This window comes from Hevea brasiliensis, chromosome 9, assembly GCF_030052815.1.
Source record: "Hevea brasiliensis isolate MT/VB/25A 57/8 chromosome 9, ASM3005281v1, whole genome shotgun sequence".
NCBI lineage: Eukaryota > Viridiplantae > Streptophyta > Magnoliopsida > Malpighiales > Euphorbiaceae > Hevea > Hevea brasiliensis.
Window position 1 is genome coordinate 13,595,972 of NC_079501.1, and position 144,179 is coordinate 13,740,150.

The following is a 144,179-nucleotide window of genomic DNA, read 5'->3' on the forward strand; positions in this document are numbered from 1 at the left end:
TGATTTGAAGCACTCTGTCATCTTCAATCTCGACCTTCACTTCCTCCTTTTTAAGCCCAGGAAGATCAGCCTCCAAGACATGAGCGTTGGGAGTCTCTTTCCAGTCTATGCGAGTGTTAACAAAAGCAGAGTTATCACCACAGATTATTGAAGAGGAAGAGGGAAATTGGGAGTTTTTGGATGGATCCCACAGGTCGAAGGAAGAGAAGGGGTCAAAAACGCTATTTCGCGAGTTAGTAAAAAAGCTTGGAATCATCGCCATTTTCTTTCTGTAGAAAGTATAAAGGAATAGAAATTGATGGGTTTGGTTAAATACTGAGAAAGTAGCTGTGAATTGCAGATTGCTGTCGATGCTGCAATGAAGGAGGGGTGGGCTTGGTATTTAAGCAAGGAGAAGAGGTATCCGGAACTTTCTGGGGCCATCTTCTAGGCCCTTGTCTGGAAATGTCTGGTAAAGTCCATAATCTTCAAAGCCTTAAACTAAAGATCTGAAGTTGGGCTTTTCTTGTAATTCTTGAAGCTAGAAACTCTGTCTTGAAATGGGTTTGTTTGGGCTGAGCCATTAACGTGATTACAGAGAATGGGACGCAAAAGCCAGCTGCAGCTTCTCATCCTTCATTCCTCTTGTTCAAGGTCTAGTATTTGGGTCATTAATTCAATCAAACAATTAATATTTTAATTAATGAATTAATAAAATATAATTAAATTTCACATATATTTATATATATATATATAAAATATTAAATAATATTATAAAAATAAAAATAAAAATATAATATATTTATTTTTATAAATTAGTTAAGAATTTTTTAAAAAATTACAGTGTAAGAAATAGTAAGTAAAATTTATGTATTATAAAAATAAAATTAGTTTTAAAAATTTTATATATGCCAATTTTTTTCAATTGCAACTTCAAAGATTCAGTTAAATTCAATTAAGTTTTGCCTCATTAACCTCCTTGAGTTGACCTCCGATTTTGCTTCATCAAGTTTATCCGACTTTCATTGGCTCTTATCATCATTTATGGGTCTTCTTTGACTTGTGAGATACTCTGAGATTGTTATAGTTATTGGAAAACCTTTTGGTTTTATAGCTTTGACCTTGGTTGGTTCCTTTATACTTCATCTAGCTCTATCTTCCCCAAGGTATTCGGCCTGTTCTTGTTTGTCGACGGTGAAGTTGCTTCTTCTTCAACTAAGATCACTTGTTGGCGAGTCGAGTGCAAGATCTCTAGGGTTTCTTGCATGGACATACGGCTAGGGCTGAGCAGAATTCGGTTCAAACTGAAAAATCGAACCGAATCGAGTCAATTTGGTTCAATCGGTTCGCTTTTAAAATTAAATCGGTTCGGTTCGGTTTTAATTTATAAAAATTTCGGTTATTTCAGTTCGGTTCGATTTTGAAGATAAAAAATCGATTAAACCGAACCGAATCGAATAGTGATTTATATAGTTAAATCGAACCGAATTGATTTTTGAATTAATTTATTTTTATGAAAAATTTATGAATTATATTTAATTTTATATATATTAATTGTTTAATTTCATTGATTAATGGTTATTAGGTTCAAACCAAAGTTAAAATTAGACCAAATAACTTGAAAATCAAATCTAAATTAAAAAATCAATCAAAAATCAAACCGATCGATTTAAATCGAATCGAACCGAAATAAAGCGATTCGATTCAATTCAATTTTTCATCAATTTCGATTCGATTCGATTTCTAAAATTGACTATTCGATTTTTATAATTTAATTTGATTCGGTTCTATTTGATTCGATTTAAATCGATTGCTCACCCCTACATACGGCCTCTCCTAAACTATTTTGGGTTGAACTATTGTGGGTATTTATTTGTAGACTAAGACGTCCAATTGTGGGCTTACTTGTGGATTTTTATTTTTATTAACTAGCTTATGGATGATTTTTCTCTTTGTAATTATTGAATCTTTATTGCACTAGTTGTTTGCATTGTGTCTAAAGCGTTTTTTATCGAATGAACTATATCTTCCATAAAAAAAAAATGTTGCTTATTGCCAATTTATTTATTATATTTTTTCATTTATATCTTTTTAATTATTTAATTTTTATTTTTTAATATATAATATGTTTAAGTCGTTATTACATCAATAATTTAATAGTAAAATAGCTATCAAGAGCAAATCCTGACAATCTATCCCTTCAATAATTCCCACGGTGCAGTGCGAGTCCTTTCCTCAGGATCACTTCGCAAGCAATTGCTTTGCTCAAGTTGTGGTGAAATTAGGGGAGTATATTGTCTTTTCCACTATTATTTGTACACTTATTTAGTCTTTTTACAGCTTTCGTCATCTCTCTTTCCTGATTATTATGTGCATAGGATATTTTACGAAGATTGGAATGGCATTGTTAAGAACAATGATAGAGGGAGCAGAGAGAAAGAATCTGGGGGAGAGAATAAAGAGAGAGAGAGAAAGGAAAACAGATCCATAGGGAAAGAAAAGAAAAATAATTTTTGTAAATTTAGTTAAAAGAATTAAAAATTATACGTTTATAAGATTTCTTTTTTTTTTTTATAGAAGATGAAGAGTGAAAATATTTATCAACTGAATTTTATGTATTTAATAATTAAATCAAACTTCATAAAATTAATTTAATAAAAAAATTAATTTATAAACAAAACACATTATAGAGACTATACCATTCAAGCTTAAAAAATGGAGACTAACCCGTTAACTATGTCAAATTATAAAAGTTATTTTATAATTTATTTTTTAAAGTAAAAGGAAATCATTCACATTTAACACAAAATTATCATCTTTTACATTGCCACGAGAATAAAAGTTTTAATAATTAAATTAACTCCACAAATATATTTACTATAAAATTAATTAAACAAATAATTCAATCATTGATAAAACTCACAAACACTAAATTATATATATATATATATATATATATATATATATATATATATATATATATTCTCACAGTTCACTGTTAGCGGCTTTACAAATAAACGCTGCTCTTCACTGATGATGCCAACTCTCAGCTTTTTAAACTTTACATAACATCATAAATCCAATCGATTTTTATTTTGATTAATTCATCATACTGCAATTGGGTACGAAGTTCAATTTGCTTATTTATCACTCTAATATGGCACGGTAGATAGAATTTAGGCTGCTAAGATGATATAAACTCCACTAGCTTATTCAGGGAATTGTAGGAAGAACCACCTTTCTTGAAACAGGCTTCCAACTTTTCCTTCAAATCCTCAGCCCTCTTCCTCATTTCCTCCCCATCTTCATCTATCATTAATCTTCTCACAGATTTCTCTATCTCGTTTCGCTCCAACTGGTTCTCTAGTTGCAATCCTATTCTCCAAACATGGCTCACGAACCTTGCAGTTACCAATTGATCTGCGAAACATGGTCTGCATATCATAGGAACCCCCTCAGATATAGTCTCCAAGGTCGAATTCCAACCACAATGGGTCCAAAATCCTCCCACTGAAGGATGTGCCAACACTTGCCTCTGTGGTGCCCATTTCACGATGCAACCTCTTTCTCCAACAGCTTCCATGAAACCCTCCGGCAATGATTCGATCCACTCTGAACCCACTATTGAACCAGGCCTAATCACCCACAGGAAAGGCTGCTTGCTATTGGCAAGACCCCATGCCATTTCTGCCAATTCTTTCTCATCAGTGCAAGCCATACTTCCCAAACTTATGTAAAGAACTGAGTTAGGATCTTGCTTGTCAAGCCATTCAATGCAGCTAGTATCCTCTTTTAACAGACTGCTGGAACAAGCTGGTGCAAATTTGTGCATAGGGCCCACAGTGAAGATTGGAATAGGGAATTGTTTTAGCTGCTGCTCGGCCAGTAGCGATTCTTCAAGGCAATCCATGGTATTCCAAATGACAGCTGAAGATGTTTTTACATCGCACATATGAGCCAGCAGCTGATAGAAATTCTCTGGTGTTCCAAAATTGCAAATCGGTAGATCCTTGAACCTTAAGGTGCGAAATTCAGGTACTGGGTCCTGTGACATAGCATCTACGTCCAGATTCTGTTAGAATGCTAATGATAAGAAGACATTACCAGGACATTAAAAATGCTTTGACGTGGTACTCTGCTAGACAAAAGAAATAATGCATAAAAATTTCCATGCATATATATATATATATACCTGGAAAGGGGATGTAACCTTCTTCCTTGAGTTGGAGAATGGCCAGTCGAGAAAGAAGGCTGGCTGCACTGCTAGTGCGCAATACAATGCTTGGAATACTGAGATTAGTAGCCACCTCTTCTGAAAAGTACATGAGGTCATCATATATGATGCAAGCAATCTCATCATGAGACTCTTGCTGTAGCATCATCCGAAGCAAGCATTCCTGAAAGGGTATTTTGCACCTTTCATTCAATGCCAAAATGATATCCACCAAATTTCCAGAGGCAAAATCATGTTTGGATAAGCCCTCTTGGACAAACTGGAAATCAAATTCAGGGTGTTTGGAGGGATTAGGAGAATTAAATTGAGGGTGAACAATGGTAATAAAAAATCCCTTGGAGTACAGGATGGTCCCAAGCTGAAGCATTGGATTAATATGGCCTTGGAATGGGCATGGGACTAGCACCACTCTGCGGCATCTCTTGGGCTCCATCTGCCTACCTTTTTTTTTTTTTTTTTTTCTCTCTTTAACAGTATCTCATGCAGATATTGAGAGTTGTAGTTTGCTCTCTAGCATCTTCACGGGTATAAATACAAGAGCACACACCCATTTGTGCACATAAAATATATTATTTGATCAGCGCAAATAATGTAATGGCTGCGTTCTCTCATATATATTATGCGTCAACATGGCTTTTCCTATTAAATTCCAACCTTTTTTTATTTAAAGATATAAAAATAACGCTAATTATGAGTATTTTAATTATTTTAAAAATTATATACATTAAAAGAATTTTGAATTTGAACATGAAATTTATCACTTTTTTTATCGATAGATAGAATATATGCACACACGAGTTAGTATAAAAAATTGATGTATGACTCGCACACATACACTTTGTTAAAATTATCATGAAAATTTATCACTTTTATTAGAAAAAAGGAAGATAAGTATTTTTCATTTACCATCTTATTGAATTTCCATTGAATAAATTAAAAAAAACATATATGGAGTAACTTTCTATTTCAAAAATTAAATAGGTGGCTTATAGAATTTATTAATTTTACAATTAATTCATATATAGGGTCAACTTTCTTGCAACTTGCCACAATTTCCTTGTAGAATTTAACAAGTTATAATTTAGTGTAACTTGCCATAATAATGATTATTAAAATAATGTCTCCTTTTCTTTCGGAAATTGTACAGCTCATGAACAAACATAATTTCCTTATACGGTGAACTTTCTTTCCTTGCTTGTCCAGATAGTACCTAATACCCTTATGTTTAAAGTATTAATTAATATTTAATACCGCTTAGTTTAGTTCATAAATATGCCTTAATTAGTAGGGATTAAATGCCAGCTATGATCTTACTTACCATAAACATATACGTTTATGGCGGCACTATGAGATGCTTTGAGAGGAACAGCTCTGGTCTTTCTTCGGAGGACATCACATGGCCGGAGAATTTAATATCCAGTACGTCCACTTGACGTTTAATTTGATACAACAACAAAATTATTACTGAATTAGCTAATCGATCGGAATATACCCTTTTCCTAATTATACCCACAAGGAGCAGAATCTCCAGTTAATACTTTGAATTTTTTGCATGCAAAATCATCAGTTTCGCAAATGCTTATCTTATTGAGTATGGTAGAATCTAATTAGGTTTATAGAACAAATAAATTTGTTTATTTTTTGCAAATATTTTAGTCCTGTTCTGAATCATTTGTCTTTGGCCTCATATCACAAACAAATATACTTCAGATCTATTTAATTCATATTAAATTTGCTTTTTTAATTTTATTAAAGATAAATTATTTATACTAAAATTAGAAAATTTGTAAGGTAAAAAAAATATATTTCCTTTGTAGCCATGTATACTCCATCTACAATTTAATTTTTAGTAAACTTTGAAAATTTAACCTAAATAAAATACATGAGAATTTAAACTATAAAAGCTAGCTTCAATTATTAATACCTTGTTTAATAATGACTTCTAAAGTAGTTTTTTGTATTTAAACTATAATTAAAATATTACCTTTTTTATTTATATTGTCGATGACTGAGATAAAAAAATTGAATGAGTGATTAATGAAAAATTATTCGTTCTAACTTTTAGATTTTGAAAGAATATTTTAACTAAGATTAATTAGATAATATCATTATTTTTATATTTAACAATTATTTTTACTAAATATTTTTATTTTAAATTATTATATTAATAATTAATTATTAATAACTAAACATTAGTAAAATAATTATCAATTAAATAACTGGAGCTGTTAAAAAAGTTAATATTACCCAAATAAATCTAAATTCGGACTGCTAAATATTAAAAAAAAAAAAAATGTACACCTCAAATGGAATCTTAACATATATAATACAAGAAATCACTGACTCATTTATAGGCTCAACTCAGCTAGAAACCATCAATGAGGAGGGCCAATCTCACTAAAAAAAAAAAAAAACAAATATAAATGTATTAAACATTGCAATAATTTTATTTTTTATATGCTATATTTATATTTAAAAATACATAATAAATTTTGACTCAGTGTAAACAGATTTGTTCTAATATATTAAATTGAAGATAATATCCAAAAAAAATACATAATAAATTTTATTTAAACAATACTACTTAATTTTAAATAACGTAATTTAATCTAAACATTTTAATAAAAAAAAATTAATTTTAGCCGGTTTGAAATTTAAATTGAAAGCCGAACTTTAAATCAAAATTATCTCTAGTAAAAACGAAAACTTAAACGGCTTAATTTAGAATTTCTCATATCACGGCTCCAAAATGCCGATTGCGACTGCTGATCAGGCCTACACAAGCGTACATAGAAAAAGCAAATTAAATGAGATGATGAAGAGGCAGTAGATTCATCTAGTTTAGAATAAACACTATCCCTTTGATATCTGATTGGCAATGGCATCCCTTTAACGCCGGCCACGCCTCAAGCTTCGACTGTGCTTCTGTGATCAATTTGCTTAGTTTCCTTTGCTATTGATAAGGTTTAAGCCGCCCATTTTATTTAATTATTTGCTTTTATTATTGCTCATAATCATTCAACCCTATTTATTACTATGTAATAAAATTCATTTATCTTTATAAAAAAACTGTTATCAATATATGAATTTTATTTATGCAAATCTCACTGACTTTAGTTTATAATAAATAAATTATTATTTTTTTCTGCGATTCACGGCTTGTTCCCCTGCTCGACAACACATATATATCATACTATTATATGACAAAATGTTTAATAAGCCACTCAGTAGTTTCAAATGCTAATGCTTATAACTGTCCCTATAAGTAATGTTTCGCCTACATTGACATTGCATTATAAAAATATAGTTATTTTGTGTTAAATTTTAATGAAAAAAAATATATTTTTTTTTAATTTTAATAATAATTATATAAATAATTAACTTTTAAATATAATTAATATATAAAAATTTAATTCACAATACTATTTAATGTAATAAAAATAAAACACCTATAATAATATATAGTGATAGGAACGAGACTTTTTTTTTTATTTTTTGCTTTAAATAGCAAAATTCTTTAGGATAAAGTTATTATATATTATATAACAAAGTTTTTATATTATGGAAAACACAGTTGGCATCTGCGACTTACTCTCAATTAAATTGCCAAAATATCAAGGCATTGACGAAGGATTTATAAATATCACACGCATTAATAATTTGGACGAACATAATTTATTTATAAGATAAAGTATATGATATATAAAATGAATAGTGGTTAATTATTAACAAACAAAACTTGATGCTTAAAAAAAAAAAACTTAATTGACTTTATTTAATAAAACCAATTAAAGTTATTTAAAAATCTTTAAAAAAAAAAAAAACACTAAACTTAAATCCTACTCGATTTAGTACTAACTCAGTATTGACGATCCCTCTGCCCCTGTGCCACAATATGGTAGCTATCCACCGCTTCAAGTCAAAGAGGAATATTAAACTTTACAATAATATATATATATATAGAGAGAGAGAGAGAGAGAGAGCTGGAGCGATTAAAGGATCATTATTAAGCCCTTAAAAATATATTGATGTAATTTTGTATTATTGAATATAGCTTAGTCTCACGTGATAGATCTCAGTTCTAGAAGTAGTTACTCCCTCAAATTCACGATTAAAAACTAATATTGAATGTAATTAAAGAGTTTTAGTTAATCAATCCATAATTATGAAATTTTAAATTTAAATTATAATTATAATTAATTAAAATTTAAAAAAAATGAGTCAAAGAATTTTAACTTTGTGGTAGTACAATGTTTCTAAATTTATACTTTCTCAAATTTAAATCTTAGTGAAAAAATTTAAATTTTAGTGAAAACTAGTGATATTTAAAAAAAAAAAAAAAATTGGATGTGAATTAATTAATAATGATAAAAGAGGCAATTGCACATGCCATGTTACCGTCAAATATTTAATGTGGCACAACAGGGGCGCTTTTTTTTTTTACACCAAGATGCTAGGGACTAGGGAGCCAAGAACAGCTCTCAAAGCCTACATGAGAAAGAAATGCATATTCATTATTATCAATATTACATAGAAATCTATATTATTATATAAAAAAAATATAAATTTTTATTTATAAATATAAATTAATATATTTAGTAAATTTTAGTAAATGCGATATAACATTCTTTAAAAAAATTATTTTGCAAAAAATCTTATGCAGAAAATAAGCAGTGAAATAGGATCAAGACATATTATGAGGTATTTTTCTTTTTATAATTGAGTATTTGACCTATTTTTTAAAAATAAAATTAGATATTTTGTAACTGTAATAATTGAATTTATAGAGTTAAAATATAATTATGCTAAAAAAATGTTATGATAATAATAATAATAATAATAATAATAATTATTATTATTATTATTATTAAATATTATAAAGTGTGATAGTTATTTAGGATTTTTTCAAAAATAAAAAATTTAAAAAATATAAAAAAGAGAAGAAATAGATCATGGAAAATAATGAGATAAAAAGTAAAGCTAAAATAACATATATTTTAAATTTGTATGAATTTTTTATATTTTTTTTAATTTTCTATCCCTAATTTTGATATAACTAAATAATAGAATTGCTTTTATAGTTAAGGTACATACCTTTTTAAAATTTTAAAATTTGATCATTTCATTATTGTTATTATTATTTTAATGTATTTACTTTTTTTTTTTTTTATCTTTCGCAAATTTAATAAAATATTTCAATGAATTTATGCTTTAATTTATAAATTATCAATTGATAATTTTTTATAATATATAATAAGTTTTTAATTGATAAGGTATGATAAATTTAGTATTTGAATGATTATATTGTAAAATTTTTTTAATTTAAAATATGTATACCAATGAATCTAAATGGTGAGTTCTCAAAAGGCATGGGCAGCGATTTGTTTATATGAATATTATTAAATTTATATTATATTATATATATATATTAAAATTAATAAAAATATATAATTAGATATTATTTATAAATTTTTATTAGTTACAATAATTATATCACTATTTTAATTTTAACATTCCTCTACAGTTAATCCTGCATTGGCCCTGATAAAGAGAACTGTAAAAAGACTAAATACGCGTACAAAGAAGGGGTGAAAAGACAATATGTTCCTCTTATTTCCTGAAGTAGAATTTGATCACTGTGCAATTGATGACTGCTTAAAGACATTGTACTTTAAAAAATTAAAGAAAATAATAAAAAAAAAGATAGAAATGAATAAATAAATAAATAAATTGATAATTAACATGTCTTGAACATGAGAAATGATGGATGAGGGGCAACATGTGGCTTTAGCCGCCCATTGTTTGTAACCCCGTTTGGACTAGATAATTCAGTTCAAACAAACCCATTTCAAGACCATGTCTGGAGTTTCAAGAGTCTGCGAGAAAAGGCCCAACCTCAGATCCTTGGTTTAGGGCTTCGAAGATTATGGAGTTTACCAGACACTTCTAAAAATGGATCAAGAACATTGGCCCTAGAAAGCACCAGACATCTCCTCCTTCCTTGCTATAAATACCAAGCCCATCTTCCCTTCATTGCACCATCGACCAACAGCCAGTCGTGCACTTCTTTCTCAGCAATCAACCGAGCCCATCAATTTCTATTTTTTTTTTTTATCCTTTTTACAGAGAGAAAATGGCGATGATTCCAAGCTTTTTTAATAACTCGCGATATAGCATTTTTGACCCCTTCGCTTCTTTCGACCTGTGGGATCCATTCAAAAACTTCCAATTTCGCTCTTCCTCTTCAATAATCTCTGGTGATAATTCTGCTTTTGTTAACACTCGCATAGACTGGAAAGAGACTCCTGACGCTCATGTCTTGGAGGCTGATTTTCCTGGGCTTAAAAAGGAGGAAGTGAAGGTGTAGATTGAAGATGACAGAGTGCTTCAAATCAGCGGAGAGAGGAATGTGGAGAAGGAAGATAAGAATGATAAGTGGCACCGCGTGGAGCGTAGCAGATGAAAGATCTTGAGGAGGTTGAGGCTGCCGATCAAGTGAAGGCTTCAATGGAGAATGGGGTTCTGACTGTGACAGTTCCTAAGAGGGAAGTGAAGAAACATGACGTCAAGTCTATTGTAATCGCCGGTTGAGTTCATTCATTCTTGTAAATAAAATTCATGGGTGCATGTATTCAAGGAGCTAAAGAAAAGTGCTAAAACAATATTATCATCCATTTTTATATCTTTTAAAAATTAAATCTAATTATCCAATCCAATTTCTATTAATTTAAATCAGTTTTAATCAAAGAATTCAATTTTATAATTTTAAAATAAAACGAATTTGTTATTAAAATCATGTATTTATTTTTGTCATTGAGTAAAAAAATTAAATTAAAAAAATTACAAAATTTTTTGCAGGAATTAAAATTCAGGAATTGAATTAAATGCATCATAATATAATGAAGCAATCAATAACAAATCTAGATAGGTTTTACATTCCAATTAAAAGTTTAGTTAAAATAAGGAAGTATTGCGAAAATATATAATTTTAAATTCTGCTAGTGTTTCTGTGTATGGGTTCGGGCCTTGTGCTCGGCTGAGTTTGGCATCTTAATGGCTAGATTTATGTTTGTTGGGCCATGGGCCTCCTGGCCTTGTTTCTCTTCAAAAATATCACCTCTAACTTTGGGTGAGAAAAAAAAGTGTGGTTAAAATAATTAAAAAAAAAAAAAAGACTCGAACTCTGATTTTTCTTTTTTTAAATAAAATTTCATTAGATGAAATTGAGGTTGCAAGGGATCAGCCCATGCAGTTTTGTAGTAAATATTTTTCAAGTCCAGGCCTTGAAATAAAGAAACTCTAGGACTACTCGGGTCAATTTAAACTCATTTTTTATTGCAGCTAAGTACAATGGCTGCAAATCCATATGGGGAAAACAACTAATAAACACGTAGAAGGCTGAGCACTACATAACTAAAAATCTTCCCTACTTGAACTTTTAAAGCCAAAGGAAGGCAGAGAGAAATTTACAGCAAAGGAACGCCATAAAAACAGGAATTTGGACTTATGTCAGATGAACCAGGAACAAGGTATGACAAATAAGTCTTTCGTACTTGCTTGGAAGGAAAGGTCGGTCATCTCGATACCATCCTTTCAAGTGCTAATGATCTTCTAAAGCTTTTCATTCAACCTGCTGGAGAGGCTTGCTATAACATGCAAGCACCTCCACTAAATACACAGAAATAAAAAAAAAAAAAAAAAAAAAAAACTTCATTCATATAGGGATACTAAAATTTCATTATCGGAGGCTGAAAGAAAACTCAAAAAATTAAGAGAAAATAGCTAAAAACTATCTAAAAGCACAACTGAAGATAATGTAGGAAGAGGGTCAGTGGCTAGATAGTCGGATCTCCTTTGAGACTAAACCAAAATCGTGACTCTTATAGAAAAATAAGGGAGAGGATTTTAGCTTAGAGAGAGAAGGAAAATTTATACTCAAACTCTGATTTTGACCAATTTAACTAGATGGTTGATTATCTGGCCAATTCAAAGAATTTTTAGAAGTTCTTTCAAAAATGGATTTTAGAAGTATACAATGGCCGTTTCAACCATAATGTTTATCTATGATAAAAATATCAATACCATCACAGTGGTTTGCTTTATATAAGGTAGAAGAATTTATTCTTTACAAAAAAGTACTGAAACTATATTTGTAAATATCACATTATAGTTTAAATAGATTTTTTAATATAAAAATTTATCATTGTAAGTCAGAAGTTTTTTTAAAATAAAATTAAAATTTAAAAATTTTTAATAATAAATTAAAATTAAAAAATACAAGTAAAACAACGAAATTCAGATATGACCTATAAAAATTATCTCAAAACTGGTTCTAATTTTTTCAATTCAATCATTCGGATCAAACCGGGTTTGACAAACCGTATGTAGACTGTATCTTACTATAAAGAAAGCGTAAAGATTGTGGTCTACATTTATTCATCAAGATGAACATCGATCATTCATGCAACTATATCTTAATTAAAGCTTATCAATAGTAAATAAAAAAAAATTGTAGCCTTCTTTATTTACTTAGAAAAAAGTGCAAAAGTATATTGACAATAAAGAAATTTAAAATTTTAACCAGAGAATAAAAATGAACACTCAGACTCGAGGGGGAAAAAATCTGCCAATTAATTAATTAATTCACCATTTGTTTGATGCTTCATCCCAAAAGATTTAGAAACAAATATGAATTAAAAATTAAAAAATTAGAATCAGAAGCATTCAATTTTTACAATGGAGCAATAGCTATGATACGTGAGGATGATTTGAAATTACTGCTCTTTGTAGTGGCCGCAGAGTTACTGCTTGTTCCTTGCCCATTCCAGGGCCACATTAGTCCTATGCTTGAGGTAAGCACCATTCTTCACTGCAGTGGCTTCTCCGTTACAATTTCTCACACAAAATTCAACTTTCCTATCCCAGCCAACCATCCTGATTTCAATTTCTTACTCATACCAGACCATTTATCTGAGCATGATCTCACTTTTGACGATGTCTTATCTCTGATATTATCTCTTAATGATAATTGTGAATCACCATTGCTGGAATCATTGACTCAAATTATGGAAATGCAGAGCACTAAGATCGTCTGTATCATCTATGATGAACTAATATACTGCTTAGAGACAGTGGTTAATCGTCTGGAACTTTCTGGCATAATCTTAAGAACTAGCAGCGTTGTCACTTTGCTCATTTGCAGCAAATTCGCTTGGCTTCAGTTGGAAGAATGCTTTTATCAAATTTCAAGAATTAAATTGACTGATTTTAAAAATATATAAACATTATAGGTTTTATGGAATTTTAGGAACTAAATTAGAGTTTTTTTTTTTTTTTAATTTTAGGGCCTTTGACCTTGTTTGTTCTTGCATTAATTTTGGGCTAGCCAATAAAACCTTTTTTATCATGATTTTCATTTATAACTGGTGTTGTTTTAGGAGTGTACAGAGAAATCGTCGAACCGATCAACTCGATTAATCTAAATAAATCTAAATCAAAATTAGCTATTTTATATATTTAAATATTAGTTATGATTTAAAAGTAATTATAAAGTGAATTTTTTGTTTAAGTTTTGGGTTGGCATAGTAAAAACCAAACTCAAATATATATATATATATAAAAGCACATAAATAATTTTATTTCATTTTTTATTTTTATATATTTTTATTGAATAATATATCTTAAATTAATATTTTATTTTTTAATTAATGTATGATAATATGTATATAAAAAAGTTTAATAAAAATTGAATTATAAAAATATAAAAAATTTTAAAATAAATAAAAATTATCTAAACTAAACTCAATCTAATTAATGTAAAAATTAAATATATATAATTTTATAATTTAATTTATTAATTTTAATTTAAATGCTATTAAAATTGATTTTTTTGATTTAATTTAGTAAAATATATAGAGCTCGTCCAAACCCCTATGTTGTTTTGTAGACCTCTTGAGCTATACTTTTAGCTGGTGTGAACTTGTGGGTCTGAGTATCATGCTGTGTTTTGGAATTTTTAGAGATCCCGATATGTTCTTATTTTCCAACAATAAAATTCTATCTATCGGTAAAGAAATAAAATAATATCTTCAAAAATAAAAAGAGAAATACATGTAACACAAAATACAGGGATGACATCATAAGGCATGTTTAATTGCTTTGAAGAAAATATTTTTTTAAAATATATTAATTAAAAAGTATAAAAAATAACTTAAAATTAAATTTAATAAATATATATTTTTTTAAATAAAAGAAGATATTATTAAAATATATCAAAGACATCTTAAAAAAATCTAGAGTAACATAGCTCCACTCAAATTCATCAAATCATAAAATCAGCAACTTTAAGCTGACTGATTTCTAACAAAATAAAAAGAAAAACCAGGGACTGGCTTCAACACATTAAATACTTATAATATTTTATTCATTAATTAAAGAATTCGAATCCTATTCTGAAAATTATGCGCGGGGTTCAGTGTACAATCTTATCAGCCGAGTGATTTACGCAGTGGACTAGCTCAAAACTTTTCTCTCCGGAAATCCCATAAAACTCGCTGAGAAAAAGAAGCAGTAACAAAATGAAAAAGGGCAGATTTCTAGGGCCTGCCGAAGAGAAGATGACCTCGAATTCGGCGGCGACGGTGGCCGAGACAGATGATCTTTTGATCGAAATTCTCACCCGAGTACCCACTAAACCACTGCTCAAGTTTAAATGTGTGTCCAAGCGATGGCTATCTTTGATTTCAAATCCCCAATTCGGTGCCTCCCACTTTCTGTTTCAACAGAGATTGAATCCCTCGCCCACTGCTCTCTTGATCAATGACTTCTACTATAACGCTCCCAATTTCCACATCATCCCTCTAAATACAGAAAAGCTTCATCTTTCCTTCGATTATCTGAACTTTCCTCACGTCCATATTCACCAATCATCCAATGGCTTGCTTCTCCTCTGTTCTAGCTTTCTGGTCAGCCCCACCGAGAAGTTCTTGCCTGATTACCACAGTGGGGTCTACCGTTGTAGCTCTGTGGTTACTGATGACGATCGTGGGTTCGTATATTTTCTCTGTAATCCCACTACTAGACAATTCAAGAGAATCTCTTTTCCTAGTCCTCTGAAGCAAAAATTGAGAATTCCTTATCCTCTCCTTTACTATCAGCATCATGTGATGTGTATTTGCGTGGCTTTTGATCCTAAACGATCGCCATACTACAAGATCATCGTCATGCTCAAAATGATTAAGAGTACTGTTGAAATTTATACGTATTCATCTGAGACTGATTCCTGGACTTCACGAACAACAGATGTAACAGACCTGTGTATCGATGGCGAATTCTCACCAATAAAATTAGGAATCGGCTTTTACAGTGGGTTTTATTGTAATGGTGCGATTCATTGGTTCAGAAACATTGGAATTGCATCAGTGGTCTACTTTGATATTGATAATGAGATATTCAAGAAATTGCCTTTACCTCCTGAGTTGAATGTGTGGTACTTTGGGGAGTCTCTTGGTCTTCTGTATGTTATAGGTTACAGAAATTCTTCTCCCCCTTTAGATTATGTTGTTTTGGAGATGGGAGCAGACTATTCTGAATGGCTTGTGAAGTATGACATTAATCTTGAATCCCTGAGAAGCGAATCTCCTGAACTAAGCTGGAATATCTATAAAGCATTGAGCATCATTCGCGGCAAAGATGAAAAAGAGTCTGTGATGGTGATATTAGTGGATGGTGTAGTAATGACCTATAAAGTTTCAGATGGGACATCCAAAACAATTTTTGATCTAGAGTGGGAAATTCTTATTGGCAGGTGCACACAACATATTAGTAGTCCATATCAGTACCTCGAGACCCTCTATTGTGTTTGATCCTAATACTTTAGTAAGTAATTATGGTTTAGTTGAAACTTGCTTATATTTGAGATTCTAGATCATTCTTACATTTTTCTTTTTACTCGTAGGTTCTATATCTGCTGCAATGAAATTTGGATTATGAAAATGGTAGACGATGCTTTTAGTTGGGAATGTCCACACCACACCGCTTTATTTTCTCCTCTTCCAGTGATTTGCAATACAACTGGTTGCTACCTTATAGTCCTGTATTGTATTCAACATTTCTAACATGTGTAGCAAGTTGAATACATGGTTTTTGATAGTTTGCGGCTTTGTCTTTTCTTTTTGACACAGGGCAGGTACACATATAATGATACAAAGCATCAAGTGTGCAACAGAGAGGTTATGCCGGGATACAGAGGAGCAGGATGCGGAGACTGATTTTTTTTAAAGGCTTACATGGATGTTTTAAATTCTCAATGTTGAGTTTCAAGTAGGAACGAGGAGTAAACTTGTGTTCATGAACTTGTGACGTTTGATTTTGCAACTATTCCATCTTCTTAAACCTACCATTGTTAAATTTATAATGATTCGGAGAATTTGATTGTAATGGTAGTGGGTATATAGTGCTTGCTGTCAGTGCAGTTAGGAAAACAAATACCCATGGTGAAATGATTTAAATCCTTGCTAGACTTAAATGGTCCATACTGCTTCAGAAGCATCAGAGCTATCATTTTCAATTGCTAGGGCATAATTGAGGTAGGTAAACAGCTACGAAAGTTAATCTGATATATATTTGAAAATTTACAGTTGAAGAATTGCAGATATAGACCAAAAAAAAAATGAACACCATGGAAAGAATGCAATTGGGAATCATTTTCATTCTTCCAAAAAATATTGAGCTCATGCTGCTGTGCTGTTTGTCCTGAAAATGTTATTCAAGGAGAAAAAGGACAAAGAGATCGTGTAACTCCCAAAAAACAACTTTGTTTTCTCACTTCTTCAGAAAAATAGCAAAAGTTTAAAACTGCATGTTTTCTGCTGATATAATTGCGTCAATCACAAAACACAACACGTAATACTATTCACTAATTAATATATTATTACATCAACATATACACATTCTTTGGCATACACAGACCTGCAAGTAATCTCAATAGCCTTTACATCAGGTTTTTTGACTTCTTCCTCGAGTACAGTCACAATAAGAACCCCTTTTTCCATTAAGAGCTTGACCTCATCCATCCCATTCTCCAGTAGCCAAACCCTCAAAAAGTTGCCGTTGCTACCCCCACATGATGCCTTGTGTTTGTGTTCTTAGCATCCTTATCTGCTGATTTGAAGCACTATGTCATCATCGATGTTCCCCCTCAATTCCTCTTTCTTGATCCCAGGGAAGATATGAGCTTCCAGAATCTCATTCCGACATTTTAGTGTTAAGTGAGAGAAAGAATGGAAAGAGAAGTCGATGTATAGACCTCAGATGTGCAGAGAAGAGAGGAGATCCAAGACGCTTTTTTAGTGTTGCCAAATAAGCTTGGAATTGGCTTTGGGTTGGCTTTTTAAGGAATGGCTCTCACTGAATTCATGCGAATCGAGCTTTGGCATTTATCACGGCAAATGTTCTGGTGACAATGTCAATGATACTGTCGCTAATTTGAATATCAATTTTTTAACATTTTTGCTAGGTTGGGAGATGAAATTACTGCTGCTTGTGTTGCCGAAGAAGCGTGGAATCATTGCCATTTTCACTTTCAAGTTTTTAGTTCAAGTGGAGGACTTTCGTTTTTGCAAAAGTTGCTAGGAATTGCTTCTTTGATGCAGGGGTACATGCATAGGGCCTGGGTGTTACAGGATCCAGCCGGTTAATTTTTAGATATATAAAGAGTATTAAAAAATAATGTCTTCTCTATTATAAAAAAATAATTTTTTTTATAATACAAAAATAAATTTGACATAATTATAAAAATTATAAAAAATAGATACATGTTCGCCAAGCACATCTAATAATTTCTTCATCCAGCCATGCAGGGGAGTTATCTGATACTTCCGGTCAATCTTACTTGTCTTGGGTATTTGTTAACAAACATTCTGGTAAATTCTCGAGCTGTGAGGCTTTAACAGAGAAGTCTCTGGACTTGGAGATGGGCTTTAGTTTTTAAATGCCGAAATGGGTCATCCATAACAGGCCCTTTTCAAAGAATTTTTTTTTCCTCTCTAAGGCAAGGCTCCCTTTCATTCCAATTTTTTTTTATTCAAATTAAATTTAGATGAAAATAACATGTATGTATTTTTAAGTACCTTAGAAATTAAATATAATTTATCTAAATATAAATTTGAAATGAGAATTTTGAAATCATAGATAACTATTTCCATTCTTTCCCTGTAAAGTGAAACTAATGAGGTAGTAAACAATTTCACACTTTCTAATGTATCAATGTGCTCTATTAGGTAGAATTGAACAACCCATTAACTGCTCAGAAGCAGCCAAGAGAAGAGGGAGCTAATTGGTATTAGGACAATGAACCTGCAAAACTATATTACATCAACTGAACTTATTTATTTAGTTAAGTTTGATATTATAATTTAAGAAAATCCAATATTAACAATATAAATCATTTTCTGCCCTCATTTTGAGAGTCATAATCCATGCATAACCCACACTATGTAGTCTCATTTTGCTTCTTGGCAATAATATAGCAGGACCATATAGCAAACCCCACGTATATCTAATTAGAAACACGTAATATTATTCCATGATCAATCACAGCTAGCAAGGAACCAAACCAAGCAGATTAGCTGAAGAAGCTACCAAAGCTGCGTCTAGAGAAATGAGCAGCCACATGGGGGATGTGTTTGCTCTGCTGATCATCACTTTCCTTTGGCACCTTGACAATGAGAACGCCATTGCTAATGGAAGTAGTGGTCATCTCCACATTCACATTGTATGGCAACTGGCAGCTCTTCATGCAATTTGGACGACCTCCACCAACAGTGATCAGCAACACATTTCTGCCTCTGATCTCAACCTTAACGTCTTCATCCTTGACTCCCTGGAGATTTGCGGTGACAACGAAGGTTGTTTCTTGCCAATACATCTGAAAAAGAATATTTCAGTCAATAGGCACACATCAAGGGAAGGAGAAAAAAAGGTGAAAAGCCCACCAAATAATGCTAAAAGAAAGCATTATTAGAAATAGATTATGTCACGAACTGTGATTGAGAAGGGATCAGTAAAGCCGAACTGACTGCTGAAACTGCTTGAATTAAGATGACTGGTTCCATTCAAACAAAACCACTTGGAATCATCGACTTCCCTGAAAGAGAACACGATAACGTTGAACGAAACCCTTTTGACGATTTTTCTTTTTCTGTCTTAATAGAGAGATTAATTAAGAGAAAGGAGAGAAACAGAGAGAGCATACTTGAGTCTGTGCTGATCAGGCATTGCTGCTCTCTTTGATTTGCCAGGTGTATGCAATGTGCACAGTTGAACCTTATTTATAGTGGGCTTATGATCATTAAATTAAATAATCTTGACAAATATGATATTACCTGTTTTATTAATAAAATTATAAAGAGGGAAAAAAAACAATTAATTTACATAAAACAATTAATTAAAGTGAAAATGGAATAATTATTTTATATATATATATATATATATATATATATATATATATATATATATATATATATATATATACTTTTATGATAACAAATGGAAACAAACGATGCACACTGTAATAAAATCTCATAAAAGGTCATTTTTATTTGATACAATTGTTTTATATACAATAATTTAATTATAATTATTGATTATGATAAAATTTATGTAAATTTACTACAATAAGTAATTAGAATGAAGATAAATTTTTATTTTAATTTGATCTATTATGTATTCAATACATAATTATGTAGAATTTATATATTTAATAAGTAATTCTTATCATATATTTATATTTTAAGTCTATAATAAATTAAATTTAAATAAAAAAAAATAAATTATGGAATGGATGACTTGCATTAGAAAGTTGAACTGCATGTCAATAATACTCAAAATGGGCTACGAGACAAAAGATTGGAAAGCTAGCCGCGTCCATTCTGATCATCAACTCTCTATTAATTACCTATCTCGAAGAAAAAAAACATAATGACATATATTAAATATGTAAACTAATAATAATTTATATTCTTCTAATATTTTTGTGTCTTAATTTTCACACAAATAAGCCAATTAATTGACCATACGAAAGTCTAGGTGATAGTCATAGCTAGAAAAGGCTCGCGCGGAAAAGCACATATATATATATATATATATATATATATATATATATATATATATATATATCTGAATTTTATTACACTTCGTTAATGGCAGAAAACAACCTGGAAGGGTCTTTTTCCAAGTAGCTAGAGAAGGTCACATGTTCATGGGTGATGCATGCATTGCCTTTCTTTGCAAACTAAATTGATGTTTGACCAATTGGAGGGCACATGTTATTGTCCACAGACCACCATCCATTGGCTTCACATGTCACAAGCTCAAGTTAATGTATCTGTTTGTTTTAGGAGCAGTGGTAATAATTATGATTAACGATGAGTTGCTAATAATTAATTAAAGATCAAAATCTAGTAACTCTCTCCAATCACTTAAGGTCATAATAAAAAGAAAGTTTAACAGCGTTTTCACTTGGTATATATATATATATATAGAGAGAGAGAGAGAGAGAGAGAGAGAGAGAGAGAGGCAGCTGCTATCCCAAGCACTGAATAGTGGAGATCATCACATCACTTGCAGGAAGCAATAACTTGTCAGAGAAATAAAAAGATAAGAAATGTGTTCTCATTTGAAGATTAAAGAGTCTCAAATGATAAGGGTATCCTTGGTCCCTACCCACAAGGTTCATATCCCTAAACTTGATTCAGACGCCAACTTCAACTTATTTCATAGTTGATCCGTACCCAGAAGCCAGCTGAATCATTCAATTATATACCCCTTCTGATCAAAGAGTTTCACAGTGCAATTCATATACATTTATATCCAAGTGGGAAAGGATTAATGGCGAAGAGTTTGAATTTTGCTTTGCTTAATTTACGTTAGTTAATATATACACCCAATTCATGAACAAATATACTCGGTAATGTTTTGCTTATATTAATATGAATAATCTCATCACATAAAATAAGTGAATCCTAGCTAGCTACATCAATTAATAATTCAGATTGCATAATCTCTACAAAGGATATTTTTTTATTCATGAATGTAATCCTGGTAAACTTTGTTGTGAAGTGGGCAAACCCTTTGCAATATCTTCAACTTCTACTCAAACTATGCATGTGCTGTATTATTTCACTCATTTTGGTCAATTAATAAAAAAAAGAAGAAATTATAAGTATTATTAAGTAAAAATTAATTCTAATATTTTGCATGTTTTACAATTATATGAATTTTTCAAGTACACATAAGGAGATTCCTTTGCTATGCCAAACTTAAAATTCGTAAAACCATGAGAAATCATTAAATATGATTAAACATATTAATTATAAATAAATCGTACCATATTTTTTCCGTACCATGTTTTTATTTGAAAGTGAGAATTGACAGAAAAGAAAAGGAGAATAAGAATGATTAGTATATGTGCTGTTGAGGTGTGGCCTTCTCTAAGATAACAATGAAAAGCTTATGGCAGGAAGATTAGGCTGCCTCGATATGCGAGACATATGGGCCTGGTCGGTGATTATTTTTCAATTGCTCACACGCACACACACGCGTATGATATGATGGGCATTCCTACACGGTTTTTGTAAGAATTGTATTGAACCGGAAAATCATATTAAATTAATAAAAATTATATTCAATTAAATTTATTTTAATATTTTAATTAAATTTAATTTTTTTTTAAAAATTAAATTAAAATTATATCAAAATCTAACTGAAGTTCTATTGAATTGATATCAAATTGAGAATTAAATTTATATATATATATTTATTTTATATTTTTTTTAGATATATTATATCTTTTTAATATAATTATAAATATTTATATATAAATATATAATTATGAATTAAATATAATTTAATATTATATTTTATTTTTTTATATTTTTTTAATAATTTTAATTATAAATACATTAAATAACTTTATTATCCTTAATTATAAATATACTATTATCTTATATATATATTAATTTTATTTATATCTTATAATCAAATATTATATAATTAATAAATAGCTAAAATATATATTATATGATATACTATTATATTATATAATATATTAAATAATAAATTATATATACACTTTATAATTAAAGATTATATAATTTATGTATAATTAGAAGATATATTATATGACATATTATGTATTAATAATTTAATTCAAAACTTAAATATTAATTCAAGTATGACTTTTTAAAAAAATAATTACATAAAATTATTTTAAGAATAAAAAATCAAATTGAAATCGTATTGAACTGAACTAGAGCCAATGAATCAATAATTGTACCGAACTGAAACTAAAACAATGAATAACTAAATCGAAACCGTACCAAAATTTTGAAATTCCGATTCAGTTTCGATTTCTAGACAAATTTCAAACTAAACCGAAACCGAACACTTCGAGGTAATTATATACTTCTTGTTCTATTTCCATACAGTTTAATTCGATGCGTTATCGATTTAAAACATAAAATATAAGATAATGCTTATTTATTAAATATATAAATTTTATATTTTTATATTTTAAAATTATAATAAATCAAGTTAGATAAAAATTTTTCTATATCTCTAGACTTTAATGCATTTCATCAGGTTAATAATCAGATTAATAAAAAATAAATAAATTATAATTTGATGTAAAAATATAAACTAGAGTAAATATTAGAAAATGTTAATTGAAAATTGAAATAGCGTTTTCCAACAAGTCATCAAGTGTGAAGAGCGACGAACTATAAACGTCAGTCTCTCTGGCGTTTTCTACTTTTGTTTTAATAAAAACTAGTTCATTTACAGTGTTTTTTTCAGTCCACTTATTGATTTCTTTGAGAGCCCCAATTGAAATGGAGTTTTCAATACTAACTTACACTCTTATATTCGCTAATATATGGTGCGATTTATTGTGTTGGAATTCGAACCGACACTTTATTATTATTATTATTATTATTATTGTTATTATCATTGCCCTCGTCCAATTAAACTGTCATATTTAATGTATTGATTTGAACTAAATTAAACTTAATTAAGTCCTTAAAAATATTTATAAATTTTAAATTCAATCTACTTTGAAAATAAGCTTAATTTGAGGAGAGTGTTCAATTTGAAAAATTAAAAATCAAATAAAATAAAATTTTTAGCTGATTAAACTAAACCGAGTTTCTTTAATCAACATTTAATACAAATTAGCCCTTAGAATTACTTTTAATTTTATTGGTTCATCATAAATAACCATTAGAATTTCTATCATCTATGGAACGAAACTCTTTTTTCCAGACTTATAGCCAAATTAAAATTTCAGATGTAGCTCATGTGCCTTCACATTAAATTTCAACCCATTATTAAATTCAATATGCTATCTTTTCCTTTCCCTTTCTCCTTTTTTTTCTAAATAAGATAACTTTCTTGCTATTGTGTGGCCAATTCATAAGTGGATTTTGATTATTTTACTGTTCTTGATTCATCTTTACTGAATAAGTAGCAATCACAACTCAATTGCCTTTTTGTTTTTTATTTTTGTCCTTTTTTTTAATAATATCTTTCTCATGATAAAAATCAAGAAACCAATAATTCAACAAAAAGGGTAATTTATAAAAGTCTAATATTAAGTGAAATTTTCATTTTTATTTTATTTTTTTATTTCTTTTTAAATATCAACAGACATTTTGTGATGTACCCTAAATTAAATAATAATAAAAAGACAGTATAATGCTGGTTGTTTCCAAATTATACCATTTAATTATTGAAGATGGAATAATTAGTGATGTGATCATTCTATAAATTGTAAAAACCCCTTTTTCCAAATTGATGTAGAAAGGTTTTTCAAATATATAATTCACATTTTGTTTGTTTCTATGTTTTTGTTGTGACTGATCAGGAAAGCAAGTGGTCACAAAAATGACATTCTTCTAATACATACTTTTGAATCAACTTGCTGTTTAATCATACTTTAATTATGACGAGAGTAATCAAGATATATATTAATATTCAATTAAGTAATAATAATCACATTAAAGTTAATATTATAAAAATGTTGTCTATTTTGGTTAGCACATGATATGACAGACCATTTCAATGTTTACCCAGAAGAATATATATAAATGTATGGCTAATGGCTAATTGGCTATACCTAATTGAGGGTTGATCAAATGTAGGAAATTCTCTCTTTCTCTTCCATATGCACGGTAGACATCAAATTAACACTATTCATAAAGATAACCCTAAGATCAGAAAGACATGGCACTGGCAGGATTATGGGATTGTACATATGAATCATAGGAAATGTGATTGTATCTCATCGCAAGAAGTGATCATTATTTTAGATTAACATGGGATCCCTAAGACCTTGGGATCTACCAAGTAATTATAATATGTTAGAAGCCTATAGGCTCCTATATATGATATCCCATCACCTTCCCCCCCACTACCTTTTTTTTCTCTCATCTTTTTGTGTTTGAAAGTAATGCTTTTGAATGTGGTTTTTAGACTCTCCCATCAAAAGCATATCATCTTTAGATTTTCCATATCACAAAACTTGGATGATATTTTCAACTTCGCATGAGTTTGTTTACAAAAATAAGTTATTAAATTATTTATAAAATTCAAATGTTTAATTAAAATTCAAATAATAAAAACAACTACTTTTGAGTAATTTAAGTACAGAATTGGTTTGATCTGATCAAGGTATTTTATTAATAATTTGAAGAAATAGTTGGAGAAAATATGATAAATTAAAAATGTAAAGAAAAAACAGAAAAATTTGGGTAAAAATCAAGCATATTGTTCTCCATTTTCACATGAGAAATTGTATGAAGAAGATTTTGGGATCTGAATGCCATTCTGGATCTGATTTTGGGAAATTGTGTATTTAAAATAAAAAAAAAATTAATAATAAAAAATATCATAAAATATAAAATTGATTCTCACCTGTGAATTTTTTTTTTTATAGACAAAGACATCAAACCCACAGCTGTAAAAGCCTATCAAATGAATCCAATCGGACGGCCTCAGTTGCATGGATCCCCAATAATGGGTCCCACCACCTGCTCGGCCTTTAATTTCTTTTATTTTACCTTCTGAAAACCTTATTAGATTTAGATTAAACGAATAAAAAAATTAATTAGCAGAATTTAATATAATAGTAATTTTCTTTTCTAATTAATTTTTTAAGGTCACAAAAGTGGGTCCCAAGAACATCCCCATTACGCGCCATCTTGATGGTGACTACCTCGATGATCACCTTTAACTTCTAGCCGTTCGATGACAACGATTGCCCCTGTCAACTCTAATCTCTCTCTCTACAAAACACTTCACTCTTTGACCGTAACAAACATAAATAAATGAGTTCCAGCCAGAAATACAGTCTCCCCCATTTTCTCTCTGTATACCTATCTTTCTCTGTGTGCTTTTCTGGGTCTGCTGGTTCTTGCTTTGGAGTTTGGAGTCTCTGCAACTAAAGGAAGACATTAATATTGATATTATTCTGCTGGTTATTTGCTCTCTGTAACTCTTGCTTATCTCTGGTTGTTGTTTTCTTGGGTTTGGTTGACCGCTGGAGCACCGACACTCCTTACTTCTTGCAGGAGGGGCTGGTGGTTCTGTTAATGGCGTCTCTTGCCTCTGTATTTCTATAGCTGGAATGGGTATGTGCTATTTTCTTTGTTTGAGTGAGAAATCTCAAGAAAATTTCATGCTTTAGTTTGCTGAAGACTGTTTGCTTACAGCTTTAATATGTTTTGTTTAAAGGTTTCAAATTTGTTGCTCGTTTGATGCTTTTTGTTGCTGTTGTTTCAAAATTTTTCTTATTTTTTAGGTCCAAATTTGCATCTTTAAGTTGAACTCAAATAATGAAAGGGAAACGGTTTATGCAACGTTTTCACTTTGGTTGATATAAAGCAATTTTATACTGTTTGATTCTTGCAAAAGGTGGAGGTAAAAAAAAGAAAAGTTCTTCCTTGAAGGGAATTTACCTTTGCTCTTTTGTCCTTCTTTTCTTTTGGAGATTCAAATGAAGCCTTGCTGTTCAGTAGTTATGAAAGCTAGTGCGCTATGCTTTTGAATAGCTGGGGATCTTTGTCCTTTGCATTAACTGAAGCAACAGGCTAAGATGAGGACAGGTTGTTTTGCCTTATCTTTAAGTTTTTTAAAAACACACACGCATATACATGTGGGTGTTTTCATGGACCACCCAATTTTTGCTTTCAATTTTTATCTGCCTATATATTTTGTCGTTGTCGAGATGCTTGCTCGCTGTTCATTGTCTTCTTGTATCCCATTTCAAATTATACTGCAATTTAGAAAAGTTTTGATCAATTTGCCCCATTTGATTGAAAAACCTTTAAATGATGCATGCTATATAGATATTTCCTCTTTCATGGCATGCTGAGGCCTTTGCTTTCCAAGATTCTGCAGGAAAGACGAAATGTATAGGGAAAAAAAATTATGATTTCTAGGTCCACCCTGCTATTTTGCTTATCAAATTGGGTGCAGATACTGCCAATTCATTTTCATATTCTTCCTTGTGGGTAGGAAAAGGTCCGCTTTATGAATATTTGTGTTTATAATGGCCAGTAGATACTGAATTACTTATATTTGTATGTTGTGTTAAATATTGAGACCTGCTAATCACAAGGCATTTATCTATGGGTTGGGTTTAAGTTCTTTGCTAATAAAAGTTGAAGGAACTAATGGAAAAATACCAATTAGATAGAACAAAGAGACACTTTTACCAAATGTCAAATTGGGTTGTTAAAACTGTTTTTAAGTATCTTCCACTAGTTGATTGTATTATAGTGGGTGATGACAAACCTGGTAAGTAAAGATGAGGAGAATTGGCTGATCAGATTCTTCTAATTAATTCAATGACCTAGTTTTCTGTTTAAGCTATATCTAGCTTGAATCTTTCATCCTTCAAGACTATAACTGTATTGCATTGAAAATTCCTGGAAGATTATTCAGAAGACCTTGAGATCTTTCAGGATTTTCCTTTGCTATCTGCCTTTGGGAGTTAAAAGTTAAACAATTGTCTGGCTTATACTGTTTGTTGCCTGTTTCTTTCCCTGTTTCCACCTGTAAGTTTTTGTAATCTATGCTTATACTTTTTGCCAACTGTTTCCACCTGCAAGTTTGTTGCCTGTGTCTAATTCATGCCCCTGTGGCATTGATGTAGTTTATGCTATATTTGGTGGATGAGAGAAGTAGGGGACATTGCTTGTTGTTTGAGGTGCTTGGTATCTTTGCTCAACTCACTTGGTGTCTCTACTCAACTCCGAAGGGAAAGATCTATATACCTGTGGAATAATATGGTCACCACCAATGGTGGCTTTACTTAATATAATTTTGTGCATTTTTTTCATCCACGTATATTTTGTTTCCCATAGCCGTATAATGACGTGTACTTCTTTTGTTTATGCTTATCAAGCCACAAATATAAAGCTGACTGTCCTAATTTTTTTTTTCAATTTTTCTTTTTATCTTCAGAGTGGCCAGCGTCCTTGTTGAGCTGAAAAGAACCAATTGTAGCCTTTTCCTTGAAAAATCTGAGAAGGAAAAAAAAAAAGGTGAAGTGGACAAATATCTGCATTCCTTTGTCTGAACCTGGGATATTGCTGAAGTCCTAAAAACTATTTGGTCTATGGAAGACCCTTTGAGGCAGAAAATAAATTCGAGGGACCAGCAATCATTAGTAACTTCTGAGACTTTAACAACCCGAGCAAGGCAAAGTTTCGCTCCACATGACAGGTTCACACCGAAAAAGCTGACCTTGTCATATGCTGATTTTCATCGTGAAGTTGCAAAGAATATAAAAGATATTTCACCTAAATGTTCAAAGAATTTCCTAAAACAGTGTAGGAAGGTGACTGAAGAGGAGGAGCTTGTCAAGTATATGTCAAATTTACCAAGTTATCTGGAGAGGGGAGAAAATCGACAGGAGAAAGTTTTAAATGTTGGGGTCCTTGATTGGGGCCGTTTAGAAAAGTGGCAGTGTGGCCAAAAACAGATACCCTACAGAGGTAGCAGGCATTCGCTCTCAAGTGCTAATTCATCCTCATCGTTCTCTACAGAAGGATCATATATTGACTCTAGTAGAGGTCAGAGTTGCTCTCCTGATCATCAAAGGATGCGCCGTCAATCTCTCCAATCTCATTTGATGTCATCTCCAGTAGAAGTTCATTCAAAAGATGGTAAATCGTTTGAAGAAAGCATTCAAAAATTTAAAGATGTCAAAGGTGCCCAGACTAACACTATGAATGACCAAGGAAAGTTCGTCAGGACAGACCAACTTCTTTCTAAAAATTGTCCTGAAATCAAACTGGAACAGTGCAAGAGAAAAGATTCAGACCCAAAGATGAATCCAGAATGTGGATTTTTAAATGGGGTCAATTTTGAAGTGCGGCAGTGCATGAAGGTAAAGGCAACCCAAGATGGTGAATTTATGAATAAAGCAAATAAGTTGCAAGAACAGAAGGCGTATGCCTTTGACCAAGATGTCTCTGAAAAAAGTAAAAGAGTAGTTCTACTTATGCCAAGAGATCTCTCCCAAGGCAATTGTGCCCAGCTTTCTGAGTCGACAGCAATGTTGCATCAAAAGGGGACAAAGGCAAGTCGGAGTAGCTTGTACGAGATGCCTAAGGACACGAGTCCTGCAGCAGTCACTTCTGATGTCCCACACTCTTGCCCGCTGCCTCGTGAGATTGAAGGATGCGCAGAGATGAAAGGGTGCTCTTCAGATGCCAATAGTATCAGCTTTTTGCCCAATACACCTCACTTGGCACCACATCCAGCCAAAAAAGGAATCAGTACATCCCATGTTAGAATTTCAGAAAATAAAAGATCAATTATAACACCAATAAATTCTACTTCAATGATAACACCAATAAATTCTACTTCAAAAGAACCTTCCACAGGATTGGATGTGAAGTTAGGCAAAGCTGCTCCTGAAAAACCGAGAAGCACTTCACCTTTTCGCCGACTTGGCATTGGTATGGGCAAGATAGGTAAAAGTTACAGTTCCAAAGAGGGTTCATCTATGCCACAATTGAGCACAATCCATCATTCTGCAAAATCTGCCTCAGAGAATGGTACAAATTCCTCTTGCCAAGGTACTTCAAGTAGTGATACACAAAATGCTTCAAACAGAGCCAGGTCAAGCCCTCTGAGAAGATTACTAGACCCACTGTTGAAACCAAAGGCACCAAACTGCCGTCGTTCTGGGGATCCATTACAACGGGATTTAGTATCAACGGATAGAGCCTGCAAGTCATCCGATGGACAATTAGATTCTTCAACTGCAGCAAGACAGCCAGGAGTTGTAAAATTAAATATGACAAGTTGTAGGGCAATCAATATTGATGATACGTGTCAGGACAAGAAGCGTGGATCGTCAGCATTGCAAGCTCTGCTAAGAGTTACAGTTAAGAATGGTCAGCCTCTTTTCACATTTGCAGTTGACAATGAACGAAATATTCTTGCAGCCACAATGAAGAAGTTGAGTAGCACAAGAGAGGATGACTACAGCTGCATTTACACATTCTTTGCCATTCAAGAAATCAGGAAAAAAAATGGGGGGTGGATGAACCAAGGGGGCAAAGGCAAAGGTCATGATTATATTCCTAATGTTGTAGCTCAATTGAAGGTTTCTGGTTCACAGTTTTCCCGTTGGACTAGAGAGAACTATATGGAGCAATCATTTGCTAGAGAATTTGTTTTGTTTGCCATGGGCCTACAACAAGCAGAGACACAAACATTAGACTTCCACCCAAATGATGAACTTGCTGCCATTGTTGTCAAGATCCCAAGAGTCATCAATAGAAGTACAGCCACTGATGGGCATTATACTGGTAAATGCAATGATTTCCCAGAGACGAGATTCAATTCTACTTCTGGGGAACAGCCTATCATCAATGGCCAAAGCCTTATCAGTGCCACAGTCATTCTTCCGAGTGGTGTTCATAGTCTACCAAATAAAGGAGGACCTTCATCACTAATCCAACGATGGAGATCGGGTGGATCATGTGATTGTGGAGGTTGGGATTTGGGTTGCAAACTCAGAATTTTTGCCAACCAGAGTCAGCTTAGTAAGAATACACGTCCATCTAAAGCTTGCACTATAATTGATAAATTTGAGTTCATCTCTCAGGTAATGTTTTTGTTGCTTTTAACCAAATAGTTGTTCCTCATACCTGTTATTGCCAAATGACGAATGACCTAACAAAAAAAAAAAAAAAATTGCCAAATGATTTCTCTTGCTTTCAATACTTGACCACAGGGAGGAGAAGAAGAGAACCAACCTGTCTTCAGTTTGGCTCCTTTCAAGGATGGGATCTATTCAGTGGAGTTCAATTCATCACTTTCAATTATACAAGCGTTCTCACTGTGTATAGCAGTTATAGACAGTAAAAAACTGTGTGAGATCCCAGGATCGTGCAACTTGTTTGAAGGAAAAACTTCTTTGGAAACCATATTGGCCCGAAATGATGGAATAAGGGGCAGCACAAATCGAGTTGATACGGACGTGCCTGCAAAATTTGTCTCATACCCACCCCATTCTCCAGTTGGAAGGGTCTAGTTTCATGAGGAATGGTCTTGCAATTACACAGGTGGTACGGATCGGTAAATAGCCAGTTTGACTTAGTAGACACTGTTTGAATCCTGCAATCCAGTGCCTCTCATTGATATGGGAAAATAAAATAGAATCTGCGAGGTGATGGGGAAAGAAACCTTGAAGCATGAGAGAACTGTATTTTGTATTAGTTTTTGAGTTCTTTTTGACAATAGAAGCAGTATTAACGGTACTTAGAGAACACTATCTTCATCAATGTAAGTGTGCATATCATAGTGCTTGTAGTTTGGAATTCTATTGACTTATTCCAAGAGCATTCCATAATGAATGTTTCAAGTAAACTTTTGGCTCAGAAAGCCCTTCTCTGCAAATAGCTCAAAAAGAGGAAAGAAGCAGAAAATTATTATCGATTATTCGCTTCCAATCTCACCTTAGAAATGACCGTCTTGGACCATCAGAATGGAAAAGATATGTTTCAAAGCAAGTTAAATATGAAGCAGAATACAATTTTTTAACTAAAGAAGAATTATAAAATACTGAAATTGTACCATCATTAATCTAATCAATTTTTTAATCAACAATCTTAATGGTCTAGAGCTGTATTATTTGCTTTTTCTGCAATTTTTTTTATTAATTCCTTTTATCACATATTACATATTTTTATTAATAGTTTCTCCAATTTTTTATTTGATTGTTAATCAAAGAAATAATACAATTAAAATTATGTGAAATTATATTTAAAGTTATACATTAATTTAATTCATTATATATTCTGTTTTTAATATATTTATATTTATAAGAAAAAATGTATTATTTTCCAAGCCAACAACCTCACATAACAGGGAAATTATTAACCTGTTTTCCTGTATATTTTTGTTTTATATGCTATATTAACCTGTTTTTTCATTTTTAACTTTTTTTTAAATAATGAATATTAAAAATTAAAACCCTTATCTCATCTTCGTCTTCTAGTAGAGTCAATCTCTCGTGACTGAAAGAAATTTCTTCTCATGTAATTAGAATTTTTTTTTTCTTTCCTTCAATTTTCTCATAAACATTAGTTTTCTTTTAATAAAATTATTATTGATAGGTTTTTCCAATTTCTCTGAAAGCCAGAAGCAGATTTTTGTCAGTTTCTACCATATTTTTTTTCAAGTTGTGGATTAAGATTCATGATTATCCTTAATCCTTAATTTTTGAAATTATTCTTAATAAAAAAAAATTTGAAATTATGATTATTTATAAATTAAAACAAAAAGGGGAAAAAACCTACAGTTGAGCGGTTTACGTTGATCGCCAGGCTCCTAAGATTTTTCTGTCTTTCTCGGCATTCTCTACATCTCGCTTTTGTTAAAAGATAAAATCTTTAGTGTTTGGTTTGATCCTTCGTTTTAATTTTTAATGTGAAGCTATGGAGAAAAATTTGCGCAGAAACATCAATAGAAGTCTCGCTGATTGCAGAGAATTGGAAGCCGCTTCTTGGTAGAATCATTTTTCAGGTTTACTTTTTAGGAACTGATCATTGGACTTAGCATTGTTTATTACTGCATTAAGTAGGAGTTAATTTTTTTATGTATTAATATTAATTAAGGGATATCTTCCAAAAAAAAAAAAAATTAATTAAGGGATCGTTGTTTGGCTGATCATTTTGGTAAATTTTATGCAAAAATTTAGGTTTTATTTTCTGTATATGTTGGCATTTTGTTGAAGAAAACTTTAATTGCTGATTATTGGACTATACTTGATATTAGCAATGCTGCACTTATCTTGAGAAGGAAATTTAATATTTTTAGTAGGAGATCTTGAGAAAATGGAGGGGAGTTTGATTGCTCAAATATTCACAAAGCCTTATTGTGGTCTTTTGACGTTGTTTCTTCTAAATAAAAAGACTCAAACTTTAAAGAACATTTTTTGGACAGTCTAGTTCTTTATCCTCAAAAATGTTGAACTACAAGATGGGTAATTCTTCCTTTGAGGCTTTGAAATTCTTGCTTGTTTTGCTGTTTCCTTGTTTTGCTGTTTCCTTGTTTTGTTTCTGAATACAAGAAATTCTTGCTTTTTAAACTGCTGTAATTATGTCATGTTATATAGGTGGTTGTGCAGCATCCATACTACCCTTTGATCATTCTGTTAGTGTTGACTACTTCAACCTGTATAGTGCCCACTTTAGTTCCATCCTCTTTCCATTTGCCTATGCTTTGAAATGTATATGTACCTTGGGTTTTTTCCCACTCAACTGGTCATAATATCCTCTTTAACCTGGATAGAGCTTTTTCAGCTTTTCTTGTCTTTTTGCTGATTCATGTTTTTGTGTTTCTTCTAAGTTCTAACATATCTTGCAGTCTTTTTGTTCATAATATAATTTCATTTTTTTTTTCCTTTATTTGTCTTTCATTACATTCCATGCTTCAATGTCAAATTGGTACTATGTATGCTAATGCATGGGATTTTTTTCTGTTGACAGTACATACACGGGTTAGCTGCTCATGGAATTCATTACTTACATAGGCCAGGGCCAACGCTTCAGGACACTGGCTTTTTCTTCTTCCAGTGCGTAAAACTGTTGTGAATAGTGTGATTCCTTCATACTTGATGTTAAACTGTACATCGATACCCTTTTTTTGGCCATTTCAGGAACTTGGACAAGATAAAGCTTATATAAGTGAGACTCTTTTCACTTTCATCTTTTGTTCTTTTGTGTTGGTAAGGTTTTACAGTCCTGTTATTTATGTTTACATGTGTTGCCTACTATCTAGGCACATTTTTCAATGTTCTCTTTTACAGTTAACAGATAATTGCACTGTTTTCTACCTAGATCACCTATGGTACTGATGTTTTCAGTAATGTCAATGTTCCCATTCAGTTTTTCTTTTTGTCTTGCTAATTTCATCCTACCCAGAATTTCACTTAGTTGTTTCCCTTTACCTATCTCATCTGCCAGTGAACTGAAGTATTTCATGCATAATATAGTCTCTCTTTCTTTGATTATTTAAGGAAGATATATTCAAGACTGACATATAAGTTTGCATAAGTTTGTCTAATGATAAAAAAATGAAGTTTGTGAATTTCAATAGGTCCTTGCCAGTTGCTTTTGTGAACGTCTATGTGCATCCATTTCTCCAAGATTGGATCAACAAGCATTCAAGGAGCAAGATCATGCTTTATTTCTAAAATGAGTTGTTAGAAATAAGTATTGATGATCTTGACTGTCAAGTAAAACTACTAAGTTGGAGAATATGGAGATCTTTCACATAGGTTTTCTGTAGACGCCAAAGAACATGAAATACATTCAAGCTTCTTCTTGTCTCTGACTAAATTGTTCCTCATCTTATTAAGTAGTTTAATTATTAATGACCAGCTAGTAATCTATGAATTGTTGATTGGTCTAACTAGTCTTAGTTCTGTTGCAGTGGACTTTTCACCCTTTCATTTTTCAGTACAAAAAAATCTACACAGCTTTAGTCTGGTGCAGGGTTCTTGCTTATTTAGTGGTAAGTGGTTGAAGTTTCTTGCTTTTCATGAGACCCTTCTGATGGCAAGAATCGTGAAGGCCATAATTGGATTTGCAGAAAACCATTTTGGTCATATTGTGTATTTAATGAGAAACCTATAAATAATTTATTGTCCATAACTTGCATACTGTTTCATGAGCTTTTTTTTTTTTTTATTACTACTGTAACTCTACTCATGATAATAGTCGAGAACATAAAATGCTACACATTTTATACCTATAGCAAGAAGATGGCTTGTTTAGTCATGACTATGGCCTTTTAACCCCATATCATCTAGGCCCACTGACTGGAATGATGGGAGAAACATTTTTGCTGTTCTAGTATCTTTATCTTACAATTGGTTTTAGTATTTTTTTTCCCTTTCCCTTTCCCTTTCCCTTTTTAGGCTTGCCAGATTCTCCGGATAGTTACATTCTATTCAACGCACCTTCCTGGTCCAAACTATCACTGCCATGAGGTAAAATTTTGTAGAATTTGGCATGATATGCACTCAGTTGCATTTTATGTGAGGACTTCTGATGCTACCACTTGATGAAACTTTTGCTTAAATTATCTTCTTGTAATTAAAGCAACTTTTTACAACCAGGTACAACTGTCTCTTTCATGGCTCAAAACTGAAGGAGTGGAAGCGTGATAATTGGGCATTAGAACCTTGAATTTCAAAAATTATTTCTAAGGTTACATGCACCATGCCAAGTTTCTTATGAACCTAATCAATTTTCAATGCCCAATTGCATATCAAAACATATTTTAGCATACATTAAAATTTCATTTGCTATTAAAGATTATGAATTAGCATTTAATTCAATCAAACCCTAACTAAAAGAGGGATTTTTAGGTACTAATCTCTTGATGCACAATTGATACCTTCTTAGGATATTCTTAGGACCCCAAATATTGTCCCTCTAGCTTGTCTACCATAAGCACACACCAAAGTAGCAATAGCAGCCTCTAGATTGGCTTCTCAAGCCTTGTCAATTAATTATAAGATGGGTTTATGCTTTGTGAAAGTTGTATGAATGTATTGGGTGTTAGAAACACTTTCTAATAATTTAATTCAAGAGGAAATCTAAATTTTTCCCTTTGAATCAATTGAGAAATTGAGAGGAGAAGAAGAGCACCATGTTGCTGTCCCATATAAGAGAAAAAAAGGAGTGGGCTGATTTTTCGTTATAACCTCTCTTTATATACTTAGGTCAAACCCTAACTCTCTTGCCACATGTCATCACAAGATCCCATCTTGTTATTATTTGATTTAATCTTATGAAACCAAGTGTCAAGCTCCATTTAAATCATGATACGAGGTCTTCTATCATAGGAAGACAAGTGGCAAGATCATATGGTGCCATGTGTCACCATCTCATAGTGTCACATGTCACCATGTGAAAAGACCAATTTGTCCTTACTCTTTAATTTGAGTTCTCAACCCAAAATTATAATTTCTCCTCTTTAATCAATTTATATCAAATATAAATTAATTAATCTTCATTAATTAATTTCTCATAATTAAATTTAGATTTAATCAAATTAAATACAAATTTAATTTATATTTTATACTATACATCCAATAACTTAGATTTGGTTTCAAGTCATGCTAGGGACTTTGCAATCTTATTGCAAACCAAACCTCTTTAATTAATTAATTAAACTCTTTAATTAATTAATTATAATTAAACTTTTTAATTAATCAATTAAATCACATTTTAAATGGTGATTAGCTTGTGTAGATGTGTGATTTACTGACTCATTACTTATTGGCAATGAGAAATGATATTAACTCTTAATATCAATAGAACTCTTTTTTATCGTAAATGATTTCTCCAAATCATTTCAGGCACCTCATAGACCATGGTTGACACCTAGCATAGTATGCCATGGCCACCCAATCAGTAATAAGGAATACCTTAAATGAACCTTTAATCATATGTTACCATGCACTAGAATCTCTCCGTTACAAAATCCCAATTCGAGTTGGAGTCATGGTTAATGTCAAACCCCATTTGCTATGAACATTATGTTCTCTTTTAATTCCAGTTCTTGATTAATTAGATTTTCTTGTCAGAAACTCTTTTCTGATTAAATCTGTCTGTTCTGGTCAGGAACTTGAAACATCAAGAACAATTAAATAAACATAGGATTTTATCCCTATTTACTTAGGGTAACGGATTCCATCTTGATCAACACCTATCTCCATATATAACTATTAGGAGCCAACCAGTGTTATTAAGGCGAAAGGCGACATTAAGGCGATAGAGTGCCCTATGGCCTTAGGCGAGAGGCGAGAGGCGAGGCGAGGGCCTTTTTGAAGTAAGGTGCCATAACCTTAATTGCCTAAATTATATATATGTGTGTGTGTAATTATAAAATAAAAATTCATACTTTTAAATAGATGATAAATAACAGTAAATTAATAATTCCTATATAAAATAAATAACTAATTAATTAAATTAACAAGAATAACAATTAAAAAGTAAACTAATTACAAATAAATTAACAATACTTATATTAATTAATTAATAAGAACAAAAAGTTAAATTATCAAATTAACAATAAAATAATAATTGCTATGTAAAATAAATAACTAATGAGAACTAATGTCTAATTAACAAGATAAAAAGTAAAACTAATCAAACTAACAATAGTAAAAAGTAAAAGATAAATTAATTACCATTAAATTAACAATACCTATATTAAATAATCAACCAATCAATAAGTAAAATAATTAATTTAACAATACTTATGTTAAATAATCAACTAATTAACAAGAAAATAATTAATTCAATAATATCCATAAAATTTAAATAATTAATTAATAAAAATTAAAGGTAAAACAATTAAATTAATAGCAAATAATTAACTAATTAATAAAACCCAACCAAAGTACCAAACCAAGAGAAGGAAAGGAAAAAAAAAATGCAAAATTGCTGCAAGTCTGTAAGTCTCAGAATCGAAAACCGACAAAGATAACAGGGCAAATAGAGGAGGAAGAAGCCAACCAGGGAGGAGGAGAAGAAGGAAAATGAAAGGGAAAAAAAAAAAAAAAAACTGCTGCAGTGCTGCTGCGTTCCAAAGAAAAGAGTGGGAGAGAAGGAAGAAGATAATAGAGGAGGAAGAAAATAATCGAAACAGAGAGGAGAAAGAAGAAGATGAGAGAGAGAGACATACCTGGACTGGATAGACTCGACGCAACTCCTGGAGTTGATGCAACTCTTTTTTTTTTTTGTCGGCAACAGGTAAATCTTTAGGGTTTTATATTTTTGTTTTAAAAAATAAAAAAAAGGGCTTCTAGTGCGCTTGAAAGAGGCGACACCTCTTGCCTGCCTCGTGCCTCACCTCGCCTCGCCTACCTGAGGCGTCAACTCTACTGGTGCCAAGAGGGGCGACCCAGTCGAGGTAGCAGAGGGGCGCCTCGCCTCGCCTCGCCTTGCACCTCCCCTTGCGCCTCGCCTGGGCGCCTCTCACGCCTTTAATAACACTGGAGCCAACACATGTCCATATATCCATACACGGTATAAGTATGAAAGCAGTTTCAAACTCAAACCACCTATATACAAGATAACTGTGTTATCTCAGATCTAAAGATTATATGCACTGATATGATATATGACAATGCATTGACAAGAGTAAACTCCATGTGCTTGTCATAAGCGTCACTGGTTCGGCCTACTTATCATGTATAAATGTCTATCATGTTTGTTATGTGGCACGAGACTCACCACTCCATTTTATTTAGATCTCATATAAATACCTTAGGAACAAACATGATTACAATCTTTCTGGATAAGTCATGTCCTTTGTGAAGTATCATCGATTGTGAACCAATTTATGATACTTTGTGCTAGAAATACTGTCACTCATATTCTTAACAATTTAAGAATAAAATTTCTAACAAAATATCAATGGACCTTTTCTATTACACATAAATATAATATGTAAACGGAAAAGTGAAATTGTCTTTTATTAATAAAATATGTACTAGATACATACAAAATGATATGCTTTAGGGCATACTACTAACAATCTCCCACTAGCACTAGAGTCATTTATTACAATATCTTAGACCTATCTTCTCAAGATGTCGGTCTAACTGAGTTTATGACATAGGCTTTGTGAATGGGTTAGCTGGATTTTCAGCTGATGCTATTTTTTGCATGGCTACATCGCCTCGCCCAACTATCTCTCTAATAATGTGGTAGCGCCTTTCTATGTGTTTGGATTTCTGGTGAGACCGGGGTTCCTTAGCCTGTATGACCGCTCCATTGTTGTCACAGTAGAGAGGAACTGCTCACTCAATGGAAGGAACTACTGCAAGTTCTGTCATGAATTTTTTTATCCAAACAGCCTCTTTTGCAGCATCTAATGCAGCAATGTACTCGGCCTCTATAGTGGAATCAGCAGTCGTACTCTGTTTGGAACTCTTCCAACTAACTGCACCTCCATTACAAATAAACACAAACTCAGAGGTAGACTTTCTATCATCTATATCTGATTGAAAATCAGAATCAGTATAACCATCCAATTGGAAGTCACCACCTCTATAAATCAAGAATAAATCCTTAGTTCTTCTCAAGTACTTAAGGATATTTTTGACAGCTATCCAGTGTTCTAAACCTGGATTGGATTGAAACCTGCTAGTCAGACTAACAGCATATGCGATATCCGGCTTAGTACACAATATTGCATACATTAAACTTCTAATAGCCAAAGCATATAGAATCCTGGCCATTTTATCTCTTTCTTCTAGTGTCTTTGGAGACATCTCTTTAGAAAGGTGGATACCATGTTTTACTGGTAACAATCTTCTCTTGGAATCAAGCATGTTAAACCTTTTTAACACCTTTTCCAAGTATAGACTTTGGGATAAACCAATTATTCTTTTTGCTCTATCTCTATAGATGCGAATTCCAAGAATATAGGTTGTCTCCCCTAAGTTTTTCATGGAGAATGTATTTGACAATCATACCTTGATAGTTGTCAACATACCTATGTCATTACCTATCAACAGAATGTCATCCACATAGAAGACAAGTAAAGTGACAGCTCTATCACTAACCTTCTTATATACACATGGTTCATCCACATTTTTTATAAAACCAAATGACTTAATGGCTTCATCAAAACGGATGTTCCAACTCCTCGAAGCTTGTTTTAACCCATAAATGGATTGCTTTAGCTTGCACACCTTGGAACTATCTTGGGATTCAAAACCCCTAGGTTGTTCCATGAAAATGTTTTCATCAATGTATCTATTAAGAAAAGCTGTTTGACATTCATTTGCCAAATCTCATAATCATAGTATGCAGCTATTACTGATAGAATCCTAATTGATTTAAGCATGGCAATAGGCGAGAAAGTCTCCTAATAGTTGATTCATTGCCTTTGGCGAAACCCTTTTGCTACTAGCCTTGCTTTATAGGTCTCTACCTTTCCATCAGAGCCAATTTTCTTCTTGAAAACCCATTTATTCCCTATAGGTACAATACCTTCAGGTGGGTCAACAAGGTCCCAAACTTGGTTCTTATGCATGTAATCAATTTCGGATTTCATAGTTTCAATCCATTTTGAAGAGTCTATATCTGATATAGCTTCTTCATAGGTAAAAGGATCATCGCCATGATCTATTTCTTCATGAGTAAACAACTCTTGTTCATCTTCATGAATAAAACCATATCTCACTAGTGGGTGAGATATCCTGGTTGATTTGCGAGGAATTACTGTAGATGTTTCATCAATAGGTGTAGATTGACTAGATGAATCTATATCCATTTGATCTGTTGGTTGGTCAGAATTCTCCAATTCTAACTCTATTTGCCTTCCTTTGCCACCTTCTTGAATAAACTGTTGTTCAAGAAATATGGCATCTCTGCTTACCACAACCTTTTGTGATGTAGGCAAAAATAATATCCAAAACTTTTATTTGGATATCTAATAAATCGACCTTTTTCTGATCTGGTTTCAAATTTATCAGTGTTCAATTTTTTAATATAAGCTGGACAACCCCAAATCTTAACATGCTTAAGACTTGGTTTTCTTCCATGCCATATCTCATAAGGTGTGGAAGAAACTGATTTTGATGGAATTCTATTCAAAATATGCAAAGCTGATTAAATCCCCAAAAGGAGATTGGCATATCAGTATAGCTCATCATACTGCGTACTATATCTAATAGGATACGATTTCTCCTTTCAGATACAACATTTAGTTGTGGCGCTCCTGGAGGAGTCAGTTGGGAGACAATGCCATACTCTTTCAAGTATTCATCAAATTCAGTACTTAAGTATTCACCTCCACGATCTAATCGAAGAGTTTTAATACTTTTTCCTATTTAATTTTCTATTTCACATTTAAATTCTTTGAACTTTTCAAAGGATTTATGTTTGTATTTCATCAAATACAAATACCCAAACCTTGATTTATCATCAGTAAAGGTAATAAAGTAATGAAAACCGCCTCTAGCCATTTTTTTAAATTGACCACATACATCACTATGTATCAATTCCAAAATATTTTCAGCTCTTAACCCTTATCCAACAAAAGGTGATCTAGTCATTTTTCCTTGAAAGCAGGATTCACAAGTTGGAGTAGGCTCAGAATCCAATAAGGATAAAATCTCCACTTTCTCCAGCTTTGCAATCCTATCTTCTGCAACATAATCTTAAGTGCCAAATATATTTTGAATTTGAGTTGATTTTTATCATGGCATTACATTCATTTATATTGCTATACTCTGGGCAGTTCCTCTTCCAGTGCCCATCCTTCTGATAGTGAAAACACTTTCCCTTGCCTCTGTCAGCTTCGGTCTTGCCCTTCTGTTTGGCTATCTTCTTGGAAGATTCAGGAATTTGAGGTTTCTTATTCTTGTTGCCCTTCTCTTTTTGGACTTTCCAACAGAAAAAGAAGATGCAATCAAAGCCACCTTTTTTCCTTTATTGCCCGGCATATTCTTTTGGGCAATAACCAGCATGTTAACTCCGCCTAAGTAGTTTGCGCTTAGTCGGTCCCAAGCCCGGATAAAGGAGGAGGGTTGCGGTAGGTGACAACCAGCGTAAAAATTTCGTCATACCTTATGATATGGATTCAAATGATATAAACGTTGGGGTGTCCTCTACTAACGACGCGCTACATCGGAGTCCGGGTGTAGTGAGAAATATGCAAGGGTGTAGGGCGTTCACCGAAAGCGACGCGCTATGCCGGCGCCCAGGTGTGGTGTTAAGTGAGCAAGGGTTCTCACATCATGGACGGGTGTGGGTAAAAAAATTAGTCCATAAGACAGATAATAGAACAGATAGTGGAGCAGAACACAAGATAGATATAGAAAACAATAGAAGATACCATAGAATGAGACCAATTAGGAAGAAGCAGGATGGGAGGAGGATCAGGTTTAGTACTTGGAATGTTGGATCACTTACAGGAAAATTAATGGAGCTTGTGGATACCTTGGAAAGGAGAAGGGTGAATATTGCTTGCATTCAGGAGACTAAATGGGTAGGAGAGAAAAGTAAGGAAGTGGGTAATTCAGGGTACAAACTGTGGTTTACCGGAAAGGAGAGAAATAAGAACGGAGTGGGCATTATCATAGACAGAACATTGAAAGACGCAGTAATAGCTGTGAAAAGAGTAAAAGATAGAATTATACTAGTAAAGCTAGTACTAGAAGGAGAAACAATAAATATAGTTAGTGCTTATGTCCCACAAATAGGAGTAGACAGTGAGAGTAAACAAAGGTTTTGGGAAGATATGGATGATTTATTGCAAAGCATATCGAATGAAGAGAATGTTTTCATTGGTGGAGATTTGAATGGACATGTAGGAAGTGATAGACAAGGTATTCGTTCATGGAGGTTTTGGTTTTGGGAGTCGAAATGAGGAGGGAAAAAGCATCCTGGATTTTGCTATGGCATACGACCTAATACTAGCAAATACCTACTTTATAAAAAGAGAGTCACATTTAGTTACTTTCAAAAGTGGGCAACATAGAAGCCAAATCGACTTCCTCTTAACCAGGAAGACAAATAGAGCTCTATGCAAGGATTGCAAGGTCATTCCAGAAGAGGTTTTAACAAGTCAACATCAGTTGGTGGTCTTGGATGTCAAGTTTAGGAACAATTCAAGTAAGGTCAAAAGAAATAGTGTAGCTCGAACAAAGTGGTGGGAGTTCAAGTGAGTAAAGTAAGTTAAGTTCAAAAATGAGCTTCTCAAGTCTGAAGTATGGAAGCTGGATATGGAGGCCAATGATATGTGGATACAGATGGCATCAAAAATTAGAGAAGTAGCTAGACAAGTACTTGGAGAGTCTAAAGGACATGAACCACTCTCAAAAGAGAAATGATGGTGGAATGAGGAAGTACAAAAGGCAGTGAAGAGAAAAAGGGAATGGTATAAGAAATTACCTAAATATGATAATAATGAGGCATATGAACAGTACAAGATAGCAAAGAAAGAGGCAAAAAAGGCAGTTAGTCAAGCAAGAGCACAGGCCTTTGAAAAGTTATATGAGAAACTTGGAACTAAAGAAGGGGAGAAAAATATTTATAGATTAGCAAGGAGGAGAGAAAGGAAATGTCAAGATCTCAATCAAGTTAGGTGCATTAAGGATAGAGAAGGAAAAGTGTTGGTGAAAGATGAGGACATTAAAGAAAGATGGAGAAATTATTTTAATGATCTCTTTAATAATAGTCAAAATGGTAATAGCGTGAATATAGATTATAGAACAATAGAAAAGAATGTGAATTATGCTAGAAGGATTAGATCTTTAGAAGTAAAGGAAGCACTTAAGAGAATGAAAGTGGGTAAAGCCTGTGGACCCGATGAAATATCAATTGAAGTGTGGAAGTGTTTGGGAGATATGGGAGTGGCATGGTTAACTAAATTATTTAATAAGATTCTAAACTCAAAGAAAATGCCTGATGAATGGAGGATGAGTATTTTAGTACCTATTTTTAAAAATAAGGGAAACATACAGAGTTGCTCAAACTATAGGGGAATTAAACTCATGAGCCATACTATGAAGTTGTGGGAGAGAGTTGTGGAGTATCGACTACGTCATGATGCTTCTATTTCTCTCAATCAATTTGGTTTCATGCCTGGTCATTCAACTATGGAAGCGATCTTTCTCATTAGAAGCTTGATGGAGAAATATAGAGATGTGAAGAAAGATCTACACATGGTTTTTATTGATTTGGAGAAGGCTTATGATAGCGTTCCAAGAGATGTCTTATGGAATGTGTTAGAACAAAAGAGGGTATCTATTAGGTACATACAAGTGTTGAAAGATATGTATGAAGGAGCAACTACTATTGTGCGCACAGTGGGAGGGGACAGAAGAGATTTTTCGATCTCAATTGGATTACACCAAGGATCAGCCATAAGCCCTTACCTTTTTACATTAGTTTTAGATAAATTGACGAAACATATACAAGAGAGTATTCCTTGGTGCATGATGTTTGCGGGTGATATTATTCTGATAGATGAGACACGAGAAAGATTCAATAGAAAGCTAGAACTTTGGAGAAGTACTCTAGAGTTAAAGGGTTTTAAGTTAAGTAGAACGAAGATAGAATACATGCATTGCAAGTTCAGTGAAGGCCAAACTGGTGATAAGGAAGGAGTTAGTTTGAATGGAGTGGTACTGTCCCAAAGTAATCATTTTAAATATCTAGGCTCAGTCCTTCAAGTAGATGGGGGATGTGAGGAGGATGTTAGTCATAGGATTAAAGCCGGATAGTTGAAGTGGAGACGTGCCACGGGAGTTTTATGTGATCGTAAGATTCCCAATAAGTTGAAAGGAAAATTTTACCGTACAGCCATACGACCGGCTATGTTATATGGTAGTGAGTGTTGGGCAATGAAAGAGTCGTATGCGTCTAAGATAAGAGTTGTAGAGATGAGAATGTTAAGGTGGATGAGTGGCCATATTAGATTAGATAAAGTCCGTAATGAGAGTCTTAGAGAAAAGGTAGAAGTGGTGCCAATTGAAGATAAGTTGAGAAAAGGGAGATTGAGGTGGTTTGGTCATGTGAAGCGTAGACATACGGAGGCTCCAATTAGACAAGTAGAGCACATTAGGTTAAAGGATAGAAAGAAAAAAAGGGGTAGACCTAAATTGACTTGGAGGAGAGTAGTACAACATGACCTAGAAGCATTACACATTTCTAAGGATTTAACCCAAAATCGTTTAGAGTGGAGAAAGCGAATTCATATAGCCAACCCCAAATTTTTGTGATAAAGGCTTAGTTAAGTTGAGTTGAGTTTAATAACCAGCATGTTAAGTAACCCAGCCAAAGTACACTCTTGCTTTGTCATATGAAAATTTGTCACAAAATTTCCAAATGACTCAGGCAGGGACTGAAGGATCAGATCTGTCTACAGTTGGAAATCCATGTGAAAATCAAGATGTTCCAGCTGCTCAATAAGCCGAATCATTTTGTGGACATGATCTCCTACATTCTGTTCCTCAGATATCCTCATGCGGAATAGCTGTCTAAATATCTCATATCTAGCATTCCTGCTGTGCTCACCATACAACTCTTGCAGGTGAAGGAGGATCTCACTTGCACTTTGCATATTTTCATGCTGCTTCTGTAACTCATTACTCAAAGAAGCAAGCATGTAACATTTGGCTCTCATATCATGCTCCTTTCACTTGTCCAAAGTATCTAATTCCTCTTGAGTGGCCTCTGGAGGTAAGGGACTAAGAACCTTTGAGTCTAAAACATATTCAATACGTTCTAGGTTCAGGACAAGTTTTAAATTTCTGAGCCAATGAGAAAGATTAGGTCCCGTCAACCTATTGTGATCAAGTATGCTCGCAAGGATATTGGATGGTGGTGGTTGTTGTGTGCTCATTATTATTAGAAAATTAACTGCAGAAAATAACTAGATTAATTAGTAAATGTATTAAGTAATTAACCAAAATGATTATGGTCTTTTAATCAAATTGGTCCTTCCACTAATTTAGTGAATCCTACACTTTCAAAGTAGGAAACAAAAATCCTAGTTGGATGGATTTCTAGTGGGTGATTGAATTCTTATAGTCTTATTGATCATCCTCAGGCACATCCATTATTGAAATTACAATAAACTATAAGTGAGCAACTCCTTGCCCATCACATCTCAGGTGAGGTTTAATCATTTATTTAGCCTCTAATGCTCAAAATCTCAGGCACATCCATTATTGATTTATCTTGCATTAGTTAAGCTGATCCCATTGAGCCAGTAAACATGCAAATAATTTTAATGTCCTCAAGCACATCCATTATTGGCCACCAACTATTTACATATTTACAACATCTCATACTTAACAATTATTCTTAAGGAAATCTCTTAAATAAATGCATCACATGCAAGTATCTAAAATTTCTTAAAATAATTACCTCAATGGAGGGCCATGATATAATTACTTTAATTATACAATTTCCAACTTAATCATTTGTTTGGAAGATTTAGTGGTTGACTTAATTATTATTATGGTCTCACTTTGCACATTATCCAATTGGCATGCATATATCATATACTTGTATACATTCACATACATCTCATGCATACATGGATAAACAAATAATATGATATGATCATGGACTTTCTAAGAGATTCAATTCTGAGCCACCAAGAATTGAATTAGGGCATTCCTAGGTGTATTTCATTTATTCATTTTATAAGAGTTGCTGAAGGAGTACATAATTAACACTTGATCTTGATTTCCTCCCACTAGTCCCACCAATGCTTTTGACCTCCTTGATCTTCTTGCAATCCAATTACATTATAATCCTAGGCATACCAAGGCGAATTTACAAGAATATGGACTTTAAAGTTCTCAAATAAATGAAATTACAATCCAAATTATTACAACATTTATAATACATGCCACTAAAATAAAATTAATTATTTTACATCCCAAAGAAAAATAAAAGAAAAAAATCCAATTACATTGGTCTTTTATTATCCATGATCATCCATCATGCATATTAAAATTTAACAATTAAATAAAATATACATAATAAAAATTAAATTGAATATCACATATTCAATCAAAATTCAGATTTGAATCTCACTCAAATAAATTTAAATTTAGAAACCATTTTCAAATTTAATACCTTGAAAACAATTTTCAAAAATTAATTGTGTGATTAAAATTTCTAATTAAACAATATAATTAGGTATGGGTCTAATTATGGGCCTTAAGATATACAACAATTGCGTGATTGGCCCATAAACCAAGCGCATAATTCAAACACTCCCTAGGGGTGTTCTTCACATTCATGCCGCCACCATGGTGAGATCCAAACAGCTTTAGATCAATCAAAATTTGATCCAAGCACACAATTAAACCTCATAAACAATCTTAATGGCAAATATAGTGGCTCTGATACCAATTGAAGGAGTGGAAGCGTGATAATTGGGCATTAGAACCTTGAATTTCAAAAATTATTTCTAAAGTTACATACACCATGCCAAGTTTCTTATGAACCTAATCAATTTCCAATGCCCAATTGCATACCAAAACATATTTTAGCATGCATTAAAATTTCATTTGCCATTAAAGATTATGAATTAACATTTAATTCAATCAAACACTAACTAAAAGAGGGATTTTTAGGTACTAACCTCTTGATGCACAATTGATGTCTTCTTAGGATGTTCTTAGGACCCCAAATGTTGTCCCTCTAGCTTGTCCACTACAAGCACACACCAAAGTAGCAATGGCAGCCCCCTAGATTGGCTTCTCAAGTCTTGTCAACCAATTATAAGATGGGATTTATGCTTTGTGAAGGTTGTATGAACGTATTGGGTGTTAGAAACACTTTCTAATAATTTAATTCAAGAGGAAATCTAAGTTTTTCCCTTTGAATCAATTGAGAGATTGAGAGTAGAAGGAGAGCACCATGTTGCCGTCCCATATAAAAGAAAAAGAGGAGTGGGCTGATTTTTCTTTATAACCTCTCTTTATATACTTAGGTCAAACCCTAACTCCCTTGCCACATGTCATCATAAGATCCCAATTTGTCCTTACTCTTTAATTTGAGTTCTCAACTCAAAATTATAATTTCTCCTCTTTAAATCAATTTATATCAAATATAAATTAATTAATTAATTAATCTCCATTAATTAATTTCTCATAATTAAATTCATATTTAATCAAATTAAATACATATTTAATTTATACTATACATTCAATAACCTAGATTTGGTTTCAAGTCATACTAGGGACTTTGCAATTTTATTGCAAACCAAACCTCTTTAATTAATTAATTAAACTCTTTAATTAATCAATTAAATCACATTTTAAATGGTGATTAGCTTGTATAGATGTGTGACTTAATAGGCTTATTACTTTTTGGCAATGAGAAATGATATTAACTCTTAATATCATTAGAACTCTTTCTTACCGTAAATGATTTCTCTAAATCATTTCAGGCACCTTATAGACCATGGTTGACACCTAGCATTGTATGCCATGACCACCCAATCAGTAATAAGGAATATCTTAAACGAACCTTTAATCATATGTTACTATGCACTAGAATCTCTCCGTTACAAAATCTCAATTCGAGCTGGATTCATGGTTAATGTCAAATCCCATTTGCTATGAACATTATGTTCTCTTTTAATTCCAGTTCTTGATTAATTAGATTTTCTTGTCAGAAACTCTTTTCTGACTAAATCTGTCTGTCCTGGCCAGGACCTTGAAACATCAATAACAATTAAATGAACATAGGATTTTATCCCTTTTTACTTAAGGTAACGGATTCCATCTTGATCAACACCTATCTCCATATATAACTAGTAGGAGCCAACACATGCGCATATACCCATACAAAGTACAAGTATGAAAGCAGTATCAAACTCAAATCACTTATATACAAGATGATTGTGTTATCTCAGGTTTAAAGATTATATGAACTGATATGATATATGACAATGCATTGACAAGAGTAAACTCCATGTGCTTGTCATAAGCGTCACTGGTTTGGCCTACTTATCATGTATAAGTGCCTATCATGTTTGTTATGTGGCATGAGACTCACCACTCCATCTTATTTATATCTCATATAAATACCTTGGGAACAAATATGATTATAATCTTTCTGGATAAGTCATGTCCTTTGTGAAGTATCATCGATTGTGAACCAATTTATGATACTTTGTGCTAGAAATACTGTCACTCATATTCTTAATAACTTAAGAATAGAATTTCTAACAAAATATCAATGGACCTTTTCTATTACACATAAATATATTATGTAAATGGAAAAGTGAAATTGCCTTTTATTAATAAAATATGTACTAGATACATACAAAATGATATGCTCTAGGGCATATTACTAACAAAAACTTGCCAGGCTCCCCCCTCCAGAGAGTGCAATTGAATTGCTTATAGTCAACTGCATGTTTTGAACTTGCAATTGTTTTTGGTTTGCATTACACACACACACACACACACACATTATTATGCTATATTTCTTACTTTCATTGGCACTATGACGCTCATAAGACTTCTTTTAACATGCAGTTTCCTGAGGGGTTAATTATGGCTGTGGTGATTTGATATTTTCATCACACATGATTTTCAATATAGTGTTCGTTCGCGCATATTATAAGTATGGGCAAGGAGGTGAATGCACTTGTCCTTTCTTTTGTGTTTGTGTGCTTGCGCATATGTTTCTTAATTTGAAGGAGTGTTGGAGTGGACCCAAAGTAACCATATGCATCATAGTTGTGGTCTGTGCATTCTACTAGGTGTGAGGACTGATTCCGAACTTTGTTGTCACTACTTTGGCTTACCCTACAGGTGCATAAAACAGTTTGCTTGGTTACTTGCTGTGATTCAGAGCCTTCTTAGTTTAGCATCTCGCAAACATTACACGGTTGATGTTGTTGTTGCATGGTAAAAAGAGTATCCCTTTTTTCTTAGTTTTAGCTCCGTGGGAACGTACTTATCGACTTTGAGGAGTTTAATGCTTATGCAGGTACACTGTAAATTTGGTAGCATTTTTTATTGACAAGAAAATGCCAGGTTAGCATTTCACTATAGTTTCTATCCCCATGTGTATTTCTTGGAGTATACTTGAAAGTGATTTCTGAAAGAGAATCTGTTTGTTGAACTCTATTCTTTGGATCACTTGTCATAGAGGCGTAGATGAACTTCCATCATGAATCACATTCAGATGGGCACATGATTACATGTTCAAAGTGGAATTCACTGTTCAGAAATAGACTGAGTTTTAAGGAAGATACTATTCTATTGAACCGCATGCTATAATTGGAAGGCTGGTTATTTAAAAGCTCTAATACTTCGACACTTCATTTTGCCCTGCTGTACCCATGTCCACACAATATGACATGGGACACGACATGGAATGTGCCCAACACTTAGTCATAGAGATCAATCAAGATGTAAAGCATATTAAATTAAAGGATAGGTAAAAAAAAAACAAGTTAAGAAGAGAATGCAACTTTGAATTAAAAGATATGTACAAAACAAGTTAAAAAATATTGAATATTACGAGAATCCAATGGTTGCATATCACAATTTTAATTTTGCTGGTCCCTTTTGCTTGTTTAAAACTTCATGAATAACCCTGATCATCTTGTTGCAGAATTGCCTGATCGATCCACTGGACTCACATCCCTGCCGCTACTACCTGTGAGTAGAGAAAAGGATAGCAAGAGCCTGGAAGAGCACCAAGTGGGGTTTCTGTTTAGAATGTTGGTATGGATTATTAGTAAAAGCTTCCAGTCATCATACTGGTTTTCACCTCCACTTGCTTCACTTGTGACACTTGGATTACAAGGTTAAGAACATAGCCAGTGGTGAATTGTGCATAAACATCAGCAATGCTGAGGATAGCTCTACTGGTGTTACCCTTTGGTTATGTGCCTGAGTTTCTTTCTGAACTAATGCATTTTCAGCTCAGTTAGTGGGGTTGACATACTTCATTTTAATTGTTATTTAAATGGAATGAAATGTTTTTTATATTTCTCATATGCAAGATACAGTACTACTTTTAGGTTTTATTGTTTCTTTGGACCGTGGAATTGATATTGGTATGTACAGTTTCCTATATACTGGGAGAACATGTTGCATTAGGAAGAAATAGCATTGGCCTGGGACAGCTTGTCATGTTTGAAATTTGAAGAAAACTGCTAGAAGTTTTGGTCCACAAAATTTGAGATGGAGGTGCAGACGAAGCGACAAAAGAATAAGAGGGAACATGATTATGTTGATGGTTTCACAATGAGAATAGCATGACCTTAAATTTTTTTGGATTGGATGCATCTTATAGTCAATAATACTATCCTGTGTCCCACAATAATACTATCATCCTCTACCCCTTGGAAGCTGAAATGTAATTTAACATTGGAGAAAGCACTTGTTACATCACATGCACGCCTGCGCTCTCTCCCCATCAGAGGCACTGCACACTTTCCCTTTTGAGCTCTTATCTTTAGTTCCAACATGATTTCTCTTATTTCCTGCTTTACCAATGTCAAATTTATTGAAAAGGAAAGGGATCACTGTATCTACCTGCTCCTCCAATCTAGGCCATTGAAAATCGTGTATCAGCTAGCTGCACCAGCACCATCCTTGAACAAATTGCAGGTTCCTTCTTTAGTAAATCTTCGTTTTTTTACCCTCTTGCTTTTCAGTGTTATTATGGCCAGAATATACAATTTCCTGCAGACTTGGGTGTTTCACCAAGAAGAGTAATTAGGCACAGAAATAAACTATTCAATTAAGTGTGTATGTTCTGGGATCCTAATCATTTGCAAGTGTTAGAAAAGAATACAGATGCCGGGTTGTTGATGAACATATGAAAGTGGTCCACAAGACATGGTGGGTTTGAGGGTTTTTTTTTTTTTTTTTTTTTTCATATGATTTGAGTTTAATATTAAGAATTTTGGTGCAATCATTAACTAGATGTTAAAAAAAAAAAAAAGAGCTGTGGCCTTGTGCTTCCCAAATCCAAGAACCCACCTTGGTGATCCATGTCTTAAAGTTCCCATACAGATCCTTAGGAGCATCCTCATTGTCTGTGCTAAAATCTTAGCAGAAGCAAAATGCTAAAACTGTGGGCATATTTTTATTTAAAAGTTTGTACAGTGCAAGTGTTTGTTAACCCATGTGGGTTGTTTAGTAGGGTAGAGAGCACAATCTGTGTTGGTGTTGCTGCATGCATTAGATGATGGCAATGGAAAAGAAAGACAGGTCCATGCATGTTGAGTCAATTGAGCTGGAAAAGTTGGTCAAGAATCACCTTGAGTTGGGTAGTTTTTCATCATTTGATCCATGCCTTGCTAAAGACCTCAATTATTCCATGATCAAATATTATATAACTGCTCTGTTATAACTATCATATTCAATTTTTAATAATCAATCTTGATTATTATTCAGTCAGTAAAAGTTTCATACACCACATTAGAATTTGTTCAAATAGCATGAGCTGCTGGAAAGAATTGCATGTTGGAAAATTGAAGGAGCATGAGTAACCTAGGCAGAGGGTGGTAAAGTATCTTTGTGATATTATTATTAAAGGATGTTTGCACATTATTAGACATTTGTGTTTGGTCTTTAAAACAGCTTTGAATATTTAATAAACATAATTAGCAAAAGTTTCACCAACCGTAGGCTGTAGCTTCATTGCTTACAAACAGTATGGAAGTTTGCTTAGCAGCAGACAGTCTGGTTTTGGTCATTTGCATTGTTTAAATGATAACAGAATTGGCAAGTCAAGCTTCCCTGCTGGCAGGAATGGGCACAAGCAAGGGAAACATATCCCCATTTTACTCTTTATGTAGTTGAATTGAATAAACAACAATAAGTTAATGTTTGGTTTATTTTGATAAATTAAAAAAATGAAATGGAGTTCTTAATTAATTAAAATCAAAATTAAATAAAAAAATCAACTTGTAATGTCCACAAGCCCCATCAGAATCCTTAAAAATGCATTAAAATGAACCCCACCTTTTAAACTATAACCATTATGCTCACCAATTTGTGGCCTAAAGTGGCACACCCTTTTCAGTTGACCACAAAAGCAAATTCTACCTCTAATTATAAGACCTGTATTCAAGCCTATAAACTTTTAGGATAAAAAAATTAGGATAAATCTACATCCAACACTTTTAATAGTGTTCTAATCTCATCCCGCATGATTAATCGAGGATGACTTGGCCAATAAAACTGCGGGCCCTAAGGATTAAGTGCCCTTCAGTTGGGGCTAGGATGAGCGTGAGCAGGATGATTCGATTTGGAAATTTAAAAAATTCAATAAATTAAAACTTTTAACAAATTAAATTAAATCAAATTAAATTACGAAGAAAATTAAATTGAATTAAATAAATTAAAAATTTTCAGTAAACCAGATTAGTTTGGGTTGATTCATTTTGATTTAAACTTCATTTTATATTATTTTGGACTCATTTCAAACTCAACTTCATTAATATTTTATTATTAATATTATATTGATTATTAATATTCTACATTCATGGTGTGATAAAGTGTTTATTTAGTGTTGATGTTTGATGGTTAAAAAGGATATACTTAAATTGATTTGGAGGAGACTAGTAGAATATGATTTAGAAGTATTATATATTTCTGAATATTTAACTCAAAATCATTTAGAGTGAAGAAAGTAAATTTATATAGCCGATCCAAATTTTTGGGATAAAAGTTTAGTTGAGTTGAGTTGAATTGGATGTTTAAAATTATTTAAAAAAAAATATTTTAAATATTGTTAAAAAATAATTTAAAAATAAATTATTTATTATTTTAATATTATTATAATCAAAACCAACTATTTGATTAATATATTTAAAAAAAATAATTTTCTTAACAATATATTCGCTGGCAATGCCAAAAAAAGCTCAAAGAACACGAATGAAGAAAGGTCTTGCAAAGGAAAACACAAGTTGGAGTTACAAAACGACAAGGGATTGTGAAGGATATGGGGATGGGACTTGCACAAACACAATTTTGTGCTCCAAAGGGGGAATTATACGTTGAATATTGCATGCAATGGCAAGCCCAATCCACTCCCAATGTTCTTTAGTGCAGGTGTTTATCACTGCACATCATCCCTCTTATAAAAATAAACTCATTTTTTATATTTATCTTTTAAATTTTAAACCATTTATTTGTTAACTTATTAATATATTTTTTATTTATGATATATTAAAAAATAAAATTTATTAATTTTAATAATAATTTAATAATATAAATAAGTTAATAAAATTATGTGAGTGGAGAATATGATAGAAAAAAACAAATAAAATTTATTATTTTAATTATATTAATTACATTTTTTAATTCTTAATAAAATTAAAAAAAATATATATATATATATATATATTTGTGAGACAGATGAAGTAACATATAACTTTATGGGAATCTTCAAGCAATTCCATGTGTCATTATTTATACTTGGGCATTCTTCGCATCATAAAAGTGGGGAGGGAAGCGGAAAGCAAAGAGGTGCTGAGCAGGAGGAAGACGAAAGTAGGAAAATCCTCTTTCAAAACGATAACGTTTTTTATATATCATTTTAGGATTATTTTTAAATTTTTATGTGAGATTTATTTATTGACACATTAATTTATCAATATTAAAAAATATCGCATCAGTAAAGTTAGAAGAAATTAGTGAATTGTTTTGTTTTTACTAATTATGATAAGCACATTGTACTTATTTTTTAAAAAAATATAATTAAAAATAAAAATATGTAATTATATAGTAGTAAGTTACACTTCCTCCAAATTTAAATATAAGAGGTGGTGTTATATTGTTTAAAAGAGTAAAAAAATAAGAAAAATAAGAGAGAACTATAATAATTTATAATGTGATAAGAAATATTTTATTTATATAAAATGATTGTAATTATATTATATTTATACGTGTAACATTAAATTTTTATAATTGTGTCAAAAATTTAAGTTTATCAAAGTATAATTTCAATTATTTATAGTAAAATAACTTAAATATTCATGAATTAAAGAAATCTGAATAAGATATTAACCCACTAAATCATCTACCCTTAATACCAATAATAATATTAATGTTACCAAACTTAAAAGATATTGCTAAGTGTTTATTCACAATAAATTTAATATTTGAATTTAGAATATTTTAATTATTTATAAATTTTATAAATAATAAAAACTTAAAACATTTCCATAAATAAAAGCATATAATTTTATTTAAATGCAACTTTATTTAAATTAAAGCTTAAGTTAGTATTATTTTTTTGGCTATATAAATATAATTTTTTTATATAATTTTAGGAGAGCTGATATTTAAATTTATATAACAAATATTAAACTTAATTTTGGAAATGCACCAATAATCTTCTTATTTTATTTTTATTATTAAAAGAAATCACAAATGTCCAATTGAATTTAACCTTTTTTGACTTTGACCACCCGCACACCACATGCCAGCGATTAATCATGCCAGCGATGTCCTTTGTTTATTCAGCGATTAATCGCCACGTCCACTGCCGATCTATTTATCAACTCTACTTTCCCTAAATTACACTCTTTAATTTTACTTGGAAAATATACTTAAGATATAATGGAAATTTTATTTTTTTTTATAAAATAAAATTTATTTTTATCAATAATATTATTAAATTTATTTTTTAATAAATTAAAAATAAGTATACTAATTATTAAAAAATATAAAATAAAGTAAATTAAAAGATAAAATAATTATAAAAGACATCAAAAGTTGCACTTTTTAATTTTAAACTATTAAAAAATTCACATTATAGGTATTAATGTTTAACTAAGTTGACCCTAATACTTTGGGGCCATGGTAAATACAAAAGTCCAATTATGAAAAGGATTTGAAGAATGGCAAAGGGCTAAAGAAATTTAAGCCTTTCAATTGCATTTTATTCTTTTATTTTTAATTTGTGTTAAATTTATTTTATTAAAAAAATAAAAAAATTAAGAAAACCACGCGCTATAATGGAGGGTGGGGGTATGTTAAAATTTAAAATACCGAAGAGAAACTAGAAAAACCGAAACCTTTTTTTGAATAAAAAAATGGAAGCAGAAACGAGAGAATGATGAAGGGGTGAAAATGTACAGCGATAGAGAGAGAGAGAGAGAGAGAGAGAGAGAGAGAGAGAGAGTGATTCCTTGGATCCAAAAAGTTTCCTTTCTTTTCCCTTACATTCTTGCTGCCCAAACAAAGAAATCGTCTAAACTTTTTTCAGTAATTATCATTACTCTTTTTAATCTCTTTCTCTCTCATTAAAACCCTCTACCACTGCCCAGGAAAGCGAGAGAAAGGAAACCAAGTACTTAGCTGTAGCTTCACACACAGAGAGATAGAGAGAGAGATTATCCATTCTCTTTTTTTTCTGGGTTTTCTCTTGTGATTTATAGAAATTGAAGTTCTAGCCAAATGGGAGCTCGGTGCTCCAAATTATCACTCTGCTGGTGGCCATCCAATCTCAAATCCAACCTCAATGCCTCCTCCGATCTCGGTTAGTAAGCCAACTACATTTCAGTTTCTGTCACTTTCCTGGGAAAACTTGCAGTATCTTCTCTTTGATTTATCGTATTTGCTTTCTTACTTGCAGAGAATGGAGACTTGCTACCTGGGTTTAGAGAGTTCAGCTTAGAGCAGCTACGAGCTGCCACGTCAGGGTTCAGTGCGGAGAATATAGTATCGGAGCATGGCGAGAAAGCTCCCAATGTGGTTTATAGATGTAGACTTCAAGATGATGATCGCTGGATCGCTGTCAAACGCTTCAACAAGTCCGCTTGGCCTGACGCTCGCCAGTTCCTCGTTCGTTTTCTTCTCTACTCTTGCTAATAGTGGATATACTTGTCTTTTTTTTTTTTTCCCTTACTTTTCCCTTTTTCTTTTTTTGCCGAGCTTTGGAAAATCGACACTGGTTGGATGTCTTTTTCTCTTTTAAATAGGAGGAGGCGAGAGCAGTGGGGCAGTTGAGAAATGAGAAATTGGCGAATTTGATTGGATGTTGCTGTGAAGGCGAGGAGAGATTGCTGGTAGCTGAGTTCATGCCTAATGAGACACTCTCTAAACATCTTTTTCATTGTAAGCTTTACTTTTCTGCTAATTTCTTTTATCTGACATGTTGATTGACAGTATATTGGTTATGCTTACTGTTTGTTTTTCTTTGAAATTTGTTGAGCCAGCCATTTCAAAGCGATTAAAAACTAATTGCAGATTTTTGTTTTATAATATCTCCCAAGACCAAGTTGTAAAATTTGATTGGGCTTTGGTGCTTAACTTGTGATGCTGAAGTGCTATGATTTTTCAAAATTGAATTGATTCAGGGGAGAACCAGCCCATGAAGTGGGCAATGAGATTGAGAGTGGCTCTCTATCTGGCTCAAGCTTTGGAATACTGCAGCAGTAAAGGAAGGGCCTTGTATCATGACCTTAATGCTTATAGAATTTTGTTTGACCAGGTACTTTTTTCATTTTTTCACTCTTGCGCTTTTTTCCTTTCTTGTAAAGTTGGCTATCTCTCGTGAACTACTCATTATATTGAGATAGCACTTGTCAGGATGGCAATCCAAGGCTCTCCTGCTTTGGCCTAATGAAAAATAGCAGAGATGGAAAGAGCTATAGCACAAACTTGGCATTCACCCCTCCTGAGTATTTAAGGACTGGTAATACCTGCAGCTAATGGGTCTCTTCTTTCAGCTTTATATGCATTAGGTCCTTATGTTTGTAACTTGTAGCATTGCTTCTAATGAGCTTATGTGGATTTGTTCATATGGCAGGAAGAGTCATACCAGAAAGTGTGGTTTACAGCTTTGGCACACTATTGCTTGATCTACTTAGTGGCAAACACATACCTCCTAGCCATGTAATCTATATTCTCCTTACACTGATCTTTTTTTAGGTAGAGTGATGTAGATTTCTCCTGATATTGATGATATCTAATCTGCAAAAAATAATGTATATTTTTGGACATGTTTAGGCATCATTTCCTGAGGAAATAATTAGCTTCAAATGCTTGGAAATGGATTTTCACTATCATGTTAATGCTGATTTTGTCATTTACGAAAGTTTTAAGCTAAATGCGTCTTTGGCAGGCACTTGACCTCATTCGTGGAAAAAACTTTTTGATGCTGATGGACTCATGTTTGGAGGGTCATTTTTCAAATGATGATGGAACTGAATTAGTGCGGCTAGCTTCACGTTGTTTACAGTATGAACCTCGAGAGAGGCCAAATGCAAAGACTCTTGTCATTGCTCTCACTCCTCTTCAGAAAGAAACTGAGGTACGCCATGTTTTCTTGCTAGTCCTTAACCTTCCACATAAGTCTGAGTTTGTCTTTTTAATTTCTTCATAGTGTTGAGTTAAAAGTCAATGGTTTTCATAATGTGATGTTATATGATTGTTCTGATGTCATATATTAGTAACTGCTTTGAAACTTTTTGATTGAATGTTGTACTTTTAATTACCAAATGTAATTTATTGCTAAAGTGAATTAAGTCAATTTTTTTTTGAGTTTGAATTTTGCTTGGTTCAATTTATGTTGGATTTGAGCACAGCTTAAGTTTGAGTATGCTTCACTAAACATGCTTGAGCACTTGAGCTTTATAAAGTTTGTCAAGCTTGACATCAATTTTGATTCAGTTGATTTTGGCAGTAGCTCAAGCTGATACAAAGAAAAAGTAAAAATTATTAACAGAAGCTTAGCTTGTGGCATTCTGAGCAGATTTCATGTGATCTCAACAATAGCTCAATTTTTAATGTGCTTGAGTCAACCTTTATGGTCCTATTGCTAATTATAAGGGCGATTATCTTTGTTTTGAAGGGTTGATATACTGTATTGCAGCTAAACCAAATTCCATGAACATATCATATCTTATTTACTGGCATTTACAGGTTCCATCTTATGTTTTGATGGGTATTCCACATGGAGCTTCATCCCCAAAGGAAACAATTTCATTGACACCTCTAGGTGAAGCTTGCTCAAGAATGGATCTGACTGCAATACATCAGATACTGGAGAAGGTGGGGTATAAAGATGATGAGGGGATTGCAAATGAGGTTAGTAATGTCCAACATTAGACTATATCTTTTGCTCAAGCAAAAAAATATTTTGTGCCTAGATACAGACAATTTATTTAATGCCTGTTGGTTCAAGGTTTCTAAGTTTCTGATAGTGTGATAGCTTTCCACTCTTTTTTCCTTTTGATGGATACTCTCATTAATGTGTTATTATCTTTTGTTTTTAGTTTAGTGTCCAGTCCCTTGAGTCTTCTTACCTTGTTACTTGAAGATCCATGCCCATGAATTGGCCTGATTTGATAATCTCTTTTTTGTTTTAATTTTTTTGTTTTGAAGTTGAAAAGTTGTGTAACTCTAACAAAAGTTAAAAAAGTGTGTGTGGAGCAATATGAGTGGAGGGTATATTAGGAAAAGACTAGATAAAATTTACTGTTTTAACTATATCAACTACATTTCCTTAATTCATGCGAAAATAGAAACAAGCCTATTTTTGTGGGACAGAGGGGTTATCATTTTGAACTCCTAGATATTAGGCTCTCATATTGAGTTCTTTCATACAACCTATGCCCTTCATTATTATTTTTCTTTCCTGTCTTAATCAAGTAAATTATTTAATAAGATTCTAAATTCAAAGAAAATGCTTGATGAATGGAGGAGTATTTTAGTACCTATTTTTAAAAATAAGGGAGACATACAGAGTTGCTCGAACTATAGGGGAATTAAACTCATGAGCCATACTATGAAGTTGTGGAAGAGAGTTGTGGAGCATCGACTACGTCATGATACTTCTATCTCTCTTAATCAATTTGGCTTCATGCCCGGTCGTTCAACTATGGAAGTGATTTTTCTCATTAGAAGCTTGATAGAGAAATATGGAGATGTGAAAAAAGATCTACATATGGTTTTTATTGATTTGGAGAAGACTTATGATAGTGTTTCAAGAGATGTCTTATGGAGTGTGTTAGAACAACAGAGGATATCTATTAGGTACATACAAGTGTTGAAAGATATGTATGAAGGAGCAACTATTATTGTGCGCACAGTGAGAGGAGACACAAGAGATTTTCCGATCTCAATTGGATTACATCAATGATCAGCTATAAGCCCTTACCTTTTTACATTAGTTTTAGATGAATTGACGAAATGTATACAAGAGAGTATTTATTGGTGCATGATGTTTGCGGATGATATTGTTCTGATAGATGAGACGTGAGAAGGAGTCAATAGAAAGCTAGAGCTTTGGAGAAATACTCTAGAGTCAAAGGGCTTTAAGTTAGGTAGAATGAAGACAGAATACATGCATTGCAAGTTCAGTTCAGTGAAGGCTAAACTGGTGATAGGGAATGAATTAGTTTGGATAGAGTTGTACTGTCCCAAAGTAATCACTTTAAATATTTCGGCTCAGTCCTTCAAGTAGATGGGGAATGTGAGGAGGATGTTAGTCATAGGATTAAAGCCGGATGGTTGAAGTGGAGACGTACCACGGGAGTTTTATGTGATCGCAAGATTCCCAATAAGTTGAAAGGAAAATTTTACCGTACAGCCATACGACTGACTATGTTATATGATAGTGAGTGTTGGGCACTGAAGGAGTCGCATGCGTCTAAGATAAGAGTTGCAGAGATGAGAATGTTAAGGTGGATGAGTGGCCATACTAGAGTAGATAAAGTCCGTAATGAGAGTATTAGAGAAAATGTGGGAGTGGTGCCAATTGAGGATAAGGGGAGATTGAGGTGGTTTGGTCATGTGAAGCGTAGACATACGGAGGCTCTGGTTAAACAAGTAGAGCACATTAGGTTAGAGGATAGAAAGAAAAAAAGGGGTAGACCTAAATTGACTTGGAGGAGATTAGTACAACATGATCTAAAAGTATTACACATTTCTGAGGATTTAACCTAAAATCGTTTAGAGTGGAGAAAGCGAATCCATATAGCCGACCCCAAATTTTTTGGATAAAGGCTTAGTTGAGTTGAGTTGAGTTGAGTTGAGTTTTCTTAATCAAGTAAAATCCATGACACAAATACACAATAATAGCTCTCAGCAAGAACATTGGGGGATGATTCACTGTCAAAAACAATCCTTGTCTCCAATACTGAGAATATGGTACAAACTGCTAGTATAACATGAATGTATTGAGACGATTCCATCAATTGTCAGCATGTTGTTCTAAATAAGTTCAACCTTATTTATTATTGTTCACCTGTTTTATGTGGAGTATCTTTGAATTTCTTTTGCTTTGCAGCTGTCCTTCCAAATGTGGACAGATCAAATACAGGAAACACTCAATTGTAAGAAGCGTGGAGATGCTGCTTTTCGAACCAAGGATTTTGCTACTGCCATTTATTGTTACACACAAGTAAGACATTTTGATCAAAGTTTTCCGTCATTTTATTCTCCATTAAAGGCAGAAAGACAGCGGGGTGGTTGTAGATTGAGGTGTGGAAATACCAATATCTCTTTTGTAGCATGTCCTTTACAAGAGAGGAAACGCAATTTATTCCTAAAAGAATCTGCTTTTTATGTTTGGGAAGACTTCATTTTGTGTTCTTTTCAGCTTTCAAAAAGCTCAATTTGCCAAGGCTAGCAAGTGTAGTTTTCTCTGATTAATCAATAATGTAATATTCTTCTCTGGTTGTGTAGTTTATTGATGGTGGGACAATGGTATCACCAACAGTATTTGCCAGACGCTGCTTGTGCTACTTGATAAGTGAAATGCCACAACAAGCACTTGGAGATGCAATGCAAGCTCAAGCAGTATCTCCTGAGTGGGCTACTGCGTTCTATCTCCAAGCTGCTGCTCTCTTCAGCCTTGGGATGGACAGTGACGCACAGGAAACTCTAAAAGATGGCACATCCTTGGAAGCCCAAAAACATAGAAACTGAAAGTGTATAGTTCTTTGAAAAAAAGGGGATTCTTTATCCATTTAAATACTCCTTGTACCCATCTTTGTTCATTTATTTGGTATTCAAGTTTCTGCAGCACCACAGATTTATATTAATATGTTTGATATATGCTTTTATTTATCATATTGATCCAGACTCTAGAGAAACTCCAGTTTTTCACTTGTTTCACCTGTTATAGCTAAAAGATGGTGATGGTAACAATGAAATTTAACTCAATTAAATATCATTGAAGCTGGTTTCACTCGCTAGCATTGCATTCTAACTTTCAGATTGGTTGGAGTAAAAAAGCAGGGAATTCACATTGATATAGGTCTACGTAAAAACGTAAAACAACTGACGTATCTAAATAGTGTTGTGTCTTTATCTTAGTTTTCTTAAATTATCTTAATTCCAACAGTATATACTCAATAGGGAATATTTTTGCACTATACATGATTTATTTTAGTTCAAAGTCGGCTGTGAAATCTCAAATTCAGTCTCAACTGAAACCAAATGAATCAGAAAAGATCATTGACTAGAAAGCTCTTTTCTGGTAAGATGTCGGAGGCAAGACCTGTCAACGTCTCCAGAATGTTCCATTTATAAGCATATAAAGCAACAGTGTTTCCAAAACTTGTGTAGGCTGGCCTGTTTGATCTCTGGTAGAGTTTTAAAAGCATTGGCAACAAATATAGAGAAAAAGAAGCTTTCCAAGGGTTTTCATAGGCATCTCCAAAACTTCCACACTCTTGATTAGAATACAGTTTTAAGTATTCCATGCAAATATGATCAATGGATATTGCTAAATCAAATCTAGAGAGCTGATAAAAAGTCCTCCCCCAACCACCCCACACCCCCACCAAACAATAAGTTTGTGAGCATAGAGCACCTCTCCATCTCTAGACATCCAAATTAAATTCCTCTTTTCGTACCTAACACATCTCAAAGTAAATAAAATCAAAATAAAAGAGTTGAACCATGATATTCATATGGCATTTCATGTAATGGCAAGTAATGAAGTGTGCCACAAATATATGATAAATAATATTAATCATTATAATATATCACAAAAGAAATACTCATTATTACTGGGGTTAAAAATTATAAAGCGCCAAAACTGTTGTTAAATCTGGAGCAAAACAGAATGACCTCATGGATTGGAGGCACATGATAGAATATAACACAGTACACAGTTTCAGTCTCCTTCCCCTGTCCTACTTAACAGCATGTTTTCATTCAGAACAAAAATTCCAAATTATAACAAGTATGAATTCACATTGGACGCTGACCCGCACTAAGCATCTGGCCGATTATACCATTCACCTGCAAAACCAAACGGAGCTTTCCTCATAAAACCATCAATAAATGGCCTTGTGCATGCATTAGTATCTTTAGCAGTTCAACTTACAAAACAGTAACAATGAAGGTAAAAACATATAAGCAACTAATAGGATTGTTTTAGCAAAAACTCCCATAACCATATAGAATGGTTACAAGTAGGGGTAAGCAAATGGTCAGTTCGGCTGAATTTTACAAAATACAGAACCACACCAAAACTGATTTAAATAAAAACCGAACCCAATCGAATAGATTTGATTCAATAATTCAGTTTGTTCTCTAGGGTCAGAGCAGACAGAGAAAATCTTAATCTCAACAAGTAAAAATTGGAGCCCAACCACACGAAATTCTCCATCCCAAATAGATAATGCATGGCATCAAAATTGCTTTTCATCTTCAGCACTTGTAAAGAATTACAAAAAAAAAAATTATCTCATGGCGAGATAGAAACTAGACAGAAAGAAATCCCAAATCAAAAGACAACAGAAATCTTGATTCAAAAGAAATCCCAACAGCAACAATAACAACCAAGTCTTAATCCCTAACTAATAAGGTTGGCGATATGGATCCCTTTTCACCATGCTAATAAGTTCAAATACTGCCTTCTATATTCAACTTGGCTCAATTACAGCACTGGTGTAAATTAAAACCATTAGTGAAAAATGGTAAATAGCGTACCAGAAAATATTTTGAAACACAGCGATCAATGCAACTGTTTTCACCCATAGTTAGCTCAGGTTCCTTGTACCTGAAAACAAGAAGCATAAAAATCTATGTTTTTTACAAAAAGAAAAAATATGTAAGCTCTGATTTTTCAGAGCTGCACCACTTCCACAAGGATTTCTACAAACTGAAGGAAATAAAGGCAAAAATCATCTTACCTCTTATCAACACACTTGTTGAAACATGCCATAGCAAGCCTGAATTAAACATAAAATAAATAGTCAGAACAGAGGAAAATCAGTATTGCTCACTTGGAAGCTAGAAAAATGAGACAAAATTTATAAAAAATTATATAACCAAAACAGAAAGCCTCAAGCTTCACATATTTCTGCCAGTGGTCGCATAGAGACCTAAATCAAGCACATAATTCATCAAGGACACTCATTCTATCAAAGAAGAAAATGTTAACACCTGTTTGTGATATTTAGAACCACATGGGGCTACCTGTTAAACAGCTCTACCTTATACTCCATCTCCATAGCTAGCATGCCAAAAACCTACAAAATTATCAAAAATGATACCACATAATCAAAAGCCGTCACCCCAAAGAGGTGCTATTGGAACTCAAATCGGTGGAGAAATACCCACCTGCTCTTTGTCCACACCTGGCGGGAGGTCAGTATTAGCAGCCATTAGACCCTGAAAATAAATACCCAATTAAACCAAACCTATCAAAGGAAGCTGCTTTAGAATCAGAGGCGCAAGAATTGCCAAAGAATTAAATCTATACGGACTCCACAGACCGGCTAACGTCATAAAAATGAGACTTGAAACCGAGATGAGTTCAATAAAAGTCGCACGGATTAGGGTTTTAGAACCGTGTGACGTGTCCGGCTGTGATGTAAACGAGAAACAGAGAACGGTGCGGCCTTTATTGAAGAGATGGGCCTGTTACTCAAGCCTTAAGAAAGGCCTATCGGAAGAGGCCATGCTACCAGAATAACTATTTTTAAATGGGTTAAAATGTCGATTCTAGCCCACTGAAAGACGTTAACTTTTATCACACAAACTCTGGCTTAGGGTTTTTGGACTTTTGAGGGGTTCTGTATCATCTTCCGTTCCAATCCACCTCTCTTAGACACCATCTCTCACTTGTCTGTAAGATAACTACTCGTTATTTCTCTCCAGGATTACAATTCCTTTCTTCGGTTTTAATTCTAGAACAAGATTTTTAATGAATTTTGTATGGTTGCAGAGTAACTAGAGGTAATGGAGCACGGTTCTCTACAGGATCCAAGCAGAGCAACCTTCTCGTTCGTTGATGAAGATCACACTCTTGCAAATGCTGTCAGATTCACCTTGAATCAAGAGTCAGTGACCCATTCTTTTTACTTAAATCTCTGCCTGTCGTGCTTCGATTTTATGTGTTCTTAAATCTTTAGTTTGTTTTTCGCACTGGGTTCTTAAATTTTTCTATGCCTGCAAAAATTATTGTTGCAGTATGACATGACTTGTTTTGAGAATTTGTTAATTCGTCAATGGCTCAACAAGGTGTTTTCTGCCTGAAAATAAAATTGGGTCAACACGCCAATTCCACTGCCCTTTACCCTCAGTTTCGATTTTATGATGTTGAGTAGCTAAAGTATACCTGAGCATGCATTCGCGAAGATATAATTGAATTGCATTAGAACCCATCTTGTGATGGGTTGTGGCTGATCACCTTAGAATTGAGCAACTAAAGTAAACTCAATTACCATTTAATATTTTTAAGTCAATAGGAATGGTTTTGGTCTGTAAACCATTTGTTTAACAATTTTTTAAGCAGATTTTAATGTTGTTTTGCAGTCCGAGGGTATCATTCTGTGGATACAGTATTCCTCATCCCTCAGATGCTCGAGTTAATATTAGAGTCCAAACAACAGGTAACTTGCATCCTCACCTTGTCTACTTTAAAGCTTAGCTGCAAAAGTAATTTGTAAGACTTTCTTAAGGTAATATAAGTGAATTCCCACATCTAATTCTTTATTTTACGAGTTGATATTTGTCAAAGATAGATTAATAGTTTTTCAACGTATGAAGTGATGCCATATTGTTCTGGATTAGCAGAAACGATAAGTGGTCCATGTGAACTGTTCATATACAAGTATAGTCTACTTTCTTTTCTTGTATAATTACGAGAGCTCTTGGAGTCTTGCTATTAGCACATAGAGTGCTGTTTTGGAAACTTGCACCATCGTCTTAAATAATTATTTGTATCCTATTTACACATATTTAGCCCTGGACGTGGTCTAAGATGGTAAGGAATATGCAGCTTGGGATAAGTCTGGTTTGAATTTCTTTTTCCTTAGGTTTATGTTATATGTGCACATGTATGCTCACTATTTGTCTGTATAAGATCTAAGCAATTGCAGTTAAAACTATTATATTTACAATTCTCAAGTGACCAATGGCCTTACAAATGATATTTTTATGTTGGAAATTTTCTAGTACTCCATGTGAATCTTTAGCAAGACCACCGTTTCAAGTAACTATGCATCTGCTGCAAATTTCTGCTGTGAATTTCAATGACATAAATGAAAATTTTCAGGTGATCCAGCAAGGGAGGTATTGAAAGATGGATGTCAGAATTTGATGTTGATGTGCCATCATGTTAGGAGCACTTTTGACAAGGCTGTTGGTGATTATAGAACAAACACCACAGAAATGGAAAATGATTGAAATTTGATATATCTTACCCTTATAATCTTGGTATGTAAGTTCATTTGTAGGTGTAATTGGACAGTTGCAATGTATTTGACTCCTTTCAATCACGGTGATTTATTATGTTCCATAGTCCATACTGCATCTTTTGACTTGTTTGATGATGAATTAAATTTGATTATCAAGTCTTAACATAGATAAACATGAAGCTAATCATCTGGTAAGCCATAAGCAGTAAGAGGCATGTTCTCTAAATTACACAGCTTTCCAAATTACTAAACTGTTATAAGCGTTGCCATAGGATGAGCTGGTGAAACAGAATAGATTGCTTTCAATCAAGTAGAACAACCAATTGGCTCCCAGTTTTGACCATGGAAGTGAGAAACTCATTTGTCCTCCGGAGACGGCGGCAAAATTTTTCTTAAATACCTTACCGACACAGGTTCCAAAACAGTCATAAGACCAACTTTTCTTTCGAATGGGGAGTGTTCAAACAATGTTACGTAGGACAAACCAGAAATTATACATGACATTTGATACAACATGCAAAGTACACATAATAACGTGCTAATGTGGCACCACCTCTAAGCAAGAAATATAAGGATAATTGAGGATAGGTACGTATAAGATACCAAAACAACCGCTTGATAGATTGGGGGGGTGACACCTTATCCTTTGGGCTACTTCTTTTGGATTGACTCATGAAAGGACTTTAAAGTGGAAAAGCCAAGAAATGACAAATGCAAAGACCATGCAAGCAAGCAAGAGATTCATAATGCGTCGGCTATGCCAGAATGTTCGTGATTCGACAAGGATTAGAGGTGCCATTGGCGCTGATGAAACAGGGGCAGCAGCGCTGTGTGCCTCATTTGCCTGTTCACCAGCGACATTGACTGCAGGGACACCACATATCTCGCATATCCTGGAAAAGTTTTGAGAAGAAAATACATCAGTAATAAGGAAAAAATCACACTAGAACTTTGATTGTAAAAAATGAAGTACTTGCCGTAAAACTCAAGCATGAAGCATGTAAGGAAAAACCAGAGTGCGGCAAAAGGTGAAGTTTGAACCTTAAGAAATAGCAGTAAGCATTAACTTAGCCTCAGAATGTATAATATATCAACTAAATTTACCAAATCATATCCTAACATTTCCTCAGAATGTAAAATAGAAAGAGTTAGCAGCTACTTTTGCTAACTTCTGAATATTGGTATGATCAAGTAAATGGCCCATGTACTCGTATAGTGATGGCCTTTTGGTTATACTGTAATTTTCACTTCTACATTGAACAATTTACCTTTCTGAACTGATGTATGCATCCATTCTAATTAGTGCATTTCATCTCCTCAAGAATCACGATTATCCTTGATCAATTTCACTAATCTAGTATCCAATCCCACAGAATGACCCCAAAATCCCAAATAATGAAATCATATACGTTAAAATATGTCCCTAGAAATGCTTGAATCAGTTAACATGTAGACAAACCTGGTGACACTAGCATTTTAAAGACCAAAGCAACACAACAGAAGAAATATACATATGTCAGTATATGATAGATGATAAAATATACCAAGAAGTCAACTAAAAACCATCTGCAGTGTTTAAAACCACAATGGCAGGGATCAAATTCCCAAGGAAAGTAAATGGATAAACAATAAACAATATTGACCAACATGTCAAATGAAATGAAATCATGGCCAAAATGGCTCCTCAGCAGCATATCATTTGAATACAAGATGGTACATTGATCCAGGAATGAAATTCTCTGAAGAGTGGATTCTTTAATTGTGTTCTATGATATAAAAATATTCACACAAGGAGTAAGAAGATTTTGCATCACATAACCACCTCAAGGTTCCAAGAAAAAATTTCCCCCTTCTGCTATAATCAAAAGCCTCTTCTTGTTTCCTTGCTTCTAGACGCTACTCCAGATCATTAGAGAAAACTTAAGGAATCCAAGAAAATTCTATGAGACTTAGGGCCTGTTTGGCATTGCTATTAGAACTACTATTGAGAAAATCACTTTTTTAGATATATTAGTTAGAAGGCATTAAAAAATAATTTAAAATTAAATTTGATAAGGTTTATTCATAAAAATACTAAAATAACAAAACAGTTTTTTTCAAACTGTTTTTTTCGACAACATCTAAAATGGTGCTTTTATTCAGAAAAATAGTTTTGAACCTCCAAATTCAATGCCAAACAGGCACTTAAGATCATCAATAATTTATCTCAGTGAGGCAAATGAAATTAGTCCATTTCAAAAGTGCTTCTACTTTCATGAACAACCTAGACTTCACCAAGCCCAAGGAATACAATAATTAAAGCGAGATAGATCTATGAAGCAAGGCCAACTGATCATAGGAGATAACTAAAGCAGACAATCAAATGTTACTGAATCATTATATGCATGCATAGAGACAACAAACTGAAGAGGACAAATACTTCCATACATCCACAGTAGCAGAACTCCAGCTAATTTGCGTACGTGCAGACAAGCACGTGTCTACTTTCAAGAGTCAATGACAGTACACAGAGACAAGCGTGTAAGCAATGTACTCGACCCCACACTCCTTGACTAACTCAACTTCCATAAACTGTAACCACACCACAAAAGGCCCTATAAATTATGATTATGAAAAAAATTCTTTCTTTGATCCAAGGCATGGTGGTCACCACCAGATTTGCTATTTCTACATCATTACTTCTTTGCCTTCAGCTGGTCAGTTCTGTTCTACCTTATTCATCTAGCTCACAAAGAGGCAATAGAATAAAGACAATCATCATCAACACATGACAGAAACAAGAGCTAACAGTAACTACAAGATAGATAAAGCAGGGTACATAGAATCTTTTAACCCAGAGAAGATATGATTCTATTAAGTGAGAAGCTTTTTACAACCAGAAATTTTCCCTAAGCCAACTCACTTAAGCTTAAGCTCTTTCACAAAAAAGAAACAATAAGGGCCTTCCTAGCCCAACTATTGGGTTATTTGGCTAAGAAATTGATCAAGTAGAAACTTTGTTCAGGTATATTTGGATATTTGAATATGCTTATATGCTCCTCAGATATTAACAAGATTGAGAAACCTTGTAGGTAAGTGGAAAAGTATAAACCAACTTAAGTGACATTTAGTAACAACTTTTGGCTTTGATCTCCAATCTATGGCAAGAAGCAAGCTGAAGCTCTGATCTTTTTATTGATCTTGGATCAAAGAAATCTAGATAATAGTAATTATCCAAACAGAGTAATATTTCCAAAAATAACGTAATATAATCAAGTAGGATCCCAGTATACTATTTCAATTTTCAAACAATTCAAATCACCAAGATGCTGGATCCAACAAATTGGTACAAAAAAAATTCCTCAAACGACAAAAACCAAGACTAGGGTAGCCAGAATTATTAACGGACAAACATAAATACATAATATTGCAGAAAGTCACACTTGAATAAAGCCAGAACACACAAGAATTCTTCAAAACCATCAAATGGATACCAAAATTTTCTGAAAATGCAGATTAAATGGGTCAGAAAATATCTCCTTAAAAAAAAAAGCATCAGAAAATACCCCTTTTCTAATACAGAAGAAATAAGAATCTGGATTGCTTACTCACATGTTACCCTTGATCTTGAACCAAGTCTCTGCACATTTTTTATGCGCAGCACCCAAATCACCCTTACACGAACACCCCAAGTCAATGGCTGCCCCATTCTCTCGCTCATTACCCTCCAAACCCAAATGGCAAATTCTACAATCTCTCTCAGTTTTACCATCCAAATGCGGTTTCCCCTCCAAAACCCCACTCTCCAAGTCCACCCCCGACAAGAAATCTGACGCTGAAGAGTCTCTGTGGGCACCAATCTCTCCAGAGAACGACAAGTCACAGCTGCTACGGCTCAAATGGTGGTCTGTGTTAAAATGGGAAGTGTGTGCCGTTGCCATTTTGCGACACCAAAAGGGAAAAAAATTTGATGAAACAAGGTCAGAACTTCGGGTTTTTTTTAAGTGTTTTAAGGCATTTGCTTGATTGCTTCAAGCAGAAGAGAATTATAAGCTTACATAACACACACACACCAACACAGAGAAACGGAGAGGTATGGAGTTTTGGAGCCTATGGAGAGAGAGAGAGAGAGAGAGAGAGAGAGAGAGAGAGTCAGGGTAGGTGGTGGACCGGTGGCGTTTGTTTATTTAAACTTTATAAAAAAAGAAAAAAATCTCAATCTCTCTCTATATCTATGTGTCAGTTTTGGGCAGTGTTGGTGAAAAGGAAACCGCTGCTTTGTTTGTGCAGAGCAGAATAATTATGCAACTGTTGGGTTTGAGACTTTTTTTTTTTTTTTTGAAAAGCAAGCATTTGCAACTGTTTCGTTTGAGACTGAAGTAAGCACTTGCGCATTTCTAAATTTTCTATCTTTTTTCAAGTTTTTACTTCTTTTCCTATCTCATATGACTGGTTTGTGAACGGGTAAAAAGGACCCATGTCGTACACCTAGCTCCTGGTAAAGAATTAGGGACAGATCATAGATGATGTCCTTTTTTAGCTGTGTACATAGGATGTGATTTGCTTGCTATTAAGGTTGAGGCAAAGTCCTTTTTTCAAGCTTGATTTTTGGATTAAGTTGGGACGCAGGATGAGGATGAGATTCTCTATCTTGTATGGCTATCATATGCCTGAATCAAATCACCATAGTTACTTTCAGATATAAGACTGCTTGTTTAACGCCTTTCACTCCTTAATTGACCTGCTGACTGCTTTTTCTTTCTCGAGGCCAGCTACAAAGTGGTCCCATTGCTACACCCTCGTGGTATTTTTCTTCCTCTTTCAATATTTAAGCTCAGAATAAACCATAGATTATAATTCATTAATGGCTAAGTACATACATGCAAATTAAGGCTAATAGTCAAGAAATTAAGGGTGCCAAAAATGCTCAAAGAGTTGTGTTCATCAAAAGGTAGAGATGATATAGTACTATTTAAAGCAAAAGAGTGGCTACAAATTTAATCCTGAATGCTTCTAAGCTGCTGTGACTGTGAGATTAATTTGGGTGTTGTGCTATTACTTTATATAAAATGTGAGGAGAGAAAAATAGTGCCTGAAAAATGACTACACTTTTACTTGAGTACAAAATTTGTCCAATTTCTAATAGCCTCGGCTGGCCACCCTTTTCTGTCGGCACTGCACAAGACTCGAACATAGCTAAGCAGTGAGAGGACTGAGGAGCAATCTCAGGCATACCCTTTTTTTGCTTTTGACAAAAATTCACAGACCAATTATTCCCCTAGGTGTGGGAAGTCATCATCAAAAAAAGCATATAGATAGTTAGAGCCAGTTATTATGGCTTGTTTGTAGAGAAACAATATGCAAATGCATGCCTCTTTGCTGTGAACTAGCGGAGATCTGTTTTGCATAGAATTGGAATTCTTGAGAAATGGACAATTCATTAGTTTAGCAATGAATATTTATTTTCAGTAATATTAATTAGTTTATTTAAACAAGGATGTAACAGTGATGATGATAACAAAAGTAATAATAGCATACTCTGAGGTCATTTTCACTCCTGTTCTCTAATACAAATACAAGCAACTAAATAAGTCCCAACCAATCTACTAGATCATATGGCAGATGGAGCGCAAGCTGGGTCCACATCACCAGTGATCGGAGCAGCAGCCGGAGAAACTAAGCCTGATAGTGGACCTGGGGCTGCATAACCAGAACTTCTAGTCGCCGACAAGGAACGGCGAGGATTGGCACAGAGATCAGGCAAGTAAACTCCTGTAAATATACAAAATAGATTATGATTCTATTGCGTAATACACCAATTAAAAGGAAGATTTTTTTTTTTTTTCAAAAATTAGAAAGATGTAGAGTTTTTAAAACGTTTTTTTCAAGAATTTTCGACATTGAACATAAAAACATTTAATTTTGTAAAGATTCCCTTGTGCCCTTTTTGGGATTTCAATCATAAAAATTCTTAAACACATCTTTTTTGATATTTACCATAAAAACATGAATTTGATTTCATAAAGATTTCCGCACCCACTTTTGTTTTTATTATTATTTTTCTCACTTCAATGTCAGGATTTGATGCCTTGACCTCCTCCTGTATTATGATATAGACACTCGATTATTGGACTACTAATCCAACAATATAAACTCATCATATATATTGCTTAAATTTGACCAGGGAAAGTGGGTTAGCAACTTGGATCATAAGAATCAACTTGAACATCAACCTAAAAGAAAACATTTATGGAAATTGGAAAGTAATTATGTACACTTTGAAAAATAAATTTAAAGGTAAAGAAATACCTTCTCCCAAGGCCAAGTTGAAGTAGAGATCAACAATGTTGGGGCAAGCTTGATAACAATCATTTGAGCAAAGTTTAGCCAAAAACTGGGCCTGAAGAAGAGCATCTGATGAGATACCAACAGTATTCCTATCAAGCCCACATGAACTTACACATTCATCACTCTCAATCCATTCCTGCATTATATCCACAACCACCTCTGATGTCTTGCATTGGTATTTAACCTCTCCATCTTTCGTTGGAAAATTCTCTAACAAGCATCGCTTCCCAGAAGATGCAATTGAGTATGAGCAAAGCTCAACTGGCAATTGCTCACATACAAGCTCACCTGAACATCATATCAAACAATCACACACGAAAAGAAAAAGGTTACTAGTTCTATAGATTTATATGAAGATAAAGAAAATGGGAAAATTTCTTGAAATGGGTTTACCAAGAGCTCCATGGAGAAGAACAGACATAACAAGGAATATGATCAAGGCCATTTTTGGTTTACCAAGAGCTCCTTAGTCTCAGAGAATGTGATGAGGCGTTGTGTGAGATTAGGCTTTGCGGGTTGTGTTTATATAGTAGACAAGTTTTACGAGGATATTTCAGAAGTCAATGATTGTTTAGCATCTTATGCTAAATTAACTTGGAGGAAATTGGTTTCCTTCTTTAACTTTTCAGGGTCAGTAGGAATATTTTGGCAAGTAAAACAAGATTGAAGCACTTAGTGGTATTGTGTTTTGGTGGCAACGAAAATCAACTTTGGTTGGATCTTTTATGCTATGCTGTATCAATCAGGATTCTTTTTCTCTGTTTGTAAATATCGGCCAGCTGTTGCTTTAGGATTATATTATTAATCTAATTTGAGCTTATTTTGGGAAAAAAAAAAGTAATGCATGTATGTCGTTTTATGTAATGGGATCACGTAGAAAGCTGGAAGATAAAAAGTGGCCAAAGGTAAGTTTAAAATTCATCAATGCTATTCCTCGTTCGTATGGTTTTATGGGGATTTGTTTCTCACTCATCAATTGTTCTCATTCGTTCGTATCGGTGCTGAATGTTTTCTGGACTTCTCTGAATCAAAATATTGCCTAGTAATAGTATTGGTGACTTCCATAATTATTGGTTTCTGACAAAATATTAATTTTACATTAATTTATGTTGACCCCATGAGCTCAATGGAGTATAGATTTTAATGATAACAAAATTTAACTAGAATCAAACTAACCTTATTTTAAGTGTTTTGCTTCTCAAAGAATAAAGAAAAAGACTCAAGGAATTCATGATGGATTTGTGCTTTTAAAGAAAGAATGACATTTTAAGATAACACAGGATGAATCAAAGGAGATAAAAGAAGAAAATGTTACATTCCAAAGTTGCATTGAAGATCAAATTTGAAGGTACATGTAGTATAGAAGTTAGTTTTAACTTTTAGGATTGTTTGTGAAAAGAATTGAGAAGTAGAAGCCAATGATACTTATTTTTAATCCCTCAATTATTTTCTTTTAAATATCATCAATAGCCTAAAAGCATTTGATTATGATTTGGTGTAAAGTTTTAAAGTTTTCAAAGTTATGCTGAAAAGATTTTCTGGTATGCTAACTGGTTTGCTACTTGTTTTGGTATGCTAACTGGTTTGCTACTTGTTCTGGTATGCTAACTGTCTCAACTCTGCATAACATAGCAGAAAAAGACAAAATAACTGCTATTTTCTTAAAATTTGAAATTGTAACGTTCAAATGAGTTCTCAAACGGTCAGAAATGATCCAAAGCTATAAATACACTTACTCTTGACCATTTTACACTCAATGAAAGTCTTTCTACTGTTCCTAACCTTTTAAGATCATTAAAGCTTTCATTCAAAGTGCTCAAATTGTTTTTATTGCTCATCATTGGCTTACCTACTCATCTGTTCTTTATAGATTCTGTTGTATTGAGTGAGATTGAGTTTTAAACACTTTCTTATCATTTATGAGAGGTCATTCAAACACCTATTGAAGCTTGATTGTGAAAAGTGTTTGGGATAACACTTGATAGAAGTGTGAAGCTACTTGTAAAAGCTTTGGTGAGAAGATTTGTAAAAGGCTTTTGTCTCTTGCCTTTAAAAGAGAAGATTAGTGGAGTGAAAACGCAAAGTGGGATCTTTGAGAGAGTGGATGTAGGCTAGTTGAGCCGAACCACTATAAAAATTAAGTGTTCAATTTTTTCGACCCTTACTCTTTACATTTATGCATTTTAATTTTCTGATTGAAGTATTTTTACTGAGATGAAAATTGATACTATTTACTGTTAACTCTGCTGCAAACTGAGATAATTTGTCTACTATTGAATCTGCTGATATCTGATATAATTTACATACTGCTATATCTGCTTTCAACTAATATATTCTATTTATTGCTCTATTTGCTGTGTTTTGATTTATTCAGATTACTGAAATTCTTACTGAATTCCAATATATCCTGTTAGATCAGTATACTGAATGCTTATGAGCCAACTTTGTATCAACTTATCAATTGAGCAGTATTGCACATATTTCATAATAGAAAATTAGGTTGAACCAAGCTGCAATTTTTCAAAGGTTTTGAGCAAGAATCGAAAAATTATTTTTAAAGTCCAATTCACCCCCTTCTTGGACATATTTTGGGACATCAATTTGGTATCAAAGCTTGTCTCTCTTGCTTGAGGATTAAACACCTTAGAGTGATCTATACACATGGCTGGTTCATCTAATAACTCGGCTAGTATACCTGCTCCCTTAGCTGAAGGTTATTCAATCACTAAACCACCACATTTTAATGGCACAAATTACTCTTTTTGAAAAACTCGAATGAGAAACTTTATACAATGATGCTTGGAGAATTATTAAAGATAGTCCTTATATTCCTTATAAAACTAGTGAAGGAACTGTGCAAATTCCTAAAGCTGAAGTTGAATTTGATGATAATGATTGGAAGAAAATTTCTACAAATGCCAAAGCTATTAACATTCTTCATTGTGCTCTTAATATTAATAAGTATAATCGTATTTCAGGGTGTCAAACTGTAAAAGAAATATGGGACAAACTAGAAGTCACATATGAAGGAACTGATGTGGTAAAAGAGTCAAAGGCAAACCTCCTCATCCGTGATTATGAGTTATTTGAGATGAAACTTGGTGAAACTATTGCTGAAATGAGTACCAGATTCACAGATCTTGTTAATCTTCTTAAAGCTCTTTGAAAGAAATTTGAGGAACAAGAACTTGTAAAGAAAATTTTGAGATCTCTTCCAAAGTCATGGGAAGCAAAGACCACTATTATCCAAGACACCAAGGATTTCAGAAAATACACCTATGATGAGCTAATTGGTTCTCTCATTGCACATGAGATGATTTACAAGAAAGATGGAAATGAAGGTGATCATAAGAAAAAGGAAGGTATAACATTCATATCTGAAAAGGTAGACGAGAAAAAGAAAAGTGTTGCTTTCAAAGCTAGTTCAAGTGATGATTCAAGTGCTTCAAGTGATGACGATGAAGATATGGCTATGATAGTCAAGAGATTCAAAAGAGCATTTAGAAAAGTTGAAAGCAAATACAAGAAGTTCACAAAGAAATATGCTCCAAAGACTCCAAATCATTCAAGTGAAATAGTTTGTTATGAGTGTAACAAACCAAGCCACATTAAGCCAAAGTGTCCTACATTGAAGAAGAAAAACAAGTTTAAAAATGATAAAAGTAAAAAGGCAATGGCGGCAACATGGAGTGATAGTGACTCTTCATCAAATGATGACACAAGTGACAAAGATGTTGCAAATACTTGTATGATGACAATTGAAGAAAAAGGTGAAAGCTTGCACATTGAAGATAGTGAAAATGATGTAAATCTTGAACATTCTAATGTTGATGAGTTAGAACTTACATTTGTAAAGACATATGATAAATATAAATCTTTTAAAAAGAAATGCAAAATTTTGATACATGAAAATTATGCTTTAAGATCAGAAAATATTTCTTTGAGTATAGTTTCAAAGGAAAATGAATTTTGCAAATCCCAAATGAAGTTATTTAAGGAAGTTAATAATGAGCTTCAAAGATCAAAAGAAGTTTGCGAACAACTTCTTGAGAAAAACAGAATTCTTGAAGCAAAAGTTGAATCTTTGACAAGAGATTTAACTAAATTTACAAAAGGAAAAGAAACACTTGATGTACTTCTTGGGAATCAAAGATCCACAAATGAAATATTTGGAATTGGTTATGATGGATTTATGAAATATAGAAAATACAAACATTATTTTGTTAAAGCTTCATCTTCTTCTCAACCAAATACTACATGCTTTTATTGTAATCATAAAGGTCATATGATTAATGCTTGTCCTATTAGGAAAAGAACCTTTAAGGCAAAGAAAGTATGGGTGCCTAAAGGAACCCTACCTAATATTACTAACATACAAGGACCCAAAGTTGCTTGGGTACCTAAGGACAGTTAACTGATTTCAGGTATGCCTAAGGAGTATGCTGGAAACAGAACACTATTACATAGATAGTGGCTGCTCTAGGCACATGACAGGAAATAAAGGCAAATTCTCCTCTCTTACTTTGAAAAAGCAGGTTATGTCAAATTTGGTGATAAAAGTAAATCTAAAATTATTGGATGTGGAACTATTAGTAAAAATTCTGGCATTGAGAATGTTGCATTAGTATAAGGATTAAAATATAATCTTTTAAGTGTTAGTCAACTGTGTGATAATGGTTTTAAAGTCATTTTTACTTGTACACATTGTGAGATTCATGGAAATAATGTTATGTTTGCTGGTCCTAGAATAGATAATATTTACCTATTTGATTTAACAAGTCTGGAAAAAAATTGTGAAACATGCTTTATGACTTCAGATGATAGTGCATGATTGTGGCATAAAAAATTAGGATATGCTAGCATAAGTGCACTTGCTAAACTTTCTAGAAGAAATCTTGTTAGAGGCCTTCCAAAGTTAAGATTTGAAAAAGAGTTTCCATGCAAAGCATGTGCACTTGGCAAGCATACAAAATCATCTTTTAAATAAAAAAATATTGTAACTACGTCTAGACCATTGGAGTTATTACATCTTGATCTTTTTGGTCCAATCATACCTAGAAGTCTAGGAGGCAAGGCATATACATTTGTAATTGTTGATGATTTTTCAAGATTCACATAGACTTTTTTTCTTGCTCATAAAGATGAAACCTTTGATGTATTTGAAGCTTTTTGCAAAAGAATTCAAAATGAAAAAGGCTATTGCATTATATTTTTGAGGAGCGATCATGGAAAGGAATTTGAAAATAGTTTGTTTGAAAATTTCTGTTCTCAAATGGTATTTATCATACATTTTCAGCTCCTAGAACTCCACAACAAAATAGAGTTGTTGAAAGGAAAAACAGATCTTTGCAAGAAATGGCAAGAATAATACTGAATGAAAACAGTTTATCAAAATATTTATGGACAGAAGCTGTAAATACAGCATGCTACATTTTGAACAGAGTTTCCATTAGAGCTATTTTTAAGAAAACTCTTTATGAACTTTGGAAAGGAAGAAAACCTAATATTACATATTTTCATGTCTTTGGTTGCAAATGTTATATTTTGAATAACAAAGACAGCAATCTCAAATTTGATGCTAAATCTTGGGAAGGAATATTTCTTGGTTATCCAACAAACAGCAAAGCATATAGGATTTTCAATAGAAAAACCTTGACCATGGAAGAATCAATGTATATACTTTTTGATGATGCTAACACTTTCTTGCAAAGGAAAGATTCTTGTGATGATGAAAATGAGCATATTCTAAATTCAAAGAATTCAAATAAAGATGAGCTTGATCCAAAACAACTAGTAGAGGATGATCAAAATGACAAAGAAGAAGAATGTCCTTGTTCCACAAATGTTGAAATTCAAGAAGACTCCCAACCAAATGTGGAAGAATTACAAATTGAGGAACCTCAACATCAAGACATTCCACAATAATAGAGATACCATAGAAATCATTTCAAAGATGACATTCTAAAATAGTCCATCACAAAGAATGATGATAAGAGCTCAACTTAGAAGATATTTTGGTAATGTTGCTTTTGTCTCTCAATTTGAATCCAAAACATATGATGATGCTCAAAATGATGAAAGTTGACTTCTTGCTATGCAAGAGGAATTAAATCAATTTGAAAAAAATAAAGTGTGGATACTTGTTCTTAAACCTAAAAAGCATTCTATTATTGGAACTAAATGGGTATTTAGGAATAAGATGGATGAAAAAGGACATGTAATTAGAAATAAAGCTAGACTAGTAGCTCAAGGATACAACCAAGAGGAAGGTATTGATTTCGATGAAACCTTTGCTCCGGTTGCTAGAATTGAAGCTATTAGAATGTTATGTGCATTTGTATATTTTAAGAATTTCATGCTTTATCAAATGGATGTTAAAAGTGCATTCTTAAATGGATATATTGATGAAAAAGCTTATGTGGCTCAACCTCCTGGTTTTGAAGACCCTCATTTTCCAAATCATGTTTACAAGCTTACTAAAGCTCTCTATGATTTAAAGCAAGCTCCTAGAGCATGGTATGAGAGACTTAGTAAATTTTTGCTTCAAAATGATTTTAAAAGAGGAAAAGTGGATACTGCTCTTTTCATTAGGAAACTAGGAAAAGACATGCTTATTGTGCAAATCTATGTAGATGATATTATTTTTTGTGCTACTAACCATTCCCTTTGTAAGAAATTTTCCAATATGATGAAAAGTGAATTTGAAATGAGTATGATGGGTGAACTTACTTACTTTCTTCCTTGGATTGCAAATCAAACAAATGAAAGATGAAATTTTTATAAATCAGTCTAAGTACATAAGGGATATGCTAAAGAAATTCAAAATGGAAGATATGAAAAGCATTGGAACTCCCATGAGCTCAACAGTTAAATTAGAGAAAGATGAAAATGGTAAGGAGATAGATAATAAACTCTATAGAGGTATGATTGGTTCTTTACTCTACTTAACAACATCTAGACCAGACATTCATTTTAGTGTATGTTTATGTGCAAGATTTCAATCATGTCCAAAAGAATCTCATCTTATAGCAGTTAAAAGAATTTTAAGTACCTCATTGGCACACACAACATTGGCTTGTGGTATCCAAAATGTGAATTATTTAATTTTATTGGTTATAGTAATTCAGATTTTGCTGGTAGTAGATTGGACAGAAAAAGCACTTCTGGAACTTGTCAATTTCTAGGTCATGCATTAGTTTCATGGCACAGTAAAAAGCAAACTTCTGTTGCACTTTCTACAGCAGATACTGAATATATTGCAGCTGAAAGTTGTGTTGCACAAATTTTGTGGATGAAACAACAGCTTGAAGATTTTGAAATTAAATTTGATCACATTCCCATAAGATATGATAACACTAGTGCTATAAACTTGTCAAAAAATCCTGTCCAACACTCTAGAAGCAAGCATATTGAATTTAGACATCATTTTATTAGGAATCATGTTCAAAATGGTGATATTCAAATTGAATTTGTCTTTTCTGAAAAATAGCTTGCTCACATTTTTACAAACCCACTTAATGAGGAAACTTTTTTGCAAAATAAGAAGAGAACATGGTATAACTGATGCTCCTGCTTAACTTTTGATGCATACTCATGTTCCTATATGAAAATGAAGTGATATATGTTGGTTTGTGGTGTTAAAAATGTGTTCTGATATTTTTGGTGCAATTTGAAAATTTCTGGGTCTGATCTGACGTAAACAGTATTCTGCAGAATTTGATTGCAGTGGCATACTAATTTATTTGCTAATTTTTTTCTTTGCTAAGTACTTTACCATTGCTCCTAATTTTTCATTGGCAAACTGGTAGTCAGATCTAATTGTACTGTAATTCTAAGATTATTCTTCTTTTCTGAGCCCCTATTCTGTATTTTTAAAAGGCATATTACTTAAATACTCCTTTATTTAAAGCAATGTCTCATTATGTGTTTAGAGGGCAAAATAGACTTTTTATATATTAATCTTTAGCGCGGGACTCAAAAATTTGCAGAACCATTAGTGTTCTCTGCTTCTCCACTGGTACACGGTATCAATCACTTTGCAAAATCTCCAATTATGTCTTTTCAAGTTTAAATTTCAAAATTTTTCCCTTTTCCAACGCATCTCTTCCCGAAGTCTGATTGAACGCATCTCCTCTCCATTGTTAACCCGTTTCACTCACAACCCTCTCAACCATCATCTCCCTTCGTCTTCTTTAAAATTTCTTAAACCCATTTGCTCTAAAACAAAGCTATCATTCCGCATTCTTCAAGACAAAAAATCCCTAAATCATTCCTATTCATTCCCCGATATCTCTCTCACTCTGCCGAAGGAAATCATTCAAATTGATTCTCATTGGGTTAAAATTTTTCGACGCATTCTCTCTTGTCATCATCGATTTTTGTTCTCTATACAAGTATCAGGTATTGATTTCGAAACATTACTGGATACGTGTTTTACATTTTTTTTTTGTTTGTTTTGCTTTCGTCTCTCATTCTTGAAATTAGTTGATGGATTTTCTTATTTTGAGTATTCACATTACACCAAAATGCACTATATGACAAAATCATGAATTTATTGTTGTTGATTCTCAAAAACCCTAATATTTCTTACTGTCAGTCCTAAAATTTTTGAATAATACATGACATTGTGTCAAAAATGTGTTGATATACTTCTAATGGTTATATGTTGACTGCTCACATTGTTCATTTTGTGAACCTAGCTTTCTCTATCCCTACTGCCAACTTTTTCTGATATGGGCATGGCACGGTCAAAAGGAAAAGGCAAAGAAAAGGTCACCACACCCTCATCATCTTCAGATTCTACCAATGCCAGTGTCCCTGCATCACCTCCTCCACAGAGAGAAGTTCCTCTAGTCATTGGAAAATCAAAAGAAAAGTCCAAGAAGAGGACCAGTGAGCCTGTCCAGGAAAAAGGTTCTAAGAAAAAAAAGACTTCAAAAGCTCCAATTGTGCTTATGGAAAGGGCCATTCATGAACCAAGGTACATTCACTGGCCTGCTTTTAATGAAGTCTCTGTTCCTTTACAGTCTCTGTTTGAATATAAAAAATGGGACAGATTATGCTCTAATACTGAGGGAATATATGTGGATTTAGTTCAAGAATTCTACAAAAATTTGAGAGTTGATGATGCTGAAAGTGATGAATCTTTTAAGGTTAAAATGAAAGGAAAAGTTAATGAGGTGACAGTAGAAAGGTTAGCCAGAGCCCTAGGCATCCCAAACAGTGGGAATAGAATCTGTTCTCACAAAAAAGTATTTGCTGTTGGAGGGTTTAATAAAAGAGATTTTGAGGTAAAAGTATTTAAAGGAGAAGTAAAAGATAAGACTAGCATCACCCATGCTCACCAACACATCAAAATCCTTCATAGCTTCATCATTTATGTGCTAAATCTTAGAACTGGTAGTCCAAACTATTTAAGTACACTTGATCTTTGCATAATTTGGCATATTGTGAATGAAATTGAGTTTAATCTTGCCTACTTTATGTTAAAGCAAATTATGAAATGGAAACCACCCTACAAACTACCCTATGCCCATCTTCTTAATGGCCTATTTAGAGACTTTGGGATACCCCTAGAAACTGAGAAACTTAGAACAAATATGATCCCAATTACAAGTCTGCAGAAAGATGATGATGGTAGAAAACTAAGGTTTGAACAAGGTGTTAGTTCTAAGAGTAGTGCAAGTGGTGCTTTTGATGTTGAAGAAATTCTGGAAGAAGTGAATAATTTAAGGCAATTTGTTGAGATTGAATTTAGAGAAATACAGAAATTTAGATCTTTTCAAACTGTTCTTATGAATGCACTTGATTTTAAGATTGATGGAACTTTGATGTTGATTTATAAAATTGTGGAAGAGCTATTCAAAATCAAAGTTCATTTGGGTCTTTCAAGCACTGAAGCTGGAGAAACCAGTAAGGCTACTGCTACTGGTTCTGTTCCACAAACAGAAAAAGAAAAGGAAATAGAAGAAGAAGAAGAAGAAGAGGAAGAAGAGGAAGAAGAGGAAGACAAAGAAAGAGAAGAAAAAGAGGAAGAAGAAAAGGAAACAGAAGAGGAAGAAGAGGAAGAAGAAGAAACTGAAAAAGAGGAAGAAGAATCCGATGATGGTAATGAAAAAGGAAGCAGCAAAGAAGGAAATGGAGATGACATGAGTGACTCTGCTTCTGAGCCGGAACCACAGACTCCTACACTTGCAAAAGGAAAGGCAAAAACAGCTAAAGAGGAACAAAGAAGCAAGCACAAAGAAGAAACTGATAAACTATCTGGCAACAAGCCTATTGCAGAATCCGGTACTGTTGTTGCATCTGAGTTAGTTGCTGGCCCTATTGTTCCCTTAACACCTGGAACTGCAATGGTTGCTGAAATCCTTCAAACCTTGATTGATAAACCTGTCAAGCCAAAAAGGGTGAAGATGGCTGCTCTGAGACAAATCAGAAGAAGCTCTAGGCTCAAAGGATAAACCCCTATACTGGATGTTTACTGATTTTATTTTGTCTGACAGCCTGTCTCTTAGTTTGCTACTTTATTTGCTATTTTTAGTTTTCTGGACTTTAATTAGTTTGCTATATTATCTACTATTTTGACTATTTTGTTCACTGCACTTAAACTGAATTTTGGTTTATACACATGTGCATGTTTTCTCCCATGTTCTTTTGATGCTGACAAAAAGGGGGAGAAATGAATGAGTGATCTTGTTGATATATTTTGTGATTAATATATTGTTGATATAGCTTATGAAAATATATTGTGCATATTTAGTTAGTATTTTAGTCACACTTGCCTAAAACTCCTTGTGACAGAAAATGCTTAAAAATATTTCATTGAAATTATTAAGGGGGAGTTATTTGTTAATATGTGTTGATATAGGTACATACATAGGGGGAGTTATTCCCATATGTACATTCATACACATACTCACACTTGTCAATTCTTACATGGTGATTCAATTGAGTTTTGTCATCATCAAAAAGGGAGAGATTGTTGACCCCATGAGCTCAAAGGAGCATAGATTTTGATGATAACAAAACTCAACTATAATCAAACTAACCTTGTTTTAAGTGTTGTGCTTCTCAAATAACAAAGAAAAAGACTCAAGGAATTCATGATGGATTTGTGCTTTTAAAGAAAGGATGACATTTTAAGATAACACAGGATGAATCGAAGGAGATAAAGGAAGAAAATGTTACCTTCAAAAGCTGCATTGAAGATCAAATTTGAAGGTACATGTAGTATAGATGTTAGTTTTAACTTTTAGGATTGCTTGTGAAAAGAATTGAGGAATATAAGCCAATGATACTTATTTCTAATCCCTCAATTATTTTCTTTTAAATATCATCAATAGCCTAAAAGTATTTGACTATGATTTGGTGTAAAGTTTTAAAGTTTTTCAAGTTATGCAGAAAAGTTTTCCTGGTATGCTAACTGGTTTGCTAATTGTTTTGGTGTGCTAACTGGTATGTTAGTTTTAACTTTTAGGATTGCTTGTGAAAAGAATTGAGGAGTAGAAGCCAATGATATTTATTTCTAATCCCTCAATTATTTTCTTTTAAATAGCATCAATAGCCTAAAAGCATTTGATTATGATTTGGTGTAAAGTTTTAAAGTTTTCAAAGTTATGCAGAAAAGTTTTCCTGGTATGCTAACTGGTTTGTTACTTGTTTTGGTTTGGTATGCTAACTAGTTTGCTACTTGTTATGGTATGCTAACTGTCTAAACTCTACACAACATCATAGAAAAAGAAAAAATAACAGCTATTTTCTTGAAATTTGAAATTGTAACGTTCAAATGAGTTCTCAAACAGTCAGAAATGATCCAGAGCTATAAATACACTTACTCTTGGCCATTTTGCACTCAATGAAAGTCTCTCTACTGTTCCTAACATTTTAAGATCATTAAAGCTTTCATTCAAAGTGCTCAAATTATTTTTATTGCTCATTATTGGCTTACCTACTCATCTCTTCCTTATAGATTCTGTTGTATTGAGTGAGATTGAGTTTTAAACACTTTCTTATCATTTATGAGAGGTCATTCAAGCACCTATTGAAGCTTGATTGTGAAAAGTGTTTGGGATAACACTTGGTAGAAGTGTGAAGCTACTTGTAAGTGCTTTGGTGAGAAGATTTATAAAGGGCTTTTGTCTATTGCCTTTAAAAGAGAAGATTAGTGGAGTGAAAACTCAAAGTGGGATATTTGAGAGAGTAGATGTAAGCTAGTTGAGCCGAACCACTATAAAAATTCAGTGTTCAATTTTCTCAACCCTTACTCTTTACATTTATGCATTTTAATTTTCTGATTGAAGTGTTTTTGCTGAGATAAAAATTGATACTGTTTACTGTTAACTCTGCTGCAAACTGAGATAATTTATCTACTGTTAAATCTGCTAATATCTGATATAATTTGCTTGCTGCTATATCTGCTGTCAACTAATATATTCTGTTTACTGCTTTGTTTGCTGTGTTGTGATTTTATTCAGATTACTGAAATTCTCACTGAATGCCAATATATCCTGTTAGATCAGTATACTGAATGCTTATGAGCCAACTTTGTATCAACTTATCAATTGAGCAGTATTGCACATATTTCACAGTAGAAAATTAGGTTGAACCAAGCTGCAAATTTTCAAAGGTTTTGAGCAAGAATCGAAAAATTATTTTTAAAATCCAATTCACCCCCCTCTTGGACATATTTTGAAACATCAATTTACAACTAATCTCATAAGATTTTTATAAAATAATTTTTTTAAAGTAATTAATTACAAAAATTTTATTAACTTATCGAGAAAAAAAAATCTCCATATAAAAACACAAAATATTTTTTAAAAATCTACTAAATAATATTTAATTAACATGTTCTTATAAATTTTTAATAAAATTTATCATACATAATTCATCTCTTAGATTTTTTTAATAAATATTATATGTGTTTTTTTATTTGAGGAATTTTTTTAAGTTAATAAAAATTTCGTAATCAACTACTTTATGAAAAAAAATTATAATTTAATAAAAATCTAATAAGATAAGTCGTAACTTTATGTAAAATTATCTTACTTTCTATAACAAAATAATTATACTTTATATGAAATTAAGTAATCATAAAATTTTCTAATAATATTGATACAAAATTCTCTATAATTTTGTTAAAAAAATTTAGGATGCATTCTACTAAACAGGAGTTTTTGGTTCTTGGCATCTATAACACCAACTGCCTAATTTGATTTTTTTTTTTTTGACAAAATTAGGGAATTGCCTGTGCATTGACTTTTAATAATTTTAATTTATATATATATATTTAATTTTAATATATAAAAAAGTGTAATATTTTAAATTTTTTATTAATTATTTTAAAATTTATTTTATTACTTTTACCTCTTAAATTTTTTAATAAAGATTTCATAATATAAAAATATATGTTAGTTATTAAATAATTTATAACTTACATATAATAAAAGAATATCAAGTATTAAAATATGCCATATATTACCATTCGTGGTTAACTTAGAGTCCGACACATGACAATATCATAAAAGCAAATGCCATGTGATATACTCAGAGAAATACCTCTCTCTCTCTCTCTCCATATATATATATATATGTTACTTTCTAAAGAACAATTCAACATCTCCATTTGTTTTGGCCATGATCAGGTTATATTGAAAAAATGAAGTGAGAAACTATTTCATTCTCGCCTAAGCTAATACGCAAGGAGATCCATTATCTCATTAGAGGCAGTTGACTTGCATCATACGCCAGTGATGAATCTCATCACAAAACTCGGCGTGCTCAAACTCCAAAAAAGAATGTAAACAAGTGGAATGCATGAATGAAATTGCATAAATAACACCAGCAAGCATACATGAGTTGAAACACACGCGCCCACACAAACGCATAGTCCCAAAATTTGCTCAGCGAGATTCCACTAGTTATTAATATAAGAGAAAGTAAACTCAAAATCTCACTCCAAGATCTCAAAGAGCTAACACTAGCATGTTCAAAATTTGCGACTGCAGACTCATGTTTCTATTGTTTTGAGTTTGTCTATCTAATGAGGATTTTATGAAAAAAAGCATCGAATACATCCAGAAAAGAATTGATACAAGATCGCTAGACATCCAATGACAACCCTTTCAAAAAATGCAATTCTTAAACTCAAGTTATCAACCCTAAAAAAGACACCAGGTTCATATGGTCAGGCAGGTCCTCATTAAAAATGAAAATGGATCAAGCTGTCTGAACTTCAATCTCTGGGACAGTTTCTGTTGATTTTGGTGACATTGGTTTGCTCTCCAATGATTTTGATAAGCTTGGAATGTATCGCCAGCAACGCTTATGAACTCCACTTATCTTCTTTGGAGCATCAGCAGGAATTCCTGTACTAAATACTAATTAGACCAACTTTGCAACCATATTAAAAAATTAACCTTTTAAAATGGAGCAAAGCCATTGCCTGCTAGCACTTCCATTGGTACAAGTATCAAATATGAACAATGATGCAGGTATATTTTGAGGAGGTTGTGACCACCGGGCAAAGAACGCGTATAAATTAAAACCATGACTCCATCAGCTTTTTATTAGCTCAGTCCTACAGCAGCATACATGTTCTAAGAGAAAAGGTTATGGCATATGAGAAAGAGACAAAGGTTGCATTATATGACTATGATAAGTAGACCAGGCAAATATAAATGAAAACAATTCCATAGCAAAGTCCCATTCAAACTGTATAAAGAGGTTTCCATGAATCATTAAGTTTAGGACACAATTCTTTAAACAAAATGAGCAGAGAATTTTAACCTAGTAACCTGTGAACCTGTACCAAACCAATTATTACATAGCCAACAAGTTTATTTGATTCTTAGAGAAGAAGTGGGATAAATAAATTTACATTCAACTAGGACTAGCCTAATCCAAACTCTGTTAAGGGTTGAAAACTGAAATACTAAGAAAAGTAGCTATTGGTATGATTTGACAAAATTATCTTAGAATGACTGCTATTGGTATGATTTGACAAAATTCTCTTAGAATGAACCATAAGCAAAGATCACAAACCACAGAAAATAAATGAAAGGAATAAGAATATGAAGTCAAAAAATTTAAGAACATCCTCTTTGGATGCTGCTCCATCAATTTATTTATGGAGCTCTGCAACTGAAAATTTTTTGACTACTAAATCTGCAACAGTATTTTTCTTCTGGTGCCTTCTCTAAGGGGAAGAAATCTACAAGAGTTTGTAATCCAATCCAGGAGTGGAGGCTAAATATGTTCCTCAGATCATTAAATGCAGCAGTATTCTAGCACATCTAAAGTCTGCTCTAAGTCTGAATGCTTGTACAGGTTCTCATGGGTTTAAATTTACAGAGAATAGAATTATGAGAAGACATTTATTTTCAAGCATCAAAACTGCAATGTAAAAAAATCATCTGTTGTATAATAAATTTAAATATTTGAAACTCATCCTGATAGGAAATCAGTTTTGCTTGGATATCCTTGGTTTTGACCTTCCACAGTTTGCTGATTATCACATATTTCCCCACTCTGGCAATCCTTTAATGTCAAATTCACTAAATTTTAATCAATGAGGATTCAATCAAAGAGACAAATGCAGCGCAATATTAATAAGAAAATCTTAATTTAATTGTTTTAAAACTGAATCACTGATCTCCAAATATAACATTAACTAAGAAGGAAATCGCAAAATAGTAAAGTTAACACTAACCGTCTTTATAAGCAATCCCCCAGGCTTTTCCATGCCTACCATCCTGTAGAAGAAGAACCACATTAAATCCAATTATCTCACTAGTCTATTTCAACCTTAAACCCTTCAAAACTTAAAAAAAAAAAAAAAAGACCAGAAATTCAACAAACCATAAACTCTAAACCGTAGTATTATTGTACTACATTTGAGCTTCTCCTACTTGTCATGTCAACAGAAAAACACAAAATTTTCATTTTATTTAATCTTTACAGGCCAGAGAGAGAAATCAAAAGAAAAGGACAGACCTTGTAGAGATTGATCTTAGTAATCTCATAAGAGACGTTTTTCCAATGAGATTTAGCCATGTGATAACCGATTCCCCAATTGGGCAAAAACTGAGCAACCTCGAACAAGTTCTTCTTCTTTTTTCGGTTGGGTTTCTTGGAAGCCGAGGAAGTGGAAGAGGCATTATCGGAGGGAGCAGAAGTGCTGAAGCTTTTGAGGAAGTTGAAAGACAATCTGAAGAAGCTTAAGGTCTGATTAGTTGCCGATGCCCTGCACACGAAACTTGTCGCCATTTTTTTTTATTTCTAGGTTTACGCTCCTCTGAGTCTGACTGGGTTTTGCTCAATTGCTGGTGCTACTACCGACCGCTGCGAAGAGAGTCATCTTCATCTAAAGGTTTTTCTTTTTATTATGAAATAACCTCGTTATTTTACGTATTTGTCAATTGACCCCTCAACCAACCATCATCGTCATATTCTTTACTAGATAGAAACGACGTCGTTATTTCATCCTGTAGAAGAAGAACCACATTAAATCCAATTATCTCACTAGTCTATTTCAACCTTAAACCCTTCAAAACTTAAAAAAAAAAAAAAAAGACCAGAAATTCAACAAACCATAAACTCTAAACCGTAGTATTATTGTACTACATTTGAGCTTCTCCTACTTGTCATGTCAACAGAAAAACACAAAATTTTCATTTTATTTAATCTTTACAGGCCAGAGAGAGAAATCAAAAGAAAAGGACAGACCTTGTAGAGATTGATCTTAGTAATCTCATAAGAGACGTTTTTCCAATGAGATTTAGCCATGTGATAACCGATTCCCCAATTGGGCAAAAACTGAGCAACCTCGAACAAGTTCTTCTTCTTTTTTCGGTTGGGTTTCTTGGAAGCCGAGGAAGTGGAAGAGGCATTATCGGAGGGAGCAGAAGTGCTGAAGCTTTTGAGGAAGTTGAAAGACAATCTGAAGAAGCTTAAGGTCTGATTAGTTGCCGATGCCCTGCACACGAAACTTGTCGCCATTTTTTTTTATTTCTAGGTTTACGCTCCTCTGAGTCTGACTGGGTTTTGCTCAATTGCTGGTGCTACTACCGACCGCTGCGAAGAGAGTCATCTTCATCTAAAGGTTTTTCTTTTTATTATGAAATAACCTCGTTATTTTACCAACCATCATCGTCATATTCTTTACTAGATAGAAACGACGTCGTTATTTTCATTCACGCGGCTATTCCGTATCCCTTTAGAAAATAGCTCTTACGCTTGAGTGAATAGATTAAATTAAAGACCCTGGGTGTGAGGTTCCTTTAATTCCTGGGGTCTTCATGATCATGTTATTGCTACTATGGAAATCATACTGTACAACTTTAGAAGCCATAGATTATTCTTTTTCAATAATAGGTTCGCTAGGAAATCATTTTTAATTTCGAATTTACACTACTGGTCAATTGAGCATAATAATTACTACATTTTCAATTTGGCTGTGCAAGAAGTTGGAAATGGACAAGCAATAATTGCAGGCTGAATAATAAGGAAATTTTACTACTGAATATATGAGAAATTACATCAATTAATGTCCTTTCTTCTTTCCTAGCCTAGGCAAAAGACCAGCAACTGGAAGTTGAGGCCCAAAATTAAAACGCTACTCATATTCTTCGGGATATTCTCCCTCTTCATCCTCATAGCCTTCCTCATCAGCTGTTGCATCTTGGTATTGCTGATACTCCGAAACAAGGTCATTCATATTGCTCTCAGCTTCAGTGAACTCCATCTCATCCATTCCTTCCCCTGTATACCAATGCAAGAACGCCTTCCTCCTGAACATGGCTGTGAATTGCTCACTCACACGCCTAAACATCTCTTGTATGGACGTCGAATTGCCAATAAATGTGGATGCCATCTTAAGACCTGTAGGTGGGATATCACAAACAGTTGATTTCACATTATTTGGAATCCACTCCACAAAGTAGGAGGAGTTCTTGTTCTGCACATTCAGCATCTGCTCATCAACCTCCTTTGTACTCATCATGCCTCGGAACATGGCTGATGCTGTCAGATAGCGACCGTGCCTTGGATCAGCTGCGCACATCATGTTCTTTGCATCCCACATTTGCTGGGTGAGTTCAGGTACAGTTAGAGCCCGGTACTGCTGTGAACCACGGGAAGTAAGAGGGGCAAAACCCACCATGAAGAAGTGAAGACGAGGGAATGGAATGAGGTTCACTGCAAGCTTTCTGAGATCAGAGTTCAACTGGCCAGGGAACCTCAGGCAACATGTAACTCCAGACATTGTAGCAGATATCAAGTGATTCAAATCACCAACTGTCCCACACAACCAAAAGCTCGATTAGAATTGAAAATTGCAAGAGGAATTAATTGCTCAATAATAAGCCAAAAAAGATAAGAGCTTACAGCTGGGAGTGGTGAGCTTCAGTGTCCGGAAGCAAATGTCATACAAGGCCTCATTGTCAAGAACCATGCACTCATCAGCATTTTCCACCAGCTGATGGACAGACAGAGTGGCATTGTAAGGTTCCACAACTGTATCAGAGACCTTGGGAGAGGGGAACACCGAAAAAGTCAACATCATCCTATCTGGGTACTCTTCCCTAATCTTGGAAATCAAGAGCGTCCCCATTCCAGATCCAGTACCACCTCCAAGAGAATGGCACACCTGGAACCCTGCTCAAAATCAAACAACAAAACCCATTAAAAAAAATAATAAACTCCAAAAAAGCACGCAACTTCATGAACACAAGGTTTACCTTGTAAGCAGTCACAATTCTCTGCCTCCTTTCGAACAACATCAAGAACAGAATCAATAAGCTCAGCACCTTCAGTGTAATGGCCTTTAGCCCAGTTATTACCAGCACCAGACTGGCCGAAGACGAAGTTGTCAGGCCTGAAAATCTGACCATAAGGACCAGATCTGATGCTATCCATGGTACCAGGTTCCAAATCCATGAGCACAGCACGAGGGACAAAGCGACCACAACTGGCCTCATTGTAGTATACATTGATTCTTTCCAGCTGAAGATCTGAGCCGCCCTGGTAGCGACCAGTGGAGTCTATGCCGTGCTCCGCGCAGACAACTTCCCAGAACTTAGCTCCGATTTGGTTACCGCATTGGCCCCCTTGGATGTGTAGGATCTCACGCATATTTGCTGGGTATTTTGAAAATGCCGGGCTTCGAATTTCACTGCTGAGAGAGAGAGAGAGAGAGAGAGAGAGAGAGAGAGAGAGAGAGAGAGAGAGAGAGATGGTGAAGTGAAGAAGGGAAGAAGGAGGCTTTATAGATGAGAAGAAAAGGCTTAACGGCACTCTTTTTCTGTTTTTGAATTTTTTTTTTTTTTTAGGTTTGGGTGGTCTCGAGTTTCAAAATAGCAACGGTTAAAAAAGTGATATGTAAAAACTTTTAAAATTCAAATTTAGAGATACAGCTGGACTCAACCGAGCCGCCCGTTGGTTTGACTGTTGGAGAAAATAGCACGGCACCGTTTTAGGAATTTGTCACTTCTCTCCCATCACAGCCAGTGTCCCTACTGACACGTGTCCCTTTAAACACTGGAATTTCTCCTTTCCATTTTTGCAAATTATTTAAAATTGGTAGCCGAAAAGGGAAAAAAAAAATTTGAAGCAGAATGCAAATTATGCAAACTACGTTATTTTTTTCTTTAAACAAATCATAGGAATGCATGTTTGCTGAGTGAAGCAGCAATGAACACAACTTCCAGAACCTTGTGCTGCTACTCGATTAAACAAGAAACACATTATTATTGTGCTAGCAATTTTTGGTATAACAAATTACCAAAATAAGATTATTTTTATTTTGTTTGGTAATAAAAGAATAATTTAAAAATGATCAGAACACGAATATGCTATATGATTCTCTCTTTCTTTTTTTTATTTTGTTTAGTATTTAATTTGACATTGTACTAAAAAGTAAAGATTTAAAAGAGCAATATTTTAGAAACAAAAATGCAAGATTTTAAATTAAACGGACATTAAAGAAAAAAAAAGAATCCATATTAAAAAAAAAAAATCAGTATCACAGTGTTTGAAAAGCTATGAGAAAAAAAAATAACAAAAAATTGAAGCAGTTGCAAGTGTTTGAGAAGCTTGATCCACAGTGTCACGCAATGAAACAGTTTGAAATCCAAGTTCCAAGGTTCTGTTCCTTTACATAAACACTTGAAGCACTGTTTGCTCTTAAAATGAAGCATATACAAATCACAAGCAATAAAATAGCTGCTTCAACACAATTGTACCTTAAAAAAAATGCTCCCCATAGTAGAGAAGATGCCATCTATGTCAAATTACAAAAAAAAAAAAATAGAGGCAAAAAAAAAAAAATCAAATATTATATCAGACGACTTGTCTTCTTGTAGTTGGATCTCCAAGACACAATCCTCTTTGCCAAAGCTTGAGAAGCAGGTGATGGCTGTCAAAGTTTTGTGTTTTGCTGTTACCTGTTTATAGCACAATTCTTTCTTTCTATTGGGGCCCTACATCTAATGGGATTTCTAAGGGATGGGCATCTTTCAATTAAAATGGAAAACAAACAAAAAATTAATGTTAATTGTTGTTAGAGATGATGAATTTATGAGAAAGAGCTAGAAAGAGTGATATTACTTTTTGTTTGATGAGAGAATGGAGAGTTTCAGATGTATGGGTGGGGGAAGAGATGGTGTTTTAGGATGGAATAAAATAAAATACATATTCTTAAAATTTTTTGAATTTAAATCAGAAAAAAAAAAAAGAAAAGTAAAAATCAATTATGGCCATTTAATTTTAACCAATTGGATAAAATTACAAAAATCAGGTTGACAAAATTAAAAAGATTAGAAAATAAAACAGGTAAAAACCACCAGTCTTCATGTTTGCTCCTTGCGTAAGCTACCTTCAAACTTGTGCATCGGCGAAAATGTTCGTGCGCGTGTTTAGTTTTTAAATTAATATATTTAGAAATACTCGTAGACTTTGAATTATTACAAGTTACAATACCCGCCCAATGTTGAATATAACTTTTTTGTCATCAAAAATTTTATAAAATTATTAATAAATGAATATATATATATATATATATATTAAATAAAATTATTATTTACAATATATTGCAAAATTTATTTAATTATATTCATTTCCTAACCACACAAAATATAATATATCCACACAAAAATTATAATTCTATGACGATAAATTAATAGGCTAAAATGAATGTTCAGGAATAATTTCTAGATAAAAAAAAAAAAAAAATATGCCTCAATTATAGTGTGATCCTTTTGCTTTGTATATACAATCTTTTTTTCTGGGAGATAATTTATAATAATTGAGGCAAATATAATCATTTAATAATTAAAAACAAATAAAATGTGATAAATCTCAAAATTAGATATTACGAAAAAACAAAAAAAAATCAACGGTTGGAATCGAAAGGTTCAACCAAGCCGGAGGGAAAAAAAAAAACAAAAATTTTATAATATTGTAGAGTTTATAACATTGATTGTGTAATACTTTATATATAATATTTGATTTGAAAAATAAATTTTGCAATACTATAATTCGTAATTTTTAATGACAATACTATTATTATTAGTTTATATCAATTAAAAAATTTGTATTATAAATTTATGTGATTAAAGTATTTATTTATGAAACAAGAATATTTTTACATTCAATTTATAATTTGATTAAATTTTTTCCAAATTATCTAAAAATTGTATCATAAGATTTTTTTTTTCCTAACAAATATTAATTAAAAGGTATAAAATCTTTTAACCTGCGATAAAAAATAGAAAAGGTGAAATATATTATACTAGTATATTTACTATTAGGAACATATGAAGACAATGGAGAAATTTTCTAGTAAGACACTACCAATAGGAATTTATATCTATATTAGGCCACAAGGGTTGTTTACAATTTTGACATGTACTATGGATTAAATGCAACTGTTTTAGAGAATATTCTAGTGACTACATTTATTGGTATTTTTTCGGTTATAATTTTTTTTTCTTTTATTAAAAAAAGGAAAATTAATGTTCTGAAAATTTCTCATAACCTCTTAGCTTGCTCAATAGTCTTAAACATTAATCAATGGGATTTGAACAGGAGACGAGTAAATAAAAAATACACTACAAAAATTAAACTAAACTAGACAGAACAAGACGATGGTGCAGGGCATAATCTCAAATTAAAATACGGAAGACTAAAGCGTAATGCTTATTTTAGGATTGTAATCAAGGACTAAGTTTTAAAGCCATTAACAAACCTTAAGAACTGAAGTAATTAAATTTTAAAAAAATAAGAGATAAAAGTGTACATTATGCAAAATTTCATGTGGGTTTTGGTGATTTATCATAAATTATACTAAACATGTTAAGTGTTACGATTAGGTGACCCAACACGCCTAATAAAAGTAATGATTGTATGTATGCACGTACTTCCCTTCTTGCTTCTTGTGCCTCGCATCCTAAACTTCTCTTGTCCCTAAAGAATTGTGGCAAACCATTATTTGATGGAAGGCACATTCTATTCCCAGGCCATCAACCACACATTATTTCAGCCCTTTATTTGTCATATATAGAAAATGCATGATTTGGCTACAGTCCTTTATCGCTAAATCATGCTCAATACAGAACCTGCTGACTAGATTTATATGTATAATTAAGACGAATGAACAAACTTCATTAACAATCCATAGATGTTCATCTCTCTTATAGATGAAAGCATGACTATATGTTCCCACTAACATTGTATTGTACTTTATCTAGCTCGTCAAACTCTTCTCTATTTGACCAGTAAGATTTCAACCTAAAACATATACCACTTAAGATAAATGCTCGACGACCATATCAATTAAATATTTAGCAACACGTCCTTGATAAGGGCCATTAAAGTAAAATTCTACCATAACTGTAATGCACAACTTAGTTTTCTTCATGCGAGGTTTTGCATTCCACTAATTTGAAGAAATAGGAATTCCTACAGGCCATTTTCCAAAAGCACAAATCACAACTAATAACTGATATAGCATCAAGGGTACACCTCTAGGGGGGCAAAAATAATGAACAGTAGACAGACAGGAGAGTCATTATCTCTAAATGGATGATTCTAACTGAGAATGTTCAGGAATAAAAACAACAAACCTGGACAAGATAGAATGAACAAGCAGGGCATCAACTCCAGAATTTGCATCCATCATTCAAAAAAGGCTGCCCATAGCTTCAAGTTTTTGCAATACGAAGAGATGACAAAGCAGTTCATGAAGCATGAGAAATCTTAAGACAATCATATGGCAAAATTCAACTAAAAGTCCATATCAAAAGCAATCAATATTCACTCTCACTAGCATATAACCTTGCCCATAAAAAATGATGCTTTCTATTTAAATTTTCCACTTTTTCATTTCTTCTTTTGTTTTAAATACTGGTTCAATATTGATAATTACATATCCACAGGTATTGCCATCATTAACATTATATTATAGGTATATCAATTTTAAATTATTTTCAAATGTTATTGTTATGTAGCAAAATCCCCAATAACAGGATCTCAAGCAGAAGAAATAATAGAAATAGAGTTTTAGGGATAAGAGAATAGAGAGAATGAGAGAGAAATTGAATAGTTTCTTGATATTTTTCCAAAATAATCTTCTTCAGTTACAATAGCTACTATTTATAAGCGATCAGCCCTTCCCATAACTATTTCCGCCAATTACAACCTTTTAACAACTTTCAGTTCTTCAACTAACTACCACAGACCACCCTAATTATTCTATTACTTTCACATACAATCACAGCCCCTTATTCTCCTTATTAGTCATTATAGTTATCTTTCCTTCAACAATGTTTTATCAGATCCAATAAAATGATGCATGCTTACCTAATACTATCACATATGATAGAAAAAGCAAGTGTCAATAATAAAATTAACAATCCCAAAAAATAAATAACAAATACAGGATTAAAAAAAAAATTCACTAATCAAGTGTTTGGTTCGATTCTAAACAAACTTTGGAATTCATTTGAAATTAAATCTAGCTAGAATTCATTTCAAATGCATTACACTGTTTTGCACGACAACTTAAAATACAAAATTCAATTAAATTCCATATAATTCATGTTTGACATAATTCTAGAATTGAAATTCATTTGTCCTCATTTCCAAAATTACCCTCAACAGTAAATTATAAAATTAATTTTCTACAGAATTCAAAAAAAAAAGTACAAATAAATTTATAACAATTAACAAATATATAAACCAACAAATAATATGGTACTAAATATAAAATAAATTAACATGCCTCATCATATAAGAGATTATATAACATAAATAGTGTCATTACTAAGTGTATAGTAAGCTTAGATATTAAAAAGTTGAGACAAAATTAAAATACCTTATATAGTTGTCCAAACATATTAATAGAAAATAGATAGAGAGTTTGTTTGTAGTTTCCATTTTCTTATTTAGTAATGGTCAGAGCACTTTTAATTTTTTAATCAATTATTGGTACTTATTGGATGTTGTAAATTCTATTGATCACATTAGTAATTAAAGTTCAAAAGCGAATAATTTTGGCATGTGAGAATATAAAAAGATAAATGACAGGATAATTTTTTTGATAAGGGAATTTTAGTCAAAAAAATGTTATGTAAGTTTTGTGGAATTCATTTCAAATTCCATCAAATTCGATAAGAATTAATTTTAATTATAACCAATTCCTAATGTTGAATTCTTGGATTTTTTTTTTTTTCAGACCAAACACACAAAACATGGAATTCAATTAAATTCCACAAAATTGTGGAATGGAATGGAACCAAACAAGCTTTAAAACTTGAAACTCGTGGCAAACCAGTACTCCCTGCTTCCAATTTCAATGCTTTTTAAGGTTTTTGCAAAAGGATTAAGAAAATGATTAGATATTCTCATTTTATAAAAAAAAAATATTAATAATTTACCAAAATATGCTAATATTTAATTAAAATGAAAAAAAAAAAGCGACAAGGAAGAGATAAATGCATTGAGGATAACAACAGACAATGATAAAGTTTAAAAAAATAATTAATGCATCATTAATTTTCTAAAACGGCAAATAAAGTTGGATACACAAAAATTTTAAAACATCAGTTGGAATGGGGTGGAGGGAATACAAATATCACATGTTATTTTTATTATCAGTCAGAAACTTTTATCTGCTGGAAAATTTTTTTTACCTTGTAACAATAAAAGAATAGAATAATAGCCAAAAAAAACATGATGTATGTTAATAATAGGTGACTACCCATGTTTGTCATAAAAAAATTGATTACTAAACTTTTTATCTGCAAATGTATGTTATACAAAATACTCACTTAGCAATAATTTCAAACCTAAAATTTTATTTTTTTTAAAAAAATAATAATGTACTGTTTATAAAAAAAATACCACAACAAATTATTATTTTGCACTCACAAAAAGGATCTCTTATTAGTAATGAATTTCACATTATTTTCTCTTTAATATATGCTTAAAACCAATTCCAGTCTTTTTTTTTTTTTTTCATTAAATGATAAATAATCACAGCAAAACTTATTGAAGATTTGAATTTGGCTGTAAGCAACAAGTCAATTTTTTATGGACAATCTTAAATTTTCTATATATGCATATAGTTTTTTTTTTTTTTTTGTTATACCTTGATGACAATGTAAATTATATTTCAAATAGATTTTCAAACTTTTTCACCCTTGCAACTTATATTTCTATGTCATATAAACTTTTATTTTGTATTAGTTCTTTAAGAAAAATGTACAATTATTCTCTTGACAATTGAAGTAATCATTTCTATATGTGTGTATACACAAGTATGATACAAATTAAAAATTACAATTGTTATGTCAACTTTAGTTAACGGGGCCTATATTCTACCCAATAATACAACAACATTAAGATTAGAAATTAATATGACCAAACCAAATTCATTTATAATTGATAATACAATTCCATTCAATAACACAAATATTATTGTAATTACTGATTTTGACAGCCAATTCAAATTCACATACCAGATAGTTTGGTAATACAACATTTTGATGTCCTTTTTCTATCAAATGTTTCACAAAATTCATATGTGTCTGACAAAAAGGTACCCATCTAAAAGGGCTACATAGTGTCCTTTATTCAGGTTTATATATTGCAAAATCATGATTATCACACATCCCGACAACGACAAAGTAGTAGTAAATTATCACAGAGCTGGTAAAGGACCAAAGATGATGTTGATTCTCAGAGATACTGTATGAACCTAAAATTGTAAGGAAGTCATCTAAGCACTGGAGTAGAACACACAAGTAGCTTCAGAACATTCATGATCATTTTTAAGGCCCCAATAATTTATCATTGAAAACATTTTCTCTATCTAATAACCAACCATTTTTACTGAAAAAAAAAATACATTGCATGATGATGCATATTTCATCATATAATATAGAGGAGACAGCCTAGTTGGACTAAATATCTTTTTTTGCTGACCAAGACAATCTTTGTTTGACACCAGCCTGACCAAATCTGTAGGGGTATCTAATAAATCCCAAAAACTAGGCTCCACAATGCCATAATTCCCATCCTCCCTATACACAATACTTAAAACACACTCTAGTGCTTAATAGTTAAAGCTTTATCTAGAGAACTAAGTTTTTCAATTTATAAGTACCCAACTGAAAAAATAAAAAAAATAAAAAATTGCAGCCATATAAAACCTAAAAAATTTGAAGGCATATATGCAAGTTAATTGTTCATGCTTAACTCCACAATTTTGTAGCACTATTAAATTTCCATAAATATGTTAAGGTTAGCCCTTTCCTTCAGGAATTCCCTTAGACTAGTACACTCACTTCCAGTTTGGCAAATTATTTGAATTTCTCAAGTCATAAAAAAGGTAAAACAATGCAAAAGTTAATCTGAATGATAAAAATCATCCTAAGAAGTCTGATTGCTTATTAAGAAGAGATAAGGAAAAAAGGAGCTGAAGTCTGTCAAGCAAATGATAAGTAATATACAAATTGGCACCCCAAATTCAAGTCATAGCAAAAGAAAGGGGTACTTTTCTAAAGGAGAGTTTTAGCCCCTGTTTAGTTTCAAAAAATGTTTTTCTAGTTTTCTTTTTCCAGTTTTCTGCTCCTTTTCCTATTTTTCCAATTGGAAAACTGGAAAATAAGAAAACATGTTCACTTTTTCGCTTCTCCATTTTCCATCTTTCCTTTATAAGACTATTTTTCACATTTTTTAACTAAATTGGTTTTATTGGATTAATAAAAGTCATTGTTGAATATGATAACTATAAAAATAGTTTCACAAGTTAATTAATTGAATATATTTTTTTTAATTTAAAATATATTTTAAATCTAAGAGTTATCATGAGAATTATTACACTATTTTAGTCTAATATTTCAAAATTGAATTAAATCTATAAATTAAGTAAATTTTTCATTTGAAAAATAAATGAAATTATGAAGAATGTTTAGTAAAAAAAAGTTAATGAGTCTAATATCTGAAATTTAAATATTTTTAACATTTATTTTTTGAAGCATTAATATATATTATTATAAAACAAATTTAAGAAAATTAAAAAATAAAATAACGTTCATTGAACCTATCAGCAAGTGATAAGTTTAGAAATACACATTCAGTTGGTAAAGCTACAGATTTGGAAGATAGTAGGTAATTTAATATTATACATCGATTTGAAAGAAAAAAATAGAAGAAAATAATATAACTACCATGATAATTATTATAGCAATAATTTATTGTAATTTTTTTAAACAAACAATTTATTTTAACATTTCAAAATTGATATAAAATTTATATTTTAAAAAAATCTGTAAAGAAACTATGAAATAGCATCTAGGTAGGTGTGTAGTGATTATTGGAATTCGATATTAGCAACAAGACACCAAAAATATATAACAAGTGGAAAACACCGTGTTTTCTACCTTAGCAGAGCCTCCTACTTTTGTAAAGAAATAATGGAAAACTATCTAAACTTGTTATCCACCAGTTAGTTTAAAATTAGAAAATTTAGAAATTTGATTTCATCATCTTCTATTTTTCCACAACTAAACAAAGCCTCAAGTTCCCTAAGCCTCTCAAGTTTCCAACAATCAAAAAGAATTCTCTAAGCCTCTCAAGTTTCCAACCATCACAAAGAGTTCTCTAAGCCTCTCAAGTTTTCCAACAGTCGCATCGCAAAGACCATCCCAATATAGTTTCAACTACAGAATACTTTATCCTAAAAAACAGTAACCTATTCAAAAAATTTCCAATGTTGACATAGTAAATTCAAGAACATCAATGCCAATGAGCAAAGAATAGACTTACATTTGTACATTGAACATAATCTTGCCACATCTAAAAAAGATGACTGAGTAAACCTTTCCGCCGAACTTTCTGTCTTTTTGTTGTTTGCTTCGGCCGTAAAAAGACAGGTCGAATTGAAAAAATCTATTGTGAAAAAAGTTCACCAAAAATGGGGGAAAAAAGAAGAAATCAACACTAGCATATTTAATGAAATGTGACTGCATTATGTAATGCCTCATATTATGAAATAATTAGCAGAAGTATAGCTTTAGCAATGATGCAACTGAAAAATCATCACTCTCACTGAATATAACATGAAATCAGACAAGAAATTTCCATGAGATATAAGCAAGAATGTAAGGAAATTTCTGATGGCATAGACAACCAACTAATCCTCTATTAAAGTTATGAACTATATCATATGTTCAAGAGTTGGTTGCTGATACATAAATTGCAAGGAAGGTCAGCACTAGCCAGCGGACACTTCTGGATAGCTTTCTACAGGATTCACCCTAGAAACTGAACCTTAAAATCTCAACTTCCAATAGCTGTAAGTTCCAAAATTTGCATCCAACGCAAAACTATCATTTCCTTTACAGACTTAACATGGATGAGAAATACCATATATGCTTCCAAAGCCTATCAATGACATCTACTTCAAATTCTCTCATCAGCTTGCAGAGAGTCAGCTTATAAATCTATTCAAATAACAGAATCTCCTTCACCATCAGACTATAAACCCTAACATCGAATCAAATCCCAAAATTTTAAGAAATTTCGATCACTAAACCCCTCAATTTATTAAGAACTAAATTGGAAAATCTCATGCAAAAGGAAAATTGGGCATTAAAAAATAATACCACATTTGGCAGCAACAATTAGCAGGAATTAAAGGCCATTATTCTCCTTAACATGTTAACAAATGTCTTTTTATTCCCCTTAAACATAAGCATTCAATTAGAAACATGAACATTGTTGCAACAGAAGGAAACAGATTCTTCCAATGGTAACCTAACAATTGGATAAAAAATGTAATTTCAACCATAAACTTGATGACAAAACATATTATTAAGTACTGTTATGTCGTTCCATTCTCAGTGCCCAGAATGAATCCCCCTAGATAATAACCTAATAAAGTTCACCAGAACAAAAATATACTTGAGGCATCTTCTTACTTTCATATGATATAAATTAACAGAAAAAGAAAACAAAGTTTGCTTGGACAAAACCATCTTCAAAGTTGATGCAAATGTATTTTCATCCCTGAACAAGAAGTGAGAAGGTACCCTAAATACTTATGTCAGTAATTAAAAGTTGTCAACACTATAATATTTGGAGTTCAATTAGATGTAACAATCAAAAATATCAAAATCCTAAAATTTCAAAACAGAAAAACTCTCATCCTGAAACAAGAAGATAGCACATGTCATGCATGTGCGAATGTCTTTCATAAATGGAAGCCGGAATGCCACTAGAAGTCACAATTTTGACGTTAACATGAATGCTTCTTAGCACCAAATGCTTGATGACTACACTTGTCATAACACCATGATTAACTTAAAACTTACGACAACAGAAGGCACTATATAAGATATCAATATCAAAACGAAATCACAAAAACTAAAGGCAAGCACCCCATGAACAATGAACTGATAAGATGAAACAACTTTTAGCCAGATAACACTAACATCAACAATAAAATATCCAAATTCTAAAATAAAGACTTCAAAGTTAAAAACCAACAAACTTAACTGCCACTGAACTTCAGCTCTGCAAAACATCTCCTTTAACAGGGCAGCAACCTGAAATGACAAGACTAGCAAAACCACCCAGAAAGCAAAGGAAGGTTGAGTCACCTATGCCAACAAGTTCAAATATATCAAAGCAAAAAAATCAACCCTGAGCCAGCAATGCACCCAGGTGATTCACATTGTAACATGCTACCACAACTTAATTCTTATTCCCACGGCCCTCAAAACTGGCATTCCTTGACTTGCTTGCATTATCAAGTGAGGAATGATCACTGGAGGCTCTACAAAACAAAGCAAACAATGGAGAATTAGAAGATCCTTCCAAATCTTAAAGTAGAGAGAAAGGCCTGCAGCGATGCAACTTTAAATCCTATAATCACTTACAATTTTTGCTTTTTTGCATTCTGCTTGATTGTCACAACCATATCCATAGCCATCTTTTGATGGTCCCTCGTCTGTGAATGTATGTCTAAGCCTTCAACACTTTCACAGTCAACTTTACAAATACGACACCATCCCATGCTAGATGCCTTTCTCCTTCTTGAACCATCAAAAGATTCCAAGTCACCCTGGAAATACACAGAATGAAAAGAAGAGTATTCAATGAAAAGAATAATAATAAAAATAAAATATGTGAACAAGAAATGCATTACATATATGAAGATATTATGCAAGAATATGAACTAATGGATATCATAAAAAAAATTAAATCAGTAATATAGTACTGAACTGGATAGTTTCCACCATCACCAGGAATTCCCTTGTGGGAAAAGCCGCTCCTAAATCCTGGCTCACCAAGTCGTGAATGAAAGAAATTCCCGGGCCCAGGCAATTCTCCCATCCGTGCAGGACCAGGGAAAGCACCAAAACCAAAAGGCTCTCCCATAAGCATATGCTCACCCCTTCGCAAATGATTGGGAAATCCATCTTGACCAGGACCCTCAAACTGGCCCCTGCGTAAATGGCTGGGTAAAGCTGGAAACCTATTATTATGAAATGAATCACCAAATCGTCGTGATTCCCTGCCAGCAATATCATCAAGTCCAGGAAAGGCTCCAACTCCATGTGAGGATACACCAGGATAATCTCTACCTGGACTTCTAGTAGCCAAACCATCCATATGACGACGACCATATCTAGGAACTGGTCCAAAAAGATCTGGTTGGGTTTGAGCAGTATCTGGCTGCCTGCCTGCAGTCTTGTCAAGAAAAAGAACTGGCCTTTCTCCTATATCATTGGGATGCATTAAACCATCATGATGATTAGGAAAGAACTTTGGGGGTGCAGAGCCACCCAAGGGTTCCAATTTCATCCCCGAATCATAATTCATACCATGTGGTCCCTGGTCAAGAGTTTTCAGGGGTAAATTCATACCAAAATTATGAGGTACCCTATCAAGAGGTCTTGAAGGGGGAAATTGACTTCCATATTTTTGAACAGATTCAGTGTCCAAATGAGAAGGCCTGGGGAAATGCTTGGCATCTTCTTCAAACTCTGCCTGATCAACAATTCGGCCTGGATCCTGTGGAAAGGGATTCATATGCTCATCTAGCAAAGGCCTGAACCGATCATCCCGTGATCCACTTCCTAAGGAGTCTGGCCCTGGGGCACCATTCAATCTCATCGCATTTGTGTGCATGCCAGATTGTTTCCCAAATGGATCTAGTCTTCTGCCATCTGTATAATTGGGCCTCTGATTTGGAAACATGTCAGATTCATGGCCATATAATGATGTTCTTTCACCTTCCAAAGGGAGTCCATGACCTTGAGTAGAAGGTCCCTGTGGACCATAATGACTTGGACCCCTCCCAAAGATTGAAGTAGAGCCCAAGCCAGCAATGCCAATAGGAGAGACTTCAGGACCATGAGACTGCTTGTACAGAGGTTGCTGGAGATGTTCATGGAGTGGATTCAAAGGTTGTCCAGTATGAGACATATGCCCAGAACCCAAAGACCTAGATGGGGCGGATGGATGCCCAGGTAATTGCATGTGATGTGGGGGTCCAGGAGGAGGTGCTTGTAACAATGGGGATCCAACAGGCCTTTGTTGAAGGACAGAAGGCCCATGAGGAATTAAAGGAGGCTGCTGCTTTCCCTGCTCAGCAATGGGAACCAAATGAGAGGGTTGTACCAAGCCCTCACCTTGCACCTGCCCGTGCAGAGTAAAGCCTCCAGAACATTGTGGAGTCATGTTCAAGTCCTGTGATTTCATACTATGGTCTTCAAGGTGTTCACCTTCCTGCAATGGAGGAGTTTTCAACAGAGGCCCACTTTTCATTTCCTTGTCTTCTGACACAACAGAATGTTCAACCCTTTTATGGTCGGTATTAGAACCATCTTTCTGGTCATTACTAGCCTCTCTAGGCTCTTTCTTTACCTGCTTAATCAAATACTCTCCATTCTCAGCTCCATGAGATTCTGATATATCCTTGACATTACCCATGGGTTTATTGTCAGCATCCACTGGCTTCAAATAGCATTCAGATTTTACAGTCTTTACCGCGCCTACATCAGCCACAACACCAGAAGCAACATCCAAATCATCAGGATCCCTTTTAACATTTTTATGAGTAGATTCAGCTTCTGAACTTTTCTCAATAGTGTGATCCCCTTGTTTCTCAGACATTGGTCTTGAAATAGGCCCAGACTGTAGCTCAGAAGGCGATTGATCTTGGTTGTTGGTCCTTAGTGCAATTCCTGATTGACCTGCACCAACCTCCATTGGCTTTACCTGCATGAGAGCAGATGAGTGAGGATGTGGCTGAGTTGGCACTCCAAGAGGTGGCACCATAGGCCTTCCACCAAGAGTTTGGGCTTGATGGGATTGCGTGCCATGCAGTAATGCAAAATGCTGCTGAGGCAGTGGATAGGCATTAGAAGGTTGCTGGAATGATGGGGGCAGCCCCTGGGGACGTATTTGAGAATGCACATGCAATTGTTGCTGCGTGTAAGCACCTTGCTGAGGCACCTGATTCTGAACTGGCACTGGCGCTTGTCCAGAAAATGGCTGCTGCTGCACATACTGCTGATGGACTTGTTGCTGAACTGACTGCATAACAAGGTGTTGATGAGGAAGTCCAGGTTGTTGAGCATGGGAATGCACTGGTTGCTGCTGTACAGGAGGCACATTAGGGACTTGACCAGGTGAAGGTAACAAACCAGGCTGTTGAGGGTTTTGAATTGGACCATGAGATTGTGGTGGACGTAACAAAGGAGGTTGTTGAGGGAACTGACTCTGCATTTGAACGAGATGTGATTGTGGTTGAGGCCCACCTTGAGGATACAAATGTGCAGGATGTTGCAGACCTCCCAGCTGCATTTGCTGTTGAGACTGTGGTTGGGTATAAGAGTTATGGCCTGTCACTGCATGGGCTGATGAATGTTGTAGCTGAGGCTGGAGATGAGGATTCAATGGCTGGTTTGGTTGAGAAGTAAAGGCTTGTGGAACAGGCTGCGAAGGATGTTGAGCATGTGTCTGAGGCAGACCTTGTGAATGATTTCGAGGTTGAGGAACAGGATACTGAGGATGAAGCTGAGAATGAGCCAGTGCCTGAACTTGGGGTTGCGGATGCTGAATCTGCGAATGAGGCCGCGGATTTTGAGGCATTTGTACATGTTGAAGATGATGCTGAACAGGGTGGGTTTGTGGGTGCTGCTGAGCCTGAGATTGTGGTTGGCCATGGGGTGGTGGGTTAATCTGTGATTGTATTTGAGACTGTGGCTGAACAGTGTGAGTTTGTTGCTGCAGATTGACTTGTGGCTGGTTCTGGGGCTGAGCAGCAGCAGCAGCAGGCGCCTGAACATGTGGATTTGACAGAGATTGTGTTTGCAGCTGAGTCTGAGGTTGAACTTGCTGTTGAGGGAACTGAGGCTGCAGATAAACCTGAGGTTGTGGATATTGCGGAACTGCTTGCTGTTGATAAGGGTAGTATTGCTGATAATGCTGTTGATAAGGATCATATCCAGGATATTGTTGGTAGTACTGTTGATATTGTTGCTGCTGTTGATACCACTGTTCTGCTGTGGGCACAGTAGCCTGCACTACAGACTGGGGCTGTGAAGTTTGGTTGGCTTGCTGGTTGGGATCTTGTACAGGTAATGGGGTTGCTGTGGTTTGAGATGTCTGATCCTGAGTGGTAGTAGTTCCTGCCTGAGCAGCAACCTGGGTGCTAACAGGTGTTGTCCCTGTGGCTGTAGCATCCTGGGCAGCATCCGACTGAGCTTGAGACTGCACACCCTGACATTGAAAATACAAATAAAACCAACCAACCAAAAATGCAAACCCAAACGAAAATTCCAGTTAAAAAAAATAAAAATCGTTCTTAGACTCACAGGACAATTTTGTGCATGTTCCTGCACTTGACGATGCACAATTTGAATACCACACCGGTTACATACAACAGGAGAATTACCAAAGGCACATCCAGAACAATGAGAAGTACACTCAGATAAAGGACCCTGCCAAGTGCATCCACTTCTATGGTATAGACAATGAACTGTTATCTTGCCAATGGTTTCAGCTAGAGCTTTGTTTGATTCAATAAGAGGCTGCAATTAGCAGTTGCAAACAAAAAAATGTATCAGCATTCTGCAAGTACATAATATAAACATATAAACACATTCAAAGCCATCATATCACAGTGGTTGGAGCAGAGAACCTTGGAATCTGCTTCTGTCACCAAGTAGCCATCATAGGGGCAAGCCCTGGTAGTGCTCACAATATATGTTAAACATGGCTTACAGTATAGGTGGGTACACAAGGACTGTAATGCTTCATTTGGATAGACTAGCAGACGGCAAACAGGACAGAAATATTCTCCAGCCAGAGATTGAATGTTCAGTATGCACTCATTATCAAAACCCATGGTGCAATAGAGTCTGGCTTCAACTCGCAGTAAGCATTAATGCTATCCAACCTAACAATATAGATAATATAAATCAGAAAAAAGGTCCTATAGTTACCTATACAATTTATTCTCTCAAAAATCTCAATTAGGTTATGCACATTCACAAATAATTCACGATTGCAGTAAAAAATCCCATGTAAGGATAATAAAGAGAAACCATATTTGAATATATGTTTACTTAAGCATGAGCACATGTATAGATAAGCAAGTAAATCTACAATTATTATTATTGATTAAGCACACCTCAAAATGCAAAAATGAACAACTGAAAGTCTCATCAACTTGAGAAAATGAACATGTGAAAAACCATTAGCCATAAAATCTGCATCCACTGCATGTAAAATAACCCAGCTAATTAGGCTATAACCCATATTAAGTTCCAATTCCTCATCCATCTTTCCAGACAACCGAACGAGTTCTTAGAAAAATAACACAGAAAATTAAAAAGAAAAAAAGAAAAGCAACAATATGCAATCGCATACCAGAAACTCCCAAACTGCCTCGCCCTTAAACACACCAACAAATTTTTTTTTTAAATAAAAAAAGGGCTCTAGGGTTTAAAATTCAAGGATCGACATATATATGAAGACTCTGATGGGCAAGAGAGAGAAACATATGTTTAAAGAGCAAATAATCTATGGCGAAGTGAATAAAAGATTCTATGATTGCAAGAGAAGGAAACGAACAATACACACCTAAGAGAGAGGAGAGTACTGGAGACACAAAGAAAGCTGAGGATTGCAGAAGAGGAAGAAAAGTGGGAGCGGGTTGCTTTTATATGGAGGGCAATGAAGTGAAATTCCAACATCCTGCGTTTTGGCCTCTTATTCTTTTCTTGACGGAAGATCACGGTGTTAGCCGGTTTTCAGCCCGTTGCTTGACGGTGGAAGTTTTGGTACGGGGATTTTTCTATTTCAATTTTGATTTATTATGTAAAAAAAATTAAAATAAAAATAATTAATTATAAAAGATTTTTATTTTTTAAATATAATTAACTCTAATTAAAACTCAATTAGCGATATTATTGTCAATCAATAAACATATATATATATATAAGCTAAAGTATAAAAAGAAAAATTAAAGCGTAAAAATGATCACATAAAATTAAATTATTTAGCTTATTAATACACTTGAAATCTTATCATGCGTCTGGATAGGGTGATTGATTTGGGACCGTGGACATTTGATCAACACCTTCTGCTCATTCGTAAATTAGGCGTGACGGAGCAACCACAAGAAGTTCAGTTGTTTCATGGAGTGTTTTGGATCCAGGTGCATGCTTTACCACATAGTTTCATGCCTACTAAAGTAGCCCAGCACATTGGTAATTACGTTGGTGAGTTCATGGAAGTAGATGCAAATAATTTCATGGGGCTTTGGAGGACTTATATGCGTATTCGGGTCCGTATTGATGTTCGCTACCCTCTTAAAAAGCAGATGAAGATAAAGCAATTGGGTGGTGATTAGTTTTGTGTTACTATTAAGTATGAAAGACTCCCTTCCTTTTGTTTCTGTGTGACATTTTGTGAAAATTTATATACATTTATTATTTATTATTATTTTATTTTAATTAATTAATAATAATTTAATATATTTATAAAATATATATATATATATATTATTTTTGAAATTAAATATATATCTGCAATCTGAACAACCCAGTTCAATAATAACACTATTTCTATTCTACACCTAATAGAACTCTTGAAATATATATATACCCTAATCATCTCTTCTGCTAAACTTTGCTCTCAAAACCTATTTGTCACCTCATTTTTCTATCAAATACTCTCAACAGAGAATCCCTAAATTTTTACTTCTCTATGCATCACGTTCGATTATGTTTTCAAGGTAAAAAAAATTCTCATTCCTTATTTAATAATGGGTAAATTTGATTTTATTTTCTTTCCTCGATTTGTTACAACTACTCTAGAAATTTATTTTTTTCCTTTGATCATTGGTATTGAATTGGGTTGATCATGATTACTGTGAGATAATAACCTTCAATTTAAATTTTATATATATATAAACCTTCGTCCCCCTGTTCATCGAATTCTGTCCACCGAATTCATCCCCCTGTTCATTCCTATATATATATATTTGATGGCTTCTATGCGTGCGTCCCTGTGCATTCTTGTGCATTCTTGTGCGCGTATATATATATATATATATATATATATATATATATATATATATATATATATATATATATATATATATATATATATATATATATTAAAAATTATTTTATTTTACTGTTATTTAATATTTCTCTTTAATACTCTGGGTGTGTAGGAGATTCGAATATTCAATCAGTCAATTGAAATTGTCTCTCTTCCATTGAAAATAACTATTGTCTTGGAGGTTCCAGATGAGTGATAATTATAGTACATAGCACTGTTTTAGTCCCTTTTAAAATTTCTTAGCATTAAGTTTGTTATTAAATAAAATTTTAAATCAATATTTTAATAATTATTTTATATGTGATTTTCTAGAGTTTTATTTTATTATTGAATTTTATTTCGATTTTGATTAAATAATTGATTTTGTCAACTATCTATGCATTAGACCATTAGGATTCCAGGAACAGGCCTTTAATGTATTTATATTAATTGATATTTGACTATAAAATTTTACCGATGTGTTACTGAATTGATTTGAGATTGATTTGATTTTATTGACTCTCTGAAACTATTGAAATACACTATTGGAATTGCACTATCAGTTATTATTTGCTATCTGAAATTTTTTTTATTGATTTTGATTGATTTGTACAAATTGATTTTCTATTTTGAATTGGTACCTGTGCCCAGTATCTGTTTCTGTTATCTGGCCCCGCCGTGTGGACTATCACGGTATTAGGTTGCATTGTCGAGTCATGCATCATTGCAGTTTATGGGTTGCATTAGTATCATATGCATTGATATCTGTGAAGGAGGAGGAAAGTATCAAATATCTGGTAGCGCTTACTATCTGACCTTTGGTGATGTGGGGTATCATCACCCTAGTGCACTGTACCATAAAATTTTTATTGAATAAATTTCTTTTATATATATGTTTTACGAAGTTATTTTATTAATGATTTTGACAGCATGAGCATGATTTTATTGAATAGAAAATTTATTGTGAAATTAAACAAGAGTATAACTGATAGTATTCCGTTGTGTGCTATAATTATCATTCATCGAGTATCTAGCTCAAACCACGCTTTTCTCGTCATATCCGTTTGCATCGTGAGAATTCGCAATGATCCAAATATTCAGTCCATTTTCTGGAGAGAGACAACTTTGATTTGTTCTCATGGTATGCCCGAATTCATGTTTTCTCGGGCTAATAATTAGTTTAGTTTACTGAACAGTTTAAGTTTTTATTAAAATATGTAGAGACTCCGCAGTTTACCTAGGGGATATTTATGATGTTTATTCAGCATTTTGTTTATTTAGATTTTGTCTATTTTTTTGGGATTTGTAAGTGACAATATATTCATTCAAGATACTTTGATAAGGCTTGCATGATTTAAGAATACTTAAATTATGCGCCGGTCACGGTTCAGAATTTTGGGTCGTGACACATTTTGGGTCACACTGAAAGGTTTTGTCACCTATTGATTGAAGCTGAGGGTTCTCCTTTACCTCGTGTTTATGGACTTGAACTTCGAGCTTCTTCTAGACGTAACATACAAGAGTCTAGGGACTGTTGGCTTCGATTTTACATCCCAAAAGAGGAGACGGTGGTGGAGGGCGTGATGGGTCAGTTCGATCCAAAGAGTATTATCAGTCAAATTCTAGGGGATGTGAGCGACATGAGATATTATCGAGTACCCAGCAAGGACTTGCACGTTTGCATGTTGATAAGGGTAAAGACGTGGTCCATTCCAATTCTTCTACCCATCCCACACAAGATGGCATTGTCTTTACTGCCAAACGATGACGTCAGGAGAGTTTGGGTCCAAATGAGATAGCACAGGAAGTTATTATGGAAGACTCTGATAGTTTGGCAATTCCTGAGAAAGTAGTGGGTCTTGGACTCCAGGCCCTCCGGGCCCAATGAGTTGCTTAAGTTGGAACTGTTGTGAGCTAGGCAACCCACGGTCAGTTCAGATCCTAAGGGATTTATGTGTACAGTTTAGGCCCGCCATAATAGTTCTTGAAACTAAAACTAATGAAAAAAGAATAGATTATGTTCGTCGTGTTATCGGGTTTGAGGGTAGTTTTTCAGTGGACAGTGTGGGGCAGAGTGGTGGTGTTGCTTTGTTGTGGAAAGAGAAGTCGATGGTTCAATTGTTGAGCTATTCAAAATTTCACATTGATGTGTCTGTTTTATTAAACTCATTTCCTGTTTAGAGGTTAACTGGGTATTATGGGCATCCAGATTGTAATCTCCGAAAGGAGTCTTGGGAGCTGTTACGTATGCTAAGTCAGAAATCCTCTTTACCACGGTGTTGCATTGAGGATTTCAATGATATCTTAGCTTTATCTGAGAAGAAAGGTGGGCATGTTCATCCTTTATGGCTTCTCCAAGGCTTTCGGGAGGCTTGTCAAGACTGTGGTTTGTTCGATTTGTGTATGGAGGGTTATCCTTTTACAAGGGAAAGGGGTAGAGGGACTGCTTGTAACACCCTCACTTTAGATAGTCCGTACGTTTTACTGTTTCGGTGATCAATGTCTGATTGGACAGTTAGAATATCTTGAACTATATTTAAACTAGAGTGAGGAGTCATAAATAGACCAAATAATAGTAAGAAAAATTAAGGAAAAATTTTAGAAATGAAGTACAATAAAGTTAAATGAGCCGGTGCCCCGATGATGGGTGACCATAATGGGAAGTTACTGTCTTTACAGCTAGTAGCCCTAAACCTGAGGGAAACCCAGTGAAATAATTTCTGGGATGCCAGAGAAGAGTTATGGAGCCCTAGGTAGCATTAGAATGCCAAGAAAAGATTAGGAGAATTTTTAAGAACGGTACAGATAGGTTTTGCTCCTTAAGCCAAACGGAGAGCATTTTGGTCATTTCTCCTTCAGAGATAATTTTTGACCAACTTGTCCATTTATGTAAGTGAATTATATAACATAAAATATGAATAAATATTGCTAAAAATTTAATAAAAAAACGAGTAGAAAGAAGAAAGGAAAAGAAGAAAATAAAATAGAATTTAATTAGATTTATGACATGGGATGATGTCATTAAAATCTCTCCCACTAATTACAATTAAACAAATCCATTATAAGAGATAAAAACAAATCAAATAAAGGAAGAAAAAGTGGTCTTCTTCCTCATTCCCACTAGTTGTCCAAACCACGAGTCCCATTTCCTTTCCACCATTTTTTATTTTAAAAGCTTCAATTCCCATCCATTTCTTCCATATTTTTCCTACCTCCAAACACAAAAACATGATATCTAACATAGCTAGTGTGATTGGAAGCAAAAGGGAGCAAGGAGATTGAAGATTTAGTGAGAAGAAAAATTGGTAATAAAAGGTTAGTGCTATAATCAAGTTATTTTCCTTCTTTAATCCTTGTTAATGTAGTGAATTAAGTTAAATTTTTATGAAATTGAAAGAAGTTGATGAGAAATTGAAAGATAATTTTTTTGCAGCCATGGGAGAGAGTTGAAAATTTTTGAATTGGTTGAATTAAATTTACTTAGAAATGGTTTTTGATGAGTATGTTTAAGTTAGATTTTGATTGGTGTGTGTTTGATGTAATTGAGGATTGTTGACATTAGGGTTAGGGGCAAACTTAGGGTTTTGCTCATGTGTCAATGAATGAAAGTCCTAATGGTCAATTGGTGACCATTTGGTTATATTTGATGAGGAATTGAAATGATTTATGCCAATGGAATTCAGGTTAGGTACGCTGCCTTAGGTGACCTACAAGGCTGGATGTGAGTCTAGCATATTTGGGCAGCTATAACTTGAGTGGTGTAGGTTCAATTAGTGCAAAGCCAATTAGACATGAAACTATACACATAATGGCACAACTTTGATGAAGAAACCTTGCTCAGAAAATAAACTTAGAATACTCTAAAAATTGACCAAATCCGAATAACCAACCTGCTGGTCCTGGAAATTGACCAAATGAATAGTATGGCCATAACTCAGTGTAGAAATATCCAATTGACCTGAATTTTATATCAATGAAAAGATTAGACAATTTAGAACAACTTTTATGAAGAACACAACTTCAAGTTTTGACCAGAACCTAATGAAACTTGTAACACCCTAGGCAAATCCCACATCGACAAAACACGGGAGAGATGCTGGGTTCATAAGATGGAGGTTCCTAACTCCTAGTGATGCGTTTTAAAACCGTGAGGGCTTCGGTCTAGAGCGGACAATATCACTAGTGGGCCGGGCCATTACATTTGTGGTATCAGATAGGGGTGAGCATTCGGTCGGTTCGGTTCCGAACCGAACCGAACCGAAATAACCGATAACCGAAAATTCCATAAATTGTAAACCGAACCGAACCGTTTATTGGAGAAAAACCGAACCGAACCGAACCAATTATTATCGATTCGGTTCGGTTCGGTTAATGAAAAACCGAAATTTCAATTTTTTTTCAAATGCCAAACAGACCTGCTTGACCTGTAAATTGCAATTTTTTTTCAAATGCCAAACAGACCTGCTTGACCTGTAAATTGCACATTTGCATTTGTTCACACTTCATGGTATACAATTCATATAAAATCAATTGTGTAGCATCAAATAAACAATCAATTTAATAAAATGTCACTATGCCAAATAAACCATAAAATAAATAAAAGTATAAAACCACTAAACCAAATAATAATCCAAGCATCAAATGCCAAACCATAAAACAAAACATAATTGAAATAAAAGCTAAAATAACCACAACCATACTCTAAATACAATCCAGTTCAGTTATTATTAAAATCCATAAAACAACATAATAATAAAATACTAAATCTCCAACAAGATAAAAGCTAAATACAGTCCATATTAAAATCCATCAAATAACAACAGAATTAAACATAATATTAAAATCCATCAAATCTCCAATAATTTGATTTTGAGCAGTCCAACCAAATCCAAAAACATGCTCAAATGAAGAGGTCAATAGCTTTGGGAACCTACACAAACAAAATAATAAAAAAAAAAGACAATTGATATATAATAATTAATGAAAGCATAAAATAATGTAAAACTTTAAACAATCAAACTTACATCTAAGAGTTAAGGGTAGGGGTTGAACAACTTGATCCCCCTAATTGAGTTAGGCCAACACTTGGCAGTACTGAAAATTGAATTATATAAGGGGAAAAAAAATCAATCCATATTGAAATAAAAATATTAAAAGATAAAAATTATCTAAATACATGTATTTATTACATACCCTCTTCAAACTTTTCAAGTTCCTCTAAATCTTCCTCAATATTTATTGGACAATTTGAGGAACGTGTCCAATCTTGTGCACATATCAAAGCTTCCACAATTCTGGGAGTTAAAGAACTCCTAAAGGGATCTAGTACTCTCCCACCAGTACTAAAAGCATTCTCTGATGCAACAGTTGAAACTGGGACTGCCAATATATCTCTTGCCATTTTTCCAAGGATGGGAAATCTCTCAGAATTGATTTTCCACCATTTTAAGAGATCAAAATCTTCCTTGTCCTCTTGAATTGCCTCATTGAGATACACTTCCAACTCTGTTTTTGAATCTAAACCTCCATTTTTTTCTAACTTTTGCTTCTTGTAGTGATGCTTCAAGTACAATTTGGGCTTTAGACTTATCATACTACCACTACCACTTGAGAGCTGTGAGCTATTGTTATCACTTATTTGCTCACAATCAGTTTGATATTTTTTCTTATACTCATTAAATAAGTCAATCAAAGATGACTTCACCTTCTGGAACAACTGCTCACCCTTTTCTTCACCATGCATTTGGCAAAATTGAAACTCCATATATTCAAACTTATCACGAGGGTCAAGAACAAGAGCAAAATAAATCAATTTATTCATTTTATCTATATCCCCAAGATTGTCAAATTTTTTCTTCATTCTGTCCCCCATATTTTTCACCTCAACATTAGTACTATCCACCCATTGATTTAAAATAAAAGCCAAGTCACTTATCTCACCAAAAAACATGTTAGATGTGATATACCGAGAACCAGAAATACGCAAAGTAAGCTCATAAAAATGAGATAACATTTCAGCCATTTTCCTACATTCAGACCAATCATGAAAATCAGGCACTCCATTCTCTCCCAATTCAAGCCTAAACATAGGTTCTTGTGACTCATACCTCTCGACGCCCTTTCATATTTTTGAGCTATATTCAACATCAAGTAAGTTGAATTCCACCTAGTTGGCACATCTAAACACAAAGAAGACTTGCCATCAATTTTTTCATATTCAACACACTCCTTAAACTTTTTCAACCTAGCTGGAGAACTCCTAATGTATCTCACTGCATTCCTTACTTTCAAAGATCGACTCACCAACATCTTTTAAGCTATCCATGACAACCAAATTAACTATGTGTGCCATACACCTCATATGAAGGTAATCAGAATTAGAAACAGTGACACCCCAATTTGCAAGCTTTTTTTTCAAATAAGAAATGGCTATATCATTTGAACTAGCATTGTCAACTGTAATGGTGAATATCTTATCTAGCCCCCACTCTAGCAAACAAGTTTCAATAGCTCTACCAATTGCATCACCTTTATGACTTGTAATAGGACAAAAATTAATGATTTTCTTATGTAACTTCCAATCATTATCAATGAAATGAGCAAAGGATACACATATAATTAATTCGTTGTAATGATGTCCATGTATCCGTAGTAAGACTCACCCTTTGACAATTTCTCTTCATATAAGACTTCAATTTTGACCTCTCCTCAACATACACTAAATAACAATCTCGTGAAATAGTCCAACGAGAGGGAATCTTAAACTTGGGACATATAGCTCTCATAAATTTTCGAAATCCCTCACCTTCTACAAATTTAAATGTCAACTCATCAATGATAATCATGGAAACAAGAGCCTCCCTAATTGCATTTTCATCATATTTCCAAGTAGTAAGTGTGCCTACTTCACCCTCTACATTGTTTGAATTTGGTTGCAAATCCAATAGTGCTTGCCTAGTCTCAATGGCATGTGGATGCTTTTTGCAAGTATTCATATGATTCCTAAGTGCAGTGGTTCCATTTCTCTTAGGATCACAACAAATTTCTTTATTACAATAATTACACTTGCCTTTGGTGTCACCATTATCAGTTTTAAACTTGGTGAAGTGATCCCAAACTGTAGACCTTGGCATGACTGGCTTTCTTTTCACTTTTGATTTTGAACTTGTTGCAGTTTCTTGTTCACTTTAAGTGGAATTAGTTGTATTTGTTGGATCATTTTGCCCGCTGGAACTAGAATCCATGTTCAGCTGCTACAAGAGTACACAAATAATTAACATTAGAACTCTAATCAATATTATTGTGGAGCACAAGCTACCATAGAAAGAGCAATTTCAATTCACATTAATAATATAAATTATTAGTATATTGAAACCTCAATGCGATTTTTAAGTTGTCTAAACCTCGGAATTAGAAGATAACTGCTGTATTCAAGCTAAGAAATTAAATGCTGGATAATGAATACAGCATACTAAAATGATCTCTTTGATGAATATAATAAAAATATGTAGATTAAATTTAATCTAATTATATAACAAAATCAATTAGATGAAGATAATTTACATAGAGGTTACTCAAGGCCAGTGTCCCAAAATTTAACATAGTCATATCAATTTGCCTGTCCCACATTCCTTTAAATATTCTACTTTCTACTCCATTCCATCCACAAATATGCACACCATAAAATTCAAGCACATATCTCCTGAATAACTAGAGAAAAAAAAAAAAGAATTGATGTTGCCACCAGAAACTACATATTTTGCAATCACTGCGATACAAAGAGAACAACCATGCTATGAATGACACATCACAAAATATCGCTGAATCATTGCCAAGTGCCAACCCTGTAAAGCTACAAATACAAATTCTAAAAATGATTTCTAGTGCCCATACAGAACTCAAGCAGATAAAAAGTAGCTAGAATATCATAACATTCCTCATCCATAAGGGGTGCCAACAACCATCATGATCTCATTTCAGATACTAGGTAAATAATAGCTAATTTCACTGGTCTAAAGCAAGGAAAGGAGGCCAGCACATGACTGAAATTGAAGGTCTGCAAATTTGAAAATTAGTTCACATACAAATGAACAAGAAGGCAATATTTGGGATTAAATAAACAAAAAAGTGCACCACTCTATATTCATAAGATTTCAAATCAGAAAGATGGAAACATATGATAATGATCAAGACACAAGTTCTCAAGATAATTTCATCACCACACAAGTTTCTCACATAACATGATAGGCTTCCATAGAAAAGTAAAGCCATCACAGGGAACTTGGGAGAATACAATCTAACAAACATCCAACAAAGAATATATTCATACTCTTAAATAGAAAAAAGAAAGTTATTTGCGACTTGCTATATTAGATATACTAGATCACAAGCCGAGCAAAACAAGGAAAGAGCAATTGGGGTAAACGAAATCATAAGCGAAAAACCAACCTTGGCACTGCAGTAAACCACTAGTTACCAAGGCGCCTCAACCTCACAAGCATTAAGAGAGCTATAACAATTGATAATAGTCAACAAACTTAACCATGCAATTTCTGAGATTGACCAATCACCAATTCTAGCACATAGCCCACACATTAAGATCATAATAAAATAAGAGAACCTAACAGACACTTCTTTCAAAATCATAACCACAGCACACCAGATGAACACATGGGCCACACAAAATCTGTAAAATCACATTTTTTAGCACGATATCACACAACTGTCAAACTCATGGTCAACATTAGTCAAGCCAAACCATGAGGTACAACTATCCTTCTACTACATATCATTGTAAATGAAAAACACACTAAAATCAAGCAGAGAACAGACTCAAAAGCTTCCTTATGTATTAGAAACAAGATAATAATGGAACTCGATATCAATCCCACAAGCAAGAGGCTAACTTCATAAATTAAGGAAAAGAAAGTAATATACATCACATTTCTCAACACCCGATGGCAAATGATCATCATATCCATGCTCAAGAAAAAAGATCGAAACCATGAACTCCAAATTACAAGCATCCTGCCTAGATTTACCAATAAAACACAAGCTTCACATTCTCATTCAAGCACTAGAACTAACTCAACCAACACTGTGGATAATAAAAAACTAAATACACAACATCCATCCCACAATCAAGGCATTCACAATTTCGAACGCAGCTTTAAAGAACATACAACCCACAATCACCAAGTTGATTAATCCAGTAACCAACCATATAAGACAAACTATCTAACTCTCAATCCATCTCACATCAAGTTGACCGAGAGACTGAATATAGATTGAATGAAGATTGAATGAAGATTAAACGAAAAACCACCAAATTAAATAGATAACGAATGCTCACCTCGAATGAAGATTGAAGAAGATGCACACCACACACAAGCAAGGAAGAAGAGAGACGAAGACTGCACGGCAAGGGTGAGCAGTTGTTCTTTAGTTAACAGAGCTGCGCGTGGATGCCTTCATCGTCGAAGAGGAAGCTTGGGATTTTAGTTTTAGGAGGTTGAGCGGCGGCAGACTGCACAGCAAATGGAAAGAAAGGTTAGGGTTAAGGATTTTAGTTTTAGTTTTAGGTTACAGAAGCAATTATGGGCTGGGCTGGGCTGTGTGTGAAAGGGCTGGGTTGGGCTGTGTGAAAGGGCTGTGTTGATTTTGGTTTTATTGGGTTCTTCGGTTATAACCGATAACCGAACCGAAATAACCGATAACCGAAAAATTTTAAAAGTATTAACCGAACCGGACCGATTAAACCGATTAACCGAACCAAACCACTAATTTCGGTTCGGTTCGGTTCGGTTAATCGGTTTAACCCGTAAACTGCTCACCCCTAGTATCAGAGCTGTTCCGCGTGCAACCTTGAACGATGGTGGGGCAAACCTCAGCGAGGACGCTGAGTCCCATAAGGGGGGTGGATTGTGTTAGTAGTATGCCCTAGAGCATATCATTTAGTATGTATCTTGTACATAATTTTATTAATAAAAGGCATTTCCACTTTTCCGTTTACATAATATATTTATGTGTAATAGAAAAGGTCCATTGATATTTTGTTAGAAATATTATTCTTAAGTTGTTAAGAATATGAGTGACAATATTTCTAGCACAAAGTATCATAAATAGGTTCACAATCGAGGATACTTCATAATAAGGACATGGCTTATCCAGAAAGATTGTATTCATGTTTGTTCCCAAGTTATTTATATGAGATATAAATAAAATGGAATGGTGAGTCTCATGCCATATGACAAACATGATAGGCACTTATAAATGATAAGTAGGCCGAACCAGTGACACTTATGACAAGCACATGGAGTTTACTCTTGTCAATGTTTTGTCATAAATCATATCAGTGCATATAATCTTTGGACCTGAGATAGCACAGTTATCTTGTATATAGGTAGTTTGAGTTTGATACTGCTTTCATACTTGTACTGTGTATGGGTATATGGGCATGTGTTGGCTCCTACTAGTTATATATGGAGGTAGGTGTTGATCAAGATGGAATCTGTTCCTCTAAGTAAATAGAGATAAAATCCTATGTTCATTTAATTGTTCTTGATGTTTCAAGTTCCTGGCCAGGACAGATAGATTTATTCAGAAAAGAGTTTCTGATGAGAAAATCTTTTTAATCAAGAACTGGAATTAAAAGAGAACATAATATTCATAGCAAATGGAGTTTGACGTAAACCATGACTCCAGCTTGAGTTGGGATTTTGTAACAGAGAGATTCTAGTGCATGGTAACATATGATTATAGGTTCATTTAAGGTAAACCTTATTACTAATTGGGTGGCCATGGCATGCTATGCTAGGTGTTAACCATGGTCTATGAGGTTCATAAAATGATTTAGAGAAATCATTTATGGTAAGAAAGAGTTCTGATGATATTAAGAGTTGATATCATGTCTCATTGTCAATTAGTGATGAGCCTAGTAAGTCACACACATACACAAGTTATCACCTATTTAAATATGATTTAATTAATTAATTAAAGAGTTTAATTGATTAATTAAATAGGTTTGGTTTGCAATTAAATTGCAAAGTCCCTAGCATGACTTGAAACCAAATCTAGATTATTGGATGTGTAGTATAAATTAAATTTATATTTAAAGTGTTTAAATATGAATTTAATTAATGAGAAATTAATTAATAGAGATTAATTAATTAATTTATATTTGATATAAATTAATTAGAAGAAGAAAATAATTATTTTGGGTTGAGAACTCAAAATTAAGACACAGAGGCATTTTGGTCATTTTGCAGTGTGACACGTGGCACCATGAGATGGTGACACATGGGATTACACATAAGCTTGCCAAATGTTTTTTAATCATGTAAGATGATTAAAATCAAGATTAAATATAGGTTTGACACTTGGCACAATGTGATTGGGTCACTTAAACCTAGAGCTAATCAAAGGGTGACATGTGGCAAGGGTTTAATGTGTTAACCTAGCTATTTAAGTGTTGTTATGAGAAAATAAAATACAACCAGCAGCCACACTCCTTTGTCACGCCACTTTGAGGGTTTTCATCTCTTCTTCTTCATCTCTTATCAATTCAAAGAGATTAGCCATCAATCTCTTGAATTAAGAACACTAGAAATTGTTTCTAGTGTCCTGTTTACATCTTTCATCTCTTAAAAGGCAGAACTTGATTTTCTAATTAATAGAAAAAGCTTTAGAAGCTGTTCAAGGGCTGCCATAGGTGTTCTTGGTGTGGACAAGCTAGAGAGACAACATCTGGTGTCCTGAAGACGAATCTCAAAGGCGCAGACACGCTGCAGTGCATCAAGAGGTTAGTGTAATCGTTCTTGATTTAATCTAGGGTTCTAAAATTAATCTGATTAATTTTAAAATCTTAAATGGCAAATACAGATCCAAAAACATATTAAAAGAGTTTTAATATGTTATTTATCATTGAAATCAAATAGATAAAAATAAATCTTGCATGATGCATGTGACCCTAGGTGAAAATTTTTGAATTCAATGGTATAAACTTGTGTTTTTCACGCTTCCGTTCCTTCAATTGGTATCAGAGCCACTATATTTGCCATTTAGATTGTTGATTATATGATTTAATTGTGTGATTTGATCATGAGATGATTGATTCATTGCTGGTTGGATCAAGAGGTGTGGCGGCACACATGTTGACGCCACCATTGGTGGCGGCAACAATGGTTCCATGGGTGGTTCAAGGTTTGGCTTTTAATTCTGTAATTGTTGTATGATCTAAGGCCTATTCTTTGACTAATTAAAGTGTTTAATTAGTAGTTTTAATCAGACAATTAAATTATGATTCAAATCAGAATTTTAAAAATTGTTTGAATGTGATTCAAATCTGAATTTTAAAAGTTGTTTGAATGTGATTCAAATCTGAATTTTTAAAGTTGTTTGAATCATATTTAAATCTGATTTTTTAAAATTGATTCAATAAAATTCAGATCTGATTTTTTAAAAAATATTTAAATGTGATTCAAATCTGATTTTTTAAAAAATGTTTGAATGTGATTCAAATCTGAATTTTTGAAGTTGTTTGAATGTGATTCAAATCTGAATTTTTAAATTTGTTTGAATGAGATTCAAATCTGAATTTTTAAATTTATTTGAATCATATTCAAATCTGGATTTTTAAGTTGAATATGAGATATTCAATTTAATTTAAGTATGTATATTTTATTTAATTGTTAAATAGTGATATGCATGATGGATGATCATGGACTATAAAAGACCAATGTGATTGGATTTATTTCTTTTATGTTTCTTTGGGATTGTAAATTAATTAATTTATTTTAATTTATTTTGGGCATGTATTATTAAGTTTGTAATATTTTTGGGTTGTAATTTCATTTATTTAAGTTCTTGTAAATTCGCCTTGGTATGCCAAGGATTACTATGTAATATTGGATTGCAAGAAGTTCAAGGAGGTCAAGAGCATTGGTGGGACCAGTGGGAGGAATTCAAGATCAAGTGTTGATTATGTACTCCTTCAGCAACTCTTGTAAAATGAATGAATGAAATGCACCTAGGAATGCCACGATTCAATTCTTGGTGGCTCAATTGAATCCCTTAGAAAGTCCATGATCATACCATATTTATCGCTTATCCATGAATGCATGAGATGTATGGGAAAGTATGCAATTATATGATATATGCATGCTAAATGGATAATGTGCAAAGTGAGACCTTAATAGTAAATAGAATGACCATAAAATCTTCCAAACAAATGATTAAGTTGGAAATGCTATAATTAAAGTAATTATAACATAGGCCCTCCATTGGGGCAATTATTTTAAGAAATTTTAAATAGTTGCATAAGATGCAATTTATTTAAGAGATTTTCTTAAGAATAATTGTTAAGCATGAGATGTTGTAAATATGTAAATGGTTTAGTGGCCAATATTGGATGTACTGAGGACATTAAAATTATTTGCATAATTATGGCTCAATGGGATCAACTTAACTAATGCAAGATAAGTCAATAATGGATGTACCTGAGATTTTGAGCATTAGGGGCTAGGTAAAGGATTGAACCTCACATGAGATGTGATGGGCAAAGAGTTGCTCACTTATAGTTTATTGTAATTCCAATAATGGATGTACCTGAGGATGATCAATAGAATTATAAGAATTCAATCACCCACTAGAAATCCATCCAACTTGGATTTCCGTTTTCTACTTTGGAAGTGTAGGATTCGCTAAGTTAGTAGGAGGACCAATTTGATTAAAAGACCATAATCATTTTGGTTAATTACATGATACATTTACTAATTAATCTGGTTATTTTCTGCAGTTAATTTTCTGATAAAAATGATCACAAAACAACCACCACCATCCAATATCCTTGCAAGCATACTTGATCACAATAGGTTGACAGGACCTAATCTGTCTGATTGGCTAAGAAATTTGAAACTTGTCCTGAACCTTAAACATATAGGATATGTTCTAGATTCAAATGTTCCTGGTCCCTTATCTCCAGAGGCCACACAAGAGGAACATGAAACTTTGGACAAGTGGAAGGAGCATGATATGAGAGCTAAGTGTTACATGCTTGCTTCCATGAGTAATGAGTTACAGAAGCAACATGAGAACATGCAGAGTGCGAGTGAGATCCTCCTTCACCTACAAGAGTTGTATGGTGAGCACAACAGGAATGCTAGGTATGAGATATCTAGACAGCTATTCCGTATGAGGATGTCTGAGGGACGTAATGTTGGGGATCATGTCCACAAGATGATTGGTGATTGAGCAGTTGGAACCTCTTGACTTCAACATGGATTTCCAACTACAAACGGATTTGATCCTTCAGTCCCTTCCTGAGTCTTTTGGGAATTTTGTGACAAATTTCCATATGACTAAACAGGAATGCACCTTAGCTGGTTTACTCAACATGCTGGTTATTGCCCAAAAGAATATGCCAGGCAATAAAGAAAAAGAGGTATCTTTGGTTGCATCTTCTTCTGCTGGAAAGTCCAACAAGAAGAAGGGCAATAAGAAAAAGAAACTTCAGATTCCTGGTCCTTCCAAGAAAATAGCTAAACAGAAAGGGAAGACCAAAGCTGACAAAGGCAAAGGAAAGTGTTTCCACTGCCAATAGGAAAGTGTTTCCATTGCCAGTAAGAAAGTGTTTCCACTGGCTAGAGTATAGCAATCTAAAAGAATACAATGCCATGGTGAAAACCAACTCAAGTTCAAAATATATTTGGCACTTAAGGTTATGTCGTGTTGCAGAAGATAGGATTGCAAAATTGGAGAAAATGGGGATTCTATCCTCATTGGGCTCTGAGCCTACTCCAACTTGTGAATCTTGACTTCAAGGCAAAATGACTAGATTACCCTTTGTTGGACAAGGGCTAAGAGCTGAAAATATTTTGGAATTAATACTTAGTGATGTATGTGGTCCATTTAAAGAAATGGCTAGAGGGGGCTTTCATTATTTTATTACCTTTACTGATGATAAATCAAGGTTTGGGTATTTGTATTTGATGAAATACAAACATGAATCTTTTGAAAAGTTCAAAGAATTTAAATCTGAAGTATAAAATCAAACAGGAAAGAGTATTAAAGCTCTTCGATCAGATCGTGGAGGTGAATATTTGAGTACTAAATTTGATGAATACTTGAGAGAGCATGGCATTGTTTCTCAGCTGACTCCTCCAGGAACGCCACAGCTGAATGGTGTATCTGAAAGGAGAAATCGTACCCTATTGGATATGGTACGTAGTATGATGAGCTATACTGATATGCCAATCTTCTTTTGGGGATTTGCATTAGAATCAGCTTTGTATATTCTGAATAGGATTCCATCAAAATCAGTTTCTTCCACACCTTATGAGATATGGCATGGAAGAAAACCAAGTCTAAAGCATGTTAAGATTTGGGGTTGTCCAGCTTATATCAAAAAGCTGAACACTGATAAATTGGAGACCATATCAGAAAAAGGTCGATTTGTTGGATATCCAAAAGATAGTTTTGGATATTATTTTTATTTGCCTACTTCACAAAAGGTTGTGATAAGTAGAGATGCCACATTTCTTGAACAACAGTTTGTTCAAGAAGGAGGCAAAGGAAGGCAAATAGAGTTAGAATTGGAGAATTTGACCAACCAATGATCAGGATGGATATAAATCCATCTAGTCAACCTATACCCATTGATGAAACATCTACACTGTTCCTCGTAGAACAACCGTGGTATCTCACCCACGGTGAGATATGGTTTTCTTCATGAAGAAGAACAAGAGTTGTCTACTCATGAAGAAGTAGATCATGGAGATGATCCACTTACCTATGAAGAAGCTATATCAGATATAGACTCTTCAAAATGGATTGATGCTATGAAATTCGAGATTGATTCCATGTATAAGAATCAAGTTTGGGATCTTGTTGACCCACACAAGGTATTGTACCTATAGGGAACAAATGGGTTTTCAAGAAGAAAATTGGTTCTGATGGAAAGGTAGAGACCTATAAGGCAAGGCTAGTAGCGAAAGGGTTTCGCCAAAGGCAAGGAATAGACTATGAGGAGACTTTCTTACCTGTTGCCATGCTTAAATCAATTAGGATTTTATTAGCAATAGCTGCGTACTATGATTATGAGATTTGGCAGATGGATGTCAAAACAGCTTTTCTCAATGGATACATTGAAGAAAACATTTTCATGGAACAACCTAGGGGATTTGAATCCCAAGATGGTTCCAAGGTATGCAAGCTAAAGCGATCCATTTATGGGTTGAAACAAGCTTCGAGGAGTTGGAACATCCGTTTTGATGAAGCCATTAAATCCTTTGGTTTTATCAAAAATGAGGATGAGCCATGTGTATATAAGAAGGTTGGTGACAGTGCTATCACTTTCCTTGTCTTATATGTGAATGACATACTATTGATGGGTAATGACACATGTATGTTGACAACTATAAAGGTATGGTTGTCAAATACATTCTACATGAAAGACTTAGGGGAGGCAACCTATATTCTTGGGATTCGCATCTATAGAGATAAAGCGAAAAGAATAATTGGTTTATCCCAAAGTCTATACTTGGAAAAGGTGTTAAAGAGGTTTAACATGCTTGATTCCAAGAGAGGATTGTTACCAGTGAGACATGGTATCCATCTTTCTAAAGAGATGTCTCCAAAGACACCTGAAGAAAGAGATAAGATGGCCAGGATTCCATATGCTTCGGCTATTGGAAGTATAATGTATGCAATGTTGTGTACTAGGCCGGATATCTCATATCTTTATTAGTTTGACTAGCGGTATCAATCCAATCCAGTTTGGAACATCTGGATAGTCACAAGAATATCCTTTAGTTCTTGAGAAGAACTTATGATTTATTCTTGTTTTATGGAGGTGGAGACTTGCAATTAGATGGTTATCCTGATTCTGACTTCCAATCAGTTATCGATGATAGAAAGTCTACCTCTGGATATGTGTTCATTTGTAATGGAGGTGCGATCGGTTGGAAGAGTTCCAAGCGAGCACGCATTGCAGATTCCACTACAGGTCGAGTATATTCTTGCATCGATCTCGCAAAAGAAGCTGTTTGGATAAAGAAGTTCGTGAGTAACTTACGGTAATTCCTTCCATTGAGTCAGCGGTTCCACTAATCGTGACAATAATGGAGCGATCATACTGAGCTAAGGAACCAAGGTCTCACGAAATCCAAACACATAGAAAGGCGCTACCACATTATCGGAGAAATAGTTGGGCGGCGATGTAGCCATGCAGAAAATAGCATCGGTGAAAATCCGGTGATCCATTCACTAAGCCTATGTCACAGACTCGATTAGACCTACATCTTGAGAAGATAGGTCTAAGATATTGTAATGAATGGCTCTAGTGCTAGTGGGAGATTGTTAGTAGTATGCCCTAGAGCATATCATTTAGTATGTATCTTGTACATAATTTTATTAATAAAAGGCATTTCCATTTTTCGTTTACATAATATATTTATGTGTAATAGAAAAGGTCCATTGATATTTTGTTAGAAATATTATTCTTAAGTTGTTAAGAATATGAGTGACAATATTTCTAGCACAAAGTATCATAAATAGGTTCACAATCGAGGATACTTCATAATAAGGACATGACTTATCCGGAAAGATTGTATTCATGTTTTTTACCAAGTTATTTATATGAGATATAAATAAGATGGAATGGTGAGTCTCATGCCATATGACAAACATGATAGGCACTTATAAATGATAAGTAGGCCGAACCAGTGACACTTATGACAAGCACATGGAGTTTACTCTTGTCAATGTTTTGTCATAAATCATATCGATGCATATAATCTTTGGACTGAGATAGCACAGTTATCTTGTATATAGGTAGTTTGAGTTTGATCGCTTTCATACCTGTACATGTATGGGTATATGGGCATGTGTTGGCTCCTACTAGTTATATATGGAGGTAGGTGTTAATCAAGATGGAATCTTTTCCTCTAAGTAAATAGAGATAAAATCCTATGTTAATTTAATTGTTCTTGATGTTTCAAGTTCTGGCCAGACAGATAGATTTATTCGTAAAAGAGTTTACGATGAGAAAATCTTTTAATCAAGAACTGGAATTAAAAGAGAACATAATATTCATAGCAAATGGAGTTTGACGTAAACCATGACTCCGGCTTGAGTTGGGATTTTGTAGAGAGAGATTCTAGTGCATGGAAACATATGATTATAGGTTCATTTAAGGTAAACCTTATTACTACTTTGGTGGCCATGGCATGCTATGCTAGGTGTTAACGATGGTCTATGAGGTTCATAAAATGATTTAGAGAAATCATTTATGGTAAGAAAGAGTTCTGATGATATTAAGAGTTGATATCATGTCTCATTGCCAATTAGTGATGAGCCTAGTAAGTCACACACATACACAAGTTATCACCTATTTAAATATGATTTAATTAATTAATTAAAGAGTTTAATTGATTAATTAAATAGGTTTGGTTGCAATTAAATTGCAAAGTCCCTAGCATGACTTGAAACCAAATCTAGATTATTGGATGTGTAGTATAAATTAAATTTATATTTAAAGTGTTTAAATATGAATTTAATTAATGAGAAATTAATTAATAGAGATTAATTAATTAATTTATATTTGATATAAATTAATTAGAAGAAGAAAAATAATTATTTTGGGTTGAGAACTCAAAATTAAGACACAGGGGCATTTTGGTCATTTTGCAGTGTGACACGTGGCACCATGAGATGGTGACACATGGGATTACACATAAGCTTGCCAAATGTTTTTTAATCATGTAAGATGATTAAAATCAAGATTAAATATAGGTTTGACACTTGGCACAATGTGATTGGGTCACTTAAACCTAGAGCTAATCAAAGGTGACATGTGGCAAGGGTTTAATGTGTTAACCTAGCTATTTAAGTGTTGTTATGAGAAAATAAAATACAACCAGCAGCCACACTCCTTTGTCACGCCACTTTGAGTGTTTTCATCTCTTCTTCTTCATCTCTTATCAATTCAAAGAGATTAGCCATCAATCTCTTGAATTAAGAACACTAGAAATTGTTTCTAGTGTCCTGTTTACATCTTTCATCTCTTAAAAGGCAGAACTTGATTTTCTAATTAATAGAAAAAGCTTTAGAAGCTGTTCAAGGGCTGCCATAGGTGTTCTTGGTGTGGACAAGCTAGAGGGACAACATCTGGTGTCCTGAAGACGAATCTCAAAGGCGCAGACACTGCGATTGCATCAAGAGGTTAGTGTAATCGTTCTTGATTTAATCTAGGGTTCTAAAATTAATCTGATTAATTTTAAAATCTTAAATGGCAAATACAGATCCAAAAACATATTAAAAGAGTTTTAATATGTTGTTTATCATTGAAATCAAATAGATAAAAATAAATCTTGTATGATGCATGTGACCCTAGGTGAAAATTTTTGAATTCAATGGTATAAACTTGTGTTTTTCACGCTTCCGTTCCTTCAGATTGTAACACCCTAGGCAAATCCCACATCAACAAAACACGGGAGAGATGCTGGGTTCATAAGTTGACAGTTCGTAACCCCTATTGACGCGTTTTAAAACCGTGAGGGCTTCGGCCCAGAGCGGACAATATCACTAGTGGGTCGGGCCATTACATTTGAACTGTTCCGGTGACCGGTGTCGGTTCGGACAGCTAGAACGTCCGAAAAAATATTTAAACTAAAGTCAGGAACCATAATTAACTCAAATATTAACAAGAAAAATTTAGTAAAAATTTTAGAAATAAAATACAACCGAGTTAAACGAGCCGGTGCCCAAGCGATGGGTAACCAGAGGGAAGTTGCGGTTCTCGCAACGAGGAGCCCTAGACCCAGGAAAAAATTCATAAAATAATTTTTGGGACTCCAGAGAAGGGTCATTGAGGTTCCTATGGCATTAGAATTCCAAGAAAATATTTAGAAAAATTTTTCAATCGGTACAGACAATTTTGACCCGTTAAGCCAAACGGAGGGCATTTTGGTCATTTCGCCTTCCGAGGTGATTTTTGGCCGACTTGTCCAGTTGAGTAAATAATTATTATGACATAAAATGTGAATAAATATTGTTAAAAATTTAATTGAAAATGAGTAGAAAAGAAAATAAAATAAAATATAAATTATGGCATCATTATTGTGTCATTAAAAGTCCTCCACCAATCATATTGTAACACACACCTTATAAACTAATTAAAAAGGGATAAAATGAGTTAAAATAAAAAACAACAATCTGCTGCCCTTCTTCTTTAACCAGTCGAAACTCTCTCCCTCTCTATTCTCCATGGATGCTTTTACTTCTCTCTAAAAGTTCCTTGTAAACACACCATAAAATCACTTGTTGATTTCACAAAAATTACTCCTTGCAAATAGAACAAGCCTAAGGCAGCAAAAGAAAAGGAGAGAAAGATTTTTCTTCAAGCTTGGGTTGACACACACAAAGGTTAGTGCTTTAACTTATAGTTATTTCTGTGTTTTATGAAAGAAATTAGTAAATCCTACAACTAGGTGCCATAGGAAATTATAGATGAGTGAAAATCTGGAATCTGTATAGTATATGCGTGAACAGCACATTTTAAAAATTCATAACTGGAGTTAGGGATCTCAGATCAGGGTGATTTTTATGTCAAAAGAAACCTTAAGAAATGTTCTAAAACTTTGTAGTTTTATGGCAGACCTGATTCTAATGTTAGGTTAGGGTTTGAGGACAAAACATTTCTCGCTCGATGTGGACTCTGTCACTGATTTCCTGCAACAGGACAGCCACCTTCAATAAATCATAACTAGAGCCAAAAAACTCGAAATGATGTGATTCTTGAGTCCTTGAAACACTTATTGAATGCTCTAAAACCTTGTAGTTATGGCCAAGATCTAATTGTGGTAGCTGCTGGTTGATATTTTTGCATTTCCTTACTACTATCCTGCATGTACTGGATTCTGGACAGGTTGCACCTTTTTAATTAGTTCTGCAATTTCCGATCTGATTTTGATGTGATTCCAATTGGAGATTGAGTTAAACATATGAAGGTTGATTTCTGGAAAATATGGTATTGAAATCTTGTTTCTATAAATTATGGTGATTATTTTTGCACCCTGTTTCTGCATGCTGATTGTGCACTGAGTGCACAATTCATTCTAGTAACATGTATATTGCATGAGCTAGAAATTTTAGAGGAAAAATGATTAAGCATGCTTTGATTTAATGAAGTTACATGTAGACATGTAGAAATTAATAAGGTGGAGGCCCATTTCTGGTCTAGAAATGAGTGACATGAGGAAATTGAGTGAATGGGCTGCCCTTGGTGACCTGCAGGACTAGGCATGAGTCCATCAGGTTTGGGCAGCAATAACTTGAATTATAGAGGTTCAATTGGTGCAAAGCCAATTGGACATAAAACTAGACACATAATGGCACAACTTTGGTGAAGAAACCATGCCCAGAAAACCAAACCAAGTGGACCAAAAGTTTGCCCTAATCCGGGTGACCTGCAGTCTGCCTGGGCAAAATGACCAAATGAACAATGTTTGGTCATTTGGCCATAACTCAGTGTAGAAAGGTCCAATTGACCTGAAATTTTACCAGAAACAAGATGAGATATAGACCAAAAACTTTCATGAAGAACACAAATTCAAATTCTGACCATAACCTAGTCAAATTGCCAACGAAAGGTAGGTCACCAAATCTGGCAGAACCAAATTGCCCAGAAAATCTGGGTACAGGTCACTCCGGCCAGTTATGGTAAAATGACCATAACTTGAGTTACAAAGCTCCAAATGGAGTGATCCAAAAAAAGAAATTCAACTAGACAAAATAAGGAACAACTTTCATGTTGATCATGTCGCTAAATTACCACTGCAAAAATGACTAATGGAACAGTAAACCTAGGGCATGAAATCTGAAAATTTTGAATAACATAAGAAAAGCTTTGAAATGGTATTGGAAATCAATACCAATAAAAATAAAATGCAAAATGTGGTATCTTGGTGAACTTAGGTTCAATAAATTTATTATGTATTAAAAAGTCAACAATTTGAGTGAATAGTCATGTAAATAGTAATACAAAGACACAAAGTATAATAACTAAATTGGTAGAGGAAATTAAGGTATGAAATTTGGAATCCATAAAACATTCATGGATTACTTGGAATAAAAATAGTAATTCACCTAAATGACTTAATGAACATTTAAGTTATATGAGTATATAGTTAAAATTTGTATTCCCATTACTAGTAGGTCTAATAAAACATGAGTGATACCACTTGAATATGAAATAAAATTAACCTAGATGGATTGTTGAGTATAAATGGGATGAGGTTTACATTAGGATCTTTGTTTCCATTACAAATAAGATAATAACACCTTGTATGAGTTATGAATCCATATAAATATTGTAATGAATAAATGAATCACATGAAAATATGAATGGAACATTAGTTTTCTTTATAAGGGAAAGGAAGAACGTTTTGAGTACATTCTACTGTTCTGATACCACAAATGTAATGACCCGGCCCACTAGTGATATTGTCCGCTCTAGACCGAAGCCCTCACGGTTTTAAAACGCGTCACTAGGGGTTAGGAACCTCCATCTTATGAACCCAGCATCTCTCTCGTGTTTTGTCGATGTGGGATTTGCCTAGGGTGTTACAATCCACCCCCCTTATGGGACTCAGCGTCCTCGCTGAGGTTTGCCCCACCATTGTTCAAGGTTGCACGCGGAGCAGCTCTGATACCACAAATGTAATGGCCCGGCCCACTAGTGATATTGTTCGCTCTGAGCCGAAGCCCTCACGGTTTTAAAACGCGTCACTAGGAGTTACAAACCACCAACTTATAAACCCAACATCTCTCCCGTGTTTTGTCGATGTGGGATTTGCCTAGGGTGCTACAAAACTGCCCATCAAAATTAGGGTACCAAAACTGCCAATACCAATTCTGCCCATAAATTCTGGGTAGAAAGCAATCTGGCCAGCCCTAAAGAAATTAGCATAACTTGAGCTATAAAACTACAAATGAAGTGATTCAAAAAGGGAATTAAAGAAGACATACAAAGGAACAACTTTGATTAAGAACATTTGGCCAAATTCTCACTATAGAATTGCCTAATGGAACAGTGAACTCTAGTATCAAAAACTGAAATTTTTTATTTATTTCCTATTGGTTTGAAGTAGTGATTGGCAACTAATGCCAACACTTTGGTAAACCAAAATGTGGTAATCTCATGTGGTTTGAACTCATGTAACTATTATGTATGAAAAAGTCAACAAATTGAGTGAATAGTAACCCCAAAAACATAAGGAATAATAAAAGGAATTAAAGAAGCCATTATGAGTACTAATATATGTAGTGTAATTAGTGAATTAAAAATTCTTGAACCTTAGTGATTCTAGGACATAGAGGAATAATCCATATGGAAGGCCTTAGAAAAATATTTCAATGTACAAATAGTGCACGAAAATTAATCGAAGTGAATCGCAATTATCATGAACGGAATGATGAATGTATAAATTACGAGAAATGCATGAATTATTTGTAATTGTGATTTAGGAATGTATGTTTTCACTAGAAATAGAATAAAATTTTATCAATTGTAATTGAACCTTATAATGAAATAATAACATAATAATAATACTTATGAACCCTTAATGGTACTAATGTGCCCATGTATTGCCTAGACACATGTGTCAGATTGGATAGATTGGCATGCCAATAGGGTATTATTTTAGTAGTACTACGTAAGGTTTTATGCCTGTATTTATGACTTTATGCCCGCATTCATGGCTTTTATGCCCGATTACTTGTTATCATGGCTTTTAGCCATACTAATATATTATCATGACTTTTTAGCCATACTGACTGCATATGTGATACGTCCCATGGTATGACGGCCCAAGGCACCGCAGTGTCCAGTGCCAACGACTCATTATCTAGTTTAGTCAGCCTGTCATAGGTTACTTGGGCAGTGAAATTTATTGAAATAAGATAAGAACATTAACAACTGAAAATATTAGCAATTAAATAAATGAGTAAGCATATTTAAAATAAATTAGATTAGTTATATAGTACAAAGAATTGAAATGAATTGGAACGATATTAAAGTTTAATTATTATGAAATAATCTGCGATAACCTAAATGATAAAAAGATTTACAAAAGAGATATAACTTAAGTAAGCATTACAAATGCACTTATTTTTTTTATAATAATATAAAGTTAGGAATAATAATATTCGCAGAATTTTTTGGGATTGTATATTGCTGCTACTGTGAATTTAGGAATAAATTGCTTCTTAAGATGAATAAATTATAACGAAAGATAGTTGATACTATAAGTATTATATTAAATTAGATTAAATTCGAGAGTATCCAAAGTATAATCCATTTCTTTCTTTATTTGTATATTATTTTCTTGTTATATTATTGCACCACTAAGTAGCAATGCTTAGTACAATGGATTTATTTCCTCGCGCAGGTACTGAAGATAAAACACAGAGGACATTAGACTGGGATTTTGGAGTCCGGATCTGCAGAAGGGTCTGAAGTATTCAAGGTTGTCACCTCCTCAGCAATGCATGTAGCTAGGGCCCATGTAGATCACATTATGTATTTTGTATGGAATTGTAATGAGTTTGTAAATTATGTAATTAATGAAAATTTGAGAATTTTGATATACTAAATGAGCATGAATGAAATTGTACAAATGAGTATGGATTTGAATTACATAACGATTTTTGAAATGATGATATAAGTATGGATGAATTATGTATATTGTATGAAAAATATTGTTGAGATTTTTAAGTAGGTAAATAGTAAAATACGTCAAATGGTAATAGAAACAGGGGAAACTCCGCTGGTTTCTCCTTAGAAAAATAATTGATATTAAAATATAACGAGAACAAATTATTAAAGGAATAAAGTAAGATAAAATAGAGTATTCCGGCACCGAGTGTGACATGCTTTACTCGGCTATACTGTAGATGGGTAAGGGGTGTCACATTTAGTGGTATCAGAGCAAGGTTTAAGCGTTCCTAGTCATTGATAGATAAAATAAGATCGTGTGCATAACATGCATTGCATTTGTATGAGTCGAGGTGACACTAATGCAGATCTGTTTTCTCTGGTAAGGTGAAGAAATAAGGAGGTAGCAGCTCCTCGACTATTTACAACAGGCATATTTCGAGGACGAAATTTTTGTTAGAGGGGAAGAATTGTAACACCCTCACTTTAGATAGTCCGTACGCTCTACTGTTCCTGTGACTAATGTCTGACCGGACAGTTAGAATATTTGGAACTATATTTAAACTAGAGTGAGAAGTCATAAATAGACCAAATAATAGTAAGAAAAAATAAGGAAAAATTTTAGAAATGAAATACAACAAAGTTAAATGAGCCGGTGCTCCGATGATGGGGGACCCTAACGAGAAGTTGCTGTATTTACAGCCAGTAGCCCTAAACCCGAGGGAAACCCAATGAAATAATTTTTGAGATGCCAGAGAAGAGTTATAGAACCCTAGGTAGTATTAGAATGCCAAAAAAAGGTTAGAAGAATTTTTAAGATTGGTACAGACAGTTTTGGCTCCTTAAGCCAAATAGAGGGCATTTCGGGCATTTCGCCTTCAGAGATGATTTTTGACCAATTTGTCCATTTATGTAAGTGAATTATATGACATAAAATATGAATAAATATTACTAAAAATTTAATAAAAAGATGGGTAGAAAGAAGAAAGGAAAATAAGAAAAGAAAATGCAATTTAATTAGATTTATGACATGGGATGATGTCATTAAAACCTCTCCCATCAATCACAATTACACAAATCCATTATAAGAAATAAAAAAAAATCAAATAAAGGAAGAAAAAGTGGTTTTCTTCCTCATTCCCACTAGTTGGCCGAACCATGAGTCCCATTTCCTTTCCACCATTTTTTATTTTAAAAGCTTCAATTCTCATCCATTTCTTCCATATTTTTCCTACCTCCAAACACGAAAACTTGATATTTAACCTAGCTAGTGTAATTAGAAACAAAAGAGAGCAAGGAGATTGAAGATTTAGTGAGAAGAAAAATTGGTAATAAAAGGTTAGTGCTATAACCAAGTTACTTTCCTTCTTTAATCCTTGTTAGTGTAGTGAATTAAGTTAAATTTTTATGACATTGAAAGAAGTTGATGAGAAATTGAAAGATAAATTTTTGGCAGCCATGGGAGAGAGTTGAAATTTGTTGAATTGGTTGAATTAAATTTACTTAGAAATGATTTTTGATGAGTATGTTTAAGTTAGATTTTGATTAGTGTGTGTTTGATGTAATTGAGGATTGTTGAGGTTAGGGTTTGGGGCAAACTTAGGGTTTTGCCCATGTGTTAGTGAATTGAAGTCCTAATGGTCAATTAGTGACCATTTGGTTATATTTTGATAAAGAATTGAAGTGATTTATGCCAATGGAATTGAGATTAGGTATGCTGCCTTAGGTGACCTGAAGGGCTGGATGTGAGTCCAGCAGATTTGGGTAGTTGTAACTTGAGTGGTGTAGGTTTAATTGGTGCAAGGTTAATTAGACATAAAACTAGACACATAATAACACAACTTTGATGAAGAAACCTTACCCAGAAAATAAACTTAGAATACCCTAAAAATTAACCAAATTCGGGTAACCAACCTACTAGTCCTGAAAATTGACTTTCATTTGGCCATTACTCAGTGTAAAAATATCCAATTGACCTGAATTTTATATCAATGGAAAGATTAAACAATTTAGAACAACTTTTATGAAGAACATAACTTCAAATTTTGATCAGAACCTAATGAAATTGCCCACCAAAATCAGGGTACCAAAACTGCCAGAAATAATTCTGCCCAAAAATTATGGATAGAAAGTAATCCGGCCAGCCTTAAAGAAATTAGCATAACTTGAGCTAGAAAACTTCAAATGGAGTGATTCAAAAAGAAAATTAAAGAAGATACATAAAGAAACAACTTTAATTAATAACATTTGATCAAATTCTCACTGTAGAATTGCCTAATGGAACAGTGAACTCTAGTACTCAAAAGTGAAATTTTTGATTTATTTCCTATTAGTTTGAAGTATTGATTGGCAACCAATGCCAACACTATGGAGAACCAAAATGTGGTAATCTCATGTGGTTATAACTCATGTAACTATTATGTATGAAAAAGTCAACAAATTGAGTGAATAGTAATGTGTGAATAGTAACTCAAAAAACATAAGGAATAATAAAAGGAATTAAAGAAGCCATTATGAGTACTAATATATACAGTGTAATTAGTGAATTAAAAAATTTATTGAACCTTAGTGATTCTAGGACATAAAGGAATAATCCATATGGAGGGCCTTAGGAAAATATTTCAATGTACAAATAATACACGAAAATTGATCAATATGAATCACAATTATCATGAATAGAATGATGAACGTATAAATTACGAGAAATGCATGAATTATGTGTAATTGTGATTTAGGAATTTATGTTTTCACTATAAATAGAATAAAATTTTATCAATTGTAATTGAACCTTATAATGAAATAATGACATAATAATGATACTTATGAACCCTTAATGGTACTAATGTGCCAATGTATTACCTAGATACGTGTATCAGATTAGATAGATTGGCATGCTAATAGGGTATTATTTTAGCAGTACTGCGTAAGGTTTTATGCCTGTATTCATGGCTTTATGCCCGCATTCATAGCTTTTATGCCCGATTACTTATTATCATGGCTTTTAGCTATACTGATATGTTATCATAGCTTTTTAGCCATACTGAGTGCATACGTGGTTGACGTATTGAGCTTACATGTCCCATGGTATGACGGCCTGAGGCACCGCGGTGTCTAATGCCAACGACTCATTCTCCAGTTTAGTCAGCCTGTCATAAGTTACTTGGGTAGTGAAATTTATTGAAATAAGTTAAGAACATTAACAACTGAAAATATTAGCAATTAAATAAATAAGTAAGCATATTTAAAATAAATTAGATTAGTTATATAGTAGAAAGAATTGAAATGAATTGGAACGATATTAAAGTTTAATTATTATGAAATAATCTGCGATAACCTAGAAAGTATTGAATGAAATGATAAAAAGATTTGCAAAAGAGATATAACTTAAATAAGCATTACAAATGTACTTATTTTTTTTTATAATAATATAAAGTTAGGAATAATAATATTCGTAGAATTTTTTGGGATTGTATATTTGTAACACCCTCCCGGTAGCAACTCCGTACATTCAGAACGTCCGGAAAAATATTTAAACTAAAGTGAGGGACCAAAATTAACTCAAATATTAATAAGAAAAATATAGTAAAAATTTTAGAAATAAAATACAACCAAGTTAAATGAGCGATGGGTAACCAGAGGGAAGTTGCGGTTCTCGCAACGAGGAGCCCTAGACCCGGGAGAAAAATTATAAAATAATTTTTGAGACTCCATAGAAGGGTCATTGAGGTTCCTATGGCATTAGAATGCCAAGAAATTATTTAGAAAAATTTTTCAATCGGTACAGACAATTTTGACCCGTTAAGCCAAACGGAGGGCATTTTGGTCATTTCGCCTTCAGAGACGATTTTTGGCCGACTTGTCCAGTTAAGTAAATAATTATTATGGTCTAAAATATGAATAAATATTACTAAAAATTAAAGTGAAAATGGGTAGAGAAGAAGAGGAAAGAAAAATGACAATAAATGTCAATTTTGACATCATATGATGTCATCTAAGAGTTTCCCACCAATCACATTTAACCAACCATTTACTTAACCAATAAAAGAGACAAATGGACCTAAAAATTCTGCTCTTCTTCTTCTTCATCTTCTTCCAATACGTGACCTCTTCCATAGCTAAGCATATTCAAGCTTTTCAAAGCTTGATTCACCCATTTCTACCCAACAAAATCATAACCTAGCTTCACAAAAAATTAACCTAGCAACTTGAGCAACCTCTAGGCAGCCAAAAGAGGAAGAAAGAAAGGAGTTTGGGTGGCTGGAAATTCTGCCCCATTCAAGGTTAGTGCACCTATCTATTTAAAACTCTTTATTTTTATGTTAAAGACTTGAAATAAGTAAGGAATTGTAAGTAAAATGAATAAAAACTATGTGTATGTATGCCATCAATTTTGGCTGCCCTAAGGAAGGAACAAAGGTGGAGTGTTTTTGATGGTTTTAATGGACTTAGAATGAATTAGAGATTATGTTTAAGATGTATATACACATAAATAATGAATAGAAGTGCTTAATTAGGTGTATGTGTGAATCATAAGGGAAAACTAGGGTTTTGAGAAGTGAAAAATTGACTTGGCTTAGGAAATTGTTAGAGAACATCTTAATGGTCAATTAGTGACCATTTTAGGTATGTTGACCATGAATTGGACTGAAAAATAGTATAGCCAAGTGAATGTGTAGGCTGCCTTGTGAGTGTAAATTTCAGTCCACTTGCATAGCCATAACTTTGGCTGTGTAGGTCCAATTGATGTTTGGCCAATTGGACATGAAACTAGGCTTATAATGGCACATTTTTGCTGAAGAAACCTTGCCCAAAAGACCAAAGCAAGAGGACCAAAACTTGGCCCCAATCCGGATACGAATGACCAAATGAACTGTTCATTTGGCCATAACTCACTGTAGATTTGGTCAATTGACCTGAAATTTTTACAGCAATAAGTTAAGACATAGACAAACAACTTTCATGAAGAAACCTACCCCAAATTATGACCAGAACCTAATCAAATCATTGAGCACAGTGAAGTTTGAGATTTAATTTTCATTTGAGCAGAATGTTTGGAGGACTATAACTCTCTAGAAAACTCGGATTTAGGCGATTCTTGAACCGATGGAAACCTAAGGTATGGTAGAAAATTTCATAAGAAGAAAGTTAGACCAAATTATGAACTTAACTTGATCAAATGATCAAAGTTGGACCAAAAACCCAAAATCTCAAACTTATTTTGGCCATAACTTGAGCTACAAAACTCCAAATGGAGTGATTCAAAAAAAGAAATTCAACTAGACAAAATAAGGAACATTTTCTATGAAGGAAGTTTTATCAAATTCCAACAGTAAGTCGACCAATGAAACAGTGCAACTTCAGAGCACCAAAACCAAAAATTGGCAATTTTGCCAAAATGACCTAAGCTTTGAGAAAGTGACCAAAACCAACAAGTTTTAAATGAAAAATGTAGTATGTTTGAAGTGCCAAAGTCAATGTACATATTTTCTATGCAAAAGTCAACATTTTAGTTGACTAATGAAGTGAATAGTGACATGAAAACTTGAAATAAGCATGGAAATGGATTTGGTAATTGATTCCAACAAGTTTTAAATGCAAAATGTGGTACATCGGGAGTGTTAAAACCAATGTACCTATTGTCTATGTAAAAGTCAACATTTTTGTTGACCAATGAGGTGAATAGTGACACCAAAACTTGAAATTCAAAATTTGAAATTAGAAATGCATCTAGGGGACTTTAAATTGCAATTGGCAATTAATACTAGTAAATGTAAAACTCAAAATGTGGGATCTTGGTGTAATTAGAATTAATATATCTATTAAGTATAAAAAGGTCAACATTTTGGTTGACTAGTATGGTGAATAGTAATCAAAATGATTAGTGAATTAAGATGAAGACCTAGAACCAATTCTAAGCTTAAATGCTTAGAATTGTATGACAAATATGGACTATGCATCCTAGTCAAAATTGTTAAAAAGAAATTAGGCCATAAATTTGAAATCCATGAAATATTCATGGATTACTTGAAACATGAAAAATAAGTCACCTAATTGATGTGAATAGATAGTTAGGGCATATATGCCCATCACAAATGGAATTCATAAAATATTAGTAACTCAACTTGAAATATAAAATTTGTAATTACATAAGTAGACTCTTGAATGTATAAATGAGAAAGGAAAAATGTTTTGAATACAATGGTACATGTGAACCATTGTTTAGAATTGGGATCAATATGAATAACATAATGAATGGATAAATAAACCATATAAATGTATGAATGAGACATTAGTTCTCATTATTGTAAAGAGGAGAAGTATTTTGAGTACAATGGTATAAAAGGATAATTGATGTGAATTGTGATCATATAAATGATTAAATGAATGTATGAATTATGATTGAAATTTATCATGAAATAATGAAGTCATAAAGCACAATATATTAATATTTTAAAGTATCAAATGCCCTAGTATACCTAACAAGATTGGTTTGGATAGTTTGGCATGCCAATAGGGTATTGTTTTAGCGATCTGCGAAAGGAAAGGCTTTATGCTGTATTCATGGCTTTATGCCCGTATCCATGGCTTTTATGCCCGTATTCATGGCTTTTATGCCGATTATGTGATATCATGGCTCTTTAGCCAGTGGTTGACATGCGTCCCATGGTATGATCTCTAGTATAGGTTACTCAATTAAAGTATTATTCAATTCTAAGTTAAGTTAAGTATAATGAAAATCACAATTAAATTAAGTATTGAATGAATAAGCAAAAGAGATTAGCAAAAGAAACATAACAAAAATATAAATTGACTTGAAATACAATACAGATAGAATAAATTATATACCGCTAGTATAAAAGTTATAAACTAAGCACTTCCAAAGAGGAACAAACTAGTATATAAGATCGTTGATACTAGAAATACCATACCAAATTAAATTGACTCGAGTATCCGAATTATCATTTATTTCTTTCTTTACTTGTATATATTATTTCGATTATATTATTGCACCACTAAGAAATGCTTAGCGATGGAATTGCTTCCTAGTACTAAAGGTAAAACTTTTGGAGTCAAGTGTCAAGAGTTCAAGATTGTCACCTCAATGCATGTAGATAGGGCTCATTTTATACATGTTATGTATATTGTTCATTCCTAGCACATTGTAAATTATTTGTATATCTTGTACAAAATAAACTCATGTAATTAACCTATGAATTATGGAAGCTATTCAAAGTAAGTATTTTAGTATGTGAATTGAATTTGAGTTATAATGAGATTATACTTGTGAATATTGAGATATTGAAAATCTAATGAGATTTAGAAATCTGATCTTGCATTGAGATACATTATGTTTGAAAATTTTTGAGACTATTAAGTTTGAGAAATTGAATATATATTGAAATTGTCTTTGGCAAGTTCAGAAGAACTGTTAGTCCAAATTACAGCCGACACTTTGTCGGATTATCGTTAAAATTTTTGAAATTTCCAACTTAGTTAGATTTTGATAAAAGTAAAAATAGCCTAAATCTTCAATAAAGTTTTTGAATAAATAAATCAAGGACTGTAATGAAATCAGATAAAATAGAGTGCTCCGGCACACTGAGTGGCATAATTTGCTCGGCTACACTGTAGTCGGGTAAGGGGTGTTACAATATTACTACCGTGAATTTAGGAATAAATTGTTTCTTAAGAAGAATAAATTAGAACGAAAGATAGTTGATACTAGAAGTATTATATTAAATTAGATTAAATTCCTGAGTATCCAAAGTATAATCCATTTCTTTCTTTATTTGTATATTATTTTCTTGTTATATTATTGCACCACTAAGCAGCAATGCTTAGCGTGATGGATTTGTTTCCTCGCGTAGGAACTGAAGATAAAACCCAGGGGACATTAAACTAGGATTTTAGAGTCCGAATCTGTAGAAGGGTCTGAAGTATTTAAGGTTATCACCTCCTCAGCAATACATGTAGCTAGGGCCCATGTAGATCACATTATGTATTTTGTATGGAATTATAATGAGTTTGTAAATTATGTAATTAATGGAAATTTGAGAATTTTGATATACGAAATGAGCATGAATGAATTTGTACAAATAAGTATAGATTTGAATTACATAATGATTTTTGAAATGATGATATGAGTATAGATGAATTATGTATATTGTATGAAAAATATTGTTGAGATTTTTAAGCATGTAAATAGTGAAATACGCCAAATGGTAATAGAAACAGGGGAAAGTCTGCTGATTTCTCCTTAGAAAAATAATTGATATTAAAATATAACGAGAATAAATTATTAAAGAAAAAAAGTAAGATAAGATAGAATGCTCCAGCACCGAGTATGACATGCCTTACTCGGCTACACTGTAGACGGTAAGGAGTGTCATACTGCTAATTGGGTTGAGGAGCGACTGGATAGGGCCCTTGTGACATCCTTTTGGCTTTCTCATTTCAAAGGTGCAAAGTTAGTTAATGTGGAATTTACTTCATCTGATCATTTTCCTATTTTTCTTTCATTGCGTCCAACTACTATGAAAGCTAGATTTCAATTCGAAAATTTCTGGCTGTAAGATCCTGCTTGTAGAGTAGTTGTGGAAAGGAGTTGGTGTCACACACTTATCCCTCTGTAAGGCATGACATGATCCTGTAGTATACTTAACAAATTATCAAACTTCGCCTACCGATAATCTATTAAATATACTACAAGGGATTTTGACGAACAAATGCAATTTTTTAAGTTGGCATGGTGAGAAAAATCTATCTTAAGTGTTCTCAACTTGAGTATGTGTCCTAAAACTTATTAGGGATAATTAGGAAATTTTTAAAATTCTTGCGAAAAATCTGCGTGGTTACGCCTAAAACAGGATAAAAACAGTTCTTCAATTTACTTGCAAAAGAAATTTACAAAAATTTTCTCAATCCAATTTCAACCAACTCACAAATTATTTCCCGCAATCAAATTCAATACATCTCAATTCATTTTTAACAAAACTCATCATAAAGGAAGTAATTCATTAATTTCAAAATTTAGAAAGAAATCTAAGTACTGCATTCATTAGGGTAATAAAATTTATTTTATAGAAATATACAAGTAGATAAAATCTCCATTTAACATTTCAGTAATGTGCATTTGAGTAAATCCAAAAATAATATTACAAAATTGTTTGTGCAACTGCTCGAACGTAGATTATATACACATAATTACATGATTACATCAAAATTTAGTGTACAATAGTATACCTATGATATAACCAAAATTTATCCCAGTCCATCTTCAAGTCGCAGCTTCAAGTGATCTCACTCAGCTGCACTATCCTTACTTTCACCTGCGACAGCATACAAAGCTGTAGCTGAGCGATAAACTCATTGGTGCACAACTATAATTTAAAATGTAATATACTATATTCTGACAAAATCATAGCAACAATTTTGAAAGTATTTAATTTCATCATATTTCACAAAATTAAAATCAATATTTTCAATAATGTAAATCATTTATTTAAATGACAATTATCAATAATTACAATTTTCCATTTATAAATAAATATAGAAACATTCTCATCAATTTATGGCAATAGATGTTGAATTTCATTAATAGGGAAAAGCATCAAAATAGAGCCAATTAAAATAAATAATTTCTTTTAAATTATTTGTGCATAAAATATCATTTGGAAAGCACAATTTCTCATTTTCAATCCATTCTTATTCTCATTATCTCAATGCAAGACTAATCCGTAGGAGTCATTTTCAAAGAAATTATCACTCCCTATGGTAGGGGAGATCGAATCGTGCATATTCCATCCATCACACTATATCAATTTAATTTCCGAAAAGGCCATCTTCATCATTGATCTAACCTCTTATATGAGGAAGATCATACATCAATGTGCACATACCATGGTAATCAAAACAAAGCTAACTCCAATGCCTCCTCAACAAATGAGAGATGGGTAATAACCATGCCAAGTATTAATAGTGAGATAGAAAATAACATCATAAATCTCATTACCCTTTTTGTGAGCATTAAATCACAATACCAATCAATTTCAATACCAATTCCGATAACCAATA

At 33.3% G+C, this 144,179-nt stretch overlaps 13 protein-coding genes, 1 non-coding gene and 1 pseudogene across 22 annotated transcripts in view; 6 read left to right on the forward strand and 9 right to left on the reverse strand.

Moving 5' to 3' along the window:
- LOC110640635 (17.5 kDa class I heat shock protein-like) overlaps positions 1-367 on the reverse strand; it is a 649-nt gene extending 282 nt beyond the window's left edge. The window contains exon 1 of the mRNA XM_021792010.2: positions 1-367. This exon is cut by the window's left edge and continues 282 nt beyond it. Coding sequence (XP_021647702.2) covers positions 1-262 — 262 coding nt within the window. The 5' untranslated portion in view covers positions 263-367.
- A 2,796-nt stretch (positions 368-3,163) lies between these two features.
- On the reverse strand, positions 3,164-4,646 carry LOC110640630 (UDP-glucose iridoid glucosyltransferase-like). Its single transcript, XM_021792004.2, has 2 exons — positions 4,172-4,646; positions 3,164-4,038 (listed from the first exon to the last, which is right to left on the reverse strand). The coding sequence occupies exons 1-2, from the start codon at positions 4,644-4,646 to the stop codon at positions 3,164-3,166; spliced, it is 1,350 nt and encodes a 449-aa protein (XP_021647696.1).
- A 5,345-nt stretch (positions 4,647-9,991) lies between these two features.
- Positions 9,992-10,945, forward strand: LOC110640636 (17.5 kDa class I heat shock protein-like; annotated as a pseudogene).
- A 3,738-nt stretch (positions 10,946-14,683) lies between these two features.
- Positions 14,684-16,663, forward strand: LOC110640627 (F-box protein At5g07610). Of its 2 annotated transcripts, none has more exons than XM_058153013.1 (2): positions 14,684-16,090; positions 16,401-16,663. In XM_058153013.1, exon 1 carries the CDS (start codon positions 14,791-14,793, stop codon positions 16,075-16,077), a length of 1,287 nt encoding a protein of 428 aa, XP_058008996.1. In that variant the 5' UTR covers positions 14,684-14,790; the 3' UTR covers positions 16,078-16,090; positions 16,401-16,663. The 2 variants fall into 2 exon arrangements, with proteins under 2 accessions (XP_058008996.1, XP_058008995.1); XM_058153012.1 differs by having other exon boundaries at positions 14,684-16,019; positions 16,396-16,663.
- Positions 16,664-18,836: 2,173 nt separating this feature from the next.
- Positions 18,837-19,508, reverse strand: LOC131182811 (17.5 kDa class I heat shock protein-like). Its single transcript, XM_058152124.1, has 3 exons — positions 19,467-19,508; positions 19,256-19,358; positions 18,837-19,139 (listed from the first exon to the last, which is right to left on the reverse strand). Exons 1-3 carry the CDS (start codon positions 19,487-19,489, stop codon positions 18,837-18,839), a joined length of 429 nt encoding a protein of 142 aa, XP_058008107.1. The 5' UTR covers positions 19,490-19,508.
- A 6,022-nt stretch (positions 19,509-25,530) lies between these two features.
- Positions 25,531-31,186, forward strand: LOC110640645 (uncharacterized). Of its 2 annotated transcripts, XM_058153014.1 has the most exons (4): positions 25,584-25,896; positions 27,734-27,994; positions 28,101-30,392; positions 30,522-31,186. In XM_058153014.1, exons 3-4 carry the CDS (start codon positions 28,140-28,142, stop codon positions 30,819-30,821), a joined length of 2,553 nt encoding a protein of 850 aa, XP_058008997.1. In that variant the 5' UTR covers positions 25,584-25,896; positions 27,734-27,994; positions 28,101-28,139; the 3' UTR covers positions 30,822-31,186. The 2 variants fall into 2 exon arrangements, with proteins under 2 accessions (XP_021647711.2, XP_058008997.1); XM_021792019.2 differs by having other exon boundaries at positions 25,531-25,896; positions 27,734-30,392.
- A 763-nt stretch (positions 31,187-31,949) lies between these two features.
- LOC110640647 (uncharacterized) lies at positions 31,950-48,944 on the forward strand. The gene is made up of 5 exons (XR_009151254.1): positions 31,950-32,314; positions 33,280-33,365; positions 33,450-33,518; positions 34,226-34,306; positions 48,837-48,944. It is a non-coding gene; the product is annotated as an uncharacterized LOC110640647 (transcript).
- Positions 48,945-55,405: 6,461 nt separating this feature from the next.
- Positions 55,406-61,391, forward strand: LOC110640661 (serine/threonine-protein kinase BSK5). Its single transcript, XM_021792049.2, has 10 exons — positions 55,406-55,815; positions 55,912-56,120; positions 56,258-56,393; positions 56,636-56,769; positions 56,868-56,973; positions 57,088-57,173; positions 57,403-57,591; positions 58,203-58,367; positions 60,571-60,684; positions 60,969-61,391. The coding sequence occupies exons 1-10, from the start codon at positions 55,734-55,736 to the stop codon at positions 61,209-61,211; spliced, it is 1,464 nt and encodes a 487-aa protein (XP_021647741.2). The 5' UTR covers positions 55,406-55,733; the 3' UTR covers positions 61,212-61,391.
- Positions 61,392-62,273: 882 nt separating this feature from the next.
- On the reverse strand, positions 62,274-64,094 carry LOC110640644 (mitochondrial import inner membrane translocase subunit TIM10). Its single transcript, XM_021792017.2, has 5 exons — positions 63,861-64,094; positions 63,717-63,769; positions 63,431-63,469; positions 63,228-63,297; positions 62,274-62,534 (listed from the first exon to the last, which is right to left on the reverse strand). Exons 1-5 carry the CDS (start codon positions 63,903-63,905, stop codon positions 62,484-62,486), a joined length of 258 nt encoding a protein of 85 aa, XP_021647709.1. The 5' UTR covers positions 63,906-64,094; the 3' UTR covers positions 62,274-62,483.
- Positions 64,095-64,206: 112 nt separating this feature from the next.
- Positions 64,207-66,047, forward strand: LOC110640643 (uncharacterized). The gene is made up of 4 exons (XM_021792016.2): positions 64,207-64,370; positions 64,468-64,582; positions 65,058-65,134; positions 65,800-66,047. Exons 2-4 carry the CDS (start codon positions 64,482-64,484, stop codon positions 65,928-65,930), a joined length of 309 nt encoding a protein of 102 aa, XP_021647708.1. The 5' UTR covers positions 64,207-64,370; positions 64,468-64,481; the 3' UTR covers positions 65,931-66,047.
- A 308-nt stretch (positions 66,048-66,355) lies between these two features.
- Positions 66,356-70,279, reverse strand: LOC110640641 (uncharacterized). Its single transcript, XM_021792014.2, has 2 exons — positions 69,533-70,279; positions 66,356-66,834 (listed from the first exon to the last, which is right to left on the reverse strand). The coding sequence occupies exons 1-2, from the start codon at positions 69,859-69,861 to the stop codon at positions 66,612-66,614; spliced, it is 552 nt and encodes a 183-aa protein (XP_021647706.2). The 5' UTR covers positions 69,862-70,279; the 3' UTR covers positions 66,356-66,611.
- Positions 70,280-71,531: 1,252 nt separating this feature from the next.
- LOC110640642 (uncharacterized) lies at positions 71,532-73,009 on the reverse strand. Its single transcript, XM_021792015.2, has 4 exons — positions 72,662-73,009; positions 72,198-72,556; positions 71,918-72,020; positions 71,532-71,692 (listed from the first exon to the last, which is right to left on the reverse strand). The coding sequence occupies exons 1-4, from the start codon at positions 72,711-72,713 to the stop codon at positions 71,532-71,534; spliced, it is 675 nt and encodes a 224-aa protein (XP_021647707.2). The 5' UTR covers positions 72,714-73,009.
- A 13,144-nt stretch (positions 73,010-86,153) lies between these two features.
- LOC110640660 (uncharacterized) lies at positions 86,154-88,635 on the reverse strand. Its single transcript, XM_021792048.2, has 3 exons — positions 88,262-88,635; positions 87,978-88,020; positions 86,154-86,634 (listed from the first exon to the last, which is right to left on the reverse strand). Exons 1-3 carry the CDS (start codon positions 88,532-88,534, stop codon positions 86,486-86,488), a joined length of 465 nt encoding a protein of 154 aa, XP_021647740.2. The 5' UTR covers positions 88,535-88,635; the 3' UTR covers positions 86,154-86,485.
- Positions 88,636-89,754: 1,119 nt separating this feature from the next.
- On the reverse strand, positions 89,755-91,499 carry LOC110640659 (tubulin beta-2 chain). The gene is made up of 3 exons (XM_021792047.2): positions 91,006-91,499; positions 90,653-90,922; positions 89,755-90,562 (listed from the first exon to the last, which is right to left on the reverse strand). Exons 1-3 carry the CDS (start codon positions 91,397-91,399, stop codon positions 89,883-89,885), a joined length of 1,344 nt encoding a protein of 447 aa, XP_021647739.2. The 5' UTR covers positions 91,400-91,499; the 3' UTR covers positions 89,755-89,882.
- Positions 91,500-92,372: 873 nt separating this feature from the next.
- LOC110640658 (uncharacterized) lies at positions 92,373-108,078 on the reverse strand. Of its 7 annotated transcripts, none has more exons than XR_009151258.1 (9): positions 107,927-108,078; positions 106,983-107,240; positions 106,657-106,872; positions 103,055-106,561; positions 102,709-102,893; positions 102,326-102,605; positions 100,595-100,717; positions 95,389-95,464; positions 92,373-94,729 (listed from the first exon to the last, which is right to left on the reverse strand). XR_009151258.1 is itself a non-coding variant. In XM_021792042.2 (6 exons), the coding sequence occupies exons 2-6, from the start codon at positions 107,187-107,189 to the stop codon at positions 102,524-102,526; spliced, it is 4,197 nt and encodes a 1,398-aa protein (XP_021647734.2). In that variant the 5' UTR covers positions 107,190-107,240; positions 107,927-108,078; the 3' UTR covers positions 102,224-102,523. The 7 variants fall into 7 exon arrangements, 1 of the variants encoding a protein (XP_021647734.2); XR_009151257.1 differs by having other exon boundaries at positions 92,373-94,888; XR_002492163.2 differs by having other exon boundaries at positions 92,396-94,729; positions 95,389-100,717.
- Between the last annotated feature and the right edge of the window lie 36,101 nt (positions 108,079-144,179).

Bases quoted from the DNA above. Each gene is read 5' to 3' on its own strand.
- LOC110640630 (XM_021792004.2), bottom strand. From the start codon at position 4,646: ATGGAGCCCAAGAGATGCCGCAGAGTGGTGCTAGTCCCATGCCCATTC. The intron at 4,039-4,171 runs GTATATATATAT...ATCTGGACGTAG, and splicing joins AGGTTACATCCCCTTTCCAG to ATGCTATGTCACAGGACCCA.
- LOC110640627 (XM_058153012.1), top strand. From the start codon at position 14,791: ATGAAAAAGGGCAGATTTCTAGGGCCTGCCGAAGAGAAGATGACCTCG. The intron at 16,020-16,395 runs GTGCACACAACA...TTTTTGACACAG, and splicing joins TGGGAAATTCTTATTGGCAG to GGCAGGTACACATATAATGA.
- LOC131182811 (XM_058152124.1), bottom strand. From the start codon at position 19,489: ATGCCTGATCAGCACAGACTCAA. The intron at 19,359-19,466 runs GTATGCTCTCTC...GTTCTCTTTCAG, and splicing joins CCTGATCAGCACAGACTCAA to GGAAGTCGATGATTCCAAGT. The intron at 19,140-19,255 runs GTTCGTGACATA...ATTCTTTTTCAG, and splicing joins CTGATCCCTTCTCAATCACA to ATGTATTGGCAAGAAACAAC.
- LOC110640645 (XM_021792019.2), top strand. From the start codon at position 27,888: ATGGAAGACCCTTTGAGGCAGAAAATAAATTCGAGGGACCAGCAATCA. The intron at 30,393-30,521 runs GTAATGTTTTTG...ACTTGACCACAG, and splicing joins AATTTGAGTTCATCTCTCAG to GGAGGAGAAGAAGAGAACCA.
- LOC110640661 (XM_021792049.2), top strand. From the start codon at position 55,734: ATGGGAGCTCGGTGCTCCAAATTATCACTCTGCTGGTGGCCATCCAAT. The intron at 56,394-56,635 runs GTAAGCTTTACT...GAATTGATTCAG, and splicing joins CTCTAAACATCTTTTTCATT to GGGAGAACCAGCCCATGAAG. The intron at 56,770-56,867 runs GTACTTTTTTCA...AGCACTTGTCAG, and splicing joins ATAGAATTTTGTTTGACCAG to GATGGCAATCCAAGGCTCTC.
- LOC110640644 (XM_021792017.2), bottom strand. From the start codon at position 63,905: ATGGCTGCTAATACTGACCTCCCGCCAGGTGTGGACAAAGAGCAG. The intron at 63,770-63,860 runs GTGGGTATTTCT...ATAATTTTGTAG, and splicing joins CAGGTGTGGACAAAGAGCAG to GTTTTTGGCATGCTAGCTAT. The intron at 63,470-63,716 runs GTAGCCCCATGT...TGTTTAATTCAG, and splicing joins AAGGTAGAGCTGTTTAACAG to GCTTGCTATGGCATGTTTCA.
- LOC110640643 (XM_021792016.2), top strand. From the start codon at position 64,482: ATGGAGCACGGTTCTCTACAGGATCCAAGCAGAGCAACCTTCTCGTTC. The intron at 64,583-65,057 runs GTCAGTGACCCA...GTTGTTTTGCAG, and splicing joins AGATTCACCTTGAATCAAGA to TCCGAGGGTATCATTCTGTG. The intron at 65,135-65,799 runs GTAACTTGCATC...GAAAATTTTCAG, and splicing joins TATTAGAGTCCAAACAACAG to GTGATCCAGCAAGGGAGGTA.
- LOC110640641 (XM_021792014.2), bottom strand. From the start codon at position 69,861: ATGGCAACGGCACACACTTCCCATTTTAACACAGACCACCATTTGAGC. The intron at 66,835-69,532 runs GTGAGTAAGCAA...AAACTTTTCCAG, and splicing joins TTCAAGATCAAGGGTAACAT to GATATGCGAGATATGTGGTG.
- LOC110640642 (XM_021792015.2), bottom strand. From the start codon at position 72,713: ATGGCCTTGATCATATTCCTTGTTATGTCTGTTCTTCTCCATGGAGCT. The intron at 72,557-72,661 runs GTAAACCCATTT...TATGATGTTCAG, and splicing joins TCTTCTCCATGGAGCTCTTG to GTGAGCTTGTATGTGAGCAA. The intron at 72,021-72,197 runs GTGTACATAATT...ATCATAATACAG, and splicing joins CTTTAAATTTATTTTTCAAA to GAGGAGGTCAAGGCATCAAA.
- LOC110640660 (XM_021792048.2), bottom strand. From the start codon at position 88,534: ATGGCGACAAGTTTCGTGTGCAGGGCATCGGCAACTAATCAGACCTTA. The intron at 88,021-88,261 runs GTCTGTCCTTTT...CTTCTTCTACAG, and splicing joins CTAAGATCAATCTCTACAAG to GATGGTAGGCATGGAAAAGC. The intron at 86,635-87,977 runs GTTAGTGTTAAC...TATTTAGTACAG, and splicing joins GGGGATTGCTTATAAAGACG to GAATTCCTGCTGATGCTCCA.
- LOC110640659 (XM_021792047.2), bottom strand. From the start codon at position 91,399: ATGCGTGAGATCCTACACATCCAAGGGGGCCAATGCGGTAACCAAATC. The intron at 90,923-91,005 runs GTAAACCTTGTG...GATTTTGAGCAG, and splicing joins GAATTGTGACTGCTTACAAG to GGTTCCAGGTGTGCCATTCT. The intron at 90,563-90,652 runs GTAAGCTCTTAT...TGTGTGGGACAG, and splicing joins GAAGCTCACCACTCCCAGCT to TTGGTGATTTGAATCACTTG.
- LOC110640658 (XM_021792042.2), bottom strand. From the start codon at position 107,189: ATGGGTTTTGATAATGAGTGCATACTGAACATTCAATCTCTGGCTGGA. The intron at 106,873-106,982 runs GTTCTCTGCTCC...TGCTAATTGCAG, and splicing joins TGACAGAAGCAGATTCCAAG to CCTCTTATTGAATCAAACAA. The intron at 102,606-102,708 runs GTAAGTGATTAT...TTTGTTTTGTAG, and splicing joins AATGCAAAAAAGCAAAAATT to AGCCTCCAGTGATCATTCCT.